We start from the raw sequence: 121,896 nt of genomic DNA, 5'->3' as shown, positions 1-121,896 counted from the left end.
TACACTCAAAGGCTATCAGCCCGGTGCCCACCACCCTTGGGGCACTGGGGACAGCCCTGGGCTTCATCTCGGCTATGGTCAATCCTGGAGAAGAGGGGACTCCTTTATTGGGGCGTCCCCACTCCCCTAGGGTTCCTGGTTAGGCTGACTGGTCACAGGGTTAATGCTTTGGCGGAGGGAACTAATATATACAGTTTCCCTCAGCTGTGGCATTTCCCTGCTGGCTGGTTGGGCCTGTGGTTGGTTCGCAAAATACAGAGGACCCCTAATCATTTTTCCCCCTTAGTTTGGGAACCAGGACCAGCTCTTTGAGCCCGGGGCCGGTTACAGCCATGTGGGGGGGGGATCCCACACTGATTTTTTTATTTTTACACTGAAACATGCACAGATCTGACCGAAACGAGTATTTTCCAGGCGTATTTTCACGGCAATTAGCAGCTGTATATTACATACTTAGTAAATTAGGAATCACCATTTGACTGAATGGTGATTCCTACTCGTATTCTTCCGATGATTTATGCATTCGTAAATACCAATATGAATGTGCCATCAATACGAATAGGCGTATTTTCGGAATAGTAAGTTCCAAAAATATGCGTAGGCAGTCGTATTTGCACACGACTGCCTAAAAATACTCCAACTCCTGGCGTATTTTCATTAGTAAATTTCCTCCAATGAGTCTGCAAGGTGAGCTCTATAGCAACCCCTCTGTGAGTCCCTGGCCGCAGTACATTGCTAGTCACCATGCAGTACAGGATGTGGTACTTGTTTAGTTTCACGGCGGCAGCGCGAGGACGTTGAAGCTATGAATATTGGCAGCTTGCCAAACTGCCTCCAGATACGCTATCAGCGTAGCGACTGTTTGAATTCTGGCAGCTTGCCAGCTGCTTAGTTGTTTAGTTTCAGTGCGGCAGCACGTGCCGCCTTACTTCTGTAATGTACGTTATCAGCATGCTACGCTGACTCCTCCAAGGCAGCCCAGCGCTGCTTCTCCTAACCTCCTGTGAAGTGAGCGCCTCTCACACAGCGCTTGTGCCCGCATGATATCCTTTCTCCTGTGGAGAGGGGATCATGCGGGCGACTGCGGAGAGGCGCTACATCTTTGTGATACGTAGGATCATTTCTGACACTCCAGCAATGAGACTCCTGCGTCTGAGCAGCGCATGCCTCTCCTGTATAAAGAGCGGGTGTGGATGCAATTGCGTATCATGCACAATGAAGGAGGCATTTGCCAGTGCTCCATGTTACATACTGGCAAATGCCTCCATTTTATACCCCCACTATCCACGCCATCCCGTGGCGAGCGCAGTGTTACGCGTCCTACCTACCTTTTCATACCCCCACCATCCATGTCGGCGTGGAGTTGATTTTATATAGTGTGGAGAGCGGATGCTGAATACATGTGAAGTTATCCGCGTGCGCTTGCCACACTATATAAAATCATCTCTGCGCCGACGTGGATGGTGGGGGTATGAAAAGGTAGGTAGGACGCGTAACACCACGCTTCGGTATGGCGTGGATGGTGGGGGTGTTTCAGGAACACATTCAAACCTGCAACATCATACATGTGAGCAATAGCTACTCAGAGGTCAGAGGCAGGAGGGTATCATTGCATTGGTGCTGGAGCATCTGAGACGCTCCTACGTATCACAAAGATGTAGCGCCTCTCCGCCGGCGCCCGCATGATCCCCTCTCCACAGGAGAGAGGATATGATGTGGGCACAAGCGCTGTGTGAGAGGCGCTCACTTCACAGGAGGTTAGGAGTAGCAGCGCTGGGCTGCCTTGGAGGAGTCAGCGTAGCACCCTGATAACGTACATTACAGAAGTAAGGCGGCACGTGCTGCCGCCCTGAAACTAAACAAGTAAGCAGCTGGCAAGCTGCCAGAATTCAAACAGTCGCTATGCTGATAGCGTGGCTTAAGGCAGTTAATAGCATATTCATAGCTTCAGTGTCCTCTCGCTGCCGCCGTGAAACTAAACAAGTACCCAGGATGTAGTAAATAAGAGTGACATGAGATACAATCTTGCATAACAGCAGCACAACTACCAAAGGAGTGAATCATAAGTACCCCTTTCACATGCACAAATAACCCGGGTTGGTGATGTCTGGACCTGGGTTGAGATGCGGTGTGAACGCACCACACTGAATAACCCGGGTAGCTCAACCTGGCATTTCACCTGGGTTATAAGAAGGGTTAAACCCAGATTACCCTCTGTATAATGGGAAACCCGGGTCTAATGTGAAAGCATCATACCCAGGACAGAGATGCAAAATTCGTCCCAAGCAAAAAGGTCGACATTGAAATGGTCAACCAGGGCTGTGGAGTCGGTAGATAAATGTTCTGACTCCGACTCCTCATACTTCTGACGCCGACTCCTCTGTATTAATATGCGAATGTGTTTGATACATTCCTTGAAGGAAAGAAAGGCAATATACATATTATTACTACAGAAACTAGAGGCTGGGAAGCCAACAGTCTACTGTATTGAACAGTTTAAGCAAAGGACAAACACAATGAAAACAAAGTTTTATTAATTTTCTTAGGTACTTGTGTATTATCACGGCGCCCGATTTCATCTAAATCGCATCCGATTTATCGGCCAATTTGCGGCCGATTTTCTGCCTATTTTTTTGCTGATTTGATCTGCGATGCGATTTTGTGTACGATTTTCGGCCATTTCCTGCTGATTTGCATGTTATTCCATCCTTGCACACCCCCAGGTACTATGCGATGGTATGCAATGTGATTTTCGGGAAAATGCCCCTGATTGTACAATTAAATATCGCATAGCAACGCATGCCAGCAAGTGGCATGCGATGCGATTCGCAATGTTAAATGTACACCCATTGTTAACACCACCCCCACTATCAACGCCAACCCGAAGCGTGGCCTTTTCATACCCCCACTATCCACGTCGGCATGGAGTTGATTTTAGATAGTGTGGCGAGCGCAGCAAGCCACCGAGCCCGAAGCATGGCGAGCGGACGCGGATTACTTTACATGTATTCCGCGTCCACTCGCCACGCTTTGGGCACGGTGGCTCTCTGCGCTCGCCACACTATCTAAAATCAACTCCACGCCGACGTGGATTATAATTTTCGGTACTTATGTAATATCTGGGCTCCCGGTTTTCTTATGAGACCGTGTCCGCTCGCCACGCTTCAGGCACGGTGGCTCGCTGCGCTCGCCACACTATATAAAATCAACTCCATGCGTAGTTGGATAGTAGGGGTATGAAAAAATGGGGTGCATTTAACATGGGAGCCCAGATAATACATAAGTACCAAATTTTCGGAGTCGGTGCATTGTTTGCCGACTCCGACTCCAGGTACTCGAGATTTCCTCCGACTCCTCAGCCCTGTGGTCAACACATGAAAAGTTTGACATGAGTTCTTCACTTTTTTCAGTTAGTGTACCGTCTCTCTGTATACCCCTTTCACATTACACATATAACCCAGGTTTCGACCCGGGTCACTGGTGTGTGACAGGTCCTTTTGAAAAACCCCAGGTCCAGCAAACTGACCCAGGCTAAAAGAAGGGTTAATCCTGGGTGGGACCCGGGTTGCTGTGCAGTATGAACTGGTAACCCGGGTTGAGTGACCTGGGTCGCGTTCACAGCTTCAGTCCCAAGCTCTGCCTCCTTTCCCATCCCTTCAATAATGCGCTGATGCTCTGCCACAGATAACGTCAGTGACCGGGCTTATTTCCGGGTTGCTTTACCTCGCAAAAGGTCGGGTCGTTCCCGGGACAGACCCATGTCCAAATCCCGGGTGCGACTCGGCAGTTGCCATGTGAAATGGGTATTACATTGCTCTCCATGCTTCGTGCATGGTCCCTCGCTTTGCTCGGCCCACTTTACTGTTCCCAATTGTAGTCCATATGGATTGTAATGTATAAACTAGTGGTATACGGTCACTAGGTCGACAGTCAAAAGGTCAACATGCATTAGGTCGTCCACCGAAGGTCGACACATGAAATAGGTGGACACAAGCATTAGGTCGACATTGGGAAGGTCGGCAGTCAAAAGATCAACATGGGCTTTTCACGTTTTTTTTTTTTATAACCGACATGCCGACAGATAGTATTTCATGCCCTACCATCCACTACTAGGGCGTAAAGGGAGAATAGCGTACCGAGCCCAAAGCATGGCGAGTGTATGCGGTGCTTTTTTTGGTGTCCATGTAGCCTGTTGACATTCGAGAAAAAATGTGAGAAACCCATGTTGACTGTCGACCTAATGACCCTGTCAACTTTAAGCCATGTCAACCTTTTTCATGTGTGGACCTAAGGCCTCCTGAACTTCAGTGGTCAACCTAATGCATGTCGACCTTAGTTTGGTCAACCTAATGATCCATACCCAAATGAGTTAGAAGTGGAAATATTGTGAAAAACTCACCTTTTTACGCACGACTTATTGCTTGTGTCGACCTAAAGCATGTTGACTTTATGACCGTGTCCACATTTTGCCTGTCGACCAATAGTGGTAGACCTATGGACCTAATTACTGTTTACCTAACAACTGGAACCGGCTATCACATCTCACTACCACAGATGCATGTACTGTATAGGGACCCTTTGATAATGCACCCACCCACAGAGCATAGAATAGAACAAGAGAAATCAGGGCAAGATGCGCGAGCAAATCAATGCCATCTCCTCTCCCGCGTTATAGAATAGAATAATAATTTATTGTCACTATGGGCGAGATTCACCAAACTAAAAATGCCGTAAAAACCCAGTTTTCGGGGTTTTTACCGCATTTTTATATGCAGCAAAGCCCCACCGCTGCTGCTTCGCTACAGGGGGTTACGCCAGTTCTATATGGCGTAACCCCATGGAAGCCTATGGGCTTCCCTTCGCCCGCCGATCCGCGACGCACCCCCCTCACCTGTGTTCGGGCAGCCTCTACATTCAGAAGTCACAATTCAAACACAAAATAACAGATGGGAAAAAACTGTTCCGCAACCGGCTAGTACGGCAACTCAAGCACCTGTAACGTTTCCCAGAGGGCAACAGGGAGAACACAGATTATAGGGGTAACACAGGTGCGAGGGGGGGTCACAGTCGCAGCATTACATATCCTGTAGTATAAGCCCTCTGGAGCAGCGCCCATACATTACATAACTGACGCCACACAGCACTTGTTGCAGCGCGGGTGAGTGGCGGGCTGACAGCTGCGGGTGAGCTCGGACATGTCGGAGACTCGGATAACGCGATGTGCACGGCTCCGGGCTCCCGGCAGATGATGACCCCCGGCACTAAGACCCGCCCCGCCCTGTCCGAGTAGCGAGTGAAGCGACGCTGTTGGGGGCTGACTGGGCGGCTGACTGGAGAGTGTGGGGCGTGAGGGAGAGGCGGGTGATGCTGGGCTGGCTGTGGGCGGCGGCGGCGGGTAGTGGGTGTACAGTGGGCGGGCACAGGCCGGAGAGCTGCTGCGGGAGTTGTTGTCAACGGGAGGAAGCGGCCCTGACTGAGCTCGGAGACCCCGGGGGTTGCGGGAGACTGTAAAGTAATTGGCCGGCGGCGGGAGCCGAGAGCTCTGGTGTGTGTGTGTCCGTCCCTGCCCGGAGATCTGCTCCTCCCGATGGACTCTCCGCCTCCCACCGGCGACAGGCCGGGCCGCTCCTGATCCTCCGGAAGGGGGCAGCAGCCCGGACCCCATGACAGGCTGAGCGGGACCGGTCCCGCAGGGACTGCACAGCCGATACCCCTCTCTCCCCTCCTCGCACACAGCTGAGGCCTGCGCCATGGCTGCGTCCCAGGCCTCCAGCGGCTCCAACCCGCGGAAGTTCAGCGAGAAGATCGCTCTGCACAACCAGAAGCAGGCCGAGGAGACCAGGGCCTTTGACGAGCTCATGACCGACCTGACGGTGTCCCGGGTGAGCAAGCTGTAGGGCCGGAGCTTCCTGTCCGTTTACTGTGTGCACTATGCCTGCGCTGTCCCCTCTCTCCCAGCGGGCGTGCGTGCGTGCGACTGTCAGGTTGTTGCGGGTGTGCGTGTGTCTGTCAAGGGGCTAGGGTTAGGGGGCATGTTTGGCTTCATGAGCCTGTCAATAGGTTGTGGGTATGCATGTATCTGTAAAGTGGCTAGGTGTTTGGGTTGCATGTATTGGTGAATTGTGTGTGTGTGGGTTCATGGGGTGCATGCACTACTTGGGGGGGGGGGAGATGTGCTGGAGTGCATGTGCCTATGAAGGGGTTGTGGGTGTATATAACTTATCAAGGGGGTTGGGTACTGGAGATGGGTGTGAGGTTGGAAGGTTGGAGTGCATGCACCTGCGTGTGTGGGGGGGTTTGGAGTGCATGCACCTTTTGGGGGGGTGCGTGTGCTTGGCGTGCATGCACCTGCTGGAGATGGGGGTGTATGTGCTTGGAGTGCATGCACGGGGGTGGGGGGATGCTTGGAGTGCATGCACCTGCGTGGGGGGGGTTGGAGTGCATGCACCTTTTGGGGGGTGCGTGTGCTTGGCGTGCATGCACCTGCTGGAGATGGGGGTGTATGTGCTTGGAGTGCATGCACGGGGGTGGGGGGGATGCTTGGAGTGCACGCACCTGTGTGTGTGGGGTTTGCTTGGCGTGCACGCACCTGTGGGGGTGGGGGGGTGCTTGGAGTGCATGCACCTGTGGGGGTGGAGGGTGCTTGGAGTGCATGCACCTGTGGGGGTGCTTGGAGTGCATGCACCTGTGGGGGTGGGGGGGGTGCTTGGAGTGCATGCACCTGTGGGGGTGGGGGGGTGCTTGGAGTGCATGCACCTGTGGGGTTGTTCTTGGAGTGCATGCACCTGTGTGTGTGTGTGGGGGGGGGGGGGCGTGCTTGGAGTGCATGCACCTGTGTGTGTGTGGGGGGGTGTGGTTTGGCGTGCATTCACCTTTAGGGGGGTGCGTGTGCTTGGGGTGCATGCACATTTTAGGGGTTGCATGTGCTTGAGGAGCCTGCACCCATTTAGGGGTGCAGGCACCCAAAAGAGGTGGGTCAGGCTATATAGGAGCTGTGTGTGCTTCCAGCATTTTTGTGATTTTACAGTACGTGTGTCGCTTGGGTGGGACTGCTGCAATACATGTGTCTGTCAGAGGGTTGATGGTGTGGTGACAACCTGAACACTATTTGTTGCAAGATTCCTATTTAACTTCAGGCAAAGATGCAGGGGGCTGATTAATGGGTAACTGCTGGATTTATTACTAGGGGATGTCTATGTACTAAGCCTTGTAGAGAAATACAGTAAAGCACAGCTCCTAACTGAAAATGTTACAGGCTGTGTCTTAAAGGTTGGTTGATACTATATCTTTCTCCTTTTTATCACTTTCCAGCAGCGGTATGTAATACAACAGTTTGAGTTTACCAAAGGTGCAGAATACCGGTCAAGCGCTGACATTTTTATAAAACGGCATTCATTTACCAGGCAAATCCTCAGAGTTTGACCTGCCTCACGCACCTTCAACGAGCTCCGACTGTATTACGTCGCCCCACATGGCTTAGAACCTAACCCCCCCCCCCCCCTAAAACCCAGCTATGTTGGGTCGATAAAATTACTCTCTATTTTTTTTTATTTTATCAATTCCTTTTAGGAGATGTGGTGCTGGTTGCTACTTTCAGTTGCATATGTGATTTTATTCATGGAGATCCATGTGACAATCTTAAACTGGTTATCTTGTTTTATATATCGGACAGAGCTGAAAGTTCGTAGCGGGACACAATTGTAGGTGTGTTCTGTTCTAGAGCAGCATTGACGCATGTGTTCAAAGTTTCTTTTATGCATGTGTTTATGGTTGCTGTTTGTATCACTTGTAATGTCTCCCATTTCTATTTGTGAATATATAAGCATAGTTTATCATGGTCTCTGTTAATGAATGAGTAGGTTTTGTGAGTTAATAGTGCTGATTAGTTAAATGTGTGAATCCATCCATGCTCCTGGGAGGTAATTATACTGGTGAATAATGATACAGGGATGGCTTTCCTGTAACGCTGACATGTGGAATTAAAAAGAACTTATTCCTTAAGGACAAATCCTGTTTTGTTTGATATTACAGCTCAAAATGTTCCCTGCAGGCTCTGGATAACCATTGCACTGATGGAGTGGCATGCCTGCTTTGTTATATACAAGTGTAAAGGAAAGCTGTCATCTCTGTATAATTTATGTTTTAAATGAGGTGTCCCCACCCCCCAAGGACTCCAGTTTGTCCTCCATCAATTCCGATGCCATGGGGCCACGCACTTGCATTGAGTGCTGCATATACACGGTGCGATTTGCGCTATGGTCTATGCGGTTTTGACTATATAGTCAAAATCGATAGTGCGAATTGCACTGTGTACACCGCATTACAATTGAAAATCTAAGTGCTTTAAACTGGCCATGACAAAATGGAATCATTAGTAATGTTAGTTGGGGTATGCGGCCATTAATTTGAAGTTCAGAAGTTTGACCACTATTGGTCGACATGGTAAAAAGGTTGACATGGCAAAGTTGTGGTTTTTTTTTTGTAAACCGTTCATACTTTACTATCCAAGAGGACATGTGCTCAGCACCATGCCTAAAGTATGTTGAGCGCAGTGGTACACTTTTATATGCTGTCCATGTCAACATAGGCACCAAAAAAGTGAAAAGCTTCCATCAACCTTTTTCTATGTCAAGTTATTGTTTCTTAATCTTAAGATCAAGCTTTTTTATGTCGACATTCTGACCATGTCGACCATTTGATTGTCAATAAATATTGGTTGACATAGACACTGTTGACCTGTCTGACTTGAATCCGTCTGTTCTGCCAAGGTCAAATATGAAGTTTTAATCAGCGCTCTGGAGCATAAATAAGGGGCACCAGTGGAACAAACATACACCATTTTTTAATTGTAAGAGGCAATGTTTATTTTAAATATACTAGGCACATGTATATATTTTTATTGTTTCTTCATTGCTGTTGTAGTTTTTTTTTTAATACTTGGAATTGTTTTTTAATAAAATGGATGACATTAGCTGACTCTGGTGTCTAAAATCCAGGTACTGTAGTTTGAGGTAGGTACTGTAAATGTGACAGAACCCCCTCACTCTTGCATGTTCAGACAAGGCAGGCCATCGTTATCAACGACTATGCTGCAGCATGGCTGTCACTCCCCTTGAGCGCTCCTCCGCTGTAGCTCCCTTTCACCTTGGTATTGGCAAGTGCTCACTTGCCATTGCCAGGTCTCCACCGCCGCCAGTATCGGTGTTGGGGAGGGGGGGGGGGGGGGAGGAATCAGCAAGTGTGTATGGGGTTTTGAGGCCCATATCCACTTATGTGATATGTGCACTTTTTATGTGATTCCAAAGCATTGTTGCAACGGATCGCATGAATTGTGTGTCATAAAGCTCTTTCTGTGGTTGCGATACAAGGTGCATTCCTGTGCACCTAGCATTGCATTGCAGACTGGTGGCAGGAACTATTTATCGCAGCCCTTGCTGGGATGACATGCGACACATCGTATGTAAAAGGATTGCATAAGGATTGTATGTGATCCAGCCACCCGGGAGCAGCCGGGTGAGTTAGCGGAGTATCGCATGCGAGAGTGGCTAGTGCATGGGGGCCTTTAGTGTAGCTGAAGATTACTCCATTCATTTATTTATTTTAGTTATTTACAGTTTCTTATATAGCGCAGCAGATTCCGTTGCGCTTTACAATAGTAGACAGTGATAAAACAAACTGGGTAACAACAGACAGATTTGGAGGTAGGAGAGCCCTGCTGCAAGTTTACAATCTACTTCAAACCACATTAGCGGACATTCCTGATACTGTTTGAATTTACTATTCCATATTGTCAAGAATTGTTACAGTTTCTCAGGTCTTATTGCAGTGGGTGTGGCTGGCATTAGATTATTACTTACTGGTGGCTTGTAAGTGGCTCTCAAACTTGATCCTCAATCTTTGGCCACTCTGTACCTTAGTTTACTCCCCTAGTGCTGAGCGCAGCTGCTGTAAGTAAATGTAATTCTGCCTCCCATGTACATATCTTGGGCATCCGGAGCAGAATAACCATCGGTAAATCTATCTGTGACCCCCAGTGTGATGCAGAGTGGATCAGCCTGCTGTAAATTCAACTCTGAACCCGGAGTGTATACCATAGGCGGCAGAGAGGAGAAGTCACCAGGAATGTATTGTATAAACATAGTAGAGCATCAGCCCCCACAGTTTGCCCCAATCATCAATGAATATTGCTGTCACCCCTGTGGTCTGACCTCTAGCTTGAGATGGCTACGGGCATAGGGGCAGACTGGTAGGTAAACCTAGGTGCCTTGATGAGGCTTTTGTGCATACCAGGAAATACCCTCAGACAGTAGGCGTAACAACAACAACGGTGGAGGTAAAATATAACAATGATGGTACTGAATCTGCATTTGATACTTGACTTGAATAATGGTATCACAGATCTATTCAGACAGGGTATCGCATGCATTAAATGGTGGCCTTAAAGGGCTATAAGACCTGTACCATTTCAGACCGGTTCAAATTAACCCAGGTTATTGCCGTATTAACCCGGGTTAATATGCAGTGTAAAAGTGCTACAACCACATTTCAACCCTGGTCATAAACAGGGTTGAACACGACTATGACCCGGGCAATAAGCCTGGGTCGATGTGAGGAGCTTTCACATTGCAAATGCCAGGTTGCTCCCGTGACAGACCCGGCTCTAGGGTGGCCAATCCCGGGATCGGCGGGATCCCGGGATTTGGCCCCAAAATTACCGCAATTTTAATCCCGGGATTGGAGGTTCCAATCCCGGGATTTCGGAATTAGACGGCGCATGCGCCATCTAATGTCGGGCGGCATCTGAGCTCCTACTCAGATGTTGCCCGGCTTCTTCTGGCGCGGCTCTGCGTAGCGTGACACAATGTCATAGTCACACTGCACAGGCCAGACAGCTTCTACGCCGCTTCCGGACACAGCCACATTTACTTTGGACAACAGCTCAGCTCAACTGTTCACAGCCTCATATGTCCTGCCACACCTCCCGGATCCCGGGGCATTTTTTTAAATAGGGAAGCCAATCCCAGGATTGAAAAAATAACCCAGGATTGGCATCCCTACCTGGCTCTATGGTCTGAAAGAGGTATTCGTGTAAATCGGTAATCTGGCCAATCTGTGACGACCCATTTACAGCATATTAAGAACCGATGCGGCACCTGTGTGAAGTGATGTTGCCTTCCCAGGAATAACTGGTTTCACTCGCTTGTCTGAAAGTGGTCTCACCTGGGTTGGACCTGTGTAACAAATCACGGGTGCGACGCGGGTTTTTATTACACCAGTTACTCTCCAACATGGATGTTCTTAAAACCTTGACTATTGAAGGCAAAGGGTAAATGTATGAAGCAATGATAAGAATGGCAAAGTGTGCAAGTGGAGAAGTTGTCCATGACAACCAATGAGCATTGAAGTGACATTTATAATGTGCATACTACAGAATTATACAGAGCATTTGCTTTAGGTAATCCTTATGACCAGTAAAAAAGTTGCTTACTGTTCTGGTATAATTATCTTACACCTGACATTCTGTCCTAACCTGAGGGGTTTAGGAGTCACATATATATATATATATATATATATATATATATATATATATATATATATATATATATATATATATATATATATATATATATATATATATATATATATATATATATATATATATATAATATATATATCTCAAACAGGCTCTGTCACTCCAGTGGTCTTTTAGTGAAAAAAGGTTTTAATGTGGTCCGACGTTTCGGGGCGTTGTTGTAGCCCCGAAACGTCGGACCACATTAAAACCTTTTTTCACTAAAAGACCGCTGGAGTGACAGAGCCTGTTTGAGTCGTCTACTACAAATTTGTTTCCTCCGAGCACCCGCGGCAGTTGTACCACAAGCATCGGGAGTGCCAGGCTGATTCTCTATATATTTTTTTTTGCAATATCTATCAAGTTGATATCTAAAATACTACTGTATTATGTTTATGGGCTGCCAGCCAGTGCCTGTTGTGTGTCCTACATGTTTAATGGGCCCTACACACATGCCGATGTGTGCAGGGCTACCTAGCTATGCTAGGTCGGGCTGTGCTGCGCCGCTATAGCATAGCACACAGAGCTGACAGCCCACACACAGAGCGAGCTGTCCGGTGGGAGAACACTGCCGATGCCGAGATTGATGGACACTGTCCATCAATCTCGGCCAGCGATAAAGACGCGCGGGGACGCGCACGGCTGCCGATACAGCCCCCACACATACACCGATGTGAGGGCATTTGCTAAGCGACTTTGCCAAACTAAGCAAAATCGCTTAGAAAATGCCTTAATATCGGCATGTGTGTAGGCCGTATAAGGGTCATAGAAGGATTGTTTTGTGTATTGTGAATGATTTCAGATATTCATTACAAATCTGTTTACAGTGCATACCATACAAAACAAACTATTTTGTTTTCTTTGCAAATTTAATATGCATATGTTTATTAAAGGCTGCCACAATTTTCCATTCTTTAACCTCATGCTGATTTGTTGTGGGGAAAAAGATAAGATGTGTTTTTATATTACTAATGTTTGTTTTTATGTTTGCATTTGTTCTTCTCTGTGGTATAATTGTAACATATTCTGTTCCCCAGGGAAGGATTGCTGTATGATTCTATGGATTGTCACTCATTTGCATGTCTAATGAGTCCCCTGGAGTGTATGGAGTGTGGTGTGGAGCAGGAAAATAATTTCACCTTTTAGTATTGCTGTAAGATATTGGATCGAGCATCCCCTACATTTGAATTCAGTTGCTCTCTTGAGAGTATGGCACAGTATCTGTAATATCTGTTAATGTTTCATCTATCTATACATATCATTTCAGTAATGGAGAGATCAAGTAATCGTGAACTTTATCGGAGGGGGGGGGGGGGGGGGGTACTCCATTCAATACAATCGGTTTTCTCCTGAAATAAACGGACTTATAGTGCGATTTTTTTTTTTTTTTTTTTTTTTTTTTTTTTTTTTTAACTGACCGTCATTGTGGGGCTATTGATTCAGAGACAGGTTTTTTATTTCCCCAAAATAAAAATTTACCATTTTCATGTAATAAAAAATGGGTCTGGGATAAGTATCTGGATCCTATGTGTTGTGGTGGCTCGGATTATTTATCCCCATTATATTGGGGCTAATTGAATAGCCCCCCCACCAAATCCATTGGCTAAATGAACTATCCCACTATGGTCCTTATTCTGGTCCGTGCGTCCTAAACCCCGCCTTCCGTACGGATCGCTCACTCCGTCCGAATGCGGTAAGCCGCTGACCGCACGGAGCACGAGTGGATTTCTCATGTATACACCTCCTCCATCTCTGGGAACCTCCCCCATCATTCGATGGTCGCATACCATCGAATGCAGGACCGAGTGGTCAGGCAGCTCCCGCGAGCTCAGACCACTCGGGCATTTCTCCGTGCAAAAGCAGGGATCTGGGCGGGCAGCTGACATCCGGCAATGTCATATGTCCGCCCCCTACACGTGCGTCACGGCGGCATTACCATACGTACGCCCAGCGTTTTCATGGGAACGCCCATGAAACGCGGGGCTTATGCATATGGTAATGAGCCCAAACAGCCCTTCACGCCCCTCTCCTCCCCCTGTTCGTAGTGTAAACAATTCATGTGGAATTTGGACGTATGTCCCTTTTGCACATGCGCAGATATGCCTCTGCACATGCGCAAACACAAAACATCGGCGGAACGAACGCAAGCGGACATATCCGCACCAACCAGAATAAGGGCCTATATGTCCAGTGTTTCTGTAATTTTTTTTTTTTTTTATTAACAACCTGAATGGTTCAACCTACCAGCTAAGGTCATTTAAAAAGCATCAATGTGCAATGTAAATTAATATTGACTATTGGCCGCACATTACCTTAGATTTTTCTCATTTTATAGCATGAAAATGACAGATTTATCAACTAGTCATTTTTAATATTTAAGTGATGGAGATTTAGGAGCAGCTAATAGTGATGAAAGTGGAAAACTATAGGGGCATATTCAGTTAAAGTCGGATCCTTTCCAATACTCTATTGTCAGAACGGATCTGATTTGGGTTATGCAGTTAGCATAAAAATCCACCTTTTCGGATTTAGCTGCTGCTGCTCACCCCGCCAGTTTTCATTTTAACTTTGCAGGCAGAATCTATTTGACTGTAAAATAAAAGGCATTATGTATGTGCGACATGGCCATGTGATCAAGTTGTTCACAGATCTGGTTGTATAACAGTTCCGAAAAAGGGAATGGGATGCTCTATGGTCAGTCGTAGTGGAGGAAAATGAGTGTGTGGGTGGAGATCAGTGACTGCAAAAATTACAACTGCGTGCTACATCTAGCCTCAATATGCTACTGTATATGGTAGCATACCGCCATTTTCATTAAATGTTGCATCTTACTTGCCGCAATCTGCCAGTCACGTTTCCAGAGATACTGGACTATATGACTAATTGCACAGGAATTGGTTTTAAACACCTATAAAGTTTATCAGTGCCAAGTAGTTTTATCAATTCCATTTTTTTTAAATTTGTGTAAATTAGTTGCATGTTCTAATAAATAAAAGCCACTTGGTGAAAGGTGGTGCGGCCACGATGCAGGGGACTGGCATGCTGCAACTGAAGCCACAGTCTATGGCGATACATCTGCATGTTGGGCCAAGGAATTAATCTTTAAAAAAAAAAAATTGGATCCTACTTTACTGTTTCTGAGTTTTTCTTAAATGCCCATCATGCCCAACTCCACTGCTGAAGGAAAAATTGGGTCAGCTAATAAATTCTTATGGCAGACACACTAAATATCAGAATGGCAATTTTTTCACCTGCCTCCAGTTTAGTTTTTACTATGCAAATAGATCATGCAGTCTAGTCATAAGGTCATATTCTATTTCATAAATGTGCATGGTGATTCCAGATGGAGCCACCTGTACGAACAAACCTGGCCAGGCAACCCACTAGCTTTTAACTTCTGGCTCACTGTCTGCGCTGTTTCATTAAAGCAGGAACTCAGACATGTCATCGTCTCCATGCTCTAATATGTGCTGTCATCTGTGAGAAAAGGTTGCTCTTTTCAGACTTCCTTTAGGGCACAGCTGTTGCTCTTTAATTGATCATGATTGGCTGTCTTTGAGACCCCTTCATCAGATGCTGGCACAGGCTGCATGCTAAGGCTCATCTTCCCCTCCAGCCTGTTATGTTCACTGATATACTGTAGCTTCCCGCCAGAACTATATACAGACCTCCTACTCTGATACAGAGATACCATGCTCCCCTGTTGTAGTAACCTCCCCTCCTCCTGTATATTATTATTATTATTATTATTATTATTATTATAGAAAGAGGCTAGTAAAGGGGAACATCAGAGACAAAGTTGCGTAGTCGAGATGAAGAGGGAACGTAGATGTGATTTGGCAGAGTTGAGGGAGAGGAAGGTGTGAATTATAACAATGTTCCAGATGTGGAACCATGAAGAGTTAAATTGGTGGTAGTTTTTCGTGCTTCGAGCAATCTCCCTTAACCACTTCATTGGATGACAACTTTATTTGTAGCTGTCATTTTTTATGAATGAGACTAGTTACATAACACCATTTTCTTAACAAATATTCTGAATCTTTCTGTATGATGTATTTGGAAACAAAGTGCAGTGCAAAGACTGCAGCAGCTTGTCTTTAAAGGGGTTAATAATCTAAAATGTAATTTTAGAATGTTTGTTATTTTGAGATTTGTAGAACAGTGCTTCCACTATTGCGGGGTTGAAGGGGTTAGGTATTTAGCTAATGTGACCATTCAAATTGGGGATGCATCTTGTGGGTGTCAGGAGGGCCAACTGCTACATTAGATTTGAACATAACATATAATATAAAACACTTCAACTTCTAGAATACATCATTTACATCCCTGATACACCCATAGCTGCTAAAGGTTGATGGACCAAATGAGGGGCAATGTTCAATTTGTAGTGGGCATAATAGGGAAAATTGAGCACCGTTTGAAAAAAAAAAAAAAAAAAAACCTATTCTAAAGTTGGCCATACACTACAGTGACCTCACCCCTCGTAGAAGTCGCAGGCCATTCCACCTTTCTGGCCTAATATTTCACATGCATTCCCAGCCAAGCCTGCCCGACTCGGAAGCAATCCAAGAGATCCCTTGTGCAACTCACAGGCTGCAGTGTGGTTTGTACGGAACCGCGCATCACATCGAATCTGCTGTTAATCACTTACAATTTGGGCTCATTCCTGCAATTCATTGCTGCAATTATAGGAAAAGAGCCTAAATTGCAGATGAATTGCCTAGTGTATGGGGGCCTTAAGGTATACACATTGCAAGATGCATGTAGATCTGTGTCATGTCATGCATACATCAAATAAATTTTACCCATGTCTTTAAAACCTTTTGTTTCAATAAATTTGGGAAGGAAAACAAACTAGTGTTCCTGCTAATCTGTATTAAACAGGAGCTGCTGCACCCTGTGCTTAGAAAAGAGCCCTGCAGAAACAGAATAGTGGTGCTGTCCTCAACTATAGGCAGGGTAAATGTGTGTGCATGCTCACCGATTCTAGTCACAGTGTAAATAGAGCTTGTGGGCAGCTCCTTAAGAGCTGGACTTGCCCCTTTAGTGTGATCACCAGGGTGCATGTCAAAACCATGATACGACTCTTAGCACTTTTGACATGCGCAGATGTGCCCTCTTTCCCCTTCGGCACCCTTCTTTAATCCTAGACTGAACAACAAAAATGTCTAGATTGTACCAGTTATAACTTTCCTTCTTACTGTATGTACAAATGAAAAAGCTGTCCAAAATGCACTTACATAATAATATGGTATATGTACAATCTGCAGTTTTTTAGTTGGTGATTATGATCATCAACTTGAAATTGCTACAGCCTTCATTCACTTGATTTTGATACAAGTTTAGCTCCTATACAATACTGATTGAGTAAGTGATCAGTAATGCAGTTCTTGATAATTCACAACTTATATTTTGGACACATTAGGCTCCATGGGGTAGTTAGGCAGCAAAGTTCAGTTAGGCTGTAGGAGGGCTGCAGTAGGGCTCAGTGAGTCTTGTGGTTAGAAAATAAGCTGCATAGCTGCATGGGTAGAAATATACCCCTTTCACATCACAAACCCAGGTCGGAGACGGGAACGGGATCCTGAATCCAACCCTGTCCGGCGCTTTTAGATTAAGGGGTATTCAATCCCGGCTGCTATTTCCGCCTTTGTAAATAGAGGTTGTTGCCTATTCAATGCTACTGTTTTTTTACAGCATTGAAGGCCGTTTCCGACCAAAACATATCCAACTTTTTTTTAAAGTTGGATCTGTTTTGTCCAAAAGGGCAGCGGATTGTCGAATTTGCAGCCATTTCTCGACAATCTGCGGCCATTTTCGACAAACCTCAGATTTTCCGACAGTCGGAATGAATTCCGATAAGTTGCAGTCGAGTGAAGCAAAAATGTCATTGGATTCCGAATGTCGGGACGCGACAGTTGGAATCCCAGATTGACTACACCTTTAAACCCGGGTCGCCCATTATACAGAGGGCAACCCGAGTTTTTAATCCTTCTTGTAACCTGGGTGGAAGTGCCGGATTGCTCGACCAGTGATGTAACGACCTGGCAATAACCCAGATCTAGGATGCAATGTGAAAGGGGAAATGTGTTGCATGAGTAGAGTTAAGGCCCCCATCCACCAGTGCAATTTGACCCCTTTTCATCCAATCCCGAGCTCCTACAATGAGGTATTAGATGAAGTGGCCATATCTCATATACATTTTTCCTATATGATCCGAGGCATGTTGCCGTTCAGCTCTGTTCGGAGTCGCAGATGTTACGGGCTGCCATGAATGGGATTGCATTTGATACATCACATGTGATGCCTCAAAATAGTGGATGGGGTCTTTAGGCTGCAGAAGTTTAGGTGCTGTGGGGGGGGGGGGGGGGGCAGGAGAGTAAACTACTGGGCTGCCACTATGTGTACATGGAACCAAGGGTGCTGGATAATCGGTGATGTACCTGTACTAGAAGTACTCTTTGTTCTATTCATTGGAGGATATGTTAATTACTCATATAGCTTTTACATTTATTTTATTATATTAATTTATATTTGGTGATTTAAGAGTTTTAAAACTTTTTGATTTTTTTTTTTTTTTATCCAGTGCTATTGTGCATGTATATGTTTATCGGTCCTTTTACCAAGCTGAAAGCAAGGCATTCAATCTATGTATATATCAGACTTGACTTAAGCTGATCACTATCACAGAATGGTCCAGATCATGGATTGCCATGGCTAGCAAGGCTGCACAATAAAACTGCATTCACCTTATACGAAGGGTGATTATTTTGGAGAGAGTTTTGCATGTACATCAGCTGCCAAATCAGCTCTGTTTGCTAATGTTTCATGAGCTACATAGTTTAAGGTGATGTCAGCCTGGACCTCCTAGTGAAAAATATCAACAGAAAAGGGAAACCGTGGGTGGAAGAGCATTCTCCAAGTATGTGGATAAGTTAAAGTATATAGCATGGGCAGCCAGTTTCATCAAATACACTCAGTCCTTCATAACATCCATTGCACCTATAACATTCACACACACCTCCATTACCATTACAACCAACAGTAAATGGGATGTCATCCAGGTAGGTAGTCTATATAGAGGTCTGGTAAGAGATCATATCCCATTGATCTGTTCTCTCACATTAATTGCTGACACTACATTGCTTCATCCCAGTTGGCAGCTTTGAATCTTACAAATCGGCGTAACATCTAGAGATCCTTCGGAGCTTATAAGATTGCTGTTTAGTGAGTATAAAGATAAGGGAGGAGACCAATTGGATCCTGCCTGAGGAGGACACTTCCTAACGCAAGAGATTCTACTTGAGTAGAGATCTGAATTTCAGCACCATTCCTTTCTGAAACATTTCTAGTCTAGGTCTTGATCTCTCAACTGCAGCGCACTTTATAAAGATTGTAATCAGAGAAGCTCTATCATGCCGGAGAGCATGGAATCGGAGTGTGGGAAATGGATCGTAATGATGTGGAGCTTTACCAAGTGGGACAAAGACCACCACCTAAATAAGTGCTGATGACTCTCCTTTCTCAAGGTGGGCAATGTGCCAGATCAATTGCTTAATGGGAAGTTATGGAAAGTTAGTCGACAACTGTAAGACCAATAACCATGCCCATTTAATGAACTTTAATGAGCCATTTACAGTCCTCTGTGCTTATTTCCAATAGTGAATAATACAGGACATTCTATAATGTTATAATGTATTCCCCTGACTGTAGGTCAGTGATGGCTAACTTTTACACTCCAGCTGTTGTTGAACTACACATCCCAGCATGCCCTACATTTTTACCATCGCCAAATATCAAAACTGTAACCGAGGGATGTGTTGTTCAATAACAACTTGAGTGTCAAGGTTAGCCATCACTGCTGTAGTTATTCCCTTAGAAGAAGAGATCTTTTTTTTTTTTTTTTAAGTGGTAGTATGTTAAACTTATCCCCATAATCCCGACACTGGTACATTTGTTTCCTGACTGGAAGGAAGTATGCCAGGATGACCCTGTAACCTTATTGCCATTTACAGGGCATGTGAGTCTTCTTAAATGGTTTGATGAATATGACACTGATGTTATCTATAGGTGTTGGCCTTCAGTCATAAGATCTCTACCCAGAGGACATGAGCTCATTCTTTGCAGTGTGATGAAGGTGAATACACACATGCACACACAGATCTTGCCAGTGATATCACAATATAATACATTTAAATTGCCTGAAATGCTTTAATACTTGTTCTTTTGTCACACCAAATTCTATTGATCATGTACATAGAGTAGTGGGTTATGCTGTAGTTTATTTTGTAAGTGCTGGGTAGACTACCATAGAAAGTCTGGTTCAACTGGACAATGATCCTGTAGCTTTACACTTCATAATTTGAACATTTTAATTAATTTTAATTATTATGTCATTATTTATCCAATGCCAATCCTTAAGAATGATTAACTCCAGTCTACCTGATTTTTCCTTTTATTTTTTTTTGATGGGTTAAATATGCCATGCCATGTCTCTTTCCTGTTCCACTGTAAACCATAGATATACTAAAACAGGGAATCCTGCTCAGCAGAATGAATTGGTGCCCTACAACACGGGTGTCAAACACAAGGCCCGCGCGCCAAATCTGGCCCGCCAGACCCTATCATGTGGCCCGCGCGAGGAGATAGCACGCAGGGGCAGTGTGTCTAAAACAGGAGTGCTGCGGGCCACGTCCGCCTTACCTGTTCCTCCACTGTCGGCGGCCATGTTCCTGTAGGCACAAATGTATGCGGCTACAGAAACATGGCCGCCGGGCTACGTGGAGGAGGGCCCTGCCGCCTGTTCCCTCTGATGCCCGGCAGTGACAGACACTGGGTGGGGATGTCATGACGATGACGCCGGCCGCCCATGCGTCTGTAGAGAAGTAGGAGCAGGCAGGGAAGCTGGACCTGGAGTCGGGGACAGTGTGGCCGCAGCAAGCAGTGAAGAAAAGCTGGAAGCCGCAGCAGCTGCAGGACAGACAGAGAAACAGTAAGTGAGGATTAGGATCACACTCACAATAAAAAAAATATATATATCTTAGTGTTCACTCTAGGAGTGACACCGGGCAGGGCGCTGGGGGGCGGACCGGGCACACCGACGTCACAGCTGGGGGCGTGCCCGGGCCACCGACGTCATGAAGGGGGCGTGCCCGGGCTGCCGCCGTAATGAAAGAGGCGTGCTTGGGCCGCCATTGTCATCAAAGGGGGCGGGCCCGGCCGCCACAGTCATCAAAGGGGGGCGGGCCCGGCCCCTCCGAATACGCTGTGCTGCCGGGGAAGCGCCAGGCATCGCCGTCAACGGCGACGCTGGGCTTCCCCGTGAGGCTGTTTTAGCGGGGCGCTGCGAGACGGGCAGGGTGCATTTTGCCCTTTAAAAATCGGGCAGGGCGCAGCGCCCCCACTAAAACAGCCTAGCGGGAACACTATATCTGCTGTTTCCTGAGGTGTCCCCGTGTATAATAATAATGCCATGACACCACAGGCTGCTCCTCCTGTATAATCATTTATGTGTCATGGCATTACTTTTATTATATTATACAGGGGGAGCAGTCTGGTGTCATGGCATTATTATTATACAGGGGGAGCAGCCTGTGGTGTCATGGCATTCATTTTATATTATACAGGGGGAGCAGCCTGTGGTGCCATGGCATTATAATTATACAGGGGGACCTACAGATACAACCGGCCCTTTGAGGGCCACCGATGAATTTGAGTTTGACACCCCTGTCCTACAATGTGGAGAAATGTAAAAGCCAGCAAGCAACATTAAAATCCCTTCAATTCTTCTTACTTTGTTTTTTCTTTGTAAAGTTGTAGTAGTTTAAAAGTTACCCTTGCCTGTTATTTCCACTTCAAAAAATGGTCAGACTGGACGGGATCTCGGCATTGCCGCAATCCAGGAAATGCATATCTCCCAGTATCTCTAGTCTTTGACAGTATACCCAGGGCTATTTTTCAGTAGGCTCCAGCAGGAACTGAGGCCCTTATTCTAATTCACTCTTTCTGACAAAATATTTCTTAGATGGACAAAACCATGTGCACTGCAGGTGAGGCAGGTGTAACTTGTGCAGAGATAATTAGATTTGGGTGGGGTTTTACACCTGCCTCACCTGCAGTGCACATGGTTTTGTCCATCTAAGAAATATTTTGTCAGAAAGAGTGAACTAGAATAAGGGCCTCAGTTCCTGCTGGAGCCTGCTGAAAAATAGCCCTGAGTATACCTGATCCAGAGCTACAGTAGTAAAATTATACGATCTGCCCAGTTACCTAATCCAAGAATAGTAGATTAGTCTAATGTTTTGGGTTCTTGGTGGATATGGTCACACAGCAATGTTAGCCTGGGGTTAGGTTGGGAAACGAAAGAAAGAGAAGGTACAGTAAGTAAGGATATGTGGGTATGTAATTGGGCAGGAAGGTTTTGTGAAGGTTATTGGGTTTAGGATGGAATTTCAGAAGCTTGCCTGAACAGGTGATTCCTCAGGGAACCAGTAATGAAAAAACTAAAGATCTAGTGCGCAGTAACAAAGCAGCTGGTAAAGGGTTGTAAGCCCCTACACATATCAAAACAACAAAAAATAGTAAGTTATTTTAATCAACTTTCAGAAGAGACAAATACTTTATTTTTTAAAATAATATCCTTGTTTTTCAATATACTTTGTCCACCAGTCAACAAGCTTTTGTATTGTCTCATTAAAAAAAATTTTTTAGGCTGAGCTGTGAGCCAAAAATTCACTGTCTGTAATGGATTATTGCATAACCAGAACCATAGCTGATTTGCTGCGTAGTACACTGTCACTCCTCTATCCACCAAAATCAGTCCATGTGCACGCTCAGTGATATGCGTCCAGCTCCTTCATGGCTGACACAGGTGTACACTTCGGACTTCTCTATCCATTCAAACACACTTCTTCATGGTGTATGGTTTCTAGATGCATTTAGCATCATGATTTTGAGACCAATTGAATTATGGGGAATAAAGGTCACAGTGAAGGATGACCCCCCCCCTATTCAGCGTGCTTGTGGGAGTTAGGTAGGATGAAAACCAAGAAATGGCTGTGTCCTGAAGACCTAGGCATTGTAGTGTTTGTATGAAAAGAGTGATCCTTTGAGGAATTAATTTAAATGCAATTTCACCCAGCGCATTGAAGGTAAATATTATGCAAATGTTTTAAACAATGTATAATGATAATAAAATGGTAAATAAATCTATTTAAAAACAATAGTATTGATATTCTTTGATTGGGCCCCACTGGGCAAGTCTAATAATGTTTTGGTGAGGGAATATTGCACCGCTCTCGTATAGGGTCCTGTTCCTATGGTGAACCTTAGTAAGTAATGGCACAGTTAGTATATGGAGGTACAGTTCCTTTTTATATGTAGGCGAACTATTCAGAATTGTTGCAGTTCCTGTGGCTCAAGATGGTTGCTGTATGGTGAGAAAATACCCTTGGAGTGGTAATTAGTGCAGTTTGTCCATAGTTCCAAACTGTACATTACATCTCCAAATAGGTCCTGGTTCAAGTTCCTTAGATGAAGTATATTGAATTCCAAGTGCTGTCAAGAGAGTTGGGGTGCAAACCCGACACTCTTCACCAGCGGGATCCCAGCTTTTTCAAGTAAGTATCCCTCCTCTGATATGCTTATATGTACCCTAATCTGGCAATAGGTAATTACTACTCTGGCAGGATAGGAATAGGCAAGCCCTCTTCACATCAGCACAGAGCATGCCAATGTGGGGGCACTATGGACAAACTGCACTAATTACCACTCCAAGGGTATTTTTTTTGCCATCCAACAACCATCTTGATCCACAGGATCCCCAACAATCATGAATGGTTCACCAACATAGAAACGGAACTGTACCTCTATGTACTAACTGTGCCATTATTTACTAAGATCCACCATAGGAACAGGACTCCTATATACAAGAGAGAGCAGTGCTATATTCCCTCACCTTTGATTGGGCCCAGTGTGGCTCAATTAAAGAATATTGATAATATTGTTTTTTTTATTTATTTTATTTGCAATTTTATTATCATTATATTATCCATTGGTTAATCAATTGGATAAATTATGTTTAAATGTATTCCCTTAAAATAGCGCAGTTTCTTTTCTGCTTTTCATGCATGTTTTAAGGGAGTGACTGCTCCTAATTTTAAACTGCGGCTAGTTGAGAGGTGAGTCCATTTTAGCACCCGTACTATCAGGTACTTTCTACTTCCATTTCTTTTTTGAGGAATTGAGGAGGTCAATGACTCAAGCGGAGTATACCATTTAATCTCATAACTTGTCCATTTTTTTTTTTTACTTGAAGTAGGAAGCAAGATTTTGCGCATTGATGGTGGGTTTGGTGACGGAGGGTTGTGATGTCGCTTTGGGTTAGACACTAGAAATTATTTATTTATTAACAGTTTCTTATATAGCGCATACATATTCCGCAGCGATTTACAGAGTATCATTGAACATTCACATCAGTCCCTGCCCCAGTGGAGCTTACAATCTATATTCCCTACCACATGTACATACACACACAGACATTCTAGGGTTAATTTTGTTGGGCACCAATTAGCCCACCAGTATATTTTTGGATTGTGGGAGGAAACCGGAGTACCCGGAGGAAATCCACGCAAGTACTGGGAGAATATACAAACTCCGCACAGTTATGGTGTGTACACACGGTCAGATGTGCCTTAAGATACTATCCACGATCCGATCGGATCGTGGATAGTATCTTAAGGCACATCCGATTTGCATACAAGTCTGACTATATAGTGCAGATCTGCACTATATAGTCATGGCAGACAAGACTTTCTGCCTTGCGATTACGTGAACGCGCATCAGAATCGGATCAGGATTGCAAGGGTTAAAACCCTTGCGATCTGCATCCGATTCTGAGCCGATGTTGACTATATCGTCAACATCGGAAGGCAAAAAGTACCGTGTGTACGCACCATTAGAGCCATGGTGGGAATCAAACCCATGACTTCAGCAATGTGAGGCAGTTATGCTAACCATTACACCATCCGTACTGCCCCAAATTAGATTTTGGAAATATATGGCTCTGTCCAAGGCATTACGATAGGAGTGCTAGATAATAAGGAAGTTGCGGTACTTGTGTATTATCACGGCACCCACGATATTAAGTTGTACGACTTATAATCGCATCGCATGCCATACACCCGATGCAATGCGATTTTAAATTGTATAAGCCCCCTATACGAAGCGTGGCGAGCACAGCGGTACGCGTCCTCTGACCTTTTCATACCCCCACTATCCACGTCGGCGTGGAGTTGATTTTATATAGTGTGGCGAGGGGACGCGTATTACTTTACATGTATTCCGCGTCCCCTCGCGGGGCTCGCTGCGCTCCCCACGCTTCCGGCTCGGTGGCTCGCTGCACTCACCACACTGAGATTTACAACCCTGATTTCCAAATGTACATGAGGTTTTTTTGTAGGTGTCATGTTAATTTAAAGTACCTTTGTTGACATCTAAGCCGGCCTTGAGTGTGATGGGTAGCTGGAGCCACTTCGTCAATGGCTGTTTGCAGAGTCTGGTACAGGTGTAGTTGTTGCAGAGAGGTGGTAAATTTAAAAATTAATAGCTTTTAATATTTCTGGTTTGGAAGACTACATTGGCATTGAGTTTGTAGTAATAGGAAAGCATGCAGGTGATAAAGTTGTTATCTGAGGGAGGCAAAGGAGATTTAGTGAATTCAGAAACTAAGCATAAGCTGGCGAATACAAGGTCAAGCTAGTGGCCCTCCTGATGAGTGGAAAAGTCAGTCTGTTAGGAGAGGCAGAGAGCGGAAGTTGGCGTATTGGAAGCACGAGCAGCAGATTTCAGGCTATTAATAGCAATCTTGAAATCACCCATGATGATGATGATGATGGAGATGTCCGAGGATAGAAAGTGAGGGAGCCAGACAGAAAAATATTCATGAAATTGTTGCCCAGGTGCGCGATCGGTAGCTGAAACTTGCAGGGAGAAAGAGAAGTACTGTAAATCCTGATATAATGTACTTCAAATGATGTCCTTAGTGAGGTACTTTACACTGATTCAGGTTGTACTGCAACGTGTTATGTTAAGCAAATTAATAATTTTAATCTGTTATTGATTAGTTTCAATCTTATAATATAAAACAAAAAAATTAAATAAAAGAAGTTGTCTTAACTGCTAAACATCTATACATTGCAAGACAAAACAATATATTTTTTCACCTTCATTCAGGATGGGGTACTGAGGTCTTATAACCTTAGAGGGTATCCGACAGGAGACAGGCACATAACATTTTCTAAAAAATTATGTTATGTGCCTGTCTCCTGTCGGATACCCTCTAAGGTTATAAGACCTCAGTACCCCATCTGAATTCAGTGAAAAGGATTTACCGGTAGGTATTAAAATCCTATTTTTTAGGTTCCATTGTAATCTTTTTTTTTTTTTTTTTTTTACATTCTATAGATTTTTATGGAAAACATGTATTGTCCAAACCAGTAACTAGTTATCTATCTATTTTTTTTTTTTAATAACAATCTTGTCTCTGTATTAAACACATCAGTATAGGTGAGGAAATTAACAGGAAGCAATTGAAACTGTGACTTTAATGAATATATTTTTGCCTGTGTTGAAATGCGTCACTTATTTTTTCAGTTTCTATTCACACTGAATTAAAATTTCTCCACCATTGGGATTTGTTACCGCTAGAAACTGATCATCTTCTGTGGTTACCTTTTACTGGAGTGTTCACTTTTTTTCTATTCTATAGCAAATAGGAGCGATTCCAAATATCCAGCAAGCAGCATTCATGGTCTTGATTATATCAGCTGCCAATTTTCTTCTGTGGCTGTTGGCATTATACAATGCTATTTTTGAATAGGGTTGTTTGCTTCGATCCATGTCTGAGGCAATCATCATTGTACTACCCAAGCCAGGCCCATTTCTGACAGCATGCACAAAGCTGTCATCAGTGGGCATGGAGTATGTGTGTTCTATGCAATGGTGCAAGTAGAGATTTTTAGTGGTACTGATGGTGCGTGGCCACATTATGCCACTGTAGTGCTGCTGCTTAATGCCCCCCACAGTATTGCCGCTTTTTTAATGCCCCCTGTAGTGCAGACTCACCCCTGTAGTCCGGGTCCAACCTCCACCATGTAAGTATGAGAGCAGATTGCAGTGCCACAGGCTTCCATCACCCGTTTGGCTGCTCTCTGCCATTTCAAATATGGCACACCCACTAGTGAGCCATTTGGAGCTTGTGGCTGCTGGTATGTGACCTCTGATTGGCTCAGGAGCCACGCAGCATTTGAAATGGCCGAGAACTGCTGGAGGGGTGGGGGAAACCCGCAGAGCTGTGATGCACTTGCAGCAGTAGAGTTATCAGGGGACGCTGGAGGGCTGAGAGGGGCAGGCCTCTCAGCATGGCATGCAGCAGTAGGAGCGGCGGATAACAAAGTCCTGTCAGCATGGTGGGGAGTGGTGGAATAGCGTACAATACCATACAAAGTAAAGGGCAGGGAGCATTTAGAAGTTAGTAAAATGGGCATGGTGCTACGCCATGCAAAATAAACCTAGTGTGAACACTAGCCTGGATATCCATGATTAATTGTACCGTTACACATGAAAAAAAATTATATTCTATTCATAAGGTGAAATCTAATTTTCATTGTATATGGGACTGCTGATTGGATACCAAATGTGCTAGGTCACCATTAAGGGGGACCAATTTGTCAGCTCTGGATCCTGCTTAATACAGAGAGTTCCTATAGTTTACACTGACGAATCATCCGCTGGTATCTTATAAATAAACGCCTTATAAATAAACGTACTACTATCTGGCGGCTGGTGCGCCGGCAGATGTGGACGCCTGGGCGCCTCACAAGCTCATGCATGCATTGCCAAGAATGACGTGCGCAAGCCCAATTTGTCAGTAGAGGATGACTATTGGCGTGCTGGGAGCTGCTCAGATAAGAGCGGCTCCATTTGTATTTCAATATTTCACTAATATTTTTTTTTTTTCTTGATAACTAGTCTTTCAGTGTCTTTTTTCAGTGAGCCTTCTCTTTTCAATCCTTTGTTTTTGGTTGGCCGATGCAACACTTTCTCTTGGTTTCTTTTCTTTTTCTCTTCCCCTTGTTTTTCTATATTACAATTATTGTACAATAATGTGAGGTTTTAAATGTCACCTATGTATTGAAATATCTATGATACCTATGAACATTTGCTCAGGGTTTAGTGAACCGCCCCCCCTTTTTTTTTCCGCCTTATTTTTTGCATGCAATTGTTGTGCTGTAAATGCACAATTAAAAATGTAATAAAAATGACTCAATTCAAAGGAAAAAAAATTAGCTGCCAGTAAAGGAATTAACATTTGAGACTATGGGCGGTATTCAATCCCGGCCGCTATTTCCACTTGGAGAAATAGCAGCGGCCGCCTATTCATTGCTGCCATTACAGCATTAAAGGCAGTTTATAACAAAACCGATCGGACTTTAAAATAAGTCAGATCTGCTTTGTCGGAAATGGCCGCGGATTGTCGAATTCATAGGCTGTTTTGGACAATTCATGGCTGTTTTGCCGATTTGCGAGTATTTCAACACTCGCCAGTAGGTACGTTAGAATTCCGACTGGCTAGTTCATGTTGAAGGAACGAAAAATGGCCTGGATTCTGACGGTCGGGATCTCCTGACAGTCAGAATCCAGTTTATCACCCTTAGGAGTAGGGTTGCCACCTCATCCCTTTAAAACTGGAGACATATTAATTACACACAGCCATCAGACTTCATTCCAACTGAATTTTTTTTAATCAGCCACAGAACCTGTGTAATATGTCTCCAGTTTTAAAGGGATGAGGTGGCAACCCTACTTAGGAGTGTGTGTGTGTGTGTACACAAAATTGAAAAATTAATCTTCCAGAATTATCTCTAGAATTTTCCAATTTAATTGGAAGATAGGGACATCCTGGGGATGAAGTTACATACATGTAGTAAAAAGTATAAAAATTTGTGTGACCGCGGCACACTTTTTTAATAAAGTAATGGAATTGCCAAGGGGGTAACGAGCATAGTAAACTTTAATACAAAAATGAATGTGGATGGGCCAGAAACGCGTCAAACCAAGGCCCGTCAGCTTCTAAAGTCTGGCCCATTCTGCCATGATCCCGCTTCAATGCTGTCGATAAGGACAGCATTCAATAGGGAGCCGCTGCTATTTCCCCCGTTGGAAATAGCGGTGGCACATTGAATACCCAATATCTCAAAATCTGAATATTCAATTTTATCTTCTCTAGTAAAGGAAACAACTTTTGTGTTATGTTTTATTAGAACAGTGTCATGAAGAGACATTTTTTATGGCTGTTAAAGTGCCTTATTTCCATTAAATTAGCCCTGATATTGAGATATGTGATGATTTAATCAAACACGTTTTAATTGCTTTATATGCAAATGAATGAGAGCCTGCTTTATAATACAGTTTCAATTCAGTGACCACTGATCATTTACACAGCTATAATAGGAAGTTCTAGATCACAAAATCAAAATTACTTGTCTCATTGTGCAAAAATAGAGCACTTCAGCTGTTTAATAATGCCAACATTTTGTATCTATTGAAATTTATGTTTTATGCTCTATGTTCATTTTTTCATGGCATTGTTCATGCATAATTTAAATGAGCATTTGAGGTCCGTGCTCATACACGCTTACAGTTTATAGAGGGTACAATATAAAGACTGGAGGGGTAGTATGGAGGGGGTAGTATATTAAAGGGGGAAAAAAATATTTCTGGGCATGCTTGGAAACAAGATAAAAGTTTAATAGATTTGATTGAGGGCATTCGAAAGGGTCAGAGCAGCCTGGGAGAAATCCTGAATGCAAAGTTACGAGTCTTTACTCATAAGAAGGCCATAGTAAAGGAGATTACAGTAACTGAGGTGACCAATGAAGTATAGAATACGTTTCAATATCATAAAGCTTGAGGAATTATTGTGGAGGTGGAAACAACAGTAGACCTTAACGGAGAAGAACGGAGGTTGGGGAATGATCTAGATTCTAGAATATGTTGTAGGAGCTTTAGAGGCCCCCTCAATCAAAAACACTTTTAGGGTCTGGAGTTGTTATATTGTAGAGCAGCTGGTGAGGCGTGGTTAGTATGAAGATAGTCCGGTTTCTCTGCTTGATGGAGTTACAGTTGGAAAAGTCACAGGTTGTTGATGCGAACCATCCTGGTATCCCAGAGGGCACATGAATAGTGGATATGATTTGAAGGGTTGCAGCAGCATTGTGGCATGTAAGGTTATAGTTAAGTGGTCCCATTGCTCATGCCATCGGGGCTTTACATCAATGGCATGAAACAATCAACCAGAAATCATTGATCGTTTGAACCGTTTATGGGCATCAGATACCTGGCGAAACCATCAATGATTGCTAACAGGTGTTTTTGTTACATGAGAACATGACCGTGGAAAACTTGACGTCACTCATCTTTTCCTGTACCTAAAGAACAGTGCTGTACCAACATTATTAGTATTCTGCATCTTTTTCATATACACCTTTCACTCCAATACCAACATTATTATTATTATTATTATTTACAGGTTTTTTTATATAATGCTGCATATTAAGTTGTACATTAAAATAGGAAACAACAGTTATAACAAACTGGGTAATAACAGACCGAAAGATGTAGGAGAGCTCTGCTCTCAAATCATATTACATTTTACTTTGCACTCACCGATCTCTGCACAGAGGGCATGTAGTCAACTTCACTATGGAACACTGCTTATTTTACTTCCTTTGGTTTTAACTAACTTTATTGCTACTAAACAGAGAAATCCCTAGCCTTGCTTGCTATCTGTTCTTCGAACCCTGGCATTATACTCCAGCTGTTTAGCATGTACTTTGGTACATGGTTTCATGGTCTTCTCTTTTTTTTTTTTATTCTTCAGTGACTTTATGTTGCTGCTAATCCTCAACCTTGCTGTACCAACATTATTAGTACAGCTGGGGGCAGTTCACTAGGAGGGGAACCTGTGTGCAACCAACTTTCCTCTAACCATCCAACGAGTTGGCTTTACAGGTACTCTGTGTGCAAAAGACAATTGGCCATTTGCTCCTAAATGTCATAAAGCTGACAAGAACGGTGGTTCAGACAAGTTGTTTAAGATAAACACATTTAATCAACTTGACGGAGTGATCGTTTTTGTCTGTTTTACATTGATTGTGATTAGGTCACATACATTGCCAGATCTTTATAACCAGTCACCGAGTTGAATGGTTTGGAGGAATGTTGGTCTGGTTTATGGCTAGATTCATACTTGAAGTACTGTATCTAGTACAGCATCTAGTATTGCAGTGTCTTCAGTGGCCTGTTTTTGTTTACGTTTCATGGACTTTCACTTAATATCCTGCTTGTTTGCCTTTCAGGTTCAGTTCCAAAAGCTGCAACAATTGCGACTTGCACAATCCAGGGCTCAGTACTATGGTGGCTCATTGCCAAACGTAAACCAGATTAGCAGCAGCCCATCTGATTTCCAGGTAAGACATTCTTGCTGTGTAAAGAAGCATCCCGTCTGTTGCTCAGTCATGTTTATTAAGTAATACTTCTTATGTACTGAAAATCAAAGGAATTATAAATGGCTTTATTATATGTTGTGACACTTCTGCATGATCATCTTGCAGGAAGCACTAGTATTCCAAGTGCCTGTTTGAATCAAGCTCTATAAAGTATTTTTGCTTTATGGGAAAATTTTAGTTTTTAACTTATTTATTTCTCTCGCGATTAAGCATGGTAAATTGCTATGCATATGGGTCACTTGTAGCTGGATAGAACAGCAGCATAATACAGTGCCTAATTGTGGCATAGCCATAGTGTACTGGTCTCTGGTTAGCCGTGAAGCTCTTGATAAGAGTGTGAAGTACACAGAACAAGCCTGCTTTTGTTTTTGCTCTGTAATGTAGTTGTAGGTTTCTGTGACACGCTGGATGTTATGAAAGAGATCCCCTGTCTGGTCAGAGCACATTTCTGAAACTGTAAACAGTCCGAAGTTTACAGCAGTGCATGCATGAGAAACATGCCTTCATTTTTTTTTCCTGTTCAATTATACTGAATCTTCAAAGGGCAGAAACTACAACTGCCTGGCAGATACTTCTTTTTGCACCTTTATAGAAGTACATGTGTAAATTCAATGCGTGGGACCGAAAATGGCTATATATTATTAGTGAATGACTGTGGTGGACTGGGGCATGGAAGGTCCACAGGCAGACTGTATTGGTACAAGCGAACGGATGGGTGCTGAAGGAAGGGTTCTTTGAATGGAAGGAAAGAATACCAGCTGCACCAGTTCCATATACAGTATATCTGTGTGTGTAATATGCTATAATTGCTGTTTGTTTTTGAATATTGTTCTTAAGTTAAGACTTTGTGTCTTGGCTAGCTTCACAGTTCTGCAACAATCTACAAAATAAGCTGAAAAGAGTGTAAGGGTGCCATATTGTTTTGAGTTCAAAATATTTATTTGATTTATAAAATAAACACTAGGAATAGCAAATTAGAAAGTACAAAATGATGGGGTTGGTCTAAATGCAGTTCTCTCTTTCACATCCCCTACATCAGGGGTGGGGAACCTCAGGCCCTGGGGCCGTATGCGGCCCCCGTAGCCGTCTGAGTGGCCCTCCCACCCACCAGGCGGCTTTGCCGGGAGTCAAGTAAAGGGGAATTCTCTCGAGAGGTCGGTAGTTCTCGCAAGATTCCTCTTAATCAACAGCAACCGGAGACTGTCAGTCCTATTCAGCGGCAGCCGCCGGAGCGTGGGACGGCTGCAGCAGGACAATTTGTAAGATACATTTTTACATATGGCCCCCGAAGGATTTTTTCCCCATACAAACGGCCCTTGGCACAAAAAACGTTCCCCACCCCTGCCCTACATCCATGCTACAACCTAACTAGCAATTTTCCTAATATAATCTCTACTTCTCAATGTTCAATTAAACTGCATATTTCCATAGACATCTGTTATGGGACTCTGCTTGGAGAATACAGCATGAGAGGGCTATTGGGGCTTAAAAGACCAGAGCTGAACTGAGGAACACTCTTGGAGTTTGTTGGGGAAATCCTTGTCATTGTTATTGTGGCCATACACTGCTCCAACTTCTTGGAATAGTGTATGACCATCTGATCCCCCCCCCCCTCACATGTAATACATTGCATGCAGTCTTTTCACATGCAATGTATTGCATGCGACCCATTTCCCTGCCCCCGGGAGCAGGCTGAATCCAGAGATCTATTTTAAGGGATTGGGGTTCTTGCAAAAGAGATGCAAGAGAAAAAGGCTGATTAAGTCTTTTTGGGGCACTCTTTTATTGTTTAATTATTGTGTATATTTCTACATTTAAGATTTAACTTTTAATTATGATATGCCTTAAAATTCAATGTGCCCTGTCGAATAAGACACGTCGGTCCTATTGATAGACAAAAATACACAAATCCCCAGTTTATTCCTGAGGTCATTGAATTCCGATCTGTATCAGAAATTATTCTCACACCAAAAAGTGTTTTGCCTAATTGGCACAAAACAGATCTACATGAATTAATAAAATTATTGGTGATTGCCCAGTTAGCGAAGTTAGTGTTTTACATCAATATTTTTAGATAAAACAATTCCACATAATTGCGTGATACCCTGTATAAATATTCAGGGTCAGGTTCAGAGAGCAGTGGTAACCCTGAATATTTATACAGGGTATCACGCAATTATGTGGAATTGTTTTATCTAAAAATATTGATGTAAAACACTAACTTCGCTAACTGGGCAATCACCAATAATTTTATTAATTCATGTAGATCTGTTTTGTGCCAATTAGGCAAAACACTTTTTGGTGTGAGAATAATTTCTGATACAGATCGGAATTCAATGACCTCAGGAATAAACTGGGGATTTGTGTATTTTTGTCTATCAATAGGACCGACGTGTCTTATTCGACAGGGCACATTTAACTTTTAATTATGATATGCCTTAAAATTCAATGTGCCCTGTCGAATAAGACACGTCGGTCCTATTGATAGACAAAAATACACAAATCCCCAGTTTATTCCTGAGGTCATTGAATTCCGATCTGTATCAGAAATTATTCTCACACCAAAAAGTGTTTTGCCTAATTGGCACAAAACAGATCTACATGAATTAATAAAATTATTGGTGATTGCCCAGTTAGCGAAGTTAGTGTTTTACATCAATATTTTTAGATAAAACAATTCCACATAATTGCGTGATACCCTGTATAAATATTCAGGGTTACCACTGCTCTCTGAACCTGACCCTGAATATTTATACAGGGTATCACGCAATTATGTGGAATTGTTTTATCTAAAAATATTGATGTAAAACACTAACTTCGCTAACTGGGCAATCACCAATAATTTTATTAATTCATGTAGATCTGTTTTGTGCCAATTAGGCAAAACACTTTTTGGTGTGAGAATAATTTCTGATACAGATCGGAATTCAATGACCTCAGGAATAAACTGGGGATTTGTGTATTTTTGTCTATCAATAGGACCGACGTGTCTTATTCGACAGGGCACATTGAATTTTAAGGCATATCATAATTAAAAGTTAAATCTTAAATGTAGAAATATACACAATAATTAAACAATAAAAGAGTGCCCCAAAAAGACTTAATCAGCCTTTTTCTCTTGCATCTCTTTTGCAAGAACCCCAATCCCTTAAAATAGAGTTTTTTTCTGAACTTATACTGGGAGCACCACCAACCTTCTTAATAGGCATTAATAGCCACGATGACTGTATGTTGGTTTTCAATACAATACTAACCTAAACGCTCATGAGCAAGAATTTTTGTGTGCGGACTCACTCACGTCTGTTTTAGATGAATCCAGAGATCATATGATCTCTGGATCTGATCTGATGTGCACAGGCTGTGCAGCAGATCAGATGTCAAAACGGATTTGGACAGTTTCCATCCAATCCGTTGGTCCTATCCGTTAGATCTGATGAAAACTGGCTAGATTGAACCTGTGTATGGGGGGCCTAGAGCAGGACATTCTGTGACTGGCTGTGGGAGGGACAGGGCTTCTTGCACCAGTAGTAAACTAGAATGGCTGGTCCTTCCATACAATAAGGATGATACTAGTGGCAGATTATAAGATCATTCACCACCACTACTAAGAAGAATAGTAGAACGATATAGTAGATTGCGATTTAGTGCCCAGCTTGCCTAGTCATCTTGATACCACACTTGCCCATGACTTTGAGTGGGGGCATCCTGGGTCACACACTCGCACAGTAAACGGCGAAATTCAGGTTGTGTCAACACTATTAAGAAGTGAAGCAAACCGACTGTAGCTTCTGTTACAGCTTGAGCTTGGGTGTATTTCTATGCTTGATTGTTTGGCCATCTGGGGATTAAACTAAGGCCCCCATACACTAATCAGATTTGGGCCAATTTGACCCGATTCCGAAGGTTTGGGCCGACAAATCGGCAGAAATCGGATGTGTTTGACATCCGATATGATGTGTGGTCCCTTGCCCATTGTATGGGATCCGGAGGTTTGCTCCTCAAGCAGGTCGCATGCAATACTTTGCATTTCATAGGACTGCATGCGATGCATTGCATGTGATCCTGCAGCCCTGGAAGGTCCCGGGCGGCTCAAGGGGGTCTGATGGTCATGCACTGCTTTGGTACATCCTGGTAGTATATGTCCAGCTTTAGACTTAAGGCTCTCTATTATTTCTATTATCTGACTTCTGTGGTTTTACTCTGAATATGTTTGTTTTTTATTTTCTGAGCTTCTCCATTGAGTTTTTGATTTTTACTTTTTATTATATACTGCTTCCTGTTATACTATTCTTTTAACCTACATTGTGTTACTTCTTGTTTACCTTTGTGTACATTATGGGTAGTATTCAATGCACCGGCGCGTGGCCGACGAGGGGGTTAAACAGCGGGGATTGCAGAAAATCAGCGATCCTCGCTGTTTAACCCCCTCGCTGTCTGCTCACCGAATTGTACGTTCCGTGGAAATCCTTGCTGTCACAGGACAGTGAGGATTCCCATAAACAGAGAGACCCGCGGCTAATGCAGGGAGCCTGCTGCATTTAGCTGTGGGTCTCGCTGCTTCTGCAGCCGCATACCCCGATTCCACCTCGCTCCAAAAACATAGCGAGGGGGAATCAGCTTATGCGGGGGCAGTTGAATACTGCCCGGGCGAGTGATGACAGCGAGCAGGCAGCCCTGCTCGCTGTCACCGCTCGCCCCCGGCATTAAATACTACCCATAGTCTTTATTTTTGCTCATTCTTTGTATTCACTCTAATTTCCATTATGTTTCCTGAAACTTTGGTCACAGCGCAAATGCACCTTATGTTTAGCGTGTATTTCCTGATGTTTGTAGTGGTTGCCACAGCAACAACTGCATGTTCTGCTTCCTACTGTTAGCAGAATACCACGGTGGCTCTGGTTGGCACCATTTTGTTGTTGTTCTAAGGAGAAACTCTGCAGCATAATGTGGGCCTTGATAAAGGTCACTGAGAGAGTTTGAAGCAGCCTCTGTCCCCTTTTCATTTTGTTGTTTTACATATTCATGCTGCTCCTGGAACACAGATTACCATACACACTATCAGATCACTGCCTTTGGCTATCCAGATTTTCCTGGAATTTGATTAATACAGTTGTCAATTGGGTGTGGGTGTTATTTGGAGCCTCAAGCCTGGCCTGGCATTGTCCATCCAAAACTGTGCATTTCATTTTGTTTTATTTATTAGAAACATTGCATCGTTTCCCAAATTGCCAACATGGTTTTATCCATTTGTAGCATATTGTTTACTACATAAACATGCACATAACCAGGTGTGATTAGGAGACACAGGAAATAAATTCTTGCCTTTGACTTAATAATTGACACGAGTGATGTCTTGCCTGCTTCCCAGGACCTTGCATCTGGAAAAATATGTATAAAACATCTTGGATAGCATGTGTAACATCTGTGTGACACTGTGCAGCTGAAAAAACGGGAAACAGTACCAAAGTAATCTATTCTCCTTATTAAGTAGAAGACTTTCACTTTTATTTCTAGAACTCATTGCAGAGCGTATACAACAGAAGCTGTACTGCTATGTAATTAGCTTCATCCTGTTTGTCATGGCACCGATAATGTGTCATTAGTAAGCTTATCACAGCCACATCTATAGCCATAAGTACTGATTCAAATTACTATTTTGCTGTGACATGACATGCAGTTCTGGAATGGCGCCTAGTGCAATAATGCAGGTCTTTTCTCCAATCCCATAGCTCACTCTAGAACCAGGCAATATATGATTGCAATATTGTGTCTACCGTAATGGGCAAATAGTTTTGTCTTTTGATGTTCAGCTACACGTAATTGATTTTAGCCTATAGTGTTAACCATTGAATCCTTCTCGGTTGCATCAGCTGAAAAAAAAACAACCCAGAAAATCTACTCCTAGCCAGTGTCACGGAATCATATGGTTGTTATGCTTTGACTGCTGGCGGATGGTGTGTGAGGGATTGAAATTCCTGCGTGGGACCAATTAAACATTATGCAGCTTGCTGGAAATACTAAAAGACTGGACCCCAGTGGAGGGCTTGATAAACTCCAAGAAATGTGGTTATAAGCAAATTTAAATGATTCTATATAACCACAGGGAAGTGTTGTGTTACTTGCGGTTTCGTAATGATAAGGCACCATCATTCATATTTTCCTGGCACTACTTGCACAGCTGTTGATATACATAAGAGTCCTGGTCTTGAGTGTTTCTTGAAAACGAATAGTACGTGCTAATTTCTTTTCTACAACAATCTCATTTAAAATACTTTCAGTGTTGAATTCTGTGTAGGCTACTGTGATAGCTACTCACATTGTTATACAAGGAGATATACTATTATTCATATTTATTCGTAGGACGATTGTGATTTAACTTGAATTCTATTTGTTTGACAAAGTATTTTTTGCATACAGTAAGCGCGTTTAATCCTACCAGCATTAGTTTTGTGTACATGTAAAATGGTAAAAACAGCAAAAGAAAAATGTGAGCTTTGGAAGTCTGAGTGCACAAATCTGCTGTTCATGACTGGTCTAGTTTATTAGGTGGGAGAGGTTTCTCCAGTCCTGTGCCATCTGGATGTCGGGCGAGTAAAATACACTCGCGCAACACTTTGATCACATGAGCTGCAGCTGCAGCCATGCTCATATTTGTTACAATGCGGCATGGATGCATTTGTACTTATTTACCCAAATTCTTTGACATAAGTTGCCAATGTTCTTGTGATTGGGATTTTTTAGTTCCTCACACTTTCTCCCCATCCCACCTCCCCCATTCGGGAACGGAGCCTTGCTACGCTCTGCACACTATTTTATTATTATTTTATTCTCCCACCACCCCGTAGTGTGGGGGTGGGGAACCTCAGGCCTGGGGACCATATGCGGCCCCCATAGCCGGTCTGAGTGGCCCGCCCACCCGTCCCGGCGGCTTCGCCGTGAGTCAAGTACAGGGGAATTCTCACGAGAGGTCAGTAGTTCTCATGAGATTCCTCTTAATCACAGCCGCCAGAGACTGTCGGTCCTATTCAGCGGCAGCTGCCGGAGCATGGGACGGCTGCAGCAGGACAATTTGTAAGAGACATTTTTACATGTGGCTTCCGAAGGATTTTTTCCCCATACAAACTGTTCTTGGCACAAAAAAGGTTCCCCACCCCTGCCATAGTGGATGGTAGGGCACATGTCGGCTCAAAAAACAGTGAAAAACCCCATGTCGACCCTCCTGCCTGTCGACCTTCAGTCACGTCGACCTTCAGTCATGTCGACCTAATGCTTGGTGACCCAGTGACCGTATCCCATATCTACACACGTTTAGCCATTGTAATCTACCAGAAACAGCTTGGCAAGTTTATACACTGACCTTTTGGACTGTGAAGTAAGCTGTACCTTATTTGTACAAATATAAATTGCAGGAATAATCCACATAATGACTTTTATAGACAGACGTCATAAGGCCTGTTTTATGCTTTGGTAATCCATAACTATATCTGAATAATTATTTTGCTTTGCTCGATAGACTAAATTAGCAGAAAGGGAATTTGTAGTTGACGTAAGAGCAGCTATTTTTGTCTTCATTTCTGAGGTCATGATTGTACAGCAAATACTTTTACTGTTCCAGTTATACACAATCAGTGTGTGTGTGGTAGCACCTGCAAATATAGGTTCCACCACCTAGTGAGCCTAGAAGATCACCTATTGTTGGATTTGCTATATGGAGATGTGACATGGTTACATAGATGGTAGAAGAGTGGGCTGAGGGTATGGAAGCAGTTCCTGGTATTGAACTTTTGTATCCAAACTTGTCAACTTTTTGCAGTCAACATAGACACTGTCGAGCCAATGAACCAAACCCATGGCACTTATGAGGTGCAAGAAGTATTTTTTCTTTTAAGGTCTATGCCACAGGGGTACACATTGGCATCACAAGCTATATACACACTGTGCGATTTGTCAAATCGTATTGTCAAAATCGGAAGCTCAAATCTCATTGTGTAGGCACTTTAAGTATGACGGTGAAGAGACATTTGTGACTTTGTGACATGTGCCAGTACTGTGCAGCTGTATTGTATTTCTCTGTCCACAATAGTAGCGTCTTGTCTGTCTCTGTACTTTTGACCTCCCTGGTCCAGTCAAAGCACAGTGCTAATCCATGCATTTGCCTACTGCTGGGTTGCTGGGCAGTTCTTGACGTAAATCCAAGTGACCAGAACACATGTAAAACCATAACAAAATAAAAACAAATATTCTGTGTATCTAATCTATCCTATGCATGTGTACACAAATATTATTTTAAGTAATTTACTCAGCTTCCTCGGACGGCTACATGTGGCTTGGCACTTGATGGCCGCCATTATTGCAGCCCTTCTCTCGGCTGCCAGTGGCGGGAGGCAGGATGGGGTGGGGGGGGTGGGTGGTTTGTTCTTGGAGGCACATAGAGCTGCTGCCTTTTAGACTGACACAACTGGCACAGCAGCTGGCAGCAGAAGATGCAGAGCGTGTGAAACATAGAAACATAGAATTTGACGGCAGATAAGAACCATTTGGCCCATCTAGTCTGCCCCTTTTTTACCCTTCAGGTAAACTCATCCCTTTTTAATCCTTATTTCTTTGTAAGGATAGGGTGTAGGGTGCCTCTCTGCCCCGTTGCTTCCTGGCACACACCTACAGCCCTGATCGTATGCGATACATTGTGGGATCGGACCAGTTGTCAAGCACCTCTGATTTGGCCAATTTTCATCTGATATATATATATATATATATATATATATATATATATATATATATATATATATATATATATATGCCCAATCTGTCGGAATTGGATGAAAATGGGCTAAACCTGTGTATGGGCACCTTCATTGTATTCACTTAATTTTGTGTACCATTCACCAATGTATATTATTTTTTTTTCTCTGGAAGCTATCTTTCCATCAAACAGGAGGGCATTTTATATATTGTAAGCTTGTCAGCAGGGCCTTCCTACCTCTATTTATTTATAAACAGTTTCTTATATAGCGCATACATATTCCGCAGCACTTTACAGAGAATATATTTGAACATTCACATCAGTCCCTGCCCCAGTGGAGCTTACAATCTATATTATCAACCACATATACACGGACACAGACATTCTAGGGTTAATTTGTTGGGAGCCAATTAGCCTACCAGTATATTTGTGGATTGTGGGAGTTAACCAGAGTACCCAGAGGAAACCCACGCAAGTAGGGGGAGAATATACAAACTCTGCACAGATAGGCTGGTTTCACACACTCCGGCTCCTGCCGGACGGTGAAATCCTGCACGGCCAGGGAGCCGTGCCGCACACAGTACTTTATCATGGAGGGGATGGCCACAGCCCGGCAGCCGCCCCTTCCAGTGGCAGGATCCGGCTGCAGCCGTGCGGCCGGACCGTGGCCGTCCCGTGTGAATGGACACAATAGTGTCCATTCACAACTAATGTGTGCGGCACGGCTCCCTGGCTGTGCGGGATTTCACCGTCCGTCAGGAGCCGGAGTGTGTGAAACCAGCCTTAGGGCCCTGGTGGGAAACAAACCCATGACCTCAGTGCTGTGAGGCAGTAATGCTAACCATTACACCATCCGTAAAACCAGACTACATGTTAAGCTTCTTATATGCATTGGTGGGTATGTGAATGTAGGAGAAAACTCCAGTACGGAGATGCTTGATATTGCACATTATTGACTTTTATATTACTGTATGTTATAAACCCCACATCTGGAAATAGTGGAATGTAATTTTTTAGGTTTGTTTGGTAGCCACATTTTTGGTCTACTAGTGGACAATGCACCCTTCTGGCATCACCTAGGGAGTTCCTCTGTGTAACATACGGAGTCATGCTGTCAGGAAATTACTCGTAGAACCTGTTTTTAGTTTTTAACAAAGGTGTTTTTCTACAAACACTCCTGTAGCTCATGTGTATTTTATCACCATAGTCCTGAGCCCATTATACAAGATGGCTCCTGTAATTTTAGGTGTCCTGTCTGTAGCGTTTAACAGCCTTCATGCATTTTCTATCAGATATAACTTATTATCATGCTCTATATGCTATAACCTGCTATCATAGGGCCTACTTCAGTATGGAACTTTAATCTGAGAAATTGCAGTTGATTGCGAACAGTAAGCTGCCACCCATACTGAAATAATAAACACCCTGTACAAATTTTCAAATGCATCACGGATCGATGGCCATTCGCAAATCCCGAAACGTCTAAGAGACTTTGCCATCTGTGCAAATCTGAGTAGGTCTGAGGTTGGCACTAATCTGAGAATGACACAGGCTGGAACTGGTCAACACTGACGTCAAAGATACACCCTTAAAATGCCCGGGACCCGTCTGCTTTTTTTTTTCAAATGCACCCAAAAAACTGCATATTTCCACCTATAAACGCTGGCTTCTGGTTATTCAATGTGGCTGCTTGTGCAATACATATGGTACGCATGCTCAGTCATTCGATAATCGCTATGCCACCCCACATAGTTACGATCGGGATGTTTGGCAGTCAGGATTCCGATGTCTGCATCCTCATTCATGCTGGTTACAGTCTTCTAGATGCAAATCACTATGCTGGCATCATGATTCTGACTGTCAGCATCCCAACAGCCAGGATTCTAACCAAATAACCCAGCAGGGGCATAATAAAGAAACTTTTCCCCTTTTCTCTGCATTAATCAGCAAATGTCCTAACGACATGCATCATATGGTGCGATTGCACATTGCCAGCCATACATCAGAGTACTATGGTTCCCCCTTTGAGAAAAAGCCACTTGCTTGTAAAGTGTAAAATAAATGATGAACTTTTTGCTTATATTTGGTTCTTTTCACACATGTGAATGGTCATTCTTTATTATGAGGCACATTACAAACTACGAATGGAAATATATCTGCATAATTGTGTTAATGCGTCTTTACATCTTCCACCTACATATTAAAAGCTGATTGCTAATCTGGGCACCCACAAGTTGCGATAAAATGTCAGTTTTTTGGGGGGGTTATATTAAACGGCCTGCCCAGCCATAGCATCCTTTTGGTAAGAAGTACAGAAGCTTTTAAACTCTATCACAACTAGGGCTGCCACCTCACTTGTTATCGATTCCTGGAGATTTCGATCTCCTAAACTAATGCACATACCGGTGGGTATTAGTCCTGGGGGACCCTAGTGTGCTGGATATCGTGATGTGTGACAAAGTATAATAAAAATCGTGACATAATAGTGTATACACATCGGACCTCTCATTGGGGTGGCAGTAGTGACATTAGTATATGTGTAGATATTGATAGAGATATAAATATATATGTACACACAAATATACACACGGCTTAACTTTACCTAATAATGGCGGGCTGGGCAGGGCTGCGCTGGCAGGAGGACGGCCAGCGTTATGCTGAGCAGCAGAGAGGAGGCTGCCGGCGGTCCGGATGATGTTTGTGTAGCGTGACCGGGGTCAGCACAGTGAGCACAGCGGAGAGCGTATGCGAGTCAGAGGGCGAGCGGCAGGGGCGGGCCTGCAGTACAAAGACTCGCGAGATGATATCATCATCTCGCGAGTGTGAGGCTGCGGAGTTGCAGCGGGGGACGGGTGCTCTGGGGAGAAGATATAGGGCTGGAGGCTTTTTCAAATACCCGGATTCCGGGAAACTGGAAAAGCCTCCTTGAGGGTTGCCACCCAAAACGGGAGATTCCCGGAAATCCGGGAGAGGTGGCAACCCTGATCACAACCCTTTCTAGTCAGAAGGCCGCATTGAAAGATCTTGTTCAAGGGGCCACAGTAAAACTAGTTGTTTAAATATGTAAAATGTGCAATTTTCTTGTGAAAATGGCCTTGCTGTATGGTTAAGGACCCTATGTAGACCGAAGTATGTTCAATGCCACCTCAAGGGTGTGGCCATTACTTGTAGAAACACATTCTTTAGAACCCTATAGCAACACGTCCTCCTGCACTGCCACAGTGCCCTGCTCAGTTGGTTCCTACTACTGTAGGGTCAGCAATGGTGCAATCATACTGCTTTAATCCAGAGGCTCTTCCAGAATAATTGTTTTCTCTGCCACAGTGTGCAAAAGTTATCTGTATAGCCCTGACTGGTCATGAAGATGGACAAAATTCCCTAAAATGCAACAGAAGCCAGCTATTTGTTGTTGGTAATGAAATAAAACTTTGGCTTATTCCTGAATGCAGTGTGTCCTAACTGTAATAATGGTAAAGTGCGGAGGTCTATTAAAAAATATGCTTAAAATACCTAGGGAAGATGGTGTATCTCAGTGTTTTTGTTTGGGAGGAGCTTAATGTAAACAGCACGTAGTGGCTAACTTGTGTTCTAAATATTATTGCAGTACATTAGAGAGGCAGTCTCTTCTCTGCACTATGGGCCAGATGTACTAAGCTTGAAAAGTGATAAAACACCAACCAATCGGCTCGTAACTGCGATGTCTCAGGCTGTGTTTGAAAAATGACAGGTTGGAGCTGATTGGTTGGTGGGTTATCACTCTTTATTTTATCACTTTTCAAGCTTCGTACATCTCGCCCAGAGAGAGAAACACGGCAGCTAACTTGATTAGTGGTCAGGCTGCCTCATAAGGCATATTTCTGTACAGTCCCGCCCCGATGTGTGATTTCCACCCATCTCTCAAGCGTTGAGTGGAAGAAAATAAATGGTAAAGTAATGTCTTTGAGGAATAGAAAAAAATATAAGCCCCACCATGGCTCTGGCCCTGTCTTGTTCTTTTACCAGGGGGCCAAATATAATTAGGGCTCAGGCAATTGTTGCTGCAACTCACCAAAAACATCACTGGAAACCTTCATTAAGTGGCATACGGAGCAATTTTGTTTTTTTGGTACTTGTTTCCTAGCATGGCGCCCATCGTATGCCATCGCATACCACTAATTAAGGTATGCGATGGGACCTGATTTTCGGGTCTTAAGACCCGCACTGTACAATTTTAATATCTCATCGCAACCCATTACAATATAGTGTGGCGAGCGGACGCGAAATACATGTGAAGTAATCTGCGTCCCCTCGCGGGGCTCGCCACGCTTCGGGCTCAGTGGCACGCTGCGCACACCACACTATATAAGATCAACTCGCTGCGCTCGCCATGCTTCGGGTTGGCGTTCATAGTGGGGGTGGCGTTAACAATGGGGGTGCATTTAACATAGTAATCACCCATCAGGGTGCCTGTACAATTAAAAAATCGGGTCTCATCGCATCGCATGCGATCGAAACGATGGCATAAGATGAAAATCGTGGGCGCCGTGCTAGGAAACAAGTACCATTTTTTTTCCTGCTCTCTTTCGAAGTGAAAAAGTAAGCACAGATCGCTCTGTGTGTATGCCGCTGAGCGATGGCGATGCGCAGTCCAGCACGTCGTTATCGCCAGCTAGCTAATTCAGTGCATGCAGTCAAATTGCTTAGCAAGTGACTGCAGTCCATAGGTAAAAAACACCACTTGATTGTAGCCATCACTAAACATTAATTTCCCATTCCTGTTGATGATCTATTTACTGTAGCGTTACAATCCTTCAAATGTAGTTCTGAACTGTGGGGGTTATTCTGGTTTACTTACAAAGGCACAACCACTCTCTAATGGACAAAACCATATGCACTGCAGGTGGGGCTGATGGGTACTTATGTAGTATCTGGGCATCCGATTTTGTGATTGTATGCCTTACCTTAAGGCATACAATCAGATGCGATTCGATGCGATTTTGCATAGGATTCAATGTTAAGAAGGTCCTGTTCATTTCCCCACTATCTAAGTGGGCATTGAGTTGATTTTATATAGCGTGGCGAGCGCAGCGAGCCACCGAGCCCGAAGCGTGGCGAGCGGACGCATATTTCTTAAAAAGTATTCTGTGTCCCCTCGCGGGGCTCGCCACGCTTCCGGCTCGGTGGCTCGCTACGCTCGCCACAGGTTTATAACCAACTCCATGCCCACTTGGATAGTGGGGAAAGGAAAAGGACCCCTTTTTCCCATTGAATTCTATGTTAAAATGAACTCAGACCATTTTAACATTGAATCCTATGGAAAAATCTTGACCATCGCATCGCATACGATTTGGTCGCATGCGATGCGATCCGATTTCTAAATCGGACGCCCAGATACTACATAAGTACCGGCTGATGTAATATGTGCAGAGAGAGTTAGATTTGGGTGTGGTTTGTACTTCAGTGAGATCTATATTGCAGCGTAAAAATAAAGCAGCCAGTATTTAACCTGCACAGAAACAATAAAACGCCTAAATCTAACTCGCTTTGCACGTTACATCAGCCCCACCTGCAGTGCACATTGTTTTGTCCGTCAGAGAGTGATTGTGCCTTTGCGAGTAAACCAGAATAACCCACTGTATGTAGATATTCCATTGAAATGAATGGGACATATCAACGTGGTCAGTTAGGTGACACTAATTTAATTCAGTGTGTCAGTGTCCATCACAATTGCGGTGAATACCCTGCTGCCAGAGAGGGGCAGCTGCTTCTGCCTGGCCTGCCAGTCACCCACGCCCAGTGCAACAGTCACACCAAAGTGCATGGGGTTGCTCCAGCACACTACTGTTGTGCTGTGTGCAACAGTGCAACTTGCAAGTGGACATGAGGACTGACTCCTAATTGCTTAAACTTGCTGCTGCATGGCTCTTAAGTGAAGCTGCTTGGGCTTCCCTTGCTTGCACTGTCCAGTTCTGGGAAAACCAGTGTCTGTGGGAGGCGTAGGGGGTGAGTCAGTGAATGCTGTGTGGCTGGAGGTGGGGCTATGAGGGTATTTTAATAGCAGGAACGACTTAATTTTTTCCTGTGTGGTGTCTGGGCCCGGCCATAGCCTTGGAATATTTTTTTTTCTTTTCTTCAATCCCATGGTTGAAAAAAACACTGGGATTGTACTGCCTAGCTCCCAGCAGTATGAAATAGTATGGTGATGCCACTTTTAGATGTACATATAACACTGCAATAGTGGTCCTGTTTTGCCATCATAAGTGGAAGAAATGCTTTGTTATTTGAGGTAAACCATTTTTTACTAATTATTTACGAACTATATTAATTTACAAATGTTTTAATTCTTTTTCTGCACATTAACTATCTTCTTCATGATGGAAGTATTAATATGTGGCAATAGTAAAGCTGAACACTTTACACCTCTGTCTCACCATAGAAATTTTTCAGTTGAATAAATTCTTGTGAAAATGCATGTCCAATGCAATATATCGGACATGGGTGTGTTACTTGTTTTATATGCGGTTCATATATGTTTTACATGCTTTTTACAAATGTATCTATCTCTAGCCGAATGTATCTGTGAATGCATGTTAACCACATTAGTATATCTTGAATACTGTCCAGCTTTATTTGAAACATTATCCGTCTAAAGAGCAACATCATTTTTCTGGATATGATCTTAATTCTAAATAAGGCGCTATATTATACTGTATTTGACTATGTACTTTGACACTTAGGTAGCCTGAGGGGTTTTTCACATGTTTTTCATTTCACAGGTTTTCTAAAAAATGAAACTTAGTCATATTTTAATTATCCACTTAGACTGAAGGTTGTTCTTTTGCAGTTCACAATTAATATAACCGAGATGATCTATTTTAAATACACTACAAATTTGTTGATGACCGCATATTATATATATATATATATATATATATATATATATATATATATATATATATATATATATATATTTATATAGGGGTGGATTTCAATTATTTTCTTGTGCCTGTAGCTCCCACCTCAATATTCAATGGCCTGTGCCGCTTGCAGGGCCGGCAACAGAAATCTTGGGGCACCATACAGGGATATCTCTGGGGGCCCTCCTCCCCATCAAGCATGGTAGTAGTGTGGAGCAGAGAGGGAGTAGTGGTGCAGAGCAGGGCAGGAGGATAGGAGTAGTGGTATGGAGCAGATAGGGAGGGAGTTGTGGTGCAGAGCAGGATGGGTGGATGCAAGTAGTGATGCTGAGCAGATATGGTGGGTGGGAGTAGTGGTGCGGAGCAGGGGTGGAGGGTTGGAATATTGGTGCATGGAGGGAGGGTGGGAATAGTGTTACAAGATGTGCCATATAATAGCTGATCCCAGCGCAGAGTACCTCTTCATTGTACCCCCACCCACCAATGCTCGTGTTCACTTCACTGGCGACCAGACGTCTAAGTGGCTTGGGTCTGAGCAGTTGGGTTCTGGGTGCCTGGGTGGTGGCGAGGCTGGGTGTCTGAGTGGTAGGGGTTCTGTTGGCTAAGCGGCAGCAGAGCCGATGTCTAAGTGGTGGTAGGGAGCCCAGGTGAAAAGAGGCTGGGCGGTTTATAGGGATGCTGGCTTTGGGCCCCTCCAGATCATTGGGGCACAATTGACCCCTTTGACCCCCCCCCCCCCCCTGCTGCCCCGGAAGTTAACTGATGTTATATGCACACATACATATACACACAAATGCACACACATAGATTACATACATGTACACTCAGATAGATAGAATACATATACAGTACACATGTATAAAACAGACATACACATATACGTGTAGTGCACTTACACTGACATCTTGAGGGAGGATGCCATAGCATCTTTAAACCCCCCATCCATGACATAATCCCGTGGGTTGTGGTGAGGGGGTGGGGCCAATATGACACGATTACATGACCGGTGTCGTATTTGCTGCGAGGGAGCGGGGCTATGGACACTGGAAGACTAACAGATGTCAGTAGTTAAAAGGGAAGCAGAGTGGGGGGCTGAGCAGCTGTGCGGTTGGCTTTGGGGCCCCAAACATTGTCAGGGCCCATGGCTGCTGTCCCTTTTGACCCCCCCCCCCCCCCTGTCGCCGGGCCTGGCCGCTTGGCGCGAATTACAGCACACATCTGCTATTTGTTGCAATAAAATGCACCAGAATTATCAACATAAAGCTGCTAAACCCACACAGGGTTAGGCAGGTTTCTGCTCGGCACCTCAGTGGTGTGTGAGGTATGGGTGCCCATGGCACTAGCAGTCAGTGGCACAAACAATTGAATAGTCTCCTGTCATTTTTAGACAGGAGCTAAAGCAGTGCAAAACTGTTGAATTCCCCCCAAAAGAGGATGTTAGTTTTTTTTTCTCCCCCCGGTCCCCCTTCCCAGACCTTTTAAGCTGCTGTGACAAGACAAAAGCATCCACATTTAAAGTAATGCCCCACCTCCCCCATTGAGACTAAAAACAGACCCTAAACCTTCATCAAGCAGGCAAAGAACTTATTACCATAATGAAACCATGTCCCCCGGATATCAAAAATATCTCCACCCCTCTCCCAGTGCTGTCCAGGAACACCCCCTGAAAATGTTACATTCCCAGATAGCGCACACTCCTATCCCCAATAACAGATGTAACAATGGATATAGATGGCGCCTTAGATGAGTATTTGTAATGTTGTGTACTCTTCTCTGTGAATAGGCAAAGGTTGCTTGTGTGGGGGACATGGCCAAAACTCTGTACAAGAGGCCTCATAGGTGCATCGGCCTCCTGGTAATCTATCCTGTAGGTCTTTTACATTCAGTCTGAATCAAAATAATTAAGATGTATTTTGGTACTTATGTATTATCACAGCGCCCATCACATCGAATACCACTAATTAAGGTATGCGATGGACCCGTTTTCAGCCTTTTCCCAGGCTGAGTATACAATTTTAAAATCGGGTCACATCGCATGCCATTACAATTTTCCATTGAGTCCCATGTTAAATGGCACCCCCAGACCCGATTTTTAATTGTATACCCACCCTGATGGGTAATAAATATGTAAAATACCCCCACATTGTTAACGACCCCCCACTATCAACGCCAACCCGTACGCGTCCTTCGACCTTTTCATACCCCCACTATCTGCTTCGGGCTCGCTGCGCTCGCCACACTTTATAAAATCAACTCCATGCGGACGTGGATAGTGGGGGTATGAAAAGGTCGGAGGACGCGTACCGCCGCTCCTCGCGGGCTCACTGCGCTTGCCACGCTTCGGGTTGGCGTTCATAGTGGGGTGGCGTTAACAATGTGGGGGCATTTCACATACTCATGACCCATGAGGGTGGGTATACAATTAAAAATCGAGTCTGGGGGGGCATTTAACATGGTAACAAGGCATCTGGGTGCCTGTACAATTAGAAATCGGGTGAAATCGCGTCGCATCACATGCGATGCGATTTTTCATCATACAATGCCCTGCGATGGAAATCGGGGGTGCCGTGATAATACACAAGTACCTGTATTTTATTTATTCATCATCCATTTTGCTGTCTGTTTTTATTTAAAACATGTAATATATATATTTTTTTATAAAACTTATAAAGAATGGGGTATGTTTCATATTAAGAGGTGCTTTTGAAGTGGAATTAAGTTGAGAGATTTAGTACTGCGCACGCTTCTGATTTAGTATGGCAGCCTCCATTGAGTACAAGGAAAAATGAGGGAAGATACTAGTTGCGGCATGCTATCACATGAGCAGTTGGCATTGGCTGCAGTAATGGGAAGACCGAAAAGCTAAAATGTCATTAATACATTAATAGGAGACTTCAGAAATATTACAAATATATATATATAGCTTTTTTAGTGTGTGAAGATGTCTTATATAATTGTTGCTAATGTAGCTTCTGTATCTTCCAGACTTCCTTTCATCACACGGATAACATAAGAGGCATGAGGCACAATGGCCTGGTGGAGAGGGCTTCACGTCACCGCCTGCACTCCCCTCATCACAGACCTGTAGAGAAGCACGGACGTCAGATATCCTTTAAGGTTGAAGATAAGATCAAGATGAAGCCGGCAGTAGTGCTGGAGTTCCTGCAGTGGCTTTATTCTCTCACCTCTTCTTAGGGCTTGTTGCACTTCATATAAACACTGAGATCTTGTCTAGATGCCAGCTCATTAGAATAACTGTTGCTGCAGCGAGCACTTATCCCATTAGGGCATGGCTTGGAGCCTTTTATTTTTTGTTACAGATGTTTGCAACTTTTGTGTTGTGACATTCCACTTGCATTTACAGTTTCCTGAAAAGCTTTATTTTATGTATTATACATATTTACTATATTTCTACACGGTTAATATTTTTGCTTTTTATTCTAATAGTCGTTTTTGTTTTTAATCTTTATACACTGTTAAGTATTTTTTGAGGACAGGAAGGATTTATTATATGGCTATATTTACTTACTGCTTCTTTTGCAGCAGTGCATGCAACTTTATTCTGTAAGAACATTTAATAGTTCTATCTATATGTGTGTGCGTATATGAGTGTGAGGGAAATTTGGAGGTTGTTCCCTTAGGGCTAGAATATGAGGCTGAAAGAGTTGAGATCAGCAAGGAAAGAATTGTACATGGAGAAGAAAAAGGGAACAATATTGGAGACTTGGGGTCACAGATATGTAGAATTTGGAGGATGTGAAATTCGAGACAGAGAAAGCAAGCAAAATAAGACCATGCCAGAACAGTGGATTATAATAGAGGCCTTCTAGGAGCAGAGCATGGTCCATCGTGTCAAAGCTGTAGACTAGTTCAGAAGGATGAGTAAGGAGGGCATGGGCCAAGAACATATTTTGGTAAGTACTGTAGCCCTAATACTTGCCACTGAAACGTTTATGGCATTCTACCAGGCTGGATAATTGACATCCTGACCAGGGCCGGTGTAAGGTTTCTCAGCACCCTAGGCAGAACTTCAGCCTACTCCCCCCCCCCCCCCCCCCCCCCAAAAAAAAAAAAAAATTAAAAATAAATAAATTTAAAAAAAACATCTGGTCCTCACAGCCCCCCGGGAAGGTGGGAAAGACCCCTGCTCTCCCTGGAGGCCCTCTGCACCCTCCCTTTTGCCACCCACAACTGAGTACAAGAAGGGGGGAAGCAAAGTAGGGAAGTATGTCTCAAGGGAAAGTATGGAGGTGAGGTCTTAGAAGTTCCACAGTCGCCACCTGCAGTAAGCACAACAAGGATCCTCATAGACATCCTTGATTTTTTTATTTGCATACTTGGTGCCGCCCCCCCCAGATCCCGGCGCCCTAGGCAGATGCCTAAAGCTGCCTAATGGTAGAGCCGGCCCTGATCCTGACTGTAGGGATGCTGACTATTCAGTACAAGGTATGAACTCTGCAGGGTGCCCAAACTTTTGCAAACAACATTTTTTGTTTTCTGTTATTTTGAAAGTGTAAATGATGGAAATAAAATCAAACTTTTTTTGACCTGTTATAAGAATGTCTAATCTGTAATTTGATGCCTTTTGGATGTTTTTCCATCTTTCCTTGGCTTCTTTTTGCACAATAAAATATATTTTCAAACTTATAAACTTAACTATAAGCCCAAACTTTCAATCCCTGCTGTAAGGAGCTAGAACCCTTATATTTATCACTGAGAAGATTTGTGGTCCCCTTGGTAATGGTAGTTTCTATGGACTGTTTGATATCAGAAGGGGATGAGAGAGATTGTGTGGTAATTAGTGTGTTATGGGTTCGAGGATTTTTTTAGTATGGATAGGATGATGTCATGCTTGAATTAGGATATTTTGCCAGAAGAGAGGGGTTCAACAGAGCAAGTGGAAGTACAGTGCAAAAGGACAAGAGGAGGACACAGGAAAACAGTGTAACAGACTGGTAGGACTGGAAGGGAATAGAGGGGATATGAAGGAGTTTTAGTGTTAGAGGCAGTAATGGGGTTATGGTTGTGAAAGGAAATGTAAGATTTCAGATAGCTATGACAGCATGCGTCTAATCAATGTGGTCCGAAAGTGACAGAGGCAACTGAACAAGACCCTGGGTGATGGCAAATATTGTTACCCGCACAGAAACAATCACTGTATTGCAGCTCCAGGGTTTTTTTTTTATTACTTCCCAATATGTATGTGTGGTAAGTCTGCAGAAAAATCTGTATTGGATGCACCAATTTTCGCTGGCTAATTCCATATGTCCGGGCACTTTTACCTTGGAGCTATAAGTTAAAAAAACATTAGCCACATGCTTACCATGTATGGAAATGGCTTACTGTATGGGCTAGCAAGTAGTAATTAAGCTGCTCATGCAGAGCGCAGCTAGTACTGTGGATAACTGAATCTGCCCTATAGAAGGCAATTCAGTTAATACAAGTGCCATGTGGGAATGCTGGTGACTGTAGCACTTTGCAGGCATAGCATTGTCATGTTACCTCATACCCTAAAGGGGTGTCAAGTAAAAGTGGCGATGTTACTCTCCTATGATTATGCTTGATGTGCACTACTGCTGCGCTTCTGTGGTCTCTGCCTATTAAAGCAAGTTTGGTACTTATGTAGTATCTGGGCTGCCGATTTTCTGATTGTATGCCTTACCTTAAGGCATACAATCAGATGCGATTCGATGCGATTTTGCCTAGGATTCAATGTTAACAAGGTCCTGTTCATTTCACCACTATCCAAGTGGGCATGAAGTTGGATATAAACCTGTGGCGAGCGTAGCGAGCCACCGAGCCCGAAGCGTGGCGAGCGGACGCAGAATTCTTAAAAAGTATTCTGTGTCCCCTCGTGGGGCTTGCCACGCTTCGGGCTCGGTGGCTCGCTACGCTCGCCACAGGTTTATATCCAACTCCATGCCCACTTGGATAGTGGGGAAAGGAAAAGGACCCCTTTTTCCCATTGAATTCTATGTTAAAATGGACTCAGACCATTTTAACATTGAATCCTGTGGAAAAATCGGGACCATCGCATCGCATACGATTTGGTCGCATGCGATGCGATGCTACCAATCCGACCCGATTTCTAAATCTGACACCCAGATACTACATAAGTACCGCAAGTTTTGCTTATCCCCAAAATATAGCACTAATATGATTTCACATTTTGGAGTACTCATTTTAAATGGAGTGAAGGTGGATATTCATTTAAGGATTGATACAAAAAGCATGCAGCTACAGTGATGTTAGGAATTAAGCATCATACTTTCTCACAGACATATTGCTTTCTATGAGAGAATCTGTCTCCTGGCCTTTGATCTGCCAAAAAAATGGAATGCAGTAAAGGCAGATTAACACACACACCCGTCTGCACATAGCCTTCGTAACCAGGTAAGCTGGTAATATGTAATGTGTGCTATTGTTATGCAAAAGCCGAATTCCAAATATTGATTATGTTATTTAGGACACATTGATTTGTTGTGTGGGATATTGAATTGAGCAAAAAATGATTTTCTTTTAATTTACAAGTGCTAAAGTGCCCAAACTATAAGGAAACCCCTTTGTTGGTTATATCCATGGACTGTATAAGGGAACCAAAAGTCTGTAGACAAGTTATGAGCCTTAGGGGAATATTCAATGCAGGCTCACAGCTGTGACCCTGTCCCATTCTCGGCCGTCTTGACACTGATTTGGCAGGCGGGATTCAATGTCTCACCTGCCGAGCGCCGAGAATGGGGCGTGGCCACGAGAACCGGGCGGATATCGCCGAGCTGCAGGCGGGAGCTCGACAATTCCCGTCCGTTCTCGGCAGAACGGCCTCAACTTCTTGTAAAGTCGGGCACGTTCTGCCGAGATCCCTGTTCAGTACGGTCAGGGAAGACCGCATTGTATAGGGCCCCGCCGTAATTTCCCCCGTCGGGAATAGTGGCGGGAGATTGAATATCCCCTTTAAGCTGTACATAGATGCTCAGCACTTTAGAGCTGCCCCAAACGACAGAAATGATCATTGATCCCTATTGTGCAACGTGCTTAGCGAATATTCGCAGTATAGAAAGCAATCATACTGTATACAGCGTTATATGAGAGTGCTTGTTGTAAGCCTTTCTTTGTTTTTATTTAACAAAGTACTGGGCTATAGACAGGTGAGAACGGGATGCTGAATGATTCATCTCATTATCTGGGATTTATTGCAGAGGTCTTTAAATTTATTATGAGATTTCTTAATTTTTTTTATGGGCCGGATCATGATTTTTAACACCACGTTTTAACTGGTAACCTCTCATTTTCTCCTAATATGTTGGTGTGTGTTAGAACATGCAATTCTCAAATGAGGCATACTGTTTGCTTGGTAAATATGACTAGCTTGCATTGCTCATTCATACCTGTTTAGTGGATGGCTGCGGTGGCTCGATACCAAGCAGCAATAAAATTAGAGGTAAGGCAGTGAAATAAAGTTTGTCAGACAGAATGGCGCATGGAAGGATCAGTACCTTCTGATGTGGCTTCTGAAGTGCTAGGAAGAAAACCAAATGCACAGGGAGCTAATGGGGCTGCAGAGGGCTTTCCCTAGAATAAATGTGTTCTTGAAGACACGTAGCTGTTTTAGGTTTACAGGGAGAGACAAATATCCAGACTGTTTAATATAGAGAGTATGGGTCTTCATCATTCCGTCTATTTAGCCTAATAATGGCGTGCATTGATGAGTACACAGACATCTGTAGAAAATATACTTACTGATACATATATTATTAATTTATAGGCAACTTGAAGTCCCACTGGCCTATTTAGTTTAAAAAAATAAAATAAATGTAATATTGTCACCAAAACGTAAAACTTCCTTTCATCTTTCTTCTACATTGAAGTATAAATAGTTTTTCTACAACATTTGTATAGGCCGGTTATGGCAAGGTTGGTCTGCCTCCCTCCTCATCCAAGCTGTATAGGCATTATGTTGACAGTTACTGTATAATGTGGACACCAGAATATCAACACAGTTGAAGTATCGTTTGTGAACAGGTTGACATTCTTCATGTCAGCATGGTTATACTGTGTCAACTGTACAGGTTTTTGGCTCTAGCAATATAAAAACATTTATTTATTACCAGTTTATTATATAGCGCCTACATTATTTATTTATTACCAGTTATTATATAGCGCCTACAGACTGTAAGTTTGCAGATTGGCCTTTCACTCAAATAGGCGGGGGCGCACGATGATTTTATGTTCAAAAACACACACGATGTGCATCTGATTGACACCTGGTAAAATCGGTACTTGTTTCCTAGCACGGCGCCCATCAGGGTCCCATCGCATACCTTAACCTTGATTTTATATAGTGTGGCGAGCGCAGCAAGCCACCAAGCCCGAAGCGTGGCGAGCGGACGCGTAATACCTGTGAACTAATGCGCGTCCCCTCGCGGGGCGCGCTGCGCTCTACACGCTTCGGGCTCGGTGGCTCGCTGCCCACACTATATAAAATCAACTCCACACCGACGTGGATAGTGGGGATATGAAAAGGTCGGAGGACGCGTACCGCTGCGCTCGCCACGCTTTGGGTTCACGTTGATTGTGGTGTTAACAATGGGGGGGCATACAATGAAAAATGGGGTCCGGGGGGCATTTAACATTGGAGCTAATGTAAAATTGGGTCTCAGGGACCATTTAACATTGGTTCCAATGTAAAAAATCGGGTCGTCGGGTTAATCGCATCGCATGCAATTTGGTTGCATGCGATGCGATTGACCCGATTTTTGCAACCCGATTGCACACAATTAAAATCAGTGGCGCCGTGCTAGGAAACAAGTACCGTAAAATCTCCAAACCAACCCTATGTCCGTCGGGGGTGCACATCGGATCGCAATATTGAAAATCGGTACAATTCTGCCATTTTATACAATCTGTCCTAAGACGCGTCGGAATGTGAGAGAATCGAGCCCAAATCATTCTGGTGTGTACCCAGCATTAGTTTTGTTGGGATCCAATTATCATACCAGTTTATTTTTGTATTGCCACCTACATCTCTGTGCACTATTCCCATTCTATTCTACCTTCCCTGTGGGCTGAGAATAATATCATTATGCAAAATAATAGGTTAAATATGTTCATCTGTTGGGTATTGCAGTGATTAGCATAAGTGAGGTTAGAAGTATAATTCCAAACCAATGCTGTATACATGTGGAGTTTGTATGTTCTTCTGTGTTTGCGTTCATTTAGTCACAGTCCAAACACATTCTAGTAGGGTGGCTGGCTACTGCGAAAAATAATTCGGTACTCTTTACCTAGCACGGCGCCCACGATTTTGATCGTGGACATGGCAGGTAAAAAAATCGCGGGCATTGAATGCACTAAAAATCGGGTGCGACGCGACCGACGCGATGCCCGCGATTTCCCATAGGGATCAATGTTAAATTTCTCAATTGACCCGATTTTACTGTTCAATGCCTCAATTGACCCGATTTTTCCATAGGAAACAATGTTAAATGGCCCACAGAGTCCAAATAGCCACCCTGAAGTGTGAAATGGCCCCCACAATTGTTAACGCCACCCCACGATCAACGTCAACCCGAAGCGTTGCGAGCGGCGGCGGTACGCGTCCTACGACCTTTTCATACCCCCACTATCCACGTCGGCGTGGAGTTGAGAATAGAATAGTGTGGCGAGCGCAGCGAGCCACCGAGCCCAAAGCGTGGCTTGCGGACGCTGATACCTTCACAGGTAAACGCGTCCCTTTGCGGGCTTCACAGGTAAACGCGTCCCTTTGCGGGCTTCACAGGTAAACGCGGCCCTTTGCGGGCTTCACAGGTAAACGCTTCCCTTTGCGGGCTTCACAGGTAAACGCGTCCCTTTGCGGGCTTCACAGGTAAACGCGTCCCTTTGCGGGCTTCACAGGTAAACGCGTCCCTTTGCGGGCTTCACAGGTAAACGCGTCCCTTTGCGGGCTTCACAGGTAAACGCGTCCCTTTGCGGGCTTCACAGGTAAACGCGTCCCTTTGCGGGCTTCACAGGTAAACGCGTCCCTTTGCGGGCTTCACAGGTAAACGCGTCCCTTTGCGGGCTTCACAGGTAAACGCGTCCCTTTGCGGGCTTCACAGGTAAACGCGTCCCTTTGCGGGCTTCACAGGTAAACGCGTCCCTTTGCGGGCTTCACAGGTAAACGCGTCCCTTTGCGGGCTTCACAGGTAAACGCGTCCCTTTGCGGGCTTCACAGGTAAACGCGTCCCTTTGCGGGCTTCACAGGTAAACGCGTCCCTTCGCGGGCTTCACAGGTATCCGCGTCCCCTCGCGGGGCTCGCCACGCTTCGGGCACGTTGGCTCGCTGCGCTCGTCACACGATTCTATTCTCAACTCCGTGGATAGTGGGGGTATGAAAAGGTCGTAGGACGTGTACCGCCGCCCCTCGCGGGCTCGCTGCGCTCGCCACGCTTCGGGTTCACGTTGATCGTGGGGTGGCGTTAACAATTGTGGGGGCCATTTCACACTTTAGGGTGCCTATTTGGCCTCTGTGGGCCATTTAACATTGATTCCTATGGAAAAATCGGGTCAATTGAGGCATTGAACAGAAAAATCGGGTCAATTGAGAAATTTAACATTGTTCTCTATGGGAAATCGCGGGCATCGCGTCGCACCCAATTTTTTTAGTGCATTCAATGCCCGCGATGGGCGCCGTGCTAGGTAAAGAGTACCAATAATTCTTATGCGTGTCCGTGTGATCAAGACTGTAGCTTGGGAATAGTGAATGACCATATATCTTCTCAGTAAATATTTGTGCACCATACAAGTAATTGATAATACATCCGAGTGAACAGGGCAGAATAGGTTATTAGTGGAATGATATGTCTGTATTAGATGTTTTGTTAGCCAGCTGTCTGTGAGAAGAGCATAGCATGCAGGCTGACCGAAATGACTTGCAGGCTTTGCACAGGAAACATGTAACAGGATCACTGGCATTATGGCCAGCAGGAAATGGTATGTGAAATATGTGCAGGATGCTTCATTATCCTACATTGTTAACCCATAGGCCAGAAGAAGTCTCATAGTTAAATCTAATTTTCATTACCTACTGGAAATATATTATTGGTTTAATTGAAAAGTAAATGTAAGGCCATAATGTCAGAAATAAGGAATTTGGTACTTACCGATAATTCCCTTTCACCGAATCAGCAGGAGACACTGCAGTCATTACATGTGGGGGATAGAGTAGGTGTACTGGAGGAGTGGCACTTTAAGAAAACTTTACTGCTGCAGGCTCCTCCCTCCTCTATCCCCGCCCAGACCCCAGTCCTAGAAAAACTGTGTCCGAGAGGAGAAGAGAGACCAGGGCCAGCCCGGTAGGGAACGGAGCTAAAACATAAACAGAGTTAGTAGACAATGCACATAACGTGAACATACTAACAAAACAGAACACATAGGATTTAAGGAAAGTTTCCTATGTAACAATAACTATGCAACAAACATTGCAACAGATAGAAAGAGCGTATCTTTCACACACACAAACCACACTAACATCATGGCAGGAGAACCAGTGCTGGGTGGGCGTGCAGTGTCTCCTGCTGATTCGGTGAAAGGGAATTATCGGTAAGTACCAAATTCCTTATTTCACCTACATGCAGCAGGAGCCACTGCAGTCATTACATGTGGGGATACATACCCAAGCTTTTAAGTCCGGGCGGGAGAGCTCTGGGGCTCCTGTAACACTGCCCTGCTAAAAGCCGTAGCCGAGCTGGCGAAGGTATCAAACCGATAAAACTTTGCAAACGTGCTAGATCCCGACCAGGTAGCCGCTTTGCATACTTGTGTCAAGGAGACACCTCTCGCCATGGCCCAAGAAGTACTTACTGACCTCGTGGAGTGCGCTGACACTCCCGATGGTACTTTCTTTTGTGCATACAAGTAGGCTTCCCTAATTGTACAGCAAATCCATCTTGCCAGAGTCCTTTTTGTCGCAGGCCAACCCCTCTTAAGTGCATCGTAGAGCACAAAAAGGCTGTCAGATTTCCTTAGATGTTGGGTTCGCCTAACATAAACCTGTAAGGCTCTGACTACATCCAGAGAAGCGTCTTCACCCTGAAGAACCGGTACCACAATAGGCTGGTTTACATGAAATGCAGAAACCACCTTAGGAAGGAAATTCCTGCTAGTACGTAGTTCAGCCCGGTCCCTGTAAAAGGTAAGGAAAGGAGACTTACACGATAGGGCTCCTAATTCAGAAACCCTACGTGCTGAGGCCAAAGCCAGCAGCATCACCGTCTTCCAAGTCAGAAATTTGAGATCCGAGGTGTCCAATGGCTCAAAAACATCTGACTTCAAAAACTCTAGAACCACCACTAGATTCCATGGTTCCGTAGGAGCAGTGAACGGTGGTTGAAGTCGAAGTACTCCTTTCAAAAAGGTTTGTACCTCAGGAATCAGCGCTATCCTGCGATGGAAGAATACTGAGAGGGCTGAAACCTGAACCTTAAGAGAAGCAAGCTTCAAACCTGATGCAAGTCCCGCCTGCAGGAATTCAAGAAGTCTAGCCAAAGAAAAGATTGCCTTTGGCACCTTCCTGGCCTCGCACCAGCGGATGTATGACTTCCATATTCTATGGTAGTGAGACGCTGTTACATCCTTCCTTGCCTTAAGCATTGTAGGAATGACCGTTCCTGGTATACCTCTTCTCTTCAAAAGTTCGGCCTCAACCGCCATGCCGTCAAACGTAGACGAGGCAAGTTTTGGTAGACGAATGGACCTTGCTGCAGCAGGTCTTCTCGCAGCGGCAGGCGCCAAGGTTCCTCCACCAACAGGTCCCTGAGGTCGGAGTACCACGGACGCCTGGGCCAATCTGGAGCGATCAAGATGACTTCTGCCGCTCCCCTCTTTATCCGTTTGAGTACCTTTTGAAGTAACGGAATAGGAGGGAAGAGATATACCAGGTCGAAGTCCCAGGGAATGGAGAGGGCATCCACTGCCGCAGCCGCTGGATCCTGAGCCCTTGCACAATACTTCGGAAGTTTGTGATTCAGTCTGGATGCCATGAGATCTATCTGTGGCATCCCCCATTTCTGAACCAGTTGATGGAAAACCTCCGGATGAAGGCCCCACTCTCCCGGGTGGAGATCCTGCCTGCTGAGGTAATCCGCCTCCCAATTTTCCACTCCTGGAATAAAGACTGCGGAGAAACCGGTGGTGTATGTCTCTGCCCAGGACAGAATCGGGCGGACTTCCCGCATGGCTGTCCTGCTCCTGGTGCCCCCTTGTCGATTGATATAAGATACTGCCGTGATGTTGTCCGACTGTATCCTTACCGGCAAGCCGACAAGTAGGGGGTGGGCCTGAGCCAGTGCCAACCTGATAGCCCGTAACTCCAAGATGTTTATGGGTAACCGGGCTTCCTGGCTGGTCCAAAGACCCTGGAAAGTGCGACCCAGCGTGACCGCACCCCAACCCCGAAGGCTGGCATCTGTGGTCACCATAGTCCAGACCTGAGACTGGAAGGAGCGACCCTTGGTAAGGTTGGATGTATCCAGCCACCACTGAAGAGAGAGTCGAGCTTCCTTGGAAAGAACAATGGTCTTGTGGATCTGAAGATGGGACCCCGACCATTGAGCCAGAAGATTGCCTTGGAAGGTCCTGGAATGAAACCTTCCGTAAGATAGGGCCTCGAAGGCTGCCACCATCAGGCCTAACAGCTTCGTGCATAAATGCACCGATACTCTGCGAGGTGTCAAAACCTGACGAACCCTCTGCTGGATAACTGTGACTTTGGATAGTGGCAGAAAAACCCTTTCCTGGACAGTGTCGAACAACAGACCCAGGAACAAGATCACTTGTGTTGGTTCCAGCTGTGACTTTTTGAAGTTCAGGATCCATCCGTTCTGAACCAGGAAGTCGCAGGTAGTCCGGGCATCCTGTTGTAGCTTCTGAGGTGAGGATGCTTTTAGGAGTAGATCGTCCAGATAGGGCACAATCGTTATCCCCTGAATCCGAAGGGCTGATATCATGCAAGCCATAACCTTTGTGAAGGTTCTTGGAGCTGATGAAAGACTGAAAGGGAGTGCTCTGAACTGGTAATGCTGATTGCGAATAGCAAACCTGAGGAACCGATGGTGTGGTTCCCAGATCGGAATATGCAAATAGGCATCCTTTATGTCCAGAGATAAGAGAAACTCCCTTGGCTCCAGGCTTGCAATGACTGACCTTATGGATTCCATCTTGAACCTGTGGTACACGATGTAATCGTTGAGGTGCTTCAGATTGAGAATGGGTCTTACCGAACCGTCCGGCTTCGGTACCAGAAAAAAGACTTGAGTAATAACCCAGCTTTTCCTGAGCTTTGGGGACAGGTATAATGACCCCTGCTTGTAAAAAACTTTGAATGGAGTTGACCAAAGCTGCTTGTGTTGTTGCTAAAGCAGGTAGGCCTGTTGTAAAAAATCTGTTCGGCGGAGCCTGAACAAACTCCAGTTTGTACCCGTGTTCCACAATCTGAAGCACCCAACCGTCTCGACAGTGAGACCTCCAGACGTTCTCGAAGAGGGATAACCTTGCGCCCACCTTGGGGTCCCCCAAATGGGCGGGAAGCCCGTCATGCCACAGGTTTGTCCGCAACCTTGGTTTCTGCACGACGGTTAGAGGTAACTGCGGCTGTGGCACCTCTGCCACCTCTACCTCTACGCCCTCGAAAGGACGAAAAGCCTCCCCTGGCACGTCCTCTGAATGAGGCGCCCCCTCTAAAAGCCCGAAAAGACGGTGTAAATTGTCTTTTCGGCGGGGGAGTGGCCGAAGGAAGAAAAGTAGACTTACCTCCTGTAGCTTGAGCAATGAGTTTGTCAAGCTCAGGGCCAAATAGCATATCTCCCGCATAAGGCAAAGCTTCTACTGCCTTTTTAATATCGGCCTCCGCCTGCCAAGATCTTAACCAGATAGTACGTCTGGCCAATACAGCTGAAGCTGAGATTTTTGCCCCCAACTCAGCTACATCTGAAGCAGCTTCTCCTGTATATACAGCTGCATCCTTTACATACAGAGCCAGCTGTAGCAGTTCTTCACGGGGCCTACCACTCTGTAAACCCAAAGCAAGCTCTTCAGACCATTTCTCCATGGCCTTACTGACCCAGGCTGAAGCTAAGGCTGGTCTGAGCAAAACCCCTGCCGTGGTATAAATAGCTTTTACCGTGGTCTCAAGATGACGGTCAGGAGCCTCCTTTAGAGCCACAGCAGCCGGAACTGGAAGCGTGGTTCGCTTGGAAAGCCTGGACAGCGAGACATCAGCTGGAGGCGGAGTCTCCCATTTTTCCCTAGATTCCTGAGAAAACGGGTAAAGTAGCTTCATGCGCCTAGACAATTGGAATTTTCTGTCTGGCGTCTTCCATGCATTAATAAGAGGTCTGTCCAATTCAGCCGAATCAGGGAAAGTAACCTGCTGCTTTTGTGTCCGACCAAATATGGACAAAGGCATAGGAGCATCCTCCTCCTCTAAATTAAGTGTGGTGCGGACAGCCTGAATCAGGCCCTCTACCCCCTGAGGATCATCACGCTGTAGCGCCTCATCCTGAATGTGTTCAGGTTCATCTACCTGAAGTAAATCCACATCTTCATCCCCATCAGTATCAATATCAGCTCCCTGTATTGAACCTATGGGAGATCTAGGACGTTTTTGTGGAGGGCGTGAAGGGCCAGCCACTGGGTTTGACCCAGAGGCCATAGACTGCATAAGAGTCTTAACCCAGGCTGGTTCAGTAGAACCCATAATGGAGAGTTGAGCATGAAACCGCTCCCTGTCCTTTCTAGAAGCAGCTAATTCTGCAGCCAATCCAGCCAACACATTCTGTAGTAAAGGCTCAGAAGAATCTGACTGAGAAGTCTGTGTCTGAGGCTCCACTTCCTGTGTGTGCTTTGCCTGATAACAAGATTCACACAAAGAGACACCCTTTATATGCTGGGTGAACTGCTCCTTACAGGACTTACATGTAAAAACCTTAAGGGCAGCTTTGGAGGCAGCTTTTCCTGCCATACTGTCAGTGTATGAGATTATGTTATAAAATCACACACACACACACAGACACAAATAACAAAAGGTGCACAGACTGTAAGCAACAGATACTATTCCTAAAACAGCGGAGCTGAGCTAGGATAGGGAGGGGGAGCCTTCCGCCCTTGTATCAGAGATTATGCACAATCTCTGTAACCTGTGCACAAAAATAATCCCCCAGTAACTTACAGACCTGCTCTGTAGAAATAAGGGGGGGCGCTGGACTGCAGTGCGTGCGCTGAGCGCGTTACACGATGTCCCTCAGTCAGCCTCGCGGTACACAGCAATGGCGCCGGCAGAGAGAGAGAGAAGAAAGAGAAAGGGCGGTATCAGGTGACATCACCTAAGCCCTCCCTCTCCCTCCGGCGCGTAGTTACACTAGAGCGGAGCGCTGTGTACAGCCTCCGCTCTAGAACTGTCCCCGCTGACACACGCCAAAATGGCGGCCGTCAGTTACAATGGCTGCTGCGTGTATGAGACCGGGTGCGCCCGCCCGTCTCAGGCCACATTTCGGCGCACAGCGCCGCTTACCTGCAGCGATGCTGCTTGTCCTCCTGGAGTAGTGGCCAGGCCCAGGACCCGTAACACAAGCCGCGTGCAGCTGCGGCGGGTCCCCGATGCGGTGGCACCGGTGGCCGGGTACATGGAAGGCGCACTGCAGGCAGTGACGACCAGCACCCCTCCAGGTCCCACGGAGCAGGCAGACCCTGCGGAGGGGTCTGCCTGTATTCAGCAGATAAAAATAAAAATATTTCCAAAAGAAAAAATAAAATTAAAAAGTAAAAAGACCTAACTCCCTGAGGAGAATAGGCCCAGAGAACCTACTCCTCCGGGCACTTTTTCTAAGACTGGGGTCTGGGCAGGGATAGAGGAGGGAGGAGCCTGCAGCAGTAAAGTTTTCTTAAAGTGCCACTCCTCCAGTACACCTACTCTATCCCCCACATGTAATGACTGCAGTGGCTCCTGCTGCATGTAGGTGAAATTAAATATTTTTTCTTTTATAAACAATCGACATCTGAGCATCTTTTTTCAAGCTCATGCTGCCAACATCATGGCCAGTGTTTTAATCCAAGGACTGCCTATTTCTATCTGGGGACGGTAAACTGCCCATTGTCAGTGTCTGCAGTGCTTTGGTCTGACTTTACAAACTGCGCTCCCTAGAAGTACCCTGACCATTCTCCTTGGGGTTTTTTATGTATTTTTGCCCTGTATGTGAACTTGTGATTAAATACCCTTTTATACTTCACTATCCTGGATCCATATGTTTCAAGAACACGCTACATGTATTCGAGTAAGTATTACTACGTAAGTGTTGCATATTATTGAAGTATGAAAATTTCATCCACGCTCTGTTATATACCAGCATTTAAAGGATAAAAGAAACCCTTACGGGTATTCGAGACTTGAAACTTGAAGTAAGTGTCTGTCTGCTCTATACAGTACATACCAAGAAGAACATCCTTTAACCTGTTATACCTGTCATACCTGTCAGAAACTTAAAGAAACTGCTATGTGCACTCGAGAACTTAATTTACAGTACGTGTTGAACTATAGGAAGAACAGGCTGATTGAAATACAGGTGGTTCTCCCATCCACACAAGACTGCATATAAGCAAGGTGTCATACAGAGCTGGGTCCTCTCTATCCCCCTATTCTATGCATATGTTCTTTTTAGAGATTGATGGTCTCTAGGGGATTCACCAGCTGCTCTCTTTGAATTATATTGGAAGCACCAGGCCTAAGTGTATTTTGTCTTAACCCATAATAAAGTATTTTTATCCATACTTTTCCTTGGTCTGGTGGTGAAATGGCCATTATTAATGCCAACAGAAACCTCGAGAAAGTCAATGGAGGTGGGGTCACTGTTGCGGGAGAACCTAATAAGTCCAGGAAGACCAGTCAAGTGTTGGACAAAGTTAACAAGTTGATCCTTTCCCCCAACCCAAATGAGATCTAAATCATCAATGTATCGCATATAAAATGTCAACAAGGCATCTTGCAGGCTGGTGGTGGTTGCATATTGATTTGGGGGTGTTCATGTGGCATGGGTTGGGTCTGCTGATCCACCTGAACATGTCAATCAATGTCCGTTAGCTGTTATGTTGCAGTCCTTGTTGACCATTTGTAGCTCTTGATGATCTTCATGTACCCCCACAACAATATAATATTCCAGCAGGATAATGGGCAAAACTTCGATGGACAAAACGATGTGCACTCCAGGGGGGCAGATGTAAAATATAAAGAGAGAATTAGATTTGGGTGAGTTATTTTGTTTCTGTGCAGGGAAAATACTGACTGCTTTATTTTTACACTGCAATATAGAGCTCACTTTGAAGTAAAACCCCACCCAAATCTAACTCTCTCTGCACAAGTAACATCTGCCCCACCTGCAGTGCACATGGTTTTGTCCATCTAAGAAGACTAGAATAAGGCCCAATGTTCTGTGTAATCAGTCCTAAGTTGTACAGGTTTGTTCGACAATACATTATAAAAAGAAAACCTTGACACTTTAGCACCTGTGTGGAACATTTTAAAGCAGGTTGTGTAATTTCCACTTGGCTTTTAGTTTTTAAAAAGGCCCGTGCCAAGGTGTGTGCTGTACTGTGTCTCACATTTTTCTTTTATATTCCTCTCCTACAGGACATTCACACCAGTAAGTGTAGCAGCACTGTGATGCATTGTGTGCATTTTTGGAGCGTAAATAATGTTCAGAGACTGATGTTAGCTGAAGGCTTATTGTGTGTTGGCAGCCTTTGGTATGCTGCATGTTGAGCAGGTACAACTGCACTCTTAAGGTACAGGCACTGGGGACCTTCCTTTCTCTAGGGAAAGTAGTCTGTTGTTTTCCTTTGATTTTTTTTCTCTATGCAGACTTGTAAAACATGTTGGTTCGATGACCCTGAGATTTTTCATTTACACATGAAGGTTACAGTCACATTCTGTATATACTAAAGTCTGTCCAAAAAGTGGCATCAGAAAATACTGTATTATTACCCAAGCAGAAGAAAGTGTTTCAGCCAAGCTGGAAATGTCAGCCCTGCTGTGTATAGCCTTGCAGAACACTAGTACTTGAAATGTTCTTAGAGACAAAACACAATCTGCAGCCTGTGTTGACATAGCAATGAGTGGGAGTGGTGTTTTTTTTTTCTTTCTGAAAGATGAAATATGGATTGCCAACGACACTCCTTGTTTGTACAACTAGAGTCTAATCCATGCATCATAGCTGCAGTCCTTAGTGGGAATGCACTCAGACTTTAGTAAACTCTTCCTTCCTGTCTGTTTTACAATGTGTGTGTTGGTTCTTCACCAGTAACCCTTTTCTTGCTGGAAGTATACACTTTCAAACAATAGCAGGTCAAGAATATAGAAGATTATTAGGATTGGTGCCAATTATGTATCGGCTGCTTCACGTGTATAGTCCATGCGCTTTGCTTTGTTTTAATTTGTCTAAAGAACATTTCAAGCTGCTTGCCCAATTGAAACTTTCAATGTAAATAATGCTGTAGCTATATCATTCCAGTTGTTTCAAAAGTGATAAAATGGAGAGTGGTAAACAGCCAGCCAATCAGTTCCTTACTGCCATGTCACAGAGTGAGTTTGAAAAATGTCAGGCAGGAGCTGATTGGTTGTTTCACTCTCCATTATTATCACTTTTTGAAGCTTAGTGCATCTGGCCATTTATCTTTTTATTCTCCTATAAATAAAAATGCAATCCATCATAGTGAATTTACATTAGGACTGTTTATTTTTGTTACAGATCATTTTTAAATGTAGGGTTTTTTCTTATTACATTGATTAATAAGGTCCACCCAGCCTAGTGGTTTATATATGTGTTGTATTCCTACAACAAGAAGCATCCTTCTTCCCCCTGGTCCGCCCAGCCCCACCTGTCTGACCGCTTACTTGACTGGAGGCACATATGAACACATACAGGTGCGTGATATAGTCTCCTCTCTCTTTCGCTCTTTTGTAAATGTGCCTAGAGTGTGATAATTCAGGGGTCAGTGAAACAGCCATTTAACACCGCACCTCTGCATAATGGGTGACCCGAGTTAAATGTGCCATTTACAGAGAATGCTTAACCATTCTACAACTCTTCTTCTTTTTTTATCAATTTTCTTTTATTGAAGCATCACAAATCGGTATAATATAAGTACACTGCATATAGATGTAATTACACAGTTCTTTGAAACAAGTTGTTTGTCACACGAAAGCATTCTACAACACTTGCTCTATTAGCCAGTCTAAGCTTTTTAGTGTAAAGTAGGTGGTATTAGATAGTAGATAATTGTGCAAACAGTAAATATTTACTTGCTGATGCCACTTTTCCATCTGGTCAGGGTGTTTGTATGGTCTCCCGGAAGTGTGTCACTATGGTCTTCTGCAAGTAAGCCAGGACATATATATATTTTTTTTTTAAACCCGCGTGGTGCTAAGTGTTCAGAGATAGGAATCTCTATGCAGTCCTTGGTTGCATTTAACATTGCTGCAGTTTTTACAGATGATGCTTCCCGTGCTGTTTTTTAGGAGTTAAATTATGTGACATGTTTATTATTCAGCTTTAAATGGGGGAAATTATTCTAGACTTCTCATTTGTGCTTCTTAAATTACTACAATTCTATCTTTTGTTCAGCTCTGCTGCTTAACACAGATTTAGTTACAAAGTGTAATTGAAGATTAGCTTGCAATGAATAATGCGCCGGGTTCCTATTCCAGGCTCATACTGTAGCTCTGGGAGTCATTGTTGCTGCAGAAGCCTGGTCTGTGTCTAAAGCCTGGTTCAGGATGCCAACCGAACCATAGAAAGTAGTGCTCATTACTGTGTCTTGTACTGTGCAATGTCTTCTGCTGGCCATCTGCTTTTCCTTTACTATGAATCACTGTGACAGCTCTCCATATGGACCGGTTTATCTCTCTCCCCCATCTGATAATAGCTGGAGAAGGTAAGCAAAAGTCTTAATTTGTTGTATTTGCTGTATATCAGAAACCCAGTGCCATAATTCAGAATGTCTGTAAATGTAGTTTGGAAATCTATTCAAAATCGGTGTCTACTAACTTGGAGCGCTGCAGTATTATGGAGCTGCAAGTCCCAGCACAAGTACCTGCTTGTAGTATGTAGTTATTGCTAGTCTTTCTATGTCTACGACACCGACTTCCTGCTCGCTGTCACCACTCACCCTGTCAGTATTCAACGCACCCCCCCTCATACGCCAATTCCCCCTCGCTCCATTTTTTGAGTGAGGGGGAATTGGCGTATGCGGCTCCTGAACCAGCGAGACTCGCGGCTAAATACAGCGAGTTTTCTGCATTAGCCGCGGGTCTCGCTGTTTTGGGGAATTCTCGCCGTCCTGTGACGGAACGTTGAATAGGGCGAGCGGCCGGCGCGGGGGTTAAACAGCGAGGATCGCTGGTTTTCTGCAATCCTCACTGTTTAACCCCCTCGCTGGCCGCATTGAATACCTACCAATGTATGATACCAATGCAGGAGATATGAACTAAAGATATGTATTTTGAGTATTGCCCCTAAAAAGCAGCAATTAACTGAAGCCTCGGCCTCCTAGACTGGTTCAGATATTACGTCAGCACCAGAAATAAGATACCTGTCCTGCTTACATGTTAGCAACAGGAAAACACTGTGAAATTTGCCAAAGCTTAAATTTCAGGACATCTGTCTCAGAAACAACTTGTAACGCGCTAGCATTAGTTCAGTTGTCCAATTTTACATCACCACCTGTAGAATCCTTTTACCACTTGGCTACGTATAGTAATGCCAATGATCATTTATCGGCCTCATTCACATCAACAAAAGCTTTTAGTGGCCTAGTAGAGAAATGATGCGATTAGACTAATAAAAACTGATTTATCGTTTTAAGTAGCTTGAATCACTTTTACCAGCTAAATAACCTCTTTTCTTCTTTCAGGATTTTATGATGCGTGTTTGTGTGACACATTACGTTGTTCCTTGTTCTTTAGTCTTGTCTTTGTTCAGTCTCTTTGCACTAACTGCTACCTCTTCCCTATTCTTCGCTTACTAATTTTGAAAGTTAAATTTCATTTTTTTTGATGATTTAAATGGCATGTTGTAGCCGGGACATGTTGTTTGTATACACCGTGGACTTATTTGTGTTGTCCATTTTATCCAGATGTTGAATATGTCGCATTTGAAGTGTTGATCTAGACATCTGTGTGGACTTTATGTCCAAAATTCATAGACTTTGGCCAGAGTTCTAATTTTACTCATATTAAATCAAAAGCTTTCAGTCCACATGGAAAAGCACACTGTATTCACTGATGTATACCAGAGAGGTGATTGTGGTTTGTATTTGGCAGCTTGGTTTTTTATTTACAGACAAAAAGAGAAAGGGGTCAGTGGGTGCAGTTCCTGAAGGTTTCAGACTGCTTGAGATCATCACATAAAAGCCAGCGTTTAGTGATCCATTGCCACAGGCTTCTGGTGTCCGTCTGAGTTATCATTGCTTAATTCAGCTTCAGTAGTTAGAAGTATACTATTAGTTTCCCAGCATTGCCTCTGTTTCTTTAGCATAAATAATGTATTTCCAGCTCGTTCACTTAATAAAAAAAATATGGATCAGACTCTTGTTTCGCGCCACCAACTTATTGGTCACTATGTCTAGGCTGCCGGACTTACAAGGTCCCCTGTTTGATGGGGGAAAAGGAGAAATGTGGATAGCAGTTGTAAGTTGGCGCCCTTGTTTAGACCTTTAGTGATTGGGTCTATATAGCCTTTTGACAAAATTCAAAGCAAAAAAGTAAAGTCCATAATTTTATTACAAAGTCTTATTCCACACAGTAGTAGTGGTTGTTCCAGACCATAAAAAGTTCAATAGTGCATTTCAGATATTTCAGAATAGCAAACATACGTTACCAACGCGTTTCGTCCCTACATGGGACTTCATCAGGGGTTTGCAAATAGCACAGACATAATTTCCACGATTGTCACAAGCAGGATGTATCCCCAACCAGACGTTTTACAATAGGTCCTTGGAGGTGCACTGTTGCTTTTAGACCTTCTCTTTCAATAATTGAATCAGTATTGGGATCTTTTATTTCTTGTTATTGGTTATATCTGCATGTAATTGAACGGATAGCTTTGTAGGTTGAAAGGTTTAAAATTTACTCCAAAAAATATATCCAATGATAGGTCAGTCCCAATTGTGGGGGTGTTTCTGTTAGGTGACACCTGTCAATATATATGTTTAAGTACAGATACACTCAATACAGAGTCATGAACTGTTCAGTATGTGGTTCTTACTGTCTGATAGACAATTTAATTCTTAGACCGACTGATATACACTTAAGGACAGGTACAATCAGTACAGAGTCGCGATTTGTTCAGAATGTGGTTTCACTGGCCTTTTTGGAGGTGTATGCCAGTAAAAGGTTCAGTGAGAATATATATATATTTAAGTGAACGAGCTGGAAATACATATACACAAATTACTGAGGTGGCAGTTCTGGATTCTGGGGTCTTGCAGCCTGGGACAATGCAATATAAAGAATATATATATATATATATATATATATATATATATATATATATATATATATATATATATATATATATATATATATATATTCATTCTGTAGGGGTATATGGGAGTCTCTATATCTGTTAGAAGCTGTCCTATATGTATCATCATTCCCACTTTGAGGCTTCGTTTTGGTCCAGTACATGGTTTTTGAAAAAAGAGACCAGCATCTAAGTGTCCAGTTGATGGTCAAGGGTATAATTTCTAACGATCCCTGATTTCCAAGGACCGTTATAGATCCGCAAGATTTATTTGTACCCACATAAGTTTACAATTAATGTTTCTTAGGTTTTCCTACTCTCCCTGAATGTCCGAGAGACCCCTGAAATACAATGTCATGTTGCCAATGTCCTTGGAAGATTACTGCATAAAAAGGGGTAGAGTTCCTAATTTTATTTAAAAAAAAAAGTGTTTCCTAAAGCAACCAATCAGATTTCAGCTGTTATTTATCTAGATCAATCTAGAATACCCCTTTTACACCAGACAAAATATACTTGGGTTTTTCACAAGAGCGTGCACAAACCCCGGTTTGGTGGCAGTGTAAACGCTCCCATTTAAAATCACCCGGGTCATGACAACTGGGATTGTAACCCGGCAAACGATCAGTGTTGAACACTGGTTCAACCCGGCTGGCTGTACTGTGTAAATGGGTAACAATCCAGGACCCGTTCACTGCAATGCAATTGCCTGGCTCAGGACCCACCTCTGGTGACGTCACCCACCCGGCGTTACACTGAGTGGGACACCGGTGTAAAAGGGTTCACAAGCCGGGTCGCAACCTGGTTCGAGCTGGGTACAAAATCCTTGATGCCACCCAGATTTTAGGTCTAAAAGGGGATTAAATAATCGCAGGAATCTGAATAGTTGCTATAGGCAACACATCCATTTTGCCTTTTCATTGACTGTACTTCAATTCTTAAGTTTCCTTAAGTTTATTTTTAGAAAATACAGTATGGCATGCGAATATACTGTTAGTAGATAATGCTGCTTTACACATGAGGAACGCCAAGTCGTCTGTACGTAAAGCTTAGGAGCTGAGATACACCAGGAGGTGATCTGTATTCTGACCTGGCCCTTTTTGGTAAAAGAAAGTGTCCCTGGAAAGTAAATGATCTCAATAAAATAATTTCCAGTGAGAGAGGTGAAAAGTGCAGCTGGTCTCTGTGTCCCACGCTCTGGATCCCTGGTGTCACTTGTTCCCATTGGCAACCACTACATTGGCAATGAACTTTCAGAAAGGAAAAAGAGCCCAAAACACAGAAAATCCTGACTTCACTACATAGGGAAGCCTAAAGCAGCTTCGTCTTCTAAAGGACAGTGCTACATGTCTGAGTGTACGCCTTCTGCCAATTTTCTTGTGCAATTGACCGTTTTTCCCCTTGTTGCACGGATGATGATGGTGGCTAACAGCTGTGTTTGATAAAGCATTTCCTCCAAAGCGCTCTCTTGAAGGAATTAGCTTAGAAAGATTATTTATTGGACAGAGTGTTAACAAATGATGAAATTGCTCAGGTTTTATCTTTAATAAACCCGTTTGCCACGTCTTGTTGTTCAAGTGCTGACACCCAGTAACTCTTACTCGCCTGTGACAGAATGCAGTGTTCCGTTTTAAATGTTTATGATTGGCTCCTTCTTCATGAATCTCAGATAAATCTGTCTTATTAATTGTGCAGCGCTTTCTAAAGGTAATGATCACTTTAATGGAACTTTAATCACTATTTTGCCTAGAACTCCTATCTTTAATTATAGGTTTTCATTCTTCGGCTGATGCTAATTTGAATGTGAAACTTGCTTAACTCACTCCTGCCTTTTTTAAGCACTGGAAAAGCTTGCAATGCAAGGCATTGGAAGACACGCCAACAGGTCTTTTTACTCCAAATCTTTCCTTGAAATGAAATGCAAGAATATACCATTAACAACGGTTCCATTCTGATTTTCAAGTTAATTCTAATCCAATTCCACTTTCCATTAACTCTTCTTTTTAGTGCTATTTTTCTTTCGCCAGAGCACTAACCTGAGATCATAATGTTCACTATTTTTACTGGGATTTTAACTGATCAAACGTTGTCTCCTTCTAACCCCTTCCCAACTTCTGTCTCTGAAGGCAGCAGGCTCCCTGGAGTGAAGAGAAACGACCAGGATTTAGACTATTGTCTGCCCTTAACAGGTGAACCATTTTTTTCTTTTTAGCTCTGGGATAGAACCAGTTCAAAGCGTTCTCTTTTATTTTGTTCCTTTTTTCCTTTGTTCTCTACAAAAATGATGCTTTGGAAGTTACAGCAAAAACTTTGTATTTGGTGTATTTCTAAAATGTTTACCAATATTGCTAAACATTTTCAACATTGTTCCATTGGCATGAAGATAGATAGAAAAACCTTTTTACCTTTTTTCTTTTTTAATTTTTTTTTTTATAAATTCAGAAGAAATATCCAATCTGGCTTTTTTTTTCAGTGTTACTTATTTAACCAAATTGGCACAGAAGTCTCTTAAAATGAACATCTTTAATGGTCCAAATTTATTCATATTTTACATTATAGAACATTGACGGCACAGAGAATAAGGGAATTGTAGTGTATGTGCCTTTTTTATACCTGGCCGCCAAAACTCTACTCCTCTTACCATGAAACCAGCCTTTTGGTTGATCCAAGCAACAGGATTGCCACATATAGTTTTTGGTTTAGTAAATAAAGAAATCTAGATTCAGTGAGAGATGCCCTACGGGTATGTGCATTGGGCACTTTTATTGGCCAAAACTGCATATTCGTACAATGAAGACACATTTTCGGCAAAAAAAGATGCCAGACCCTAACAGGGTATCAATGGGAGTTTGCGTGAGGAGATGAGCTTGAAGTGACTAATGCAAAGATATCAGGACACATATGTAGCTCTGTGTGTATCACCAGGATGAGACTACCTACTGAAACTGTATTTCATATAGTACATCACAATCCGCTTGGCATCTTTAGCAAGAATCACTCTTAGTGCTGATTCAACCTAGTAACCCAAACGGTAGCAGCCACTGATGGTCGTAGCAGCCAGTAATGCTAATGGGCTAATAGTCACCTCCTGCAAACTTCTGTAATCTACTCCTGTGTCTGCGACTGAATCTCACCCAGAAGGTGTTATACATAAGAAATATGGCATTTGATCTGTGCCTCATTCATAAATGACCTGTACAGTATGTGTTGAATTTTTGATGCACAAAGAAGAACAAACAATGGGGCAGATGTATTAAGTCTTAACAAGAGATAAATGCAAGGGTGATAAAGAGAGATAAACAAAACCCACTCAAATATACAAACAAGTTTTTTTGAGAACTAGGAGGTTTTAGTTAAGGGGTGTACACACGGATTGATTGCCTTGCTGAATTGGGATCGAAAGGCAAACACATTCGATTTGGACTATATAGTACAGATCTGTAGTATATAGTCTTGCCAGCACAGTTTTTTCCTGATTGATTTCAATGCCGTGGAGCTGCGCATTGGGATCAAATCAAAATCGAATGCGTTCGATTTCCATTCGATATATTTGCTTATATAAGCAAAATGGAATAGAAAAAATAGACCACATTGAACCTTGTGTATGCGGAATGATATATAAAATCAATATGGGCCAATTTTACTAGATTCCGACAGATCGGGCCAAGAAATCTGATGAAATCGGTCCAATCGCATGTGTTCAGGTGCCAATACACTGGCTGACTTGTCTGAGACATAAGTCGGACCTGATTTCTCTTGACCTCCCCTCGCACCTCCCCGGGAGGCCTACATACAATTTGGCACTCAATCGCATGTAAAAGGATTCCCATGGGAGTTCAAGGGAATGTGGATGCGATATATCACACGTGAATCTGATGGGTCTGATAATGATTTATCCTATGTGCTGCATGTAGGATCTCATGCTCCGATCCCATACGCACGAGAACGCACATTGGAACCGACCTGATGTCAAAAAAATGATTGGCCAGTTTTCATCCAAATTATCAGGCCCATCCTTCGGAATCAGATGAAGACAGGCCAAATCGCGCCAATGTATGGTCACCTTTAGACTTCTGATGAGTGGGCTACACTCAAGCCATACATCTTGAGTGTAGGGTCCTCTGTTGAAATTAAGTATGAATAGGTTGTACAACTGCATTCCCCAAAAAAAGGATAAAGCTTTATATTATCATTTGATCAATAAGCCATTTCTATTCTGTCCACGAAGTTCAGCAGTACATTGCCCGCACTGATGCATCCCACAATTTATTTGTGGTAATTTTACTAACAATGAACTAAAATATTATTTACTCCTATTTTTGAAGTATGTTGTCATAGACCTAGACACACATAGGGTGGGAGTTTGGTTCCTCAGCATTGGCATGATTTGCTCTTCTGTAATGGCACAAATGTAGCGTCTTCTAGTATTACATATTTTCCCATGCATGTCATAGAGAAGTGAGGGAGATCTTGTGATGTCAGATTTTAATGTTCTTATTAGCTGGGCAATAAATCCGTCTCGTGCTCTAGAAACATTTTAATTTAAGGGTTGTTTTGCCAATCACAAAATATTTTGGAGACCGTGACGTGATTTTATAGTAAACTTCTGACCATGGTCCTGCAGGAGTAACACTGCCAACATTTTTTTTTCCCTTTTGTAGTAAATGGGTATTCAATAGTTGTTAAATATAAGCAGCCTTAGCATACATTTAGTTTTGGTATGGTTTCTGTACATTATAGTTACAAGTGTTCACTTATAATGTGTGACGTATATGTTTTATTTAAATATTTCCTATTCAATTCCTCATATACCACTTAATGCCCCTAAGACATTGCCACATGTCTCTTAAACCTCCCTGCTTTCCATCAGACAACACCACATGCCAATTGAATGTACATCAGACCACTAACCATACCCCTTAAGCAACCCCACCTGTTCCTTTAATGCACATCAGTTCACCTTGCATGCCCCATAGACAGCCACACATGCCCCTCAGACCACCGCTCACACCTCTTCAGTGCCCATCAGACCATACCCCATTCCCCTTCAGTGCCCCTTTAGTTTCTCCTAAAGTAACTGGACAATCTTGTGCGCAGCAATCCGCCAGAGCCAGTGAGGAAAACACTGGCCATGCAAGAAGGAAAGAGCAGCATGCAGACATAGGGATGCAGCGGTGCGATCACACAGATTATGCAGAAGTACAAGGTCTCTGGTGTAGTCCGTGCCAAAACACCGGCTTTCCCATCCCTAGAATAACAGCATACTGTACTTGAGGTCTATCTCTCTCTCTTCCTGCCAAGTCCCCCATGCTGCTAATGTGCACTGGTCTGGCGTCCTGGCCTTCCTGGGGGAGACCGGTAAAGGGCGGTCAGCATTGGTTATGCAGTCAGCATGGTGCTCTGGAAATAACTGGCAGGTTCACTTGTAGAGAGACCATTTATTATTTACAAATATAGGTTAAATTTTGTTTTTGTCCTGTTCTGTGTGTGTCTTTAACGTGCTAGTGCAGTCCTGTTTATCTAAGCAGCTGTTCAATGTCATTTCTTTGTGTATGGTAACATGGTGATTTTCTCCTCAGAACGAACTCTGACTCGGCACTTCACACCAGCGCCTCGAGTAACAAAACGCAAGACCCATTTATGGGCGGAAATCAGCCCCCAGCACGTGCCCCCAGACCTCAGCTGCGCAACAGTAAGATTATGTTCTCTAACCTTGCCATTGAAACTAAATGTGTTTACATACAGTATAGCACGGATCTGCTTGGGACACTTGCTAACATTTCTACTGTCATTTATAACCTATATTAATACTTCTGGTAAAACAGTTAAACAAATTACCATCTTTACATTTCATTGAAGTTTTCTTTTACATTGGCATCACATGTATATTTATAACGATAGCCTGCTTTTTCCTACTGTGGTACTGCTGCACAGCGGGGTTGCACTTACAAACTATTGCTACACATATTAGTAATGCTGTTGCTGGTTTATGTGGCATTGTGTTTATCGGTTTAGGACAATGTGTAAAAATCACATGCATTTACCATGGGTCAAAGCCTAGAGGCAGCTACAAATGCCAGTATAAATGTGTCCTCATACGCCTTTGCTGCATTCACACCAAACAGCCCCTCTTGGCGCACCAGTTTTCTGCTGAAGTTGTGTTTAGATGCAAGGACGCGCCAGGAGACTCTACTGATTCTTTTTATGAGTGACACTTGCATATGTACGTTCAGCGGAGTCTTTGAAACTATATAGGAGTTGCTACAATGTAGCAGATGCAATTTTTTCCCAATATTTGTTCCGTTGTTCTCTGTATACACAATGTCCCACACAATATACAGGTGTTGCAAAACAAAAGAATCAGCAGAGTCTCCTGGGACAACAAAGTCCTATCACCTTGTGATTAAAGCGAGTTTTTGGCAAATCAGACGACATGCATTTGCATGGCTTCTGGCTGATTACTCTCACCAGGCTCTCACGTTGCTTGGTGTAGGAGGGCACATCTGTACCTAATTAAGTATCTGTACCCCCCCCCCCCCCCTACTTTCAATTTCACCAGCGTTAAAAAACCTACAGTGGGCACCTGGCCCTGATGCAGGTCACATTCTGGGACCCAGCCATGGTTTAGGCAGGTCTATAACTCCAGCTCTGCTGCCCAGCTGCTTATAAGAGATGTGTACCAGATGGGATAACTGATGGGGGATGTCTGTTGCTCCTTCCCAGTCAATAAATGCACTCTTTATAGGTTACAGTGGGATATGGTAACTATAGTTAGCCCTAGATCGCTGCCTCGTCTGGATCTTTCATGGGTATGAACAAAAGGTGGAACTATCCTTCAGTGGGTATCTTGTTAGTTGCTTTTAAATTTGCCGTTGTATATCTTTTTTCCATATATTGCTTATTTTGTAAATTGCAACCTATGTAGTGTGCCCAAGATGGCAGCCACCCCTGGGTCCTAATTCAGACCTGTAAGCAAAACAAACAAATCAGTAGAGTCTCCTGGGGCAACATAGTCGCATCGCCTTTTGACTAAAGAATTTTTTTTTTTTGGCAAATAACACATCATACATTGGCAGAAATGCACGGGAACTGGCTGCTTACTCTCACTAGGCTCTCACATTGCTTGGTGGATTGAGACTTAGGGGGGTATTCAATGTGAGGGTCACGGCAGTCAGCTCGACTGAGAACATGCAGGTGGGATTCAATGCCCCCCCTCCGGGGAGCGAGAAGGGGGCGTGGCCAGGAAGAGGCGAGCTGCAGCCGGCAGCTCTTCACTTCCCGGCCGTTTTCGGCAGAACGTTCTGCCGAGATACCCTGCTCAATGCTGTTGGGGAAGACCGCATTGAATAGGGCCTGGCGGGAATCTCCCCGACGGGAGATGCTCGCCGGTGATTGAATAAGTGTAGAAGGGCATATCTGTTCCTATGGCTATGGTGTTCATATGAGCCTGGAGGTGGCCATATCTGTTCATATGAGCCTGGAGGAGTGCCGGCACCGGTCACCGCAGAGAAGTAGATCTGCATGTCCAGGTTAGAGGTGGCGGCATGCAGCAACTGGGGTAGGGCCAGGCAGCAGCGGAACAATAGCCCCGCAGACCCCCCGAGCCCACACTTTACCCAGTGCCTCCCCGCCGCCGCGGGGTCTGCGGGGCTATTGTTACGCCTCTGGGGGCAGATGTATTAAGCCTGGTAAAGAGATAAAGTGGAAGGAGATGACAAAACAGCCAATCAACTCCCAACTGTCATTTTTCAAACACAGTTGATTGGTTGGTGCATTATCTCCTTCTTCTACTTTATCTCCGCTTCATCTCTTCACCAGGCTTAATACATCAGCCCCACAGTTTGAATAAGTGTATGGCAACCTTTATACTGAGGAGACAGCAACAGACTAACTACCAGATCTCTGAATGGAGTAACCAGTTGGCCAGAGGGGCAGACTCCAAAGGACCGCACACTGTGCTTAATTCAGACTTGACCGCTAATAAGATAATTCACAGTGGGCTGTGAGGAGAAAGCCAGAAGAAAGATCTAAAACGTAATCCCTCTGTTCTAAATTGGGAGAAATTTGCAAATGGATCACTATTTGCTATCCACTCACAAATCCATATGCAATTACTGAACCATCAAACAGTGTTTGCCATCTGTGCAATTGTACGTAGGTCTGAGGCTCCCACTAATACGACATGGAGATAGGGTGGAAGTGGTCATCAATGAAGTCACAGACCCTCCTCAAACACGCCTGGACACAACTTCCGTTGTTCAGACACACTCTGGTAACCATCACTAAATATCTGCTTCCTGTCAAACTGCGAGAGGATTACGTTTACAATCTCTCAGCATTTTCTGTCACTAATTCCCCTCGCACATGTGCGATTCGTAGGATATGTGACGGCGCTCCTCCAGGCTCATACTAGGCTAGCAGCAGGAGCTGAGCCAGGAGGAGCACTGGGACCGGTCACCGCAGAGAAGTAGATCTGCGTGTCCGGGTTAGAGGCGGCGGCAAGCAGCAACTGGGGCAATGAGGGGGGGGGGGGGGGTAAAATTTTCTGGGGGGGCGACAAAAACTCCTGGGGGGGGGGCCATGTATCTGTAGTTACGCCACTGTCTGCCCCACTGTTCCTTCTGTAAACAATTAAGAGCGGAACATAAAGCTACTTGGAGGATGTTCGCTAGTGTATGTCCGCCTGTTCCGGGCTTTCAGATCTAAATTGCGTTCTAAACTACATCCACATAGATTATATATTCTACAAGGAATGATTTATATGGCAAAATAAAAACACAAAGATCCATCCATCTACAAGTTGTATTCCCAGAAATGTCACAGGGGGACTGGGGCTGTGCCAGTGGGATGCAGAACTTCATTGGCTATGACACTCATCCAAACAGGTGCTTCTGTCCTGACACCGTTCTGACACTTGGAAGCTTCCCAGGCCCCAGTCTGTGTATGCTGCATTCCAATAATGTTGGTGGCAGCAGATTTCTGTAACTAGTCAGGATAAAGGTTGTTGCAGGGATCTATGGTTGCATTTTCATTTAAGGCCCTAGTTTTAGTGGATCAAATCTGTTTTATAAACTAAAATCATGAATAGAGCCATTCTCAGTCCTGTGTTTCTCTCTAAATTCTGAAACTTGCATGTCCTTAAGGCAAGTTTTTTTTTTTTTTATTTAAATGCAGATAGCATTTCACAAACTAGTTTTGGGGTTGACTAATTGAATATAACTTGGAACAAAGATATTTTTGTAAGAAAAATCTAGGGCCCTAAGTGATTATTTTGGATGTGCTTTATGATCTTAGCGTACAAGTGGTTTGTATTTTGCAGCATGGTTGTAAATATTCTGCTGTATAGATGTATGTAATGTAAAAATATACTGTATTTCCAGTCCTGCCGCTAGTTTGTGATCAGTGTCACAGGTGTGCAGTAGCATGCTTCCTAGCTCTCGAGAGTAGTGCACGCCCTCTAACAAAATGGTAAAAACATGTTTGTCTGGCGGTACAAATAGCAGTTACTTTACTTAGGAATATAAGGGGACAATCCTATTCCGTGCAGATGATTGGCTAATATGAATCATCATGGCACCGGGCGCATTTTGCGGCAGGCTGAATTTGCCTAAAAGCGCTCCCGTCTCCATAGGGGTGTGAATAATTGAACAAATTCATTCCAGGGAAGGGTGCTAGATCGGCGTAATTCAGGTGCCATTTTCAGCGTTTAAACTCATGAAAACAGCACCCGAATGCCACCTCACACCCTTTGGGCCTAATAGGATTGACCCCTATATGTCTGCTTCCCCATCACATACACTGTATAATACATTTTTCCTTCTGAAATGGTTTTCTATTGTATAATATTTTGCTCCTTGGCACTCATTTGTTGTCCTCTTTGATATTGTGGTTCTCTTGAGATTAGGTCGTTTATACGGAAGTTTGCAGTCTATTCTTATTTCAGCCTAATAGACAGAATCACATCATCATTTATTGTATTCACATAACTGCTCCTGCTTTCATGTGACTGAAACATGACATATACAGACATTGTTAGAATCAGCACAAATATTGGGGGTCTGTGAGTATCCTATTCTACGAAGTACTAAGGCACTGTGTAGGGCCGTTTCTGTAGGCGGACAAGCAGTGCAGCCACATGGGGCGCCGCACGGCTTGTCCGCCACTGTTAAAAAGCCGGCGCGCCAGCTCCACCCGCCACCAGTTCCGTTCAGAGGGGAGAGAGAAGAGCGCATTGCGCGTGTCACTCTTTCCTTCCCCTCACTGTCCTCCACTTCCACTGCTTCTTAGTGGGAGGAGAGCGCTCAGCGCAGGGTGCATATCTCCTTCCCCTTCACTATGTCTGAGTCTGTCCCTGTCAGAGTTTGCGGGCCGGGTCCTGATTGGCTCGCAGTGGGCAGCCAATCAAGAGCCAGCCCGCGAGATATGATTGGCTGATGGCCCAGACAGGGACGGACTCATAGACACAGTGAGGGGGAAGGAGATATCCACCTTGTGCTGAGCTCTCCCCTCCCCTCGGAAGCGGAGATGGTGGCGGAGGAGACAGAGGACAGCAGCCCCTATAACAGCAGCAGCAGATGGAGATAGCAGCAACAATGGTGAGTTGCACTCTGCTGGTGGGAAATTCTGCCACTGTGGGGGCATATGTGTTTCTGGCACTGTGAGGGGATATCTGGCACTGTGGGGGCATATGTTTAATAGGCATCATGGTGTGGGGAGTATTGGGTAATTTCCATCACAGTATGGGGTTGTAATGGGCATCAAGGTGTGCGGCATAATGTTTAATTGGCATCACGGTGTGCGGCATATTGTGAAATTAGCATAACGGTGTGGGGTGTAATGTGTAATTGGCATCGCTGTGTGGCATAATGTCTAATTTGCATTACGGATAAACAGTGTATAATGATTTATGTAGCCTGTCAATGTTTGGGCTTGATTTGTGAGGCGTACTAGGTCACCGTGTGGGCCTTTATGTTTTTATGTCACCGTGTGGGCCTTTATGTTTTTATGTCACCGTGTGGGCCTTTGTTTTTATGTCACTGTTTGGGCCTTCAGCCCGCACCCAATGACCATTCCTGCGGTAACCAATGTTTGGTCATGCAGGTTGCAAAAGTGAGGTGTAAGGTAATTGTTTTCCTACTAGACCATACCCTTATATTAAGCCACACCCCTTTTATTATTATGCAACCCCTTTTCCTTCTTCACTGGCACATTCTGGAAGGGTGGGGGCGCATTTCTGTTTCTTCGCACTGGGAGCTAAATTGTCTAGAAATGGCCCTGGCACTGTGTGATATTTAGTTGTATGTATTATTTAATGAGTGACAGTTTGTCTGGCTGTTATGCTGGGTACACACTAATGACTGTTTCAGCTGCCGATATAGTTAACTATATAGGTGGGTCTGTAGGAGAACTATATTAACTGGTCACATTGATCAGTCAGTGATGTGTGTGTTCCCCACTCCATACATGCAGTTGCTGATGATCTTGTCCGATTGAGCTGCATGTACAGATGATTGTGAAGGGGGTCATTATCATGGGCGCGTGCATAGTTATATTGACTGTACACACTGCATATAGATATATATATATATATATATATATATATATATGTATGTATGTATGTATGTATGTGTGTGTGTGTGTGTACAAGAGAGGCCGTCGGTGTCTGGGCGGAGACGGTGCCCGGCGAACAGTGATGACATCACAACGTCTAACTCAGTGTACATCACCATGGAAACCAAGTACTTAGGCTGAAAGTGGAATTGCATAAAATAATGCAATAAACAGATATAATATAGTAATGCTATAAGACCATGGATTATATTGTAAGCAGAGTCGGCAATATACCACACATAACCAATCTACAATTATGTAAACAAAATCGGCTATGTATAATTGTATGTTGGTTATGTGTGGTATGGATTCAGTATGAAATCCCGGCGTTCAAAATCCCGACTGACGAAATCCCAACAAGGGGGGGATGTGGATCGCCCCACCTTGCGGGCTCGCCACACAGCGGGCCCGGTGCCTCGCTACGCTCGGCACGCTAATTTTTTCTCCCTCCAGGGGTATCGTGGACACCCACGGAGGGAGAAAGTGTCGGGATTTCGGCGGTCGGGATTCTGAACGCCGGGATCCCGACCGCCGGGATTTAAACTGCATCCCGTGTGGTATAGTGCCGACTCTGATTACAGTGTCATCCATGGTCTTATAGCATTACTATATTACTATCTCTGTTTATTGCATTATTTGATGGAATTCCACTTTTCAGCCTAAGTACTTGGTTTCCATGGTGATGGTACACTGAGTTAGACGTGGTGATGTCATCACTGTTCGCTGACACCGGGCACCGCCTCCATCCAGAAGATGACGGCAAACCCGCAGGTCCAATTGCAAACAAAGAAAAACAGGCGGCACTCCAACAGACTTTCTTTGCAATATCAAAACAAACTTTAATCCGGTCCTACGCTGTTACGAGGCGGGTACCTCGTCATCAGGGACATGATTAACCGGATTGAAGTTTGTTTTGGTATTGCAAAGAAAGTCTGTTGGAGTGCCGCCCGTTTTTCTTGGGATATATATATATTTTAGACCGTGGAACAGAGTTATCTCTTCTGGAGAGATTTATTATTTATTTATTTATTTATTAGCGCACACATATTCTGCAGCGCTTTACAGAGAATATTTGAACATTCACATCATTCCCTGCCCCAGTGGAGCTTACAATCTATATTCCCTACCACACGCGCACACACTTTCTAGTGTTCATTTGTTGGGAGCCAGTAAACCTACCAGTAAATTTTTGGATTGTGGGAGGAAACCGGAGTAAACCCATGCAAGCACGGGGAGAATATACAAACTCCACACAGTTAGGGCCATGGTGGGAATGGAACCCATGAGCTCAGTGCTGTGAGGCAGTGATGCTAACCATTACACCGTCCGTTGCATTCTTCCAAACACAGCGGTCTTCTGCCTTACATACTGTCAGGAAAATGTTGTTCTAAAGTTACAATGATGCTTGTATCTCCTTTTATATGAGCATGCCTGGCACATACATATTTAATTAATACCAGGTAACTTAAAGTAAAAAAAAAAAAAAAAAGGAAAACTTTTATAATACTAGAAGTTCTTAACACATTATAACACTGTTAGATTTTCAGTATTTTATACTACACTGTATATACCAGCCTGTTTATACCTTTGTCTGACCTCTTCTCATTGTAGTTTGTCTAACCCAAAGTATGGTCCACTGATTACCAGTCACTATAGTTAGTACGCTCATACCCCCACTATCCATGTCGGCAGGGAGTTGATTTTATATAGTGTGGTGAGTGCAGCGAGTCACCGAGCCCGAAGCATGGCGTGCCCCACGGAAAACTAAGCAAATAGCTCAGTGGGCGCCCAACTAACATATAAGTACCTTTCTTTCTAATTAGCTGGCTCTGCTATCCATGTAATGAAAAGTTTTTCAGTAGCCGTCTACTGCCAAATCCCACCGCACCATGGTCCACCACAGGGACTCATATACAGTAAAAGAAATAAGATCAGATGCACTAAGCTTCAAATGTGGTAAAATGGAGAGTGATAAACAAACAACAAATCAGCTCCTACCTGACATTTTTCAAACACAGCCTGTGACATGGTAGGTAGGAGCTGATTGGCTGGCTGTTTATCACTCGCCATTCTATCACCTTTGAAGCTTAGTGCATAGGTATCCAATTAGCCCCATTAACTTTTCTCTTAAAAAAAAAAAAGATTGTCGATGTATGACTGATGGTAAGATCCTGATCCCAAGGGCTGCTTGTTGTGGACTATGCTTTGAGTGCCTGAAGCACCCGTAGCATAATCCCCGATGAGTGCCGCATATCCGTGCTAATTGCATAGCCCCAGCTGAATCCATTAGCTGTGGTAAAATACCAAAGCTAATTAGATGCTGGTCGTACTTCCTGTAAAGCATTGCAGAATGAGTGCAACATGTTAATATATAATATACAGGTGTCCTATATTAATGGTCTGATGCTGTTGTGATTAAGATGCTTTTTGATGGGAAAACAAGCAGATAAGGTGCCTGACGCTAGAAGCTGGTGTGTCAAGGCTGTTTGGTATGAATGCAGAGAAGATGTATGAGGGCATATCTGTAGAGATCTGTAGTAATTCCAAATGTTACGTCACAAATTGTGACACCCATCATACAGGTTCCTCCTTCCAGAATGTAATTAAATTAACACCTGTAAACGCAGGCTTAAACCCAATTAAGATTTAGATCTTAATAACCAGAATGGTTATAGAAAAATTCTTAATTATGGTTTTATTTAATGAAGTTTTATTGGACATTATATTCCCGGAAGACTTTCCTGCAGTGAATCTAGCTGTTACTTCTGTAGTGACGTTGTCGTCTGAACTCAGTGTCTCAAGAAGAAATCTCACCCATTGCGGCGTTTGTGGCGCATCTGCAATAGGGATAACAGTCTGCACCTCTATATGCTCATAATGATGCGTTCCACTACAGTGAGAACACGTTTCTTCACCAGTGTGACTTCTTCAGGGGTATAAAACATGCCAGAATTCCCTTTGTATTTTTACTTCCTAGTGATTTTGTCTTAATTGTTTTATAATCTGTTGTGTATATGTAATCCTAAAATTGTTCCACATAATTATCTCTAATATTTATGTATGGTAATAAAGAACGTGTTTTTCTTTCTGATCTTATTGATTTTCTTTAAATATAGAATAGGTCCACTTCATAGTTGTCCCTTAACTTGTCATTTTAACGGTAACCAAAACTTAAATTCATTCGTTTTTACAAATGTATACGTGCTGTACAGTATGTACTGGCAAGACATGGGGAGTTTGTGTGGACTACTCTGGTTTGCATGGATTTCCTCTGCAACTTTGGCATCTCTTATGTACTGTACTTGGCAATGTAGAATGTACTGGTGCAAACTCCCTCTCCTTCCCTCACTGCAATTTCTGATTCTCCCCAGCCTACTGCTTGTTTCTGCTGGACTGTGAACAAGGTTTGTGGAGCCTCCCTATCCCTTAATTATTTTGCTCCTTCTTTCCATGTCGTCTCCTGTGACTTGAAATTATTTACGAACTTGTGCTGTTGGCCGCTGCGCAGCTTTAGAGATTTGCCATTTTGGAGACTGGCGGAGGTGCTATTAGATCCATCTCTTCTAACACTCCTCAACTCTTAAGGTGCCCATACATGGTACAATTTTTGGGTGTGATGAGATGCAATGCCATATTGTATACAATAATTGTACCGTGTATGGGCACCTTTATTCTTCATGCTTCAATCCATCTTAAATGTAGTAGCACCACATGCAGACATTGGGAGATCGTAAAGGCAGGATAAACATGAGAAATAGATGGGGGGGGGGGGGGGGGGATGACAGAGGGGGCAGAGATTGGAAGGTGCTTCCCCACCAACAAACTCCCTCCCTCCTTTGATAGACTAAATCAAAAGGAGGAGGGGCAGAGATGAAGGGGGGACAAATGACACACACAGGCTTAAAATGCCTGTGTGATGCGAGTCTGTGGCTGTGGGTGGCACAAACCTGGTGAGGGCGTCTGCATGGTGCGAGGCTGACGGCGGCTCACCGAGCTTGGAGAGCCTCTGTGGGGATACAGCTATATGGCCATACCAGCTAATGACCCAGTGAATGACAGGGCATACCAGTTGTGTAATAAAATGTTTCAATTAACTTAAGTTCATATGTGCACTCATTTTATGCAATAATTTTAAACCCATATATAATGTGTTTATTCATTTATCTAGCGCCTGCATGTGGATTGCACTTCACAGAAACGCAGCTCAGATAGGGCCTGGACAAAATCCATCTATTTTTACAGTAGTTTGAAGGGGATATGGTCACTAGGTCGACATGCAGGAAGGTCGACATGGGTTAGGTCGAAACAAGGGGAAGGTCGACATGCAAAAGGTTGACATGAGGTTTTTCAAACTTTTTTTTTTGCCGACAGGCAGTATTTCATGCCCTACCATCCACTAGGCCGTGGTGGGAGAATAAAATAGTGTGCTGAACGTAGCGAGGCACCGTGCCCAAAGCTTGGCGAGCCATGTGAGGGGACATGGTGCTACGTTTCAGTGTCCATGTCGACTATGTAGAAATTCGGGACAAAAAAATGTGAAAAACCCCATGTCGACCTTCCCCATGTTGACCTAATACTACTGAAGACCTAATGACCCTGTCAACCTTAATGCTTGTCGACCCAATGATACCCGTTTGAAGTGTTCCCCATTTTTGGCATTTGCCGTTTTTTTGGACCATGGACTCGTTTATCTCTATTTTGTTGTATTGAAGTCTGGAGAAATGGATAAAGGTTTCATACCTGTAGGTTTAGTTCTAAAATAACAAAATGAAGTATTATATGGGCTTATTAACCCTTTGAGTGCCAAGTGATTGTATCAAAATAGGTGTGAAAATTGCAATAGCAAACACAGCCGTTTTAGCGGATATATTTTGAACATCTCTCACAGAAGTGTTGGCACTCAAAGGGTTAAAGGGACTTTACAGTTTATGTATTGTGCTCTAAGCTTAATCCAGATAAGTACAATGATCAGTGAAAACAACTCTTTACAGGATGCAGATGTCCATCTCTGCATTTTGCTTAAGGCCCATACACACTGGGCGACTTTGAGCTGAAAGTCGCTCAAAACAGCAGGTTTGAGTGGCTTTAAGCTCAAAGCCACCCAGTGTGTATGCCCCAGCGGTGAGCGCTGCTGCTCGCTCCCGCATCATCGCTGGGAAAGCCTCTCTTGATGAGCGGCTTTGAGGAAGGCTTTAGATAGCACTGTCCTCCGTCAGCACCGGGCAGGGGGGAAACCTCTCAGTGTGTATGCACTGATGGGCTTTCCCCCCAGGGATGAATGCGATCATCGCTGACCATACACACTGGGCATAGTCGCCCAGTGTGTAGGGACTTTAAAACTCCCTAAAGTGAGAGATTGACTTCCTAATAATGTGTCACACAGTAGGTAAAACATGTTGCTTACTTACCTTTTTTCACAATCTTATACCAAGCATTAGGTGATGTGCTGTCAGCTCCCAGCACCTTCACATCAGTAGTCACAAGCCAGGTCTTTGGAAATACTTCTATTACTTAGAACATTAAAAAGTATTTTTCCTTATTGAACTAAATGGCGTTACACCATCTCTTATACTTATTTTCTCTTTTTTTTTGCAGCAAGTTTACAGGACAGGGAAATCGACAACTTTGAAGAAGGTAAAATTGTGAGGCCGTTCATTGTTTTATGACCTTATCGGCTTACAGCTCTGTTGTGTAAGGTGATGGTAGTAATCTGGAGCACAGACAGAAACTATTTCCTACCCAAAAGAAAAATGAAGCAGGGTGTAATAAATGCATTCACTAGATACATGTAAGGACCCTGCCAAATGCATGGTTTTGTTTTTTGGTACTTATGTTAGTTGGGCGCCCACTATAGTTAGTACGCTCATACCCCCACTATCCATGTTGGCATAGAGTTGATTTTATACAGTGTGGCGAGCGCAGCGAGCCACCGTGCCCTAAGCGTGGCGAGGGCCGCGAGGGGACGCGGAAAACTAAGAAAATAGCTTAGTTGGGCGCTCAGCTAACATAGAAGTACCGTTTTTTTCTACTTAATTTGAAAAGTAGACCTTGAGCAAATGTCTCAGTTTCGAGTATGGGTCATAGGGTCGACTGCATGACGGTCGACATGCGTACGATTGACCACTGAAGGCCGACAGAGCTTAGGTTGACACTTCAAATAGCTACGGTCTACAATCAAATGGTTACGGTCAACAATCAAAAGGTCAACATGAGCTTTTCAAGTTTTTTTGTCCCCAAAGTCGACATGGCAGCTAGTGTTCCCTCTAAGCTGGTGCCGCACCCTGCCTGATTTTTAAAATCTCAAAATGCATCCTTCCCTTTTTGTGTGCGGCACTGTGCGCCCTTACACTGCCCCCCACCATGCTGACATGCATCTGAGAACTTTTGGTGTATGCCATAATGTGTAATGGGCATTATGGTGTGTGGTATAATGTGTAATTGCCATTACGACAGAATATGTAATTTGCATAGTAGCGTATGACAATGTTTAATGGGCATAATCCTAGGGCAGTGTGCAATTTTATATATATATATATATATATATATATAATTTGTTTGTTTTTTTGCTTCTAATATGAAATATGCCCACCGATTGAAAAAAGTGCCCAGCATCCTGCCGTAAATAAATCCTATAGTGAGCACTAGAATTTGCCTAAGTGTACCGCGTCCCCTCACATGGCTTGCTGTGCTTGCCATACTTTGGGCACGGTGCTGCGCAAGGCACATTATTTTATTCTCCCACCACGCCGTAGTGGATGGTAGGGTATGAAATAGCACCTGTCAGCACATGTCTGCTCAAACCCCCCCCCCCTCTCCTGAAAAACACTGTCGACCTTCGCCATCGCGACCTATTTCGGGTGTCGACCTATGCCCTGTCGACCATCAATGGTCGATCTAATATGTGTCAACCTTGATAGGGTCGACCGAATGACTGTATACCCTCAGGTTCTACTCTATAGGACCAAGTCAAAGTTTATTTTTACCAATGAAGCTTATTTGCCCTTTGAGTATATGATAATCGGTTAAACTTGTCCCATATGGGCAGATCCAGCCATTAGGCCTGATTAATCAACTACGACCCAATCAGATCTTTCTCACAAACAAGAGCACATTACAGACATATGCTAAACAGATTTTCTGATTCCCCTTTTGCAGTGCACATTTGATGCAGGAGACTGCCGGTTAAAGCCAGGTCATATTCCACTGGGAAAGATAATAATTATTATCCCAGATCCACAACAGTGGTCATAACCAGGGTTATTCCTGGGTCTGAGACTGATACACTTTGGAGCGGAAGGGGGTTCTTGGGTTAAATTTAAAAATGGTGCTTATTGGTGCTCACTTTTCATGAGTCCTCTTGGGAGCCTGCTAAGTCCAGTTCTGATGGTTCACACAGTTTTGCAAGGCAGACACAGCGGCAGATGGAAAGGTGGCCCAGTGTGCAATGTGAAAGGGTTTTCAGCAGCTGTAAAGCCTCAAACAGTGTTTATTATCCCGCCTTGGGTCTGGGATTTAGGTCTGAAATGAGTATGACATTGCCAATAAACATCTGGTCAGTTCCTATCTGATTGTGATCCATTTCACATAACTTCCCAAAAGGAGCTGTATTGAAGAGTTTGGGTAATAAATGACCAAGCTGCCCAACATGATTTATATTTGCCTGTTGCCAGAGCAACACTGTATCACTTCCTGTGTGAGCCTTTGTCTTCACCCAATGACATTGTACGCATAATTCTAGCTCTACAGGGTTCGTTGAAGTTTGGCATTTCAGTCTGCAAGCTTCTGCTTATTAAAAAACACTTTACACCTGAATTGTTAAATTAGGATATTGCTCTAATTATATATGAAAAACAATAGATGTTCCATGTCAGGCTATAGATTGTGTCAATTACTGCACCCTTAGAATTATGGGGACTCTAATGCCTCTATACCTGTATATTGGAGAAATATTTACCTTTGCATTCAACAATGATTGTTTCTTCTTTTCTGTAGTCTTTTCTTTTCCCAGCGCTTTGACTGAAGAGAATCTGCTGCCGGTTTCTAAGCCACTGCCCAAACAGCTATGGGAAGCCAAAAAGGTACAGTTATACATTTATGGCACACAAATGATACTTTTATTTTAAGGCCAATTTTTATATTGGGTAGAAATAAATTGTTATCAGAATGCGCTGGCATTCATCACACTACAGTACAAAATGTCACTGCACAAAGCACAGGATGGATACCAATGTACTTTTTCCTTTTTCAATATTGAAAGTATTCTCTTAAAAATTACCTTGTTTTGTTTTTTATCATTTATATAACATATAATCTCGCACACCTATATATATATATATATATATATATATATATCTATATATATATATCACACACACACATATACACACACATTTGTGTGTACATATATTGCATCGCTGTAGGAAATGCTGTGTGGTCAATGCAGTGCCCTATAAAATGGATTGCTGATGCTTTGTGTAACTCCTGACGATAGTCCCGAGTGGACAGAAACGTTGAGTACCCCCATACTGATATGTTTTTGATGCATACTTATTAAATTCACAGCAGTTTTTAAAGTGCAAAAAAGCTTGTGAATGCTTCACGTTTATTTTTCTATTAACATGGACCCTTTGTGTTTCTGGATGACACCCCAGTAGATGAACTTAAGTTGGATGTGAGTGCGTACATTTTTGCCTATATAGATAGATTTATATAGATAGATATATATCCATATCTGTAGATATAGATATATATCTATTAGGGCGGAGTGAAAAAATTTAAATTGGGATATTCAAAACCGGCTAGTGTGGAAAAGTTGTGACTTGACCTGAATAAGAAACGTGCAAAAGCATTTTGATCTGAGTCAACATCTTCTGTTCTGGCAAGAGGCCTAAAGTTTCACTTTTTAGGTGAAAATAATGAAACCTATGAAGAAGCTCCAATCTAGTTAAAATGATGTCAGGATGTCTTAGAGTGGTTCATTAATATACTTTAGCATAGTAAAAAAAGAGTACGAGCTTGTCCTAGTGCAACGTGACTGACTTTGGGGGAGAAAAAATCCCTGATATTTGACCCATTTTAATGGTCTCAATTGTGAATATTGTGTGTTTTCTCCTGAACGTGTTTATAATAGAAGCACAAATACTCTAAATGGAATTCAGTGACACTGTGTGATATATAACACCGCATAATGGCCCTTAATCAGACCTGATCGCAGTACAAATTTGTTCTCAAAATGGGCAAAAACAATGCTGCACTGCAGGTGGGGCTGATGTAATAGGTGCAGAGTTACATTTGTGTGGGTTATTTTGTTTCTGTGCATGGTAAATACTGGCTGCATTATTTTTACACTGCAATATAGATTTCAGTTTCAACACACCCCACCCAAATTTAACTCTCTGCCCCACCTGCAGTGCAGCATTTTTTTGCCCATTTTGAGAGCAAATTTGTACTGCGATCAGGTTTGAATAAGGCCCAAAAGGCAGTGATACAACAGTTCACAGAAAAGCCTCATTACCTTTTCACTAGTAATGTCCTACCAACCTTCTATATAACAGGACAATAGCACATATGGAGTAAAGCTGATTATGTTTTTTGCAACCTTATATAAATTTAGGAATGTTTTGTGATGGTAATGCCAATCAAGTATAAAAAAACAACCCTGCACTGTTTTTGAAATCTATAAAAAAAAAAACATACTATTTAGCATTTTTTTGGAGCACTTTGAGTGCGGTATGTTTTGTCTTATCAAAAACAGTGTCTGGTTGTTAGATCTTGCTAATTCCATCCCAGTGAGGAGGTAATTGGATTTATGCTGCTCTCTTTGCAGTGCATATACAAAGATAGACAATCCTGTGTACATAAATAAGAAATAACTGTTGCAGTCGGTTATTGAAAAACAGTAACTGTTACAATAAGTATTACAAGTAACAGTGTAAACTGTCTAATGTATCACTGTCTATTGCATCCCCTATGCTGGGAACATGAATGGGCTGCATTACAGCATATCATTTGATATAAGCCAATGGGTAGTATTCAGTGCCGCTCGCCGGGAGGGGGTTAAACAGCCAAGATCGCAGAAAACCAGCGATTCTCGCTGTTTTACCCCCTCACCGGCTGCTCACCCTATTCAACGTTCCGGGGGAATCCTCGCCGTCATAGGACGGCGAGGATTCCCCCGAACAGCGAGACCCGCGGCTAATGCAGAGAACCCACTGTATTTAGCCGCGAGTCTCGCTGATTCCCCCCTTGCTCAAAAAACAGAGCGAGAGGGAATTGGCGTATGAGGGGGGTGAGTTGAATACTGACAGGGCGAGCGGTGACAGCGAGCAGGAAGCCCTGCTCGCTGTCACCGCTCGCCCACAGCATTGAATAGACCCCTTTATATTAACAGTTAAATACGTTGAAGTGTATTATGATGTAATAAACAATACATATAATGTTTAGAAAAATCAAATCAATTTATTCAATAATAACAAGTTTCAAAGATGTTGCACATACAGTATTGTCTTACAAACCAATTGTGATTGATGTCTGCTATTATTAGAAAAAGGAAATAAAGTATTGCTGATCAATCCTGCCTAGTAATTAACACAGTGATTGGCATATATGTTCTGCTGGACACCACTCATAGAATGATTAACCTGTTATTTTTGAATCAATGTTCTTGATTTTATTTTTCTAAACATTAGATGTATGTGTTTATAACATCATAATACACTTCAACGTATTTAACTGTTAATATACTGGCTTATCTGGCATAACTATATGCTGTAATGCAGCCCTTTCATGTTCCCAGCATAGGGGATGCAAAACTTTTTTTTTCAGACCAATTCATGTTTAAAATAAACTGCCACAAATAAAGACAATAAACAGAAGTGTTTTAAATCCTGCACCTAAAAAACAGAGTGTAATGCATTGTTACTGGACTTACTGGAGCATTCAGTAAAGAGTTTGTTGGACATCAGAATACACAGGTGTGCATTATTATATTAAGGGCAAACAAAAGGTATTTACCCTGATTTTTTGCCCCAAGTTTGTTTTCTTGGTCACTTCAATTACAGAGCATCCTCTCCACAAAAAAAAACCTTCAGGAGAAAACACAATATTCACAATTTTGACCATGAAAATGGGTCAATTATCAGGGATTTTTTTCTACCGCCATAGTCAGTCACTTTGCACTAGGACAAGCTCTTACTCTTTTTTTACTATGCTAAAGTATATTAGTGAACCACTTTTAAGACATCCTGACATCATTTTAACTAGATCGGAGCATCTTCATAGGTTTCATTATTTTCACCTAGAAAGTGAAACTTCAGGCCTCTTGCCAGAACAGAAGATGTTGACTCAGATCAAAATGCTTTTGCAAGTTTCTTATTCAGTTCAAGTCACAACTTTTCCACACTATCCGATTTTGAATTTCTCAATTTCTATTTTTTCACTCCGCCCTAATCTTTATCTGTATTTTGATCAGAACGGTGCAGCACTCTAGTAATTTAAGAATAAAAATAATTTTTATGGAACATTTCAATGCCTACGCGGCGTTGTCATCAGGTTAAAAGAAATTAACAAATACAGTTTACCTATATACATACAAAAGGGGGTATTCAATATTCCTCCGCTATTTCCGATGGGGGAAATAGCGGCTCCCTATTCCAGGGGTGGGGAACCTTTTTTGTGCCAAGGGCCGTTTGTATGGGGGGAAAATCCTTTGGGGGCCATATGTAAAAATGTATCTTACAAATTGTCCTGCTGCTGCCGTCCCACGCTCCGGCGGCTACCGCTGAATAAGACTGACAGTCTCCGGCTGCTGTTGATTAAGCGTAATCTCGCGAGAACTACTGACCTCTCATGAGAATTCCCCTGTACTTGACTCCCGGTAAAGCCGCCGGGCAAGTGGGAGGGCCACTCAGACTGGCTACGGGGGCCTGAGGTCCCCACCCCTGCCCTATTCAATGCTGTCTTTAGCGACAGCCGCAGATCGACAATTCACGGCCCTTTTTATGGTCCCGCCCCCTTTGCGCCGATCGGCAGGTGGGACATTGAATCCCGCCTGTCCTTCAGCTGTCGGGCTGACCGCAAACTGGCCAGGATCACGGCTGTCGGCAGGGATCGACAGCTGTGATCCTAGATTGATTACCACCCAAAGAACGCTGATCCAGTTGAGAACCCTAACCTTGACAGGTGGCAAACAACAGATGACATGGTCACCAAGCCTGCTTTCACAATGCACACCAATGATAGTCACGTGACAAAATCACCATGACCTCAATACATAAATTGCTGTGACTGAGTAAATAGTCAAATTAACATGAAAAACAATATAAACTGAATGAAAAATGAATAAAATATGAATGAAACATTTCCACACTAAATTATTATATAATTGAAGACTTAAGAGTAAGAGGACCAGCAGACTCCATAATCAGGATAAATAAATACATTTAATTAGTGCATTATATCCAACATTCATTTAACCCCTTAGGGATCAGGGTACCCAGGTGCAAAATCTTTACATATTTTGGCCTTACTAATTTCCTGCTCTGTGACTGTAATGTCTCTGATTCTGACGTTGTTCCATTTAAGTCTTTGAAGAACTTATTTGGTCCTGGTATACAGTAGTTCTGTTCATTGTTTCACTCACTACCTCAGCTCTGTAGTGCATATACGAGAATGAATGCTGAATTGATCCACATACTCTGGATGTGCTTTGGATTTACAGTACATATCCTTTCTTTATATGTTAGGCATTTTTCATCTTCAATTGTGTGATCATTTTTCTTGAAGCAGGTTCAAGAGAGCTAGGAGCTGTAGCGGGCTGCTTTTTAACGGCATGCTCAGCAGTTATGTCTGTGCCATTTACAGTATGTCCAAATTAGTGGACCACAAGCCTGTTGCAGTTATCTTCACATTGCACTTAATGATGTCCATATATCTCTTACCACAGACCCTTGTTCCTTCAAGCTGTTGTACTGTACTATATGAGGTTTTCACATGTGAATAAGATTGATAGGAGGGCTCTGGAATGAGTAAATGAGTTATAAAACCAAAGAATGCACTGTAATAATAATAAGGCATTAGATGAATACAAATTAATGTTTTTTTTAGTTCACTTGATTTTAATGTAAACCAGAATTTGTGATCATGGCTTTGTATCGACTATAAGCTTAACTGTTTTGTTTTTGTGCATAGGTCCAGTCCCTGACATCTCGACCCCGATCTTGTGAAGTTCCAGGCATCAAGTATGTACTGAGCCAATCAGGGACATTATCTATGTTTATACTGTTACAGAAGATAGCTTTTACATTCAATATTTTAGTACTTATTTGAGTGTGGCCATACACTACTGCGATGTGTTACAGCAGTGTATGGCCATCTGGGACCTTCCTGGGCGACAGGATTGCAGATGGTCGCATGCGACCCCGTTGCTGGATGCTGAATTGAAGGTTGGACGGCAAACAGGTCCGACCTGCGCCTCAGTTCTGAAGCGCAAAAGACCGCTCATCGGATCTGAGTCAAATGTCAAACACATCTGATTTTGGGCTGATTTTTTTGATGATCAGGTGATATCAGCCCAATCAGCATTGTGCCCAGACATATCCTCTTCTATCCTCCCTGCCCATGAAACAGCCCTACTAGTTATGCCATGCTGTGGCATGACTTGGAAGTGCTGAGATTTTTTTTTTTTTGTAAACAAGACATATTTTAAAAAAAAAGAGACATCCAACGTTAACAAAGCACTGGATCAGTTCAACTCATAGCATACATCTACTGCTGTGTGGTGTATTGAGACAAGATGTATCATGTGAACACAATCTGTATGGCACCGCAGATAGTACTTATTCTCTCAGCATCATCTCTCCTTATGAGATAGCTTGGATGGAGTGACTATCTGGAAAATCAGAGCGACTCCTGCTCTTCTAGTAGGATGATTGATCTTTGTCTTCTTTAATCCCCCATTCTAGTCATCGGTAGACGGAACTTAGCCATGCCTTTTGTCTTTGTTTTCTTTACTGGTAGATCTTTCATCAGTGCTCATTTTCAGATTGTATCGCCTGTTGGTGTTTGCTTTATTATTCATATTATTAAGTGATTTATACTTTGCTCCTGTTTTATGTGTATATACCCTTCTCATGAGCTTTGGCCCATACCTTATCATTTTCCTATTGTTATCATTTCTTTTATGTATTGTGTGTGCATGTAAAGTTTAATTAAAAAGGAAATGGTAAAAATAATATATTTAATTTTTCCAAATCTGCGTTACACAAATATTCTAAAATTCATTCAATTAATGCTTGTGCTAGAAATTGTATTCGAAATATAATTTTTGTGCTTCCCCTCTACAGAGTCTATCCATCATCTGATCAGAATGCAGGTCTCTCACATTTCCAAGGAAACCTAAACACAGGTGGATCACTGCCAGATCTTACTAACCTGCATTTCCCATCTCCCCTGCCAACCCCACTGGACCCAGATGAGACAAGTTATGTCAATATGGGGGTGGAGAACAGCACAGGGGGGCTCCCTGCCGCCATGACTCATCTGGGAATTAGTGGCTCTCAAGGTCAGTGACATTCACAAAATGCATATTATTATTAGTTACTTATATAACACATAATGAATTTATTATCAACAGTTTGAGAATTAGAACTATGAACACTTACATTTATTTTTGCTAGTGTATTACTAATAATTTTAAGATAAGCACAATAGTACAGTTAACCCAACTCTGCAAAAGTTTTGAGTATTTGGTCTGTTTTTCATCACTTCGGTTACACCAGTGATGGGAACGTAAAGGAATAGTAGTGATGTGTTGCTACTATTTTTGTGAAAGTGCTAGAACACACTATTGTATGTGCCTGGGAACAAGTTAGGGAAAGGACTACTGCCTAATGCACCACTCTCCCGCATGCGACAAGATGCAATGATTCTTATACATTTCTTATAAAAGGAATGAAATGTCCAACTGCGTAGCACTATAACTAAAAAGAAATCTTTGCAATCCATTTGATTTTTTATCTGTTTCATAAATGTACCATTTGTAAAAGTTATTTTTCTGGCTTCTAAACTGGTCTAGGATGATGCAAGATCTAGAAACTGGCCACAAGCTGGGAACACTTTTCTAAGCTACTATTTAGTTTGGCCACATTTAAGGTGTGCCTAAATGAAAAGGAGACTTGCTGTAGCAGCCTTGTATCTATTCACAGTGTTAAGCTATGTAATCGCTATGTTTGCCGATAGATGGCGTGGTATTTTTTCACAGTAGTCACCGGCTCCACCTCAGTTTCTTAATTCCTGGAAAGATGTTTTGCGTGGTCGGATGCATAATGTATTCCTCCAGATCAGCGCAAAGAGCTGTTATCCAGTTTCTTTGCGCAGAAGGCGAGCATGCTTCAGAAATTAATCGCAGGATAAAGGCAGTGTACGGAGAGCACATATTCCGGTGGTGTCAGCGTTATGAGGCAGGACGCGGAAGCATCAATGACTTGCAATGGCTCGTGTAGGCGCACTTTGTCAATAACCCTTCCCGATTTCGGCTGTGTAGGATCTCATTCGTCAGAATTGTTGGATCATCACACGTAAATTTGCTGCTGCACTGTCGATAAGCAACGGAACTGTGTATAACATAATCCACAACAAGCTTGGTTATGGCAAAGTGGGTGACCAAGCATCTGTCATAAGTTGGCGAGAATGGGTGTTTGCTTGACCCCTATCTGTTTCGGTATCTGGAGACCCTCGACCTGCTGACAAAGTTTTGATGGAAGGTCCTTAAACATCCTCCATACAGCCCTGATATCTCCCCGTGTGACTCCCATATCTTTGGCTCCTTAAAAAAAATCACCGAAAGGTCAACGGTTCACCTGTGACAAGGTAGTGCAGGACTCCATGAAGAACTATTTCCGTCAGCAACCCGGAAGTTTCTACACTGAAGCCATCCACTCCCTTCTTACAAGCTGGGCTCATTGCATCAATGTCAGTGGAAATTATGTGTAGTTGTATTGTTACACATAAACTGTAATGAAATATTCTTTACATACAATCGTAGTCTCATTTTCATTTGGGCACAGCTTTATACATGTGTGTCCTCGTAAATCTAGCCTCCGTACGCCATGCAGTGTGAGATGCCTGGCATGTTTGAGCAGTCAGTTCCTGTGCAGCTCTTCTCACATCCCGCATCTTTGAAAGCGCCAAGAGACTGTGCTGATTAATTTGTGACCTGACACTTGTACATTGTGTGTGACTGAGGGGCAGATTTATTAAGCTCAGTGAATTGATAAACTGTCTGTTTTTTATCACCGGCCAATCGGCTCCTACCTGTGAAGTTACAGGCTTGGTTTGAAAAATGACAGGTAGGAGCTGATTGGCCGGTGATAAAAAACCAGACAGTTTATCACTTCACCGAGCTTAATAAATCTACCCCTCAGTCTGTATACAGCGCAGAACAAAACTGGTATATTTTTTGTAATTTGTGTACAGATTCAGAGGGGTAAATTTTACTAAGATTAAAGCTCTATTGAAGAAGGAATGTTGCCCTTAGCAACCATCCAATTAAATTCTACTTTATGTAGCACCTTTTGGAAGATGATAATAAATAGAATCTGATTGGGTGCTAATCTTCCCATCCTCAATAGAACTCCCATTTTAGTAACTCAGTCGCACGCAGATTAACTTCTTACAACAGCATCCTAGTCGCATTGCATTACAATTAAGATGTGCTTTTTTGGGGGAATAAAAGCGCCCAATGCTAGAAGTGTCTGACGCGACATAGCGTGCTAAGTGGGGCTTTTTGTCATGACTGTGGTAAAGTTGGCTTTTCAGTGCTGTTTCCAGTGCTGACCTTGCAGCAAAGCAGATAAGAAAATGGTAATTGCATCTGCAATCTGTTTTTTGGAGTGTGGATACAGTATGCTCCAAAGCTGATTTGAAATAAATGTGATACATTGATGCTAACGGGCAAGCAAGCCGTAGGGGCTGAGCTAAAGCAGGCTAAAGGGTGAGCCAGGAATAGTAGTGATAATAAAAGAAAACACACATGGAGAGCTTTCCACTTTCAATAGGGTCTTTGTACCATACAGCCCACTCTCTGACTTCAAAATGCAAGCGTTCAAGTTCCAGCAAGCAGTTCCTGATAATGCTGCCATTATATGGCTGTGAATAGGGACTTGTCTGTAGGAAATTCAGATCTTTCTAATTCCTATCATCCTAAAATCCCAGTATAAATGACTTGGTTATTTTAAAGGTTTTCTTTGGACTTGAGACTTCAGTAATAAACTGTATAGAGATTACTGTATGATAGCATATAACAGGTGCATGGCTATTGAAATAACAGAACTTCTCCATACTGGCCGGGCTATAGCCAGATGAAATAACACTGCAGGTATTCTAGGAACAAGTGAGTTCTAGAATAACTGTTACCACTGTTCTACTTCTAATGTATCTCCATCCTGGCTGTGTGCCTGAAACTGCAAGATATTACTCTCCTGCTGGGCTTTCTAGACGCCAATGCAATGATTATGCCTTGACTACAAAGCGGAGACTGTTTGTTAATGCTACTGTACTTTGTTTTTTGCTTTTCTTGACAGGTTTGCAGAACACTCGCAGCAATCCATCCATTCAAGCAACACTGAACAACAGCTCTATGGCATCTTCTGTAAATAACCACGGACCTCCGTCTGGCCGATCCAACCCATCACTTCACCCGTCTCTTCGACTGGCCTCCCTCAGCAATCCCTCTCTCCCGACGGCTGCACTTGGCAGCTCACCTAGGCGCAGGCACACTCCGGTTAGCCCGCTAACTTTGACGCCGGGCAGCGATTCAAATCGGTGTATGAGTGGCCAGTTTTCACCCACCAGCCCAATGAACATGCTAACAAATGCACAGGTAACGTCTACCGATCAGATACATAGGTAGTTTTTTTGGGATTTAAAAAAAAAAATGCACAAAAGTGTTTTTATTTTACACCAAGTTCTCGTACTGTGTATATACTGTAGGAAATAATGTTGCTACGACATGTTAAGTCAATTCTTTTTTTTACTGTAGCATTTTAATAGACCTATCCAATATACTGTATATGACTCTCTCAAGTTTTTCTTCGTTTTTACGTAAACCTATTGTGCATGATGGATGGTAGCTGGGAATAACAGATCCATACAAGGGAATCTTGGTTACACTAATGCTGTATGTACCCTTATTTGAAGATGTAAATAGTCTTTACAGTCGGTTTTATTTTGCTAGGGTGTCAATATGGACAGGAATCCTCTTTCTCTCCCTCCACTTGAGCCTCCTCCGCCTTATCCTTTATACCAAGACCAGTCGCAGCATCCGCTTCAACATAATTCGCAGCAAGTGCACGATGAATCCCAAAACATGCAGCCTCCCTCTCCTGTGCCCTGCCCTCCTCTGGACCTAAACTTGGCTAACGTGAGTATTATTCTGTAGGGGTAGAGAAGTAGCCAGGCTCATCCATCCTGAGATGCGTCTGCTTTGCGATATGGATGGAGCGACTAGTGTGCCCACGAAAGAGGCGTATGCCATTCATTACCATGGGGAGGGGCACCGATGAGCATGGTCACGTCTGTCTATGTAGCTATTACTTCCCTGCATTCACAGTATACCGAAGCAAGTCAATTATTTACACATTGTGGTTGGGTTATCTACAGTAATAGTCAAACTGCGAACGTCTGGTCATTTCCCTGATGCACATGGCTCTGTGGGGGAGATGTACTAAGCCATGAAAAGAGGTCAAGTAACCAAACTGCGGTGTTGATTGGTAGTTTCTTACTCTAGGGTTTAGTACACCCCTTCCCCCATGTTGAGTAGGTGGAGCCACAACTTGCAGCACAGTCATTTTGTTCTGCATCGTACAGTACAATTTATTTCCTAATAAAAAAACTTCCTTAATCTGTTCTGTAGATCCACGAATATGAGACCACAGCGAGCACTGAGACTTGATCTAGAGAAATAAGGCTTTCATCAATTAGAAATGAGCATAAACGTAGACAGATTGCTCTTAATGTGATATTATAGCATACTGCAGTGACATGTGTGGCCTGTGGACTGTTTCATTTCATTTGATTATAAATGTTCAGTTTGACACCTGTGTGACTACATTATACTATTAGGGTATGTGGATATATTCCTGCCTTTGTCAAAAGCTAAGGAGCAGGGCCACCCAGTATTATGTTCCTGCCGGCCTGTTCTCTGTGCTCTGTATTCCCCGGAGTGTCCTACAATATTAACAAACCATAAATTCCTAAGCAAAATCTATGTGAGGCCACAGATTATGTATGTACTCTGAGTCTGTCTCTGCAGTGTGGTGGTAAAGCAGATTGATGTGTCGTTTTAACATTAAAGTTATTCAAAAATGCTCATATTATGATCATTTGGCTTTAAAAGTAGACCTCTAATCCCACTTTAATTGGGGTTCTATGTTTTTATTTATTTTCGTTATTGTATTTTTAAATTGCTGATTCCCTCTTCCAATGTCCATGTGGCACACTGTGTGGCAATGGCAGTATGTAGAGTCTTAGTATATGATGGAGTCCATGCAAAAGTTATGGGCAGAGTTAACATTGGGCCTGATTCAGTAAGTCCCGCAGAAGTGCAAAAATCGTTTTTTGACTATTTTTGCACTTCTGCACATGCGCTGCTGCCGAAGCATGCATGAACAAAGCGTAAATTGCAGTTGCATCCTGGAAAGATGCGATTGCATTTTCATTGTCAGTAGGGGGCAGCAAAGCAGCATTGGGAGGGTGTAGTGTGGACAACAAAGTCATGTCTAGTCCATTTTTCTGGTGGTTTGTGGCGGCTTTGTGATGTCACAATCAGGCGCTGTGAGACAGAAATGGTGGCCCTGCGCCTGCCTTCGCAACTAGGCTATGCAGGCAGGGGGCTACCATAAAAAATGCTATCACATTTCTGTAATGTGATTGCAATTAAATTGTAATCGCATCACGGGGAAGGACTAAATATGATGCGTGACCTTGCCCTGTGTTAGATCGCCCTGTACTATAGACATGTTTTATCAAGTAAAAAGGGTTGTCCCCTGCCTATGCTGTCTGGCTGCAAAGGCAGGCCACAATTTTTGGGCTAACAGTGGCTCAGTGTAACGTCTCGCAGCAACCCTGAAAACGGTCTGGACAGGCCTGCGTTGTCCAGACCACGCCCTTCCCAACAACTCCTGCCAACACTGAAGCTGCTGCACTTTAAGCCTTCGTGCATGCGAGGTGCATTTTCTGCACATGTGAAGAAGTGTGAAAATCACCTAATAGCGATTTTGGCAATTCAGTGTTTAAAAATATATATAGTGCCTGGGGCTCTAAATCGGTTAGAAGCTGTATGTTAGACGATGGCCTATATATTTTACCTTCACATTGGGGAAAGAAGCCAGGGACCTCTTACACCAGTACACCAGACGACTTTGTGGGCCTATCTAGTCTGCATGTCTGCAGTCTAGCCTATCTAGGTGCAAGTCTGACTCCTAACATGAATGTTTCTCCTTATTAGCAATGAAAACATTACCGTCCTATTTGCCAGCCACACAAAGACGGACTTCCCTCTAATTTTGTGTATTGTAATATTTGCTTCTTATTTCTTTTTAATAGAACTCTCTCAGCAGCTTCTTTGCTGATGCCTTCTTTGATCAGCAACAACACACGAGACAGGGGAAATACCTTTGGCAGCAGGTCAGTGTTATTGCTCATTATTATTATAGTTCATTTTGTAGTAATGATTTAGTATTACCTACATTATTATAAATGGCTTTTGGGCTGAGCATGTTTAGTTACCTCTCCCAGTTGACTTATGATTTTCCAGATCAGGTTGATACGAATGGAAGAAGAGACAGACAGCGGCACTCTGGGAAATTTTCAAAAGTGGTGTATTTCAGCAAAAAAGCATACCAACGTTTTGGGGTATATGTCACCCCTTTGTCAAAGGGGTGACATATACCCCGAAACGTTGGTATGCTTTTTTGCTGAAATACACCACTTTTGAAAATTTCCCAGCGTGCCGCTGTCTGTCTCTTCTTCCATTCATATATATATATATATATATATAGATATATATATAGATATATATATAGATATATACTGTATATATATATATATATATATATATATATATATATGTATGTATTGCAATCATCCCGTTCTTTTTCCTCCCTGTTGTACAAAAAGACAGAGCCTGATTCAGCACTACACGCTGAATCAAATGTCAGGAATCTGCTCAGGCCCCCTGCTGTACATGTGCAGAGCATGTCCTGTGTGATTGACAGGCAGAGAAGGCAGTGCCCTGCGATGGCCAGCCTGAGTAAGCTGAGGCTTACTCAGCTGGCCATTTGCAACAATGCACCATTGGTTGCTATGTTGATCCCAGGCTACGACTTCAGTCACATTATGGAGGTGCTTGACACCTCTTCCTGCGTTTTTAGTGGACTGGTTTGCAAAGTTGCTTGTGTGTAGATCTACAAATCTGTCCAGTGCTGAATCAGGCCCAGAGTTGATTAATCCTGTGCATTTTTGCACACTGGTGTATTTATGGCATAGTGGACCTTATTCGGGTTCCTTTCGTATCGGCCGTTCTTCGCACGGGGACAGATGTTTGGTGCATGCACAGCTGCATTTCTGCATATGTGCATATGCCAGGTGACTCGCAAAGGTGCGAATTCACATCCAGGCGAGTTAACCAGAATATCTCCCAGTGTGTTTGCATTAGCATGCTAGATATGGGTTTATGTAGAGCTGCACAGAATCAGTACTTGTCCTAGAACTGGTTTACAGCCTGTGCTGCCTTCAGCTACAGTACATGTCATTAGAACTCTGTACCGTACATACTGTAGCAGTTTTTTTTTTTTCATCCATATTTGTATATGTAATATTACACTTAATTTACATTGCATCACCGGTACTCTAAAAGGTAACTATAGGAACTTGACATATATATATATATCAGCGTATCTCCAGATACAAGGAAACAGAGTCCCAAGCAAAAGAAGACAGGAGGCGGCACTCTCAAACAACGTGATGAACTGTATTCAAATCATAGCAAACGTGAAAAACAAAGTCAGCTTAAATGTCGACAAGTTTCGAGGCATTGCGCCCCTTCCTCAGGACAACTGACCAGGCTAAGAAGCAAACGTGCAGTGCAGAACTAACAAGAATACATATTACTAGTGCCTTTAAATAAAGAAGCATACTTACGTGACACGCTGTGTAGCGCTGTGCGGCGGGTCTGACCTCCGATGGCTTGTTCACGTGATGAGTGACGTCAGACTGTAGTCACGGCAACCACCTGGCGTCTGACCCGGCGCTCAGACGGTGTCTGTGGGGGGACAAAGTGATTAGATGCGCAAAGCAAGAATGATTAGATGCGCAAAGCAACATACAAAAACGAGCGCATTGTATTGAAAGTGCTAAGTGCTTAAAGTGCACAGGCTGTAGGAACCTGCTGTGTGGTCCACGCTGTGCTTCACCCCAAATGGATGCCCTTGTTGTCTAACTCCTGAGGAAGGTCCTTTATGGACTGAAACGCTAACGTTGAGTACCCTTCTTTTTACATTTGATGTTTATGTGAATACAAATACACAGCTTTTTATTTTGCATCAAACAGTCTGGAGAGTGTGTCTTTTTGGTCTTTATATATATATATATATATATATATATGTCCGAAACTGTGAACACTGATAGCATTATCTGTACAAGGAAAGCAGCCTTATATGGAACATACCAAACATGCATAAATCAGGCTTTATGTACATATCCTAAGAGAACAGGGTGCTTCTTGGTTCTGTTTGTTGTGCACTTAATCCGTGGCTTATGATAGTGTGGAAGGCTCACGTACAACAGAAATTGGAACGCTATTAACAGACTAACAGCTTAAAAATATATATGACCATCAAAACAATATACCTTTTTATAGGGGTTATAGAAGTTATCTTAGCAGGAATGTAAGTTACCAGGCACATGGACGCCCTGCGGCTTATTCGCAGTTGCCAGGAGTCCATTTTGCAGGTGGTTCTTGTGATGTTACGCACTGCGCACGCTCTGTAGCTGAGCAGCACCTGGCATCTTTGTCTTACGCAGCTCTACCACTTGTCCTCTTACAGCTGATTGGGTATTATTGTCAGTGGCATTGATACACCCTAACCTTGCTGCCTGATTCCAACGCTTTCATAAGTGACCAATGAATATTTTACATGCATTGGTACTTATGTAGTAGCCGGGCGCCCAATTAGCATACGTACGCTAGCTTAGGGAAATCGCATCTCATGGGCCTGTTTTATGGGACGTGTGATGCGATTTTCCTATGTAATTTATTGGTACTTGTTTCCTAGCACGGCGCCCACGATATTAAGTTGTATGACATCGAATCGCATCGATTTTAAATTGTATAAGCCCCTATACGATTTTTAATTGTATAAGCACCCTAATGGGTGCTAACAATGTTAAATGCACCCCCACTATCAACGCCAACCCGAAGTGTGGCGAGCGCAGCGGTACGCGTCCTCCGACCTTTTTTCATACCCCCACTATACACGTAGGCATGGAGTTGATTTTATATAGTGAGGGGACGCGTATTACTTTACATGTATTCTGCGTCCCCTTGAGGGGCTCACTGTGCTCGCCAGGCTTTGGGCTCGCTGCGCTCGCCACACTATATAAAATGAACTCCACGCTTTTAGTGGGGGTGCTTTTAACATTGTAAGCACCCATTACGGTGCTTATACAATTTATTATCTTATAGGGGGCACATTTAACATTGAAAACACCCATTAGGGTGCTTATACAATTTTAAATCGTATACCATTGTATATGCCATACAATGCGATGGTATACAATTTAAAATTGTATACCATCGGCTGCCATCGTGTAACATCGCATACCATTGTATGCCTTATGGTCTGCGATGCGATGGGCGCCGTGCTAGGAAACAAGTACCAATTTATTCACTGCTCTCTTGGCCGGGTGGATCGCATCGTACCTCCCGCAAAATTTCATGCGATTTTATAGGGTGCGATGCCATTACATTAGCTATACACTTGTATGACTTACGAAGCGTGGCGGAACGCGTCCTCCCTACCTTTTCATACCCCCACTATTCACGTTGGCATGGAGTTGAATTTATATAGTGTGGCAAGCAATGTTCCCTCTAATTTTACGAAGGCTGTGTGCGGCTAAAGATTTTGGCTGTGCAACTTTGGAATGAAACTTACATTTTTGTGCGTCACTTATATTTAACTGGAAAATGATGTTCAGCATTTGTGTTAACTTTACTTCAAAATCATATTAAACATTTAAACATTCAAAATACAGTACACAATGTAGTTAATGGGTGAAACACACATGAATTGAGTCCACAACTGCAAAAAGGGACCACTGCTGCTTTGTGCGCTCAGTTGTAATGTCTGTGCGCATGCTCGTCAAGGTGTGTGCGCTGCACGTGCGCACAGCTTAGAGGGAACACTGGTGGCGAGCGCAGCAAGCCACCGAGCCCGAAGCGTGGCAAACGGTCGCGGATTACTTTACATGTATTCCTCTTCCCCTCGCTGCGCTCGCCACACTATATAAAATCAACTCCACGCCAATGTGGATGGTGGGGGTATGAAAAGGTCAGGTTGTAGCATTCCGCCGCCCCTTGTGAAGCTCGCTGCGCTCGCCACGCTTCGGGGGTGGGGGGTGCCTAAAACCTCATTGTATGTCATACAAGTGTATAGATAATGTAATGGCATCGCACCCTATAAAATCGCATGCGATTTTGCTGGAGATGTGATGTGATCCGCCAGGGCCAAGAGAGCAGCGACTAAAATAGGAAAATCGCATCGAAAGGCCCATGCGATGCGATTTTTCTTACGCAGAATAGCCTACTAAGCAAATTGCTTAGTGGGTGCCCGGCTACTACATAAGTACCCATGCATTCTATCTAGACTACAATTTCAGCAATATGGAAGTTAAATCTGTACAATACATGATTTACAAATAGTAATATAGGGAATGGCAAGCAGCCCCTAGAGACCAGTTTTTCATTCAATAAACCATCGGTCCGGGAATTTATGCTGGATCCCATGTGTTATCTCCTGATTACCACACACTTAAAATGAGTTATAATTGGATCACTAAATACAGTAGTACTATTGGGCCAAAAGGCCGGTTTTGATGGTACAGTAAAATACTGCATGTAATACGATATCGATCGGTGTTTTACTCCCACTCAGACCATTGAGTACAATGGAGACATCACTTTTACTATACAGTACTGCTAATGGTGTTTTATTTTAACAAAGCGTTTTCAGAACAAAGCACCAACGCTGCTGTGCTGGTGTTTGATTGGACACTTAATTTGCTTTCTCTTCCTACTGCTCAGCTGCTTTTTTTTCTACAAAATAATAATCTTAAAGTCTCATGGGTTCAGAGATATATAATACCGATCTATACAAGTGTCTGTATCTAAATCAGGCCCCCACCATCTTTGAAAGTTTGGGATGATATATAGTCTAGCAGGGCTGGACTGGCTCACAGAGGTTTTGGGGAAATCCCCGGTGGACCCACTACCTGTGCCCCCACCTCTACCTCTAGGGGTCAGATTTCAGACTATCCACTCAAAATATACATTGTTAATTAGAGGGTCTGTTACCTGGTGGAATAACTTGGGTGTTTGGTATGCTTCTATAAAAACTACACCAAGAGACTCTATATACATTTCTAAAGGGGCTCAGACCATGCACTCTCAAATGCTTGTACTCAATTATACTGTAATTGTGAACATGTGTTTTATTGTTGTATACTGTGATTTGAATGGATGTAGAAACTTAATTTTGTTGCATTGGGGTAATGACAATAAAGTTTAATCCCACCTCTCAAATAATTGGCCAAGCCTCTGTTATGGCTGGCCACACCTGTTTTTTTTTTTTTTGGGGGGGGGGGGGGGGGGGGGGGGGGGGGGGGGGGGGGGGGGGGCCTTATTCCCTTAAGCATGGGCCCGGATAACTTATTTCACCAGGCTGGCACCTTTGTTTTCCAGTACAGCACTACTGTAATAGTATTTTATGACTACAAACTGTTGAATTAACTAGGGTATGGGACTAGAAAGGTCATTCAAAATAGCTGTTGCCAAGTGTATATTCCTCACTTGTCTTATTGTGTAGCTCGTAATATTACATTTAAACGGATCTATCTTTAAAAACTGTCACTGGATTAAGCGTTCTCTGTTTCTATTCAGCAAGAGCAGTATGATATGTATGGAAGTCCAAGCAGTTCCCTTCCCAACAATGCCCTGTTTGATCCAAACATGAACCTCCAGTACTCTCAGGCATCCATGATGGGACTAGGAGGGAGTCATGGAAATCTCCAAGATCCCTTCCAGATGAGGCCAAACTACTTGTATTCAAACTACGGGGGAAGTGTTCCAAACATTATCTTAACAGGTCAGAAATTACTTTGTACAGTTGAATGTTAATGTTCTTCGGGGGCTTGCCCCCTATGCTCCTCTAAATGTCACACCTCAAGGATTCATATACTGAGTCTGCATCATGTACTGTGCAGAATTACTATAACTATTGTTTACTTAGAAGAATCTCATCAGACCGAGCCCCAGACTCGGGGGTAAATTTACTAAGCTGGGAGTTCTTTAGAAGATGGGATTCTATCTATTATCTTCTAGAAGGCCCTAAATATATAAGAATTAGAATCTGATAGTTGCTATGGGCAACATCCTATATTCAATAGACTTCCCATCTTGGTAAATTTAAACGCAAGTCCATTCCCTATAATAAATGAGTTAAGTAACGGTCTGGATAAAACGATTTTATGGTAAATCTGAATTAAATTTATTTTAAAATAAATATTGGGTACTTATGTAATATCTGGGCTCCCGTTTTTCTTATGAGACCGCGTCCCCTCGCCACGCTTCGGGCACGGTGGCTCGCTGCGCTCGCCACACTATATAAAATCAACTCCATGCGTAGGTGGATAGTAGGGGTATGAAAAAATGGGGTGCGTTTAACATGGGAGCCCAGATAATACATAAGTACCAAATATTGTATTGTTTGTAAGTAATGAGTTAGTTTCAGTAATCTATTAAAACATATACACTTGCAAGTACAAATTGGTACGGACGCTGCACATCAGATTGTTCAGGAAAGTGCATTTGGTCTGTATAAGGGTTCTGTGTATATAATGGCACTCATATACTGTACATTGTCCTTTTTCTTTAAAGATGATTCCAGCAACAGTTTATCGAAGGACATTGGTAATGCGGTTGCCGGAGTTTCTGAGCTGGGCTTTGATGCAGATAATACATTTCAGTTGGATGATGAGCTGAAACTTGGACCTCTGAGTTTGGATGGTTTGAGCATGTTAAGTGACCCTGACATGGTCTTGCCCGACCCTTCAATAGAGGACAGCTTCCGTTCTGACAAGCTGTGATCCACACTCCTAGTTGGAGTGCAGACTGCTTCAGTTATTTTGTCTACAAACAGAAGACACTTAAATCTCTTTGTTCCAGGCTTGTTTGGACACAGAGCAGTTGAAATTGCTTAACGAATCTTTTGACATTTGAATGTTGGGCCAAGTAGAAATAAAAACTTTCCGAAGAAAGTTTAAAAGGATATCTGAAAAGAGACTGCTTTAAACCAAGCCAGTAATTGGTGTCTTGTAGATAAGCACACAAGATTCTCTGTGAACGAACTTGGATAGAGGAACTGCATTTCTACGTATATATATATATTTTGTTGTTGTTTTTATGGTGATGTGCCATTGCTGTACTATTTTTCTACCCACTTATGCTTATGGTCCATCGAGAAAGCATTTTTGGAAGCTATACTAAGTAGCGAAGGATTTATGATGACATATTTTTTAATGAATAGTTTCATTATGTAAAAAAAAAAAGACAAAAAAACAACAGAAAAAAAATACCCATTGATAGAATTATTAAAAGAAAATCCATGTTATAGTAACTGAAACCACTGACCTCAATACTTGCTGATGAACACTTGTCAGGTTTGTACTCTGAATTTTTTTTTGACACTTTTCTGGTTGAGATCTGGCATAAAACTATACCAAATTAAATATAAGATAGCAAAGTAATAGTGCCTTAATGCTAGCCACTTTCTCTAGACTGTGTATTCAGAAGAATGGGTTCTATTCATTCACTATGTACCAGTGTTCTCAGTGAAGTTTGAGGCATTAGTGTCTCACGCTTTCGTTAGTTTACTAGTTCTAGTGAATTGAGAATATAAATGTTGATGCAGCCCACGGAATGTACCATGCTGGGAGCTGGATCAAATACACAGACTGGGCTGACAGCTCAGTCAGTGGTAATCAAACCTTTTATACATTTCTTCAAATACGTAATGACGCAGGTAACACAGATACGCAGTAGCAACCAAAAAGCAGATATGACATTATTATTCTAACTTTCCCAGCTAGAGCGCTTCGTACAATGACCACGTTTAAAGCTGCATTTAACAGATACAGGGCCAGATGCACTAAGCTTCAAAATTGATATAATGGAGAGTGATAAACAGCCAGCCAATCAGCTGCTACCTGACACTTTTAAAACACAGTCTGTGACATGGCAGGCAGGAGCTGATTGGCAGGTTGTTTATCACTCTCCATTTTATCACTTTTGAAGCTTAGTGCATCTGGCCCACAGTATGTATCTATTCATAAAGGTATGAATCAGGTAGAAGTGATAACCGTGTAATATGTACTGGCTGAACTTATAATACAAACTATAACTTTCAACTGGGCTCACATTTCTAGAATCATGGTAAAAATGTAATCAAGTCAATGAGGCAGAAGGCCAGATGTATCCAGCTTTAAAAAGTAATAAAATGGAGAGTGATAAACAACGAGCCTATCGGTTTTGAAGCTTGAAATATCTGTCCCTGGATGGTTTAATGTCTAATGAATAATCTAGCATTTTTGTTGATCAAAGTCAGTGTGCAGTATTCAATGTGTTTTTTCACCATGTGCAGAGAATCCTGTTTAGGATTCGCTGCACATTCGCAGGGTTCCGGATGGCTGCAGCATTCGCTGCCAGCCCTCCCTGTCACCCTATTCAACGCCGCAGGGGCTCACTGCCCCTGACGGCAAATTTATTTTGCCGCAGGGAGCCAGGGGACAGTGGCAGGCAGGGAGATGTAAGCCTCCCTGCCTGCCCCAGAATTTGTGGATGAGAAGGAGGGCTCCCGGGGACACAGGCAGCAGAAGCTGCCCCCCGGAGAGCTGACAGGGGTAGGGAGGCGCTTCACTGGTCCCGCTCGTAATATGCCGGGACCAGTGTGGAGTGAATATATGAATATTTAATGAGCGGCTCCTGTCCCCTGCTGGTGATTTGTGTAAAAAAAAAAATTAGATATAAATGTTCTTCAAGCATATGAATGAAAATAGCATGCCCCTTCACAGAAAAACAATTCAGATTTTTTTTTTTACACCAAAAAAAAACCAACTTTATTTTAAAAGATCACTTTCCAGCACTGAATACTGGCCAGAGACTTGGGATTTAGAAACCACTCCCAATTTGAGGTAACTGTTTTGCAGTAAATGTTTATTTTCTGACCCAACTGTGCATTTCATTCTTCTCTACAGCATACTGTACGAACGTTTTTTTAGGTTAAGATTTTCAATGTTACCTTATGTCATAGAGTACATCTATTTGATGTATTGGTTGGTCTTAAATTACTTTCCTGCCTGATAAATCAGCAGTTACTTTTGTAATACCAGTAATCTTAATTTATTAAATTCGATTTTGTGCCGATTATAGCAAGTAGAGGTTGGTGATGCAGGGATTGCTCCAGTCCCCTGGTTTGCTGCTAGTGCTGTAGCATGAACAGAGGATCTGCTACATAGTGCAGTACCCAAATGTTTAGTCAGGGGGCGTGGTGAGTCCCGTCGCTAACAATTTTGAGTAGCGCAGCTTTATTCGGAACACATGAAGTGGATCAGTCATTTCTATGAATTTTAAATATATTGCTACAATATAAATCATAGTTTTAATCTATTGATAACTGAGGAGCACTGGGTACATTTATATGTCCTGTTCAGCTGTGTAATCTGTAAGATTATACTGCTGGATGTGAGTTAGACTTCCATTGCAGCCTCTAATGCTTTGAGAGCTGGCCTATCGTAAAGGATATATCATGAATAGTGCAATTTGACATGTATATCACAAATGTGTTTTAACCTAATCCATCAGGTCACATCTTCATGATGGATATCTGCTCTTGACAGCTATAACCTCTATGGGATTCAGCCCGTTTGTGCTGTTTGCAACGCGTCACTGAAGTTGCCTTTGCCTGTAACCCAGAAAGAATAGATGGATATTGCTAACTTCAGCAAGTGTCATTATTTTAATCAAATACAACCACTCTGTTAAGTTATTTTTTTATTTATTGGCAAAACGATATACACATTAGTCTCTACACGGAGCCGTAATCTAAGCCTACTACCGAGTCCTTCCAGAAAATAGATTTGCACTACACAGTAGCACTAACCGAAGTCCTATGCAGTCAGTGTGTCCATTCACAGCTATCGCTATGGAAGGGTCTCCAGAAAATATTGTAAGTAAATGGGTATCAAGCAATTAATTATCTAAGAAAAAAATAAGATTGTTCTATGTCAGCAAAAGCCCCCTCCCCCTACACTCATGATTCATGTTTATTTTGGCATGAATTCCCAAATGGCGCTTTGCCATTTTCAGCAGTGCCTTAGAGGACTCTCTGTTATGGCTATACGGAAATGATGCAGTGTGCAAAAGGCATCATTTCAACCTTTTGCCCTAATGAAACTTAGCACCTGAAGTGTCTTGTGAAATTTGTTTCTTACAATGTTGTGCTCTATCCTTCTTCTGGGATCATATGCAGAATGATCCTTTCAGTGCAGTCCCTATGCGTAGGTGTGTTCCCAATGGAAGTAATTTTTTTTTTTTTTTTAAGTAAAGCTGTACAAATATATATCTACACTAGCAACAGGAATAGGCTTTTGTGGGACATTACTAGGAGAGTAATTGTTTATCCTTTCATCTTAATCATTTGCTGTCTCCTACTTAAGGAGTGTTGACAAATTATTTCAAAGATATGCAAGACAACAACCAAGTCAGCTGATCAGGTGTATGAACCACCCTCTGTAATATAGCATTGATGTTAAAGAAGTAATCCATTCATAGAACTTGTTATTTTATTTTTCGTGTATACTGGTACTGGAACATGACATTTTTGTACATATATATATAAAATATAATTTCCAATGTGGACACTGATGATGAAAACCATCATCCGCAGCAATTAGTAGGAGGTTTTACAGAGTCAGTTGGGTTTTTTTCAGATATACTGTAGATCCAGATGTGTCCTCATACATTATAGCTCCAAAGATAGCGCCTCCGCACCAGTTCCTGTGTGACTCTTGATAATGCCAGGTGTGTCTCTTTGCATATTTTTACCCAAATGTGTCTTAACGCCCATACGCACAGGGCGATTCCAGGGCTATTTCTAAGCGATCTGACCAGATCGGTTAGAATTAAGCATTGATCACTTTGTGTGTATATCCCCCGGTGAGGGGAATGTGTGTTTCTGTGCTTTGTCTTCGCCTGACTATATTTGCATGAAGTCAAAATCTAGTCAGATCACCAGTGTTCACACCAAAGAACACTGGTCTGCACAGATCGCTCCGCACACATCACTGGTGCACAGCATGTGTGCCAGCGATCTCCGTGCTGCTCAGCACAGGGCCCCTGTCCCCTGTGTGTACAGGGCTTTAGACTCAATGCGATGCAACTAGGAGGCACCTTTTTTCCAAGCCAAGTTCCCTTGTGCTCTGTATAAGGACTTGGGGGCAGATTTATTAAACTCGTTGAAGTGATAGTGTCTGGTTTTTATCACCGGCCAATCAGCTCCTAACTGTGAAGTTATGCTGCTTTCACACCGTAAAACCGGTTTAGACCCGGTATTTCAAATGTTTGTTAAAACGTGTCAGAGCAGGTTTAACCCCTTTCACACCGCATGTAAATACCGGGTCTAAAGCAGATTTGCGGTGTGAAAGCAGCATGATGAGAGGCAGGGAGGAGATAATCCCAGGAATGCAGGCTATAAATGGAGACCAGTCACAAGCTGCGGGATACTGGGACTGTGCTAAGGGTAAGGCTAGGGTAGGGGGTCTGAGCGTCAGCTGGTCCCGCTCTGAGCGGACCAGTGCAGTGCATATTTAATGAGCAGGACCGCTCATTACATATGCGCATATGTAATGAGTGGCTCGTTACATATGTAATGAATGGTCCCGCTCATTAAATATGCATTGCGCTGGTCCCACTCATTAATTATGCACGGAGCGGCACCAATAGTGCTCATTGCTTTCTGGGTACCGTTTCAGACCCGTTCAGACAGCAAAAAAAACGGGTAGGTAAATTCACTCTGGACCTTTCAGACCACACATATTACCGCTTTCAAACGGTAAAAAACACAAATACTGGGTAATAAGTGCAGTCTGAAAATGGTATTACAGGCTTGGTTTGAAAAATGACAGGTAGGAGCTGATTGGCCAGTGATAAAAGCCAGACGCTTTGTCACTCCACCGAGCTTAATAAATCTACCCCGAGTCACATACAAGTGTTAGATATAAAATGGAACCGAACAGTCTCCTGATGCCCTGTTGATATCGCATTGTAGCATAAGATACATTTTTCATGGGACCTGGCAGCTCACTTGCTCTAGGTGTCTCAGTCACGTCTTCATATATTATTTAAGACACCCACTATCCTTGTTGCTCTGATTTAATGGCATGTCTGTGTTAGCAATCATTGTCCAAAATGTTTGTAAGATAATTTTAGAGAAAGAAAGTATAAATAAAGTTATATTTGTTGTTTAGAATTCAGGATACAATATTTTATAAGTTTACTGCCAAGCAGATTTTAAAAACAGAGATTTTCAATGTTTTATTCATTTATAGAATATAATGGTTTTCCTCTTCTCTGTAATGTGGAAGTAGTAGTAAAATAGGGAGAGGGCATCAAGCAGGGAGATGAGCTCACTGCCAGAGTTACCACTACAGTACGTCTCTTAGCAGCAGAGGGGATGAGTCTTGCCTTTTACATCACTCACCTTGTCATCTACAAACACTTTTTCAAGCGCAAGACGGCCCCTTTAAGGAGAGGACCACGAACCAACTGGTCATCATCCGAGTAAAAAGGGATTTGTGGTGTTTAAGTTATGCCTTCCTTGATGTATGCTTCATTTAGATACGATGACAACAATATGTGCATTTGCCGTTGCACTTATTAAAATGTGTTTTTAAAAGAAGTTTTATTGTAAAGATTTTGTATTGTTATGAAGAATATTTAGTAGTTCAATATATCATATTGTAATAATTTATCTTTAAAGTTGTTGGTCATTGGTATAAGATTTGTCCATAATTAAGCAATGGAATGATACATTCTTAGTCTTCATTTCCATGACGCAAGAGTTATTTATGCTTATTTTTTTTATTTTTTATTTAGTACATATCCTACATTAACCAGTTCTTTGCCAAGTGGATTAAAGGACTGCGATATCTGGTAGTAAAGGCTTTCGTGAACCTTGTGCGGTGATAACTAGTGTGTAAGTTTCTATCTTGTACACATTAGCCGTCCTTGACATTTTCCAGTTATGACTGCTACACTGAGCTATTTTGGCTTCTTCTGAATTAACATAATCTATTGGATACTTCTTAACAGCATGGATGTAGTCTCTTAGTTCAGTAGAACCATTTTGTATCCACGTTCTGTTGCATTGATTGTTATTGAAGTTATTTGCCTTTATGTAGTATGTGTTACCTTGTATCATTGTTGACCTGTTTTGATCTTCTTGTAAACAGATATCCGGAGAATTATTCATAGGTTACATTTGCACTTTTTACCTGTCCTCAAATAAAATGACAAATAGGACTAAAATGCAGCCATATGTCAAATATATTTGCTCCAAAAAGGCTATTTAGTGGGCTTGTCAACCTTCAGAATATTGTCACTTTGATGTTGATTTATCAATGAGTTTTTTACCATATGCACCAAGTTTTTAAAGCCTGTTGAATATGATAAAACTCATTGATAAATCCGCTTTGTGTGTCTTGCTTTGGGAGATCGAATCCTGTGTAATGCTATATAAAGCATTTCACTCAGTCACCTTTGCGTTGACTCTATCAGTATTCATTAGATCACAGGTTCTTAAACTCTGTCCTCAGGTTCCCACACAGTTCATGTTTTCCACATCACCTGGGCATTTCAAAAATGTGACAGTTGGTCACACACAGTGCTCCTGCCATGTGACCTGGAAATCATGAACTGTGTGGGGTCCTGAAGAAGTTGTGGTTTATGGATTCACCAAGAACTTGGTGACCAGCTGAATATAACAGGATGTGGTCGATAGGTCGAACACTATTGGTCAACACCTGGTCAAAAGTTAGACACAAGGAAAAGGTTGACGTGAAAAAAAAAAAGGTTTCTTTCATTCTTAACGATCCACTTGGACATGGAGGGAGAATATAATAGCGTGCCAAGCGCAGCGAGTCATAACGCCCGAATCGCTCTCCTTACAAAGTGACGGGGTACATTTATACAGTGTTCATGTCAACTTATTTCGACAGACACCAAAAAAACATGAATAACTCATGTCGATCTTTTTCATGTCAACTTATTGCTTGTGCCGACCTTTTGATCATGTTGACCTAGTGCATGTCAACCCTTTTCATGGGTCGCCCTTTTAACTGTTGACCAATAGTGGTCGACCTAATGACTGTCGACCCTATGACCCATACCTAAATAATACTGTACCTGAAATATCTACCAGGCAGGTGTCATGTACGCTTCAACATTTAATATCTTAGTTCCTGCACATTTATGTCAGCCCAGTGTCTGCCAGTATGTCAAAAAAATATATATATATAATAATTCATGCACAAAATTCCAAAATCAGGATTTTGGTTATGTGTAACCCACAGTCGGCACTCCCTTGTTATTTGCTAATTAGAAAATAAGAGCAAGGTTAGGGGATATTTGTTACAGCTATACATATTGCCGTTGTTCCATCTCTTTCCATGGAGTGTTTCTGGCCCCATCACCTACTGTAGCCAATACAATTGCCCAACTCTGTATTGTGTCCACTGCTTTACTCCACATGAATAGAAACTGTGAGCCAAACAGATTGTTTTTGCTGTAAATAACTGGTTAGTTCCTCTAATCTGTAGAAATCTATGGGGTATGTTTAATGCCAAACGGGCGAGCTATGATGGTGAGCAGTGCCTATTGCATGCCCTCATAGCCCACCCTCAGTATTTAACCCACCCCCCATGCTCGCCGTTTCCACCTCACTGGTTCTAAAAAGTGAGGTGGAAACGGCGAGTGTGGCCGTCAAAACAGCAGGGCCTCTGCGGGCTCGCTGCATTTGCGGTGAGGATTTTCCCTGGACGTAGAATAGGATGAGTGGGTTAAATGACGAGGATGGCTTGTTTTCGGCAATTCTCATCAAAAACCAGCCATTCTCACCATAAAAACCTCCTCGCCGGCCGAATTGAATATACCCCTATGGGTTTTATGACTAGGCCTACTTCAGAGGTGGGTCCTGTTTTTCCTTGACTCAGCTGCAATTGACATTCTGAGGAACCCTATTGTTGCCCAGAGGTCCTATAGTGCGACCAATGCTGTATCTTTATACTGAAGCTGCGGATCTGAGAAGACGCTGATGTCCACCTCAATACAAAAGACAGCGTCTGCATTATTTGTGTAACTTCTTTCGGTGGTCTCTGAATCGGGTCTAGTGTCACTAGTTCCTAGTGAATTGAAAGGTACATTTTCATACACCCAAAATGGCTCACACCGCTCTGTGTATGTGACAGGAACATTGTGCATCAGCTACCACTCTGTGTATGTGTCCGGTGCGCTGTGCGTCCGTTACCAAACTGCCTATGTGGCAGGTGCTCTGTGCGGCAGTTACCAATATGCATATGTGTCCGGTGCGCTGTGTGGCAGTTACCGATCTGCCTATGTGGCAGGTGCGCTGTGCGGCAGTTACTGATCTGCTTATGTGTCCGGTGCACTGTGCGGCAGTTACTGATCTGCCTATGTGTCCGGTGCGCTGTGCGGCACTTACTGATCTGCCTATGTGTCCGGTGCACTGTGCGGCAGTTACTGATCTGCCTATGTGGCAGGTGCGCTGTGCGGCAGTTACTGATCTGCCTATGTGTCCGGTGCACTGTGCGGCAGTTACCGATCTGCCTATGTGGCAAGTGCACTGTGCATAAATTACCGCTCTGTGTATGTGGCAAGTGCACTGTGCATCAGTTTACCGCGCTGCGTATGTGTGGAGCACTGCAGTTATCTTTCTGCTCAGTTCACCACAATACTGTTAGTTGCAACATTATAGGAAAAGTATTCTTATCATGTAGCATACGTGTTTCCTTTGCTGTAACGAGGAGCCCAAAATAAAATCGCTGCGGTAGTCAGTCATAGAGCAATGGCTGTGTATATTTTGAAAGATCATATATTTATAGAATTAATCTATGCTTTGTAAATTTATAGTTGCCAATACTTTAATATAATACACAACTGATATTAATATATGTATAAAACTCCTGTAAATATATGTATAAACATCATTGCCTCAGAGATCATTGGGAAAATCGTGTAATAAAGACTAATGCTCTTCCTACTGTACATTTTGATGGGTATCAAAGACCATGTACCTTCTGCTCTTATATGGTCACAAAGATTCCAATGGACTTCTAATACCAGTTTGCAGTAGGGAGGGTGTTATTCCATGTATTAATCCCTAGGATATTTTGGGCAGATAAATGGCATTGCTCACATTGTAGACTCTGCAGGCCGTGTAGCCCTCAAACACGTTGTGAATTTTTGATAAGTATGCTGACCATATGTTCATGTGAACTGTAATAACATTGGAAGACCACACAACTGCAATAGTTAGCACATAAACATACAGTAATCGGACTTGTGCTCAGCAGTTCATTAAAAGGCTTTCAAGTGCTTTTCTAGGGACAGTCTTAAAAATGTGGGAATTCCCCTGAAAACCCCCAAGCTGGTTGGCAACGATGAGGAATATACCCTGTAGGTATACCACAGCTTACTTTTGCAGGCTTTGCTTTAAAACAGTTCTGCCCAAAATGTTATCAATGTCAGTCCTTCCAATAAGTGCAGGATACCACTGTATCTGCTTCAAACATCTGGAATATTTTTGTAATATTGTTCTAATGCAAAATAATGTGGTAATAGTATCATTTTGAAACCAGAGAAGGTACATAGTGTAGCTTTAGTTCTTTGAAAATGCTTTCTCCTTATTTGCAGTTCTGACTAGTTTACATTAAGAACATTTAACTGCATTATTTGCATATTTAGCAAAAACAATCTTCCAGGAATATTCTTTTCGGACAGTCAAACTACAATAACTTCCTTTTTTTCTTTTTGTTTTACTCTCTTCTGTAATGCACCATAAGTCAGGAATGCTTTTCCAGTTAGCAAGGCAGTTGCACATGTCTGCACAGTTCCCTGCTGTATGTATATGCAGCGAGTGTTTCAAAACTTTTTTTTTCTCACTTATGCCTTAATGTGCCAGTATCGTAAAGCATTGAACATCCATGTTTTGTTATCTTGCAAGGTTGTACCCACCAATAATAATAATTATTATTCTGGTTCATTTCAGCTTCTAATATTAGTAAACTGAAAGTAGTTTCAGTTGTTTAAAATGTACAGTGGTATTTAAAATATGCAGTTCATGAAACTAATTTTCCATTTTGTAATGCATCATTTTACACCTTTCATAATTAAATTGCAGCAAAATAAAATTCTATATTTGCATATGATGTGTTTTCTTTCATGTTGCATAAAGCGTTTACATAAAAGTTGTGGCTGAGGATTGCTATGGGTGAGGGGTGCTGTGAAAGGTAGGAAAGGGGTTCTGGATCGGAGGTGGAACTAGCGTCAGTGCTAGGGGGTACCAGCCAGAATCTTGCCTTGACCATCCAATTGGTTAGAGCCGGCTCTGATGAGAAGTGAGAAGAGATGCGGATATAGATGGTAGCGGAGTAGGAATGAGCTGTAATTGAAGTGGAGGGAAAAGGGCCCTGCTCCGATCTGCTTACAATCTAGAGCAGCCTTTTTCAACTGGTGTGCCGAGACTAGTTGCTAGGTGTGCCGCCAGGCCCCAGGACGCGGCAAGTCACCAATCCTCAGTGGCGGCAGTGACATGCGGGCGGCTCGGGCTTGCTCAGAGCTTGTGAGTGCCCAAATGCGGTGATGCGCAAGCAGCATGGCTGTGTGCGTGCGCGGCACAGTCTTGTGGAGCCAATGCCACCATGTGCGTAGCAGGCGCTGGGCTCTGGAATTACTAAGGGAGGGCATTTGTGTGCAATAATTAAGGGGGCGTGTGTGGAGTTACTAAGGGGAGCTGGTGTGTGCAAATATAAGGGGAATGTGTAGCATTACTGTGTGTGGAATTACAGTGGGGACGCATGTGTGTATAATTACACTGGCGGTGCACGTATGTGGAATTACAATGAGGGCTAAAATTAAAGAACTCCTCAACAGGTATGGTCTCATTCTGGTTGTCTCTCCAACAAGAATTCGCCATGGGCACAAAGATGGTGATTTGAAGCACTCCTTCCTTTCTCCACATCGTGTCTGTGCGAGGCTGGCTTTTCTGCTATGAACACCATGAAGTGTAAGAACAAGTTACGGCTTCAATCATTGGAGGAGGACTTGAGGGTATGCTTGTCAACCATCCATTTGCGGATCATGAGACATCCCCAAGCACAGGTTTCCCACTGATAATCTTATGTAAATAAAACCTTTTAATTTCTACAAATTTTAAGAGAAAAAATAACAAAATATATTAATTATGTTGATATCTGTTATTATATGTATTATATTTGATTAAAAAACTGATAATGTGCCTTGGCATTTTTAAAATCTTGTTTAGTGTGCCACGAGTTTAAAAAGGTTGAAAATCCCAGATCTAGTGGGAGGGAGAGACAGGCAGGTGACATGAGGTGCAGGCAGGAAGTGATCATGGCAGAAATAGGCAATACATGAGGCAGCAGGTACACAGAGCGGCCCCAGTACTAGTTTATGTGGAAGGGTACGCATTAATGGGTTTATAATACCCGTTTGAAGCTTTGCAAGGTTGGGAAGAGTCTAATAAAGCGAGGGAGCTTGCTCCAGTGAAGGGATGGCAGCACAGGTAAAATAGGATAGGGGGGAGGAAGTGCATAGGGAACGGAAGTTGGAGATGCTTAGTGGAGTCAGATGTTTATATCAGCCCTGCTATCAAAAAGATAGCATGCCGTTATGCGGGGTAGTGTATGATTTTAGCAGCCGCTGGTTATTGCCCGATATCCACAGCAAGGACAGTACTGTCCCTGGCTGGGGAAGGTGCCGGCTCTGGACTGCATGTGTCGCTATAATACATCTCCGCCGGTGTATCTACAGCTAAACTATAGATCACCCGTCAGTGTGTGCATCTTTAAAAACAAAAACAAAAAAGCTTTTGCGCTTCTTTATTACTGGGTAGATTTGTGCAGTGGTGGCACCAAAAATGTCTATCATCTGCTCATCACTTACATTTTTGCCACTAATGTCACCCTGGGAGATGCAGAAGTAGGGCCGAAAGCTTCACAGAGCCACAAAAACAATATATTATAAGGGTGTAAAAATGTTTGTTTTGCTTTTCCTGTTTTTATTCTGTTTTATCTCATTTTAGTGCCTAAATCTGACCATCCAGTGAAAAAGTGATATTTGTTCGCCCATCACCAAGTAAATAGTTACCCATCAATTGCTCAGTGCAGGCAGGTCTTTCAGTTACAGTTAATGGGGTGTTCTGCTGGAAGGCTTTAATATGCAAAGCATATGGAACAACCCTCTGTGTATAAAGGATACATTTCTCCTACTTGGATGGCATATGTTCTCTGCACTGCAGCTGGTTGCCATGAAGAGAAAGGCGCT

General features: G+C 43.1%; 1 protein-coding gene across 4 annotated transcripts; it reads left to right on the top strand.

Annotated features, from left to right (window-relative positions):
• Nucleotides 1-5,362: 5,362 nt before the first annotated feature.
• CRTC3 (CREB regulated transcription coactivator 3) lies at nucleotides 5,363-115,842 on the top strand. 4 transcript variants are annotated; one of them, XM_083184034.1, is made up of 16 exons: nucleotides 5,363-5,882; nucleotides 30,991-31,101; nucleotides 49,765-49,884; nucleotides 67,673-67,734; nucleotides 72,446-72,508; nucleotides 75,899-76,011; nucleotides 85,301-85,333; nucleotides 87,525-87,563; nucleotides 89,922-90,007; nucleotides 95,118-95,167; nucleotides 96,272-96,489; nucleotides 99,509-99,807; nucleotides 100,162-100,347; nucleotides 102,531-102,611; nucleotides 108,142-108,346; nucleotides 109,138-115,842. In XM_083184034.1, the coding sequence occupies exons 1-16, from the start codon at nucleotides 5,751-5,753 to the stop codon at nucleotides 109,344-109,346; spliced, it is 2,007 nt and encodes a 668-aa protein (XP_083040160.1). In that variant the 5' UTR covers nucleotides 5,363-5,750; the 3' UTR covers nucleotides 109,347-115,842. The 4 variants fall into 4 exon arrangements, with proteins under 4 accessions (XP_083040160.1, XP_083040162.1, XP_083040161.1 ...); XM_083184036.1 differs by lacking the exon at nucleotides 72,446-72,508 and having other exon boundaries at nucleotides 5,367-5,882; XM_083184035.1 differs by lacking the exon at nucleotides 85,301-85,333 and having other exon boundaries at nucleotides 5,368-5,882.
• Nucleotides 115,843-121,896: the final 6,054 nt, after the last annotated feature.

The sequence above is a fragment of the Crinia signifera genome, chromosome 4 (assembly GCF_055691185.1).
Source record: "Crinia signifera chromosome 4, ASM5569118v1, whole genome shotgun sequence".
NCBI classification, from domain to species: Eukaryota; Metazoa; Chordata; class Amphibia; order Anura; family Myobatrachidae; genus Crinia; species Crinia signifera.
The sequence above is the reverse complement of the archived record's forward strand: the minus strand, read 5'-3'. Positions and strand labels throughout refer to the sequence as shown.

Bases quoted from the DNA above. Each gene is read 5' to 3' on its own strand.
- CRTC3 (XM_083184034.1), top strand. From the start codon at position 5,751: ATGGCTGCGTCCCAGGCCTCCAGCGGCTCCAACCCGCGGAAGTTCAGC. The intron at 87,564-89,921 runs GTAAAATTGTGA...TCTTTTCTGTAG, and splicing joins AATCGACAACTTTGAAGAAG to TCTTTTCTTTTCCCAGCGCT. The intron at 96,490-99,508 runs GTCAGTGACATT...TTTTCTTGACAG, and splicing joins GGGAATTAGTGGCTCTCAAG to GTTTGCAGAACACTCGCAGC.